The 139,783-nt window shown below is 48.4% G+C and overlaps 4 protein-coding genes and 1 long non-coding RNA gene across 15 annotated transcripts in view; 3 read left to right on the top strand and 2 right to left on the bottom strand.

The window, feature by feature from the left end:
- The window catches only part of HRH3 (histamine receptor H3), a 5,440-nt gene extending 909 nt beyond the window's left edge, over positions 1-4,531 (bottom strand). The window contains exons 1-4 of one of the 2 annotated variants that reach the window (XM_048963282.1): positions 4,429-4,531; positions 3,633-3,791; positions 3,218-3,384; positions 1-2,398 (exon numbers count right to left, since the gene is read on the bottom strand). The exon at positions 1-2,398 is cut by the window's left edge and continues 909 nt beyond it. In XM_048963282.1, the coding sequence (XP_048819239.1) occupies positions 1,532-2,398; positions 3,218-3,384; positions 3,633-3,791; positions 4,429-4,531 (1,296 nt within the window). In that variant the 3' untranslated portion in view covers positions 1-1,531. The remainder of the gene's footprint in view (positions 2,399-3,217; positions 3,385-3,632; positions 3,792-4,428) is intronic. The other variant, XM_048963283.1, reaches the window with a different exon arrangement.
- Positions 4,532-5,828: 1,297 nt separating this feature from the next.
- Positions 5,829-15,730, top strand: LOC125701334 (uncharacterized). Of its 2 annotated transcripts, none has more exons than XR_007380209.1 (3): positions 5,829-5,943; positions 6,589-11,414; positions 11,790-15,730. It is a non-coding gene; the product is annotated as an uncharacterized LOC125701334 (long non-coding RNA). The 2 variants fall into 2 exon arrangements; XR_007380208.1 differs by having other exon boundaries at positions 6,589-12,160; positions 12,488-15,729.
- A 6,771-nt stretch (positions 15,731-22,501) lies between these two features.
- Positions 22,502-52,251, top strand: OSBPL2 (oxysterol binding protein like 2). Of its 5 annotated transcripts, XM_048963502.1 has the most exons (16): positions 23,123-23,223; positions 29,752-29,925; positions 30,369-30,498; positions 31,815-31,979; positions 37,357-37,504; positions 37,765-37,840; positions 39,082-39,216; positions 39,929-40,026; positions 40,716-40,898; positions 42,676-42,783; positions 43,693-43,782; positions 44,422-44,545; positions 46,365-46,493; positions 47,217-47,340; positions 47,921-48,011; positions 48,744-52,251. In XM_048963502.1, exons 4-16 carry the CDS (start codon positions 31,943-31,945, stop codon positions 48,844-48,846), a joined length of 1,446 nt encoding a protein of 481 aa, XP_048819459.1. In that variant the 5' UTR covers positions 23,123-23,223; positions 29,752-29,925; positions 30,369-30,498; positions 31,815-31,942; the 3' UTR covers positions 48,847-52,251. The 5 variants fall into 5 exon arrangements, with proteins under 5 accessions (XP_048819462.1, XP_048819459.1, XP_048819460.1 ...); XM_048963503.1 differs by lacking the exon at positions 30,369-30,498; XM_048963505.1 differs by lacking the exons at positions 29,752-29,925; positions 30,369-30,498; positions 31,815-31,979 and adding an exon at positions 22,502-22,622.
- Positions 52,252-52,396: 145 nt separating this feature from the next.
- ADRM1 (ADRM1 26S proteasome ubiquitin receptor) lies at positions 52,397-59,300 on the top strand. 2 transcript variants are annotated; one of them, XM_048963506.1, is made up of 10 exons: positions 52,397-52,478; positions 52,967-53,177; positions 53,423-53,539; positions 53,619-53,742; positions 54,154-54,240; positions 56,420-56,501; positions 56,733-56,962; positions 57,267-57,424; positions 58,292-58,394; positions 59,076-59,300. In XM_048963506.1, exons 2-10 carry the CDS (start codon positions 52,968-52,970, stop codon positions 59,180-59,182), a joined length of 1,218 nt encoding a protein of 405 aa, XP_048819463.1. In that variant the 5' UTR covers positions 52,397-52,478; position 52,967; the 3' UTR covers positions 59,183-59,300. The 2 variants fall into 2 exon arrangements, with proteins under 2 accessions (XP_048819463.1, XP_048819464.1); XM_048963507.1 differs by lacking the exon at positions 54,154-54,240.
- A 196-nt stretch (positions 59,301-59,496) lies between these two features.
- Positions 59,497-138,201, bottom strand: LAMA5 (laminin subunit alpha 5). Of its 4 annotated transcripts, none has more exons than XM_048963493.1 (80): positions 137,829-138,169; positions 132,461-132,613; positions 106,503-106,620; positions 104,370-104,488; positions 103,713-103,883; positions 103,463-103,560; positions 98,974-99,089; positions 98,013-98,131; positions 97,403-97,493; positions 96,852-96,986; positions 96,444-96,506; positions 95,118-95,258; positions 94,622-94,759; positions 94,084-94,218; positions 92,990-93,124; positions 91,325-91,462; positions 91,095-91,147; positions 90,774-90,873; positions 90,228-90,280; positions 89,726-89,831; positions 88,967-89,066; positions 88,571-88,727; positions 86,761-86,899; positions 83,816-83,958; positions 83,608-83,714; positions 82,795-82,948; positions 81,941-82,101; positions 81,285-81,393; positions 80,720-80,817; positions 80,000-80,201; positions 79,541-79,667; positions 79,195-79,334; positions 78,425-78,540; positions 77,961-78,172; positions 77,530-77,734; positions 77,173-77,317; positions 76,507-76,647; positions 75,976-76,137; positions 75,754-75,855; positions 75,587-75,670; positions 75,035-75,265; positions 74,386-74,499; positions 73,981-74,108; positions 73,718-73,798; positions 73,064-73,278; positions 72,377-72,477; positions 72,017-72,197; positions 71,601-71,744; positions 71,368-71,519; positions 71,179-71,289; positions 70,738-70,849; positions 69,808-69,978; positions 69,250-69,446; positions 69,040-69,156; positions 68,811-68,965; positions 68,464-68,605; positions 68,074-68,176; positions 67,869-67,982; positions 67,582-67,761; positions 67,090-67,232; positions 66,700-66,876; positions 66,434-66,570; positions 66,002-66,155; positions 65,756-65,889; positions 65,479-65,641; positions 64,913-65,038; positions 64,567-64,718; positions 64,120-64,252; positions 63,772-63,912; positions 63,426-63,556; positions 63,167-63,343; positions 62,938-63,070; positions 62,693-62,844; positions 62,398-62,584; positions 62,132-62,284; positions 61,864-62,023; positions 61,627-61,757; positions 61,438-61,528; positions 61,009-61,128; positions 59,497-60,875 (listed from the first exon to the last, which is right to left on the bottom strand). In XM_048963493.1, exons 1-80 carry the CDS (start codon positions 138,114-138,116, stop codon positions 60,721-60,723), a joined length of 11,073 nt encoding a protein of 3,690 aa, XP_048819450.1. In that variant the 5' UTR covers positions 138,117-138,169; the 3' UTR covers positions 59,497-60,720. The 4 variants fall into 4 exon arrangements, with proteins under 4 accessions (XP_048819450.1, XP_048819451.1, XP_048819452.1 ...); XM_048963494.1 differs by having other exon boundaries at positions 80,000-80,198; XM_048963495.1 differs by lacking the exon at positions 86,761-86,899 and adding an exon at positions 86,344-86,473.
- Between the last annotated feature and the right edge of the window lie 1,582 nt (positions 138,202-139,783).

Below are 139,783 nucleotides of genomic sequence, written 5' to 3'. Positions count from 1 at the left end.
ACCAACTTTGTGTGACATCCAGACCCCATTTAATCAGCAGTAAAAGAAATGCAGCTTTTTCAGGAGCCTTTTCTTTATTGGCTTCCATTGTCTCCTCAGACAAATAGATACAGGTTTTGCTTTCATAATTCATACATGTTGGATTTCATCATTTCTAACAACGTCCTGCTTACCATGAATTATTTGTATAAAAGTACTTTACTGGCGTTCTCAGAAGGTAGTGGACACAGGAAAGTACACGAGGCTCAGCAGTGCACACTGGCACTTCTCAGTACACTCCAAAACATGTATCTGAGTTCATATTTTATGGCCTGATGGAACTTGTCACAAGACTGCAATATCATATACACAGAACAAGACATCATTTAAACCTGACTTCAGATGACAATATTGGTCTACTCAACAAACATCGCTGGAATAAAGTAGGATGGCATTTTTGTTTATTCCTAGCAACAGCCAAGAAACTGTTTACGACAGCTAAGTGTAATTGGCAATCACAGCATCACAAGCTTGTGGGTACAACTTCACAGCAACTGGGTTTCCATTTATAAATGTAGTCTTCAGACTTATGATCTCAAGCTTCCTTTGCAATACTGTTCAACACGAGTGCTTGCCATGGCAACTGATGATGTATTTGTATTACTACAGCAGTGAGCAGTGCCTGCAGAGATGGGAGTTGGTCTTTTCTTTGTGGCCATGCTGCCTGTTCCCAAAGAGCTTATTGAGTCTACGTGGGCAAGTATGACAAAGAATGAGATGGGAAGCAGAAATAAAATGCCCAATATCTCATGCTAGGTTAGAGCCCTGGTCTCTTGAATCTGATGTTCTGTCTGTGGAAGGAGCTGGCTGACTGCTTAAAAAAGACAATTAAAAAATGATAATTGTGTTGCTTAGATCAGCTTGACCAAGGTCTCCTGCTTTAAAAGGAAGCCTGGCTGTAAGCTCAGTCTGGCTGTAGACTGCTTGGGGCAGAGATGTGCCCTTCTTGGAGAGTGGAAAGGACCTTGCACCATATGCAATGAGGATCTACGTTATGGCTGTAGCTGCTGTAGAAGTAATGATAAATGAGGCATTCCTTCTTTCTGTGGTTCATTCTTGCTGTATCATCTCGTAATAACTTAAGCGCAAAGAGAACAAAACAAAACCCATTCTCAGTAAAAATCAGGTTTGCAATCACATAACCTCTAGTTTAATGGTTTAAACGTGAGTTTAGTCCGGTGGGTTTGGGGTAGGCATTCATTTTCTGGGTTTCTTATTTCAACAAAACGTTGGTGCTGCTCAGGCTGACTAGGTGGCAGCAAAGCTCTGCTGTGCAGGTGGAGGACACATCACTGCCTATGGGTAACGTTAAAATGGAAAAAACCCAACCTCCTCCCTCCTCTGTTCTGCTTGGGTTTGTCGGTGATGAACTGGCATAAGTGAACAGTGGTCTCCCAGCTGCCTTCCTCGTGTGCTGCAGAGCAGTGATCCCAGCTTCTGGAGAAGCAATGCTACGCCTGCTACAAAGGCTTTCCCACATCCAAGGATTGCTTCATTTCCAGCAGTTCTGCAGGGGATCTTGAGGTTGAATCTTCAGCTTCTTCGGACAGAGGAGTTTAATAAAAGCTCTTCTGAAGCTGTAGTGACAGAGAGGATATAGGACGGGGTTGACAGCTGAGTTGATCCACAGCAGCCAAAAGGAAGTCTCATACCAGTAGTCAGAGATGCAGTGGCCGTGGCAGCCAGCACGGATAATCATAAGGAGGGTGTACGGCGCCCAGCAAATGCCAAAAACACCCACAATGATTGCCAGCGATTTGGCTACTTTCTTGTCCCTGGAGAGCCTGAAGCGTTGGGTCATGCCCTGGGAGACTATCTTCATCCTTTTCTCTAAGGACAGTGCGGATGCTGAATTCTTACAGCCCTTTTTATTGCAGCACTGGGATCTCCCCGAGCTGGCTGTCAGCAGGTCTTTTGCACCGGTAGAAGCTGCTGCTTGTGCTTCACTCTTAGAGAGGCCGAGGGTTTCAGCTGGCTCCTTCTGCTCCCACTTGCAGCATTTTGAAGCAAACTTTGTTTCTGGACTCATTTCCATCTCTTCAGCAAAGGGCTGGTTGTGCACTTCGTGGAAAACATCCAGGCGTAATTTGGTACGCTTTTGTATGTTCAGGTAAATGCTCAGGTTGAAAAACATTACACTGATAAAAGGGGTGAAAAACTCCAGCATGGAGGCTGTCATGAGAAAGTACCAGTTGTAGAAAAACTCAGCATAGCATTCCCCAGTGGGTATGATACTCTCCCCCGAGATGTACTCCCAGCTGATAATGGCAGGTCCATAAAGCAGGAATGCTAATACCCACACCATCACCATCTTCAGCACTGCTCGCCTGGTGTTGCCTTGCTGGGCTCTGTAGGAGACCTGCAATGAGGAAACCTTCCCGTAAGCGCAGCCACACACACCAGCTGGTTGAGGCACTTCACAAACACACTGTTGGCATTTCTGGTAAAGCTGCGAGGCAATATCACAGCAGTAACAAATTCACATATCGCAGGCAGCACGAGCAATTGCTGGATATATCACACACCTGCCAAGAAGACAGAAACCTCATCTTGTACCTCACCAGAAAGAGACGTGAGTTCTGCTCAGTGGAAATGAACAGCCTTGGTTCAAGCCCAGCAGTTTGCTGCTCCCAGCCACATGCCTGAGCTGCCCCTGGCTATGCTGCACCTCCTGGGGACAGGCATGCATCACACACCAGGCATTCAGCGCTGCCTTGTTCTGAACCCAGGTGCTGTGCAGCTGACCCATGTTTGTAGTTGGCGTCAAGGAGAAATCAGGCAGCTGTGGCTCTGATCAGCCTGGGCAAGGCTGTTTTCACCACACCTCACAGTGCCCACAGACCTGAGCACAGTGCCCTGCTGAAGCTGGCACTGAAATCTCCCTAGCTTTGGGCCTGCAATCTGCTTGTCTGCCCCGGAGATGACAGATCTCTGCAATTCATTGTGGGTCTGCCTTCCTGTCATCTGCAAAGGAACATCTGCACAGTGGGGTCTGGTTAAGTACGCCAGAAACACTCATCGGAAGCCACAACTGAATTAGGTATTTGTGGATAATTACTTCTTTCCAATCACCGGGCTGAATGATTAACAATTTTGTGGACGATTCAGAAAGCTTTTAATTAACAAAGAACAAAGCAGAAGGAGTTATTCCCCTCTCAGCTGCCGTGCCAGGACTCACCGCTCTTGTCACCGAGAGAAATCTGTCATAGCTAATCAGCACGATGTTGAAGACCGAAGAGGTGCAGAGCAGGTAATCAACTACCAGCCAGAGTTTGCAGAGGCTTCTCCCGAAGATCCATCTCCCTGTCAGCACGTAGGGCACGTACAAAGGAATGCAGAAGGCACCTGCAACCAGAGGGCTCCGTTTGTTCGGACACGCGAGGCCGTGACCTGCAGCAGCGCCGCCGCCCTTGCGCTCCGCAGGGCTCTGCTGCGCCGGGCGCGGGATGCGGGTGGGCGCTGCGGGGCTGTGGGGACGGGGAGCGGCGGCGCGCTGCGGGACGGAACCCCGGGGCTGCGGCCGGGAGAGCGGCACGACGCTGCCCTCGCCACGAAGTTTCGGGCGCGTTGCTCCGCGACGGGCGGCACTTTACCTACTAGGAAATCCGAGATGGCCAGGTTGAGGAGGAAGAAGTTGTTCTGGGTGCGCAAGCTGGAGTCCGCCACGAAAGCCAGCATCACCAGCGCGTTGCCGGCCACGGTGACGGCGATCAGCAAAGCCATGAGGGCGCCCAGCGCCGCGGTGCCGACGGCTGCGAAGCGCCCGGAGGCGGCGGCGGAGCCGTTCAGCGCCCCGCCGCTCTCCATGGCCCGCGCCTCTCCGCAGCCGCGGGGCTGCCGGTCCTTCCCTCCCCTCCCCTCCCGGTCCGGCCCCGCCTCCCGCCCCGCTGCTCTGCAGCCCCGCGCTCCCCGCCGCCGCCGCTCCGAGCCTCGGTGCGTCCCGCACCGCTCGCACAGAATGCTGCCATCCACTCGTTTCCTTTTCCCCTCAGTCCCTCGATTCCTCCGGAGTATCCCCACGTGTCCCGCTAGGAACGTCTCTGCATCTCCCCCAAAGCATCCCCCCAGAGACAGAGGCCGTGGGGAATGCTGACCGTCTCTGCCCCAGTGTCAAGACGTGGAGGTAAACGCCCAACTAGAAGTCAGCCTCGAGAGCCCCCGGGCTGGTGGAGGAAGGCAGCGATGCCCACGCCCCTCACGGGTAGCAGGGGAGATGTACAGCTGCCCGGGAGCTGCCCTGCTGCAGATCTCACCCTGTCCAACCCACGACCTGCAAACCGGCGACTCACTGCCCTCCACTTCTAGCTGCAGGGAGTCGATTCATGCCTCCTCCTCCCTCCTCTTACTTGGCTTTTCATAGTGAAGGGAATAACTTTTGCCTGAACGTACTTTTCTGCCGGCAGTACTCCAGGACGAAGCTCCGGCCACGGTAAAACCCACGTATGCAGTGCATGCTCTGCATGCAGCAGTGAAAATGCCTTCCGGGTCCCATCAGCTCACCTGGGAGTGAGGGAGGAAGGTGTGGGGTGTGCAGGGCAGCACCGGAAACCAGGGCTGCAGAATCTGCCCCAGAGCCTTTTTTTTTAATCTGGAGAAGTCTGATACGTTTTGTCCGTCTTTGAAGAACAGCGAACAAAAAAGAAAGCAATGAAATTTTGCAAGCCCAGAAACACGCGTGAAGCCGAAGCCCGGGGAGCTGTGCCTCTTCCTCATTACTTCAGAAGCCATCTTCACACCAGGAGCTATCAGAGGCTCGAGCAGAGGCTGAAGAAGCTCCAGCATCGCGGCAGCCAGCAGCAGCGGCAGGCAGCATTTCCGTGCAGGGATGGCATTCGGTGGCGCCTCGTTCCATCTCTCCGCTTTCGGTCCGGGCTGGCAGGAATCGCTGCGCCCGCACGGAACCGCGGCTCTGTCCGCACCGCCGCCGCGTCCCAACAGAGGAGGTCACTGTGCGCCCGCGGAGCCGCACACGGCAGCGCTGCCGGGCACAGAGAGCGGGGCTTTGCGTCGAGTTGTTGGTGGGGCGATTTCTAACAGCCAACACTTTCATCCCGCGGCTGTTTGCGATCTCGTGCGGTTTGTAATTTTAAGCTATTCAGCCAGTCGTTAGTATCATTAAGACGTCTATGAATTCCGAATGACTGCGTGCATACGGCGGCACTATCACTGCGAGCTGCTCGTTAGCTGTCAGTCATTATTCAGTTTGCTCCATCAGAACAGAAAGCAGAAATCACTCTTTGGACTGAAGATCATTTACAAAGGGATTTCAACATGTTACGTGCACAGCTCTCAATCAGTGTTTAACCAGAGTGATTTGCCTGGCACCTTGAGCCAATAAGGGACAGCAGAGCTGAGCAGAATAGAGTTTTCCTGCTCTGAATGTTTCTTTTTTGCTTCAGGAGGACATCTATTTATCTAATGTATTTCTGGAATCACGTTGTTAATGAAACAAAGGAAATCACCCAGCCTGGAAGGGCTGATTAGCAGATTACACGTGGATATGTGGTCAGACAGTACGATGGCTGATGTTTTGACCTGGCTTATGCAGTACAGATGTAGATGTCATGTGCTCATAAGTGCTTATATGTGTTCATTGGGGTTATCAGTTAGTCTGTTGTCACCTGCCAGGGTTCTCTTCTTGGCCTCAGAGCTCTGCACCACTTAGTCCTCAGGCAGATACAAAAGCGGATAGCCACTGTAGAGATCCCAGCCCAGAGCTCCCTATTCAACCCGATTCCTAAAGGCTTCTGGGATGTCTCAACTGAGTGTGATGAGGCAACTGAGGAGCCTCGGAGAGCAGCCAATGTGCTCAAATAATGCTTTGTGAGCTTGTGGTGCAGCTGTGCTGGAAGCTTTCAGATAAGGGCAGAAGTGAGGAGCGTGGGGGCAGCCCTGCTGCTGTTGGTAAGTGGTTCCAATCCTGGGGGCTCTCATCTCTTCTGCTTCCTTCCTTCCCCATTTCTTTTTTAAAAAGTGTTGAGCCTGGACGTGAGTTCTACAGGTGTTCTATGCCTTTTAAAACAAACAAGGGCAATATGTGTCTATCTTGTAGCAACTTTATACTGAAAGCAATGCCTGCACTTGAGCATTCTTTCAGATTCAAGCACTGAGTGAGTAAGAAGTGAATAATCTTGTAAAGATGGCTGTTGTAGGCAGTTTCTCTGCAACGTGAAACCTTCAGACTAAGAGACAAATAACTTCTGCAGCTTTCTGGTGTTCAGAAATCTTCGGGTGTAATTCTAGAGTGGGGTCTATCTGGACTTTGGCATTGCAGAGTTGAGCGCTGCCACATCTCAGAGTGGTGCCCCAGGATCTTTGGCTGAGCCTGGCTGGCCCAGTTTGCTCTGCTCACTGCTGCTTACAATGGGAAGCACTCGGGGACTGTTGTGGATGTGCTTTGTATGCATCTGGCTTAGTGACATTGGCTTCTCTTTCCCTTGCTTATTATTTTAGTTTGGCCGTCCTACAGGGACCAATTTGGAGTTGCTTTTGTTCAGTTCTATTTCCCCCGTTCAGCATCTCATTTACCTTGTCTCTCGTGACTTGCAGAATTGCACAGAGATTTATGAGCCACACAGAGAGGTACGGAGAAGTTCTGCCTTCCCAAGAACTTGTGTGCAAACAACTGGAGCTTCCATGTGGGGCTGTGCTGAGTGCTAAAGACACAGAGCTGGGATCTGTTCTTCTCAGTGGAGCGCCTTCCTCTGCAGGCCAGGCATAATTCTTGTTTCTACTCCTCTAGTTTTATTAAATTCCTGTAATCCCTTTCATATAAAACTATTGTGGTTTTGTTGAACACACAGTTAGACTCAGAATCAGAGAACTTCCAAGGTTGGGAATGACCTCCAAGATCATCCATGCTACAAAATCTGTTCTCAGTTGCTTTAGAAGAGTTGTAGAGACGGTGCTATTTTGTTAGATGCTTGTTCTTGTCTTAGATCTTCTTGGATGCTTGGCATCTAATGAACCACGAAATCCAGATGTGAGGATTGGATTGTTCCCTTCTCTGGGATGCCTGTCAATATGTCTGTGAAGCTAACTCTGTTGGCTTACTTTGGCATTGTTACCTTTTATCACTTAGGTTTGATTCTCTGAAGTGCCTTTGTAGCTCTGAGGTGTATACTGAAGTGTTTGTTAACCATCTTGGCCCATAGATAACTTCCCAGTGTAATAAACCTGGAGCTGGGAGGGTATTCCTTTGCAGCTGGCTGCTTAATCATGTAATTGATAACATCTCCCACCTTTAGGGACCTTTTACAAATGACAAGGTGATAATCAGGACCAAATCACTAAAACAAAAATGCGCTGTCTCTCGATTTGCCATGGAGTATACATGACCTGAAATCTTCCACACGTTTCCCAGTCAAAACCAGTAGAGGTGGTGACAGCCCCATCCTACATACAAATAACCACCACCTCTGTGCAGCGGCTGGTGCTGGAAAGGTTCACAAATTCACTGCTTCTCTATTTCAGGCACAGCTATCTTCCAGTGCTTGCTCTGACCTTCTTGGCTGCAGCTCCAGAGTCACACTGTGCTTTTACATCAGTACAAGTGCCTCTGCTGTGGGGCAAAATACCCCACCATCTTATGAGCTCAGCTGTGCGGGAGCACAGGCCTGTGCAGTCTGTGTGCTGCTCCTGCTGGATGCTTGGTGAAGGGGCGAGATGGAAGCTCCCATTTCTCCTGGAACAGACCCAACAAAAGCCAGTTTATAGGGTGCTAATGATGAAGGAGTTATTCGTAATCCATATGGATAGGTGTCCCCGGGATGCTGGTCAGCCTCCCATAGAAGAATTGCACTTCAGTGCAGGTTCAGATAAGTATCATTGCAGTTACAAAGTAAAAGGACAGCTGTGTCCTGAAACGGGAGAGATAAGGACATCAGAAGAGACAATACCAGGAATGCTTGAAGGGGAAATGAGAGCTGTCATGACACCTTCACTTCGATGCATGCCTGTCTTTGTGCTCTCGCAAGTGAGAGTTTCACAGCGAGGGCTCTGCTCTTCCCCAGAGAAGGGAGAAGTGCAGGCTGGGGCACAGCAAGCCCCAAACCTCTGCCAGATGCTGTTACTGCTCTGCATGATTGCCTTTTCTTCCCCTGCTTATTTCTGCCCCATGGAGCCAGCTTGTCTGTGGAACAAACTTTAAAGAAAGAGATGATTTAATAACCGCTTTGTATTCATGCCTTTACTGATGAGGGTTGAAAGTGCTCTGGCATTCACACAAGTATCTGTGCTATGAAGCCCATCCCTTTGTTTTACTTCTTTTTCTTCTGTCTTTCATCGTAGGAAATGTTTATTCAGTTTGGAAAATTGCCTTTTCTGAGATCCCCTCACGAGGTAGCAGTGCCTGGTGAGGATAAGGACGGCACAGTGCAGAGAGGAGAGCCCAGAGTGGCTGAGGATGAAATTTCCAGAGGAGACTTTGAGCTCCTGCTTTGCCAGAGCCCAGCTGATGCACAAACAGGGAAGCCAGACTCTAACAGGAGTTTCGTATAGGTAGCGTCAGAAGATGAGATACAGAAAATGCCATTTCCCACAGTAGAGACCAGCAACAACTTGTCTGTCAAACCTGGGGAGCTGTTAGGACTGAAAAACAGCATGGCAAGCTGAACCTGGATGGAACATTGTGAAATGAGCAGCTGGGCTGCCAAGGCAGGTGGCAAAATGATTTCTACTGGTGGCAGTGTCACACTGCAAGAGACTGACCAGAGCAAGCTTTGAGTTGGATACGAGCCCCATTTCTAGTTCTATGGAACCAACAGCACTGCTGTGAGCGTCAAAATGCTGAGTTTTGCTGCTGTGGGGGTGGGAAACAGGTACAGCACAATGAGTAATGCAGTAACTGATCAGAATTAGCACCTGGTTCTCGTCAAGGCCAATTCAATATTGCGTTTTGAAATGAAAATTTCAGAGCACAAGGGGAATAAAACCTAAAGTCATCCTGCATCTGTCAGTTTGGACTCAATTGGCAGCAGCTGTTAAAGCCCATAGATGTTTTCAGAGAGAGACAGCAGGGTCTGATTAATGAGACATGATATCCATAAGCAGCTGTAATCAGTGGTGGAAGTGTTTTGCCATGTGGAAGAGCAAACATTACAGTTCTGTTGAAAAAATATCAATTAAATTTGGTGCTCTGTTAGGAGATGGCTTTAAAAAAGCTGGGCTGGACTTCACTCCAAACACTTCTGATGGCAGTAAGTAGTGCAGGTGTGGAGCTGAGCAGGACGTTCCAACAGTTCCTAGTTGATGCTGATGTTGTTCTCAGGTGGGCATAAAAATGGAGCAGCTGTAGAGAAACGATCTGGGCTTCTCTGGGCTTTGGTGCAAGCTGCAGAGCAGTGAGCTGCTTAATGCTTAATCAAATTTTGTAAAACTTAATGGCTCTAAGCAATTAGAGGAGCAGAGTTTAAGCCCACTTATGGCGCCCATGGTTTTCTTCAGAGCTGCCATGAGGTTCTTGAGGGAGAAGATCTGCAAATGTCAGCTCCCTGCTGGCCTGTGGGGGCCCACAGGCAGGAAACTCATTGGTGACCTTATGTAATATTTAAGAGATTTCCTGGACCAATTAATTATAATACTTTATATAGTAACTAACATATCTCTCATATGTATCAAAGTTTAATTCAGTTTAATTCGTTACTGCCACTCAATGTAGGCCCAATTCTCTCTTATGAAGATATAACCATATTGGTTCATTGGGTGCAACAGCAAGGAAAGGGTAGCTCCCTTTCTTCTGCTTTCCAAGCAGAAACACAAAGCTGGCTTGTCACCAGAGACCTCCATGGTGGATGAAGACTTTATCTGAAGTGTGTGGATCTCTTATGAGGAGAGAACAGGATGAGGTGTTCCAGGCCTTTTGGGATGGGGCCCTGGGCAGTGTGAGCTGGGGGTGCAGCCAGCCCATCGCAGGGGTCTGGAACTGTATGAACTTTAAGGTCTGAGCCATTCTATGATTCTATTGCATCAAAGCATCCACTCTGCTGCCCAGGAGGACCAGAAGGAGATGCCAGCAAGGTGCAAGTGAAGATGCAGACAGAATTGGCTCGGCTGGACTGAGGCTGCCTTCAACCCACTGTCTGAAATGTCAACATACAGTCCTGGGTGGTGACTGACAGCTTCATCAGAAGGGCTCAGCCCACACACCCATCTCTTGAGGATGATGAGCAGGCAGAAGTCACTGGAGATGCTGCTGATATTGTTCCTAGCAGGTCTGCAAGAACTTTAAATCTTTTCAAGGGCAATCTGTGAAAGGCATTGCACTGTGTAGTCCAGCAGCACTGTAGTCAGTTATCAAAGCACTTTTCTTTCAAAGGAAGATGCCCTTCAGGCTAGAGGAGAATACAGCCATCTGTCCTTTCAGCCCTCATCAGCTCTGCTGGATTCCTTGACCCACCCTCGTGAGTCATGGTCATCCTTGGCTCCTCTGCCCTCCCTTTCTGTCTTGAACAGGCCAGAAGATGTCCAGAAGCTCCTCATCTGCCTCCCTGTTTCCTCCCAGACTCTGAACTATGCTTCATGGTCTCTGATTCCTCATTTTTTCAGGCTTCCTTTTGATGTCTGCTACAAATCAGCAGAGACTAATAGGAAATATGTCAGGCATCGGAGTATAAACGCATGGTGAGGGGGGATTAAAAGGGTTTCAGTGATGGGAGGAAAGCAAAGCGTTTAGGAAGCATCAGCTCTCTGTAGGAGAAGTAACAACAATGCCCAGGATGTTTTTACCTGTCCTCCCTCTTACAGGAAAAAATACGCATTCCTGGGCTGCTTTGGCTTCCAGACAAGCTGATAATTTGGAGTCAGACTGGTACAGAGAAATAGTAGAGGACAAAGAAACTAGGGCTCCCCTGGGTCCTGAGAGGAGCTGTAACCTGAAGCAGTTCCATTTACGGGGTTAGCTTGCAATGAATGGCATTTCAGCAACAAGAGCTGCTCTACCAGCCAGCCTGGTGCATGCCAAGGTTTCTGGCCTGTTTGCTACATCCGTTCCTCTGCAACAACAGGGAGTTTGCTGCTGCAGTCCGTAACAGGATCCTCATTTTCCTTTGCAGTTATGATGCTCCTCTTCTTGTGAAACCATTCAGCTCAGCCATCTCAGAGAACTCCAGTGTGACAAAGCTGCTGCTGAACACAATAGTCACTGAGATGTCACTGAGTTCAGAACATGCTGGAACATGGGGAAAAAAGCAAAACTGAAAGACTGAACATTTTCCTGTCCTCAATAAGAAATCAGCTCTGCAGTGCTGACCCCCCCCCCGCCCTCAGGCAGAGTGAAGCTGCTCTGCAAGTAGGATGCTGTGAACTGAGAGAAGCCAAGGATGAGAAATAAAGTTAGGTACCTCCAGTGTAAACTAAGGAAGTGAATCACACGAGAGGTAAGAAGCTGCACTGTGTGGGAGCCAGGTTTTCCATCAGGAGCACTTCTGTCCTCGTCATTCTCTGTCTCAGCCTGGCCAGTAAAGCACAGGTCACTGAGCTGATACCTGTGCCTCCAGCGGATGGCAATCAGTCAGTTACTTTCCTGCATGCTATACAAGACAGAATTTAGGGATACTTGAAGTCAGCTCTCCTTTATGACTGCCTGAGAACCCCATACTTGATTATCCCAAGCCACAGACAGCCTGTTAGCTCTGTCACTTCCGCACGTCTGAGTGAGCTGAGGCTGTGGAACATTGCCTACCAGCAGGAAGCGAGAAGTGAGAGATAATTCCCTACTTGGCTCTCTTGCTTTCCTGTCCTTTCTTTCACAGGACACAAGAGACACTGGAGAGCTTGAAAATTACTGTCAAACAGACCAAAGTCCGTGATGTGCCATTTGAGCAGGTACTGTTAGCTAATGCAGGCTGTCTTACTGCTCAGCAAGTGAAGGATTCCTTGGCACTTTGCTTGGTAAACAGAGAAGAACAACATACTTTCCAAGTGCTGCAGACCTGCAGCTCGGGGAGGAACACCAGCTCTGTGAGTTCAGCAGTTTGCAGGGAAGTATCACCCATAATATCACATGCTGTATTCTCCTATTCTTTGTTTTGTGCTGTATTTCTGCATGGTCTAACAGCATGGTGTGAGATGGAAAAAGGGAGGTGATGCAGAGCACAGCGATAAATAAATGGTGTTTGCTCAGGTAAGAGATGAACTGTCCAACTCCAATCACCATCGTTTTGTTAATAATGGTGTGCAGAGGCCGTGGGGTCAGTTCTAGGCAGATTTTTCTGAAATTGAGTTCATAATTCCACTAGTTAACAATGCATCACACACAGCCAGTGCTGTTTGCAGTGCCCAGAGAGGGGCTTTGCAGACCCTGCTTGTATGCAAGTGGGTTGGGAGTGAGAGGAGGGCGCTGTGGGTAACTTTTCATGCGACACTCTGCATATGAGAATACAATGGCATTGTTTTGAAGTGATTCTGTCTGAGCTTGCATGTATACAAATGTGTTTATGTGCTCCTTTAGGGTCGTGCTTCCAATGGCCTCTCCATGGCCCTGCTCACCACGGTCACAGCTCTGCTCACCATGTCAGGCTCATGGCAAGCGCTGAGCAGTGGAAAAAGCAACGTGAAGACAAGGAGGGAGGATTGTGTCAGTAATTGCTCGGCTGTAATTATCTGCCATTGTGTATTCTGTTAGCTCTTTCTGTTTCTCATTAGCATAGAGCAGAGAAAATATTTAATTGCAATACTGTTCTGTATATGGCACTATCTGCAAGCAGAGAAGACCAAATCAGGCTGCCCTGTGGGGGTGAGGCACAGATTAGCTTCTCTGGGGCAGCAGGGTACAGCTGATGAAAATCGAGAGGCAGAATCCAAATCACTGCTGCCCACCACAGTCTGCACTGGCAGAAGGGCAGCCCCAAGCAGGTGTTCTCTTCTTTCTGCTCATCACTTGATGGAGGCAGTCTCACTTCCTGGTCAAGATCCCAAAGCACTTTGCAATGACAGACTGATTTTCCAAAGTACCCAATTCAAGTTTTAGGCTATCTGCCGGATGCAGCTGACCACAGGTACTGCCAGTGGCTGCTGGAAACCTGTACTAGAAATGGTTCATCTTGCACTTTGGTGCCGGGGATGTCAGAGAGCCTCATGGCAGCAGTTTCTCCATGGCTTGTGCCATCAGGTGAGGATTTGGGTTTCAAACGATTGCTCTCTGCTCCCAGCCAACCTCTTCCCTGCAGCCGTGCCCTGACTGGGTCTGTGCTCTCCATTAATCTGATCAATGAGTGTGGTAATACTGATACGATTACTCTGGCATGTTAGCTTGAACACCTCAGCCATCCCACAGGAGCCCTACAGCCTCCTGATCACTGTGTGCTTCCCACAGCCTGCCTGCCGCCGACCTGAAACGCTGCTGTCAACACCAGACAGAGCAGCAGACTTAATTAAAGGATGGCAGCATGCCAGCATCCAAGAGTGCCAGCTCTGCTGCTTTTAAAGGGGCATTTTTGAGAAATGCTGGAAAATATCAGGGCAAGCCGTGCTGTGTCAGTGCCGGTGTGGGTCAGGCATCAGTTCTGCCTCAGGTTTGGCCCACTGGAGGTGCTGGGCAGTCTCTGATCCGGTGTGTGACACTGCTGAGTGTGCTCACAGGGACCCTTCCTGAGCGCTGCTTCTCCATCCCATCCCAATGCAAAGCAGGGTTCCCCATGTCTGCAGGCTGGGGCAGAGCAATGGAACTGTGGGCTCTGTGTCCCTCCAGGTGTGACACAGGGGCTGCAGGGTCACTGTGCTGTGCTCAGATGTGCTTTGGCAGACAGCTGAACACACAGATCATCTTCCCTGCCCATTTCACCTGCACCAGCCCCAAGGCAGGCCTGCTAAATTCTCTTTTTGGAGCGTCAAGTTTATTCACTTCTGTGACAAAATGAAAGGAAGCATCCCATTTTTATGGCTATCAGGAATCTAAACATCTCCTCCTCAGGGACCCCAGATGGATGGCAACCACCTGACCAGTGCCCTGCTCACACTGGCTCATCCCAGCCCTGTATTTAACATGGCAGCTGCCTCCACAGCTCTGCCAGCAGCCAATGTTACTGCACTCCTGATGCCGGAGGATCTCCATGGATGGAAGCTCACTGTCCCTCCTCAGAGCACAAAAGCATTTTTGCATCTGTGACGGATGTGGCACAAAAGCGGGAGAGGGACAAACTGCAGCAGGAGAGGAAGGTGAAATCCTTGGGCACCGTTTTGGAGCATGCAGATCCCCACAGCACACGTGCAGATAACAAACAATGCCCTGATTATGGGACTGCATTTAGTATTGTGCACCAAATTGTGTGAACGCCTGTTGGAAGAATAGATACTCCAACAAAACAGAGGACCGGAGGAAAAAGAAATCAGCTTTTGGTTTCTGAGTCATAGCTGCGCTTTGCACTCAGGATTCTGTCCACCGTGTGTCCAGAATAATTATTAAGCAAGTTCTGATGGAAGAATTTTATTTACTCAGCCTCTAAAAGGAAGAAAAGGATCCTCAATAGTTGATTAGATCAAAAAAGCATGATTTATTTTTCAATAAGTGCTTGAGATGTAAGATCAATGGCTCGGGGTTGATTGACGGGAGCTGTTTGCAAAGACCTTAGATCTAATTGTACTCAGGCAATCACACAGACTTTCCTTTGACTAACACGAGACACCATCCCTCTCGTACAGATGGGGGAGGAACCCAGAAAAAAACAAGACTTTGCACTGGAAAGTTGCTCAGCAACTGCCCCGTATTATTTTTGAGTTGTCCCTGAACACAGCCTCCTTTCTCTTTGATCTGTGTGTAATTTTTGTTGCTGCTACATCTCAGAAAAAGCAACGTTTTAAAATAATTGCAACTCCATTTGCCACAAACGTTTTTTTTTTCTTTCTTTCTTTCCCAAGTGGAGGCAAAGCCCAACAGCATGAGGGAAGGCAATGCATCTCACTGCAGAGGGAAAGAAGTTTGGGTCTGCCTCCTCTGCCAGAGCCTATTGAGGTGTACTGGGCAGCCCGGGCTCCCACACTGACCTGACTTCTGTTTTTGTGCACGCTCCATGCGTGACATTCAGGTGCTCAGGAATGATGCTCAGCTTTTGCCACAGCTGTGTTTGGGGCTGGCCAGCACAGCGCTGGGCACTGCAATACCAGCATTCCTGCTTTGGAAGCATTTGATTCAGAAGTGGTGACAAAGTGATTCATGCAGTGATAGGGCCAAGGCTCAGATTTCTCACTCCGCTGAAATTCCAAACCAAGATTTGTGTAGGAGATACTTCTTGGCAGTCCTCATTTGGGAAGGCATTGCATCTCAGTGGCCGATTACCACCAGCCCTGCTGCTGCCTCTTCCAAGACAACGGGCTTTCTGCAAAGCAAAGTGATCCCCCCTCCAGCTGCCCGTTCCAGGGTTGTTCCATGCTCTGGATGACACAAACACCTTGCAGGGACCAGAAAAAGGTCTTCTGGGTTTTGTGGTGTCTCAGACCCTTTTCTTTCTCTCCTTTATTTTCTGCAACGCACAAGCAGAGGTTTGTGCTGTGTTTGGGTCTCTTATCACACACAGAAAAAGACCGGCAAGTAAAACATTGAGTCCAAGCCATCAAAAAACAGAGAAGAAAATAAGCCATGACTTTAAACACTGTTTGCAAAGGAGAGCCACGAGCACCTCTCTGCAGCACTGTACAACCGCTGTTGGTAATGCTGACCGACACTGGAACAACTCAGTGAGAGTTTGCACAGCTCCTTATTGAGCCAGGCACACAGCTTGGAGCTGCATCGCATCCCAGCTGGAGGATGGCATCAGGGAAACAAGGCGTTTCTGCATTTCCTCATGCTCTCAGAGCAACCCCATCAGGCAGAGGTGAGCCAGGCACCAGCAGCAGGTCCGTGGGCAGGCTGCAGGCTCCTCCTTGTACATGATGGGCAGCAGAAAGCAGCTTTGTTCTGCTGCTGTTTGACCAGGTGGCCCCCAACAGACCGAAACATCCCTGAAACTTTCAATGCAAATCAACTCTGAAACAACAGAAGGAAGTAAATTTCTACACCTCGTTAAAAAAGAAAAAAAAAAAGGGAGCTTGAAAGGTTTAAAAATAGACCACTTGCTTTGGGAATTCTAGCCTTGCTGCAAATTATTGCATTCAGAATTTAAATGCTGGATGGGTGTAAAATTACCTGTGTGGGAGTTATTCAATTTCTGGTAAGTTCATTTACATTAAATAGCAGCTGCGCATACAAAAGGCAGGAAAAAGCTCTTCTAGTCCTATTCACCTGAAGCAGTGAGAACATGTGCTGTCCAAGGCTGCAGTTGTGAGCACACAATTTGTTTTTCTCACTGGAAATCAGGGTGCTGCTATTTGTCTCATTTCCACCTATTGCATTTTGTCACCTCAGCATCTTCCAATCCAGGAAACCCAATGTCACAGCATCCCTCTGCCTGGAAGTGTCCCTTCCCTGATCCTCTACAAAGGGATTGGACAGAGGGTTCACCTTCATCGGGTGGCCCATGTATGGCACAGCTGAACACTTGCTCTTGTTCTTCAGAATGGTTTTCTTGCTTATGGAACCATCTAGAGTGAAGCAGAAAAGGTTTCTCCATGGGGACTTCTCTCAGGGCCCAGCATGAAGGGCTGGGATGCTGCTCCAACACACAGGACAAGGATGGGACTGTGCAGAGAGGACACACAGAGCCAACCTAGGCTCCTTCTACACAGGAGATGTGTGCAGGGGAGGACAGGGGTGGGAGCACAGAGCTTTGCTCTCCAATGCTTCTGGTCCTCTTGGTGCTCTCCCCTGCTTTGGGAAAGCAATGCATGTTGCAGCTGATTGTGGACCAGCTGGAGAAGGCAGAGATGGCAGTCGGTGATGGCTTGCTTCAGCCTTTAGTTTGCAAGCAGGAGTTGGGGTTTCCTTTAAGGTCCATCTGTTTGTTGCTTGAAATCCTCCCTGATCTCTCCTCTGCACTTCTGGAATGGATGGTCTGTGTTCATGACAACCAAAACACTGAGGAAATGAGAGGCTACTGGATCCATTTCCTTCCTTCTCCCTCTGTCCCTGCATTACTTCAGCTCCTGGTCTCCTGGATCAGGGCTATTTCTGGTCCGTGTGAAGACCTGCTTGAAGGCACCGTGGGCAGAGCCCAGCTCAGCACCCACCAGCATGGCAGAGTTACTGGGGCATTTGCTTGCCTGCGGGTTCAGTGGTTGGGTGGATTTTTTTGTAATGCTGTTTTAATGCACTGTGCAAACCTGGTAACAAATCACATCTCGGTCAATGAGAAGTTTCCTGAGAAACTTTCTGGGTTTGACTCATGCCAGTATTAATGCTGTGCTTTGAACCAAAACCTTTCCTTCGTGCGTGTGAGGCGACAGTACCTGCAAGATCTGATTCCAAATGGCAGGGACTGAAAACTCAGTGTGCTCTGCAAACACAGTGCCTGGGCTGAGGAGAGCTGGCAGAGGTGGGCATCTTCTCCTTCTGCATGCAGCCGGCTCCTGCCCTGAGTGGAGCTGGAGGCCAGGAACCATTCCAAATGTGAAGTGAGCCCTGGGCAGCAATGCTGGCAGTGTGCAGGACTCCTTGTCCAGGCTTCTCCCTGCTGGAGCCCTCAGCTAGCAGCCAGCTGGCAAGGCTCCTTCCTGCCTGCTCCGCACTGGGGCCGGATGGCTGGAAAATGGGGTTTGTGCTCTGTGCTTGGGAACCAACAGGCAGGACTCTGGAGGTGCTCCTGCAGAGCCCAGCAGGTGCCGGGTCCCCAGCTGAAGGTCCCCACTGGCAGCACAGCCCTGGGACGGCGCTGGGTCTGGCGCTGGATTCAGGATGCTGCTGCAAGGCAATGGGAACAAGGAGGGATGCTACCATTCTGATGCCGGCAGTGCAAGGGAACAATTACTTGTCAACTGCAAATTCAACTCATGTGCCCTGATCATTAGAGGCTTCTAATCTGGTGTTTAGCTTAGTTAAGGTCATGAATTTGTTTTTTTCTACAGTTCCCAATCTGAATCCGTCTTACCGAATATACGCACACAGTAATCAAAATGATAATCAAAAGCATTCATGGTACTTCAATACACAGAGCAGTACAGTCCCTTCCTTCCCAGCAGAACCCTTTCTTCACTTCTGATGACCATTCTTCCACCTAATAACTTGTTTTCTCACATTTTCTAAAAGAGCTCCCTCAGACAAAAACAATGCTGAACATGTAAGACATCATTGTGAATATCAATGAAGGTTTTTCTTTTCCTTCTGCTCCCAGTTCCTGCTGTGGGCTAAAAGCAGGCAGCCAGCAGTGGCTGACATGGGAGCTGATGGGGGAGGCACCGTGCTGACCTCTCATGATCACTGCTACAGCACAGCTTAATCTGTAGCCCAGCTTTCCAACTCCACTGGGGACAGCAGCTGGTTTCTTTGTTGCTCATGCTCAAATTCCACCTATTTTACTGCTTGCTTTTGTGGAATTTTATAACGAAACCCTTTTAACACTTGTCTTTTTTAAACAAATCTGCAGATTCATATCATTTGTTTCTGGAAAGTGAAGGTGCTGATCTTCAAGCACAAAAGATACTGAAGGATAACATGAATGTGGATCTTATTTTGATGGATGTGTGTGAATTAGTGGTTAGTCATTTGTTCTAGTAGTTGCCTAGGGACCAGTGAGCAGGACTTTATTCCATTCAATACAAAAACTGTCCCAGCAAGTAATCACACAGTCTGAATTGCAGGCGTTGGAAGGATCTCAAGAAGTCCTCGAGTCCAACCCCCTGCTAAAGCAGGAACCCTACAACAGGTCGCACAGGTTGGTGTCCATGTGGGTCATGAATATCCCCACAGAAGGAGACTCCACCCCCTCCCTGGACAACCTGTTCAGTGCTCCATCACCATTACTGTAAAGAAGTTCTGCACATTTGTATGGGACTTCCTATGTTCAAGTTCAAGCCAGTGCTCCTTGTCCTACTGCTACACACCAACAAGAAGAGCCTGGCCTCATCCATTTGCCTCCCACCTCCCTTTATATATTCATAAACATGAATCAGATCCCCCCTCGGTCTTCTCTTCCCCAGGCTGAACATATCCAGCCTATTTGCTGGATCAGCAATGGTAATCTTACAAAAAATAAAGAAAATTACACACTGAACTGACTTGGAACGGCCTATGGCTTTGTCAATAGAAAAGCTTGAGTTCTCCAATATCCACATTTTCTGTTTGCTGGTGCCCCCAGGAAAGCACCCCTTTAGCTGTGGGCTGCATCCCTTTGCCCTGCTGTGTGCAAACCTCTCCATCGGCCGCTTGTGATGGAGGAGATCCTGGGGACAGAGAGAAGTTACCACAGCAGCACTCAGTCAGGTTGGATCTTACTCACACATCAATTCTGGTATTGCATCAATAGGTATAATTAGCTTCCATTGACTTAAATTTCCAGAAAGAAAGCATCATATTGTTGAATTAATCTCTGATGCAAGCACTGCCATCCATCAATAGAAATTTGGTGCGGAGAGTACAGCGATGGCTTGCCATGCTGCTGAGCATGTAGCTAAAAGCAGACCCTGTAATTAAATCGAAATAAGGCACTCTTGTGGACAAGTTTGACAAATAAATCTCTATTAGGACATAAAGCACCACTGATTGCTGGCAGATTACCTGGAGGCATCGTGATGGCACACGGGCTCTGGGAAAATGGAGCTGGCCCGGATTTGCTGCTGGAACAGAAAGAGCAGGAGCACTTTGGAGTGGGTTTCCCAAAGTCCAGCACTGCAGAGGTTGTTGTGGTGCTTCACAAAGGCCGTACCAACGTGGGGTGAGTAAAGCTGGGAGTCAACGTGATCTGTCCCAGTGATCCCTTCTGGGGTGGTGCCAAAAAAGCATGGAGCCTCATCCCCAGAAGGTGAGCCAGGATGTGGAGCTGACCTTGTTGTGCACAGCTGCTTTAATTCCAAGCACGGCCCCTGCTTGGCTCTGCTCAGCTCTGGAAGTGGAAGTTTCCAGTGCCAAAAGTTGTCTGTGGAGTGAGAAGAGTTCAGGATTCAGCAGGGTAACCCTGGGACATCGTGAGAAAGCATGTATCTTAGCAAACGTCTGGCTGCAGAAAGCCCCTGTGCACTCAGCACTTGGCCTTTGAGCTTTCATAACTCAGCCTGTGCAGATTTTCCAGACTGCAGTTCATAGTGATGAGAAGTGGCTCTGATCCCATGCTGCCCTCAGCTGAACATGCAGCTCCCAGTGATGTTACCACTGAAGTGAAGGATGCAGGTTGCCATGCCTTTCCTTCCCCTCCGATAGCAGAGAAAATGCTCATTCAGCTTTATACCAGACCGGTTATTTCTACTTATTCAGCTTTTACCACGTCCCTCATTATTGATGGGTTCCTTTTTCTCTTGAATTGCTTTAACTTTGAGATTCTGGTTAAAATTCATGTGGTTTCAGCATTACTGTGTCTTTCATTAAACCTTATCAGTATTACCAATGTCTGCCTTTATTATGTCTTTTCTATATGAAACAAATTAACATGATGCTATGTTTGTCACAATACCTTCCTTTTTTCAGTGCCAGCAGCATGAAATACAGTATTGCAGTGAATAGGATTTATAATACCTGTCTTGCCAGATGGGGACAAGCTGTATGAGAAAACCTTTACTCTTCAGATTGGGAAACATTCGGATGTTCCACACTCAGCAAAGTCCTGTCTGTCTCACTCGTGCCCGCTGCAACCCTCTGTCCATCAGGACGTGGCAGCACCTTCAGCTGCAAGCTGTGGGCAGCAGAACATTTCTTCCATGCTTGCACAGCCTCCAGCACAGTGTGACACAGGTGTGCCACGTTATTGCCCAAAGAGTCACAATTAACATCCAACATGACTGCACAGAGCCAGGCACGGTGCAGACGTGAGCACTAGCCCACACACATCACTGAGGTGATGCCTTTGCAGATGGGCTCCCTTGGAAGGAGGAGAGGAGAGGTGTTTGTGTCTGCTCACACGCCACTGTTGAAAGACAGCGTTCCCACCAGAGAGGGAATATCTCTAAATCTCTCCATCAATGTGTTTAGTTTTTCCATTTTGCCTTCCCTTATTCTGTTGCAATTCCTGATCTGTAACCCTGCTGCAGTGATGAGATTTTTTTGGAACAGTTTTTAAGCGGATTGTGTTGCTCCATCATAGGTGAACAGTTGGCTTGATTGCAGGTGGAGCTGACAGCTACACTGATGTACGAGGCAGTTGCTCAATACTTTCCACCGAAGAACCCCATTTTAATTAATTCTAACATTGCAAAACTTCTGGCAACAAGGCAAAATGTTCCGTGCCATCTCCTTTATAAGGTAATTATTCTCTCCCCTTACTGGATCTCCAGATCCAGAAAGGATCTGGAGTCTTGTCCCCCTCCTATTACTATCAGTGATCCTAGACTGCTAGAGACCAACCCCTCAGGATTGAACAACAGAAGAAATGTGCCATTAGTTGTGCTTTTGCTAGGCATGGGCACCTAACTCCAAAGCCCACAAAGTGCCTGGGAGAGGGACTTTTTTGTGGTAAGCTTAGAATGTATATTTAATTAAGATCGGAAAAGCTACAAAGAAATCAGTGCCCTTTAATCATCTCTTGGCGGGTTTCTCCTTCCATGCTGGTTTTGGAGGCTCTTCCTGATCAGCTGCTTGCTCGTGAGCATGGCCAGCTCGGTCAGGAGGTGATTTCAGTTCATGCTTTACCCCCGTGTGTCCCGGCTTCAAGGCTGCAGTAGGGATTGTTACGTACTGAGCACTGAGCCCAAAGGCTGACAGATTGCTGAATGGACCTGGAAATCCAGGGCCAATTAGGAAGTTGTTATTAAAGGATTTGGAATGATACCAGCTGGGAAGAAAAGTTTTGAGCCACTTTGATCCCAGAGGAAATTCAAGAGCACACAAAGGCAAAGCACCTTGCAGACTTGGGAACGGGAAGGCAAAGAAAAGCAGTGTGGTGCCATCTAAGAGAAAAGCACACAGCGCCCAGCAAGCATGAGCAGCAGCACCCTAATGCTGTACGGAACCGGGGACATAGACATTGTAACTGCTATTTGTGCTTGCTAAACCGAAACGTGCACACTGCGTGCACAGTGCTTAGAACGGAATGCATGAGGCACCAACGAGTCAAACCAGCCCCATAACAAAACCCAACACCCCTCTCAACTCCATCCTTCACTCCTTAAAAAGGAGATTTTGGGGGTGATGGTGACCAAAACTTGCCCTCGAGAAGGCCGATAATAAGTGCCCCACACATCACATACAGCCGAACTCGCCGCAGCACCACAGTGCTCGGAGGCGTCACAGTCCGTCTGCAACGCACCCTAGGCTCAGCGCCGCAGGGCCTCATGGAAGCCGTCCTCATCTACATACCCCCGCCCCCTCACCTGCCATTGGCTAGCTGTCTCCCCAGCGCTGCGGCGCAGCCCGGGGCCGCGGAGCTCGGCGCCTGATTAGCATTCTCCCCGCCTCCTGACGGGAGGGCGAGGCCGCCGATTCGTTTGTCCGCCTCCGGCGGGGCGCGGTCTCGCGTCGCGATTGGCGGAGCGCTTCGTCACTCCGCCGCTTCGAGGGCCGCACTTCCGCCTGGGTGTCAGCGGTGCGCAGCGGGGGGTGCTGCGCCGGGGCCGTCGCGGGAGCGCGGTGCCAGGTAATGCCGGCGGCTCTGCCCCGGGCCCAGCTCCCTTCTGCCGCCCCGCGCCTCCCTATGGCAGGGCGAGCCGTGCCTGCTGCCCTGCGGGGCCGTCAGCCCGGCCCGAGGCCGTCCTGTCCGCGGGGAGCGGAGGCCGCGGGTGTCGGAGCGCGGACGGCCCGGCCCCGCCTTCCCCGTCAAGAAGCCTCGGGCCGCGCAGCCGGCGGGAGCGGTGACGGCGCCTTCGTTATTTCTGTGTTAAACGAAGCTGGCGGAGCTCGGCCGACCCGAGCGGCGGCGGGGAAGGGGCTGAAGGGCAGCGCCCGGCTCCTGCGCGGGGAGTGCTGCGCGCCGCTTTGTCCGCGGCTTTGGGATCCGGGCAGCGCGCGGCCCTGCGGCTCCGTTCCCAGCGCTGGGCTCGGCCTCCGTGCCGCTCGGGAGCTCCGGGGCCGTACGACGCAGCGGGAGCTTTGCTGGAGTTGTGTGCTGCAGATCCCAGCTCTATGTTTATCTTACAGAGCTCCTGAGAGGGAGACGAGAGAGCAAGATGAGCAAAACAGACGGAGAAAAGACCTCCCTTTAAATAACATGCCACCAGAACTTCTGCATGGTGACAGAGGTATACGTTAATTACGTTGCCACTTTGATTTGGGATTTGATTTGGGTGTGAGTGGTGGCGTGCCATTTGTGTGTTCGGACTCGGGGCTCCTTTCTGAAGCAGCTCTGTTCAGCTTGCAGGCCAGAACCTGTGTTTGAAATCGTCCTCTGGTTTTTGTTGGCCACAGTCTTGCATTTCCCACCAAAGCACGTTCAATGCAAGCGGAAATCTTCATTTGGCATGAATTTTCTCAGTTAAAATACGTGGCCTTCACTTAAACTTTCAAAAAGAAAGAGGCAGGATCTGCAGTGTGAGTTACAGGATCTGCAGTGTGAGTTAGCAGCACCACGCTATTTCTCTCATAGTCTTTTTTTTGAGTTGATTCCATTCAATTCCAACTTATCCTTCAAAAATTCAGTAACTCTGCACTCACGTTGACAGCAGTGTACAACCACAGATAAGTGGTCCTACAAACTCTATATCAGTACACTTCGGAACTCCTAAAACCTCAGGGCAATTTCTGGAAGCAGTCGCGTAACTTCCAAACCTCCAGCCCTGCACTATGGGTTGGAAGCAGGAGAACTGGCTAAACTAGCACGGAAGCAAGACGTTCCGAGCAGAGATTTATCCCTCAGTAATCCCCTGGGTTTCAGTTACTGTAAACACAGCTTGTCTTAAAATACTTGTCAAGGCGTGCAGATGACCACGTGACAGAAAGTTGAAGGCAGTCTGGGATGAGAGTGGGAGCAGTCCTTGATGTTGCTTTCCTGAACCAACTGTACCTCTTAGTGAACTCGTAACGTCAGGGAGTGCTCAGAAGGAAGCACTGAGACATCTGCTGTCCAGGAATAAATACGCTGTTTTTTCCAAAACAAACTCTTTGGCCACGTCAGTGCAAACAGAAGACGAAAGTTCAAGAGAGAAAATGATGTTTAAATAGCTTGAAAGGCAGTTGAAGATGTAATGGGTTAAAGGCATTGAGTGAGGTTCAAGTAGTTGTTTGCTAACATCTGTGGAAGTGTTTTGGTTTGGTAGCTGCTCACAGAGGGTAATTTTCACTGTTGGGTGTTTTCTTTAAATCAGCTTTAAAACTGTTAGGGATTTCTATGATACACTCCTGCTTAAGCTGACAGATCTTATGATTGAAACTGTTAATGCTTTGAGTCTTTCTTCTTGTGAATTCTACTGTGTGAACTTCACACACGCTGACCTAGAACAAAGGTGGAAAGCTTAGCTTTCTGTTATTTTCATGTTGGCTGGAAAATGGACCAGCAGGCTTTTCTGCTTTGATAAGACTGTATTTTTAAATAACTGTTTGCAGTGCCAACCAGGCAATTTTTTGTTTAAAAGTGAGATTCGCGTGCAAGTACACGGATTTGTTTTGTTTTGAAGCAGATAATTAATTATCTTTGCTATTTGAAATAACGTGTTCTTGGACAGTGCAATGTTGCATCAGACTGCTTGTAACCAGGGCTCCCATTTACAAGTTGGCTTTCTTGTGGTCCTTCACTTAACATCACATACTGTCGCTTGAGTCACAAAGACACCTGAAAAGAACTGTCTGTCCTTGTCAAGAACACGATGTTCCTAAATGCTTCCTGGTTAGTCTGTTTGCTGTGAAATATCTAAGATGTTCTTTTTTGGGGGGGAAGCAAATCAAGCCCACAAAGAATGTGTGTTAAATATGAAGTGCTCAGTGTGAATGTTTTAGCCGAGTTTGAATCCAGCTGCTCGCAGGGGCAACATCTAGCTGAATAAATGGGGAAGTGAGACCCATGAGAAAGTTGGGCAATGTTTATCTGCTGCTTTGAAAGATAAGGCGATGTTCATATGCTTCCTGTTGTAAAAAATAGAGGTTACATGTGATACAGATTCCTTTATGTTTTTTAGTTCATGGAATTGACGACTATGTAATTTGCAATTAAGAATACTTGATCTCAGACCTCTATTTCCTAACAATGTACTGTATGAAAGAGTGAATGATGATGTAATTATTTACTTTGCAGTCTTAAAGCCTCCGTGCATGGAAGGAGTAAGCAATTAGAATGTGTCAAATGTGACTTGCATTGCTTTTGGTTCTATTCTTCTCAAACAACTCAGTGCACAAAGATGTCTTAATTTTCAGGATCAATAAGATATAAGAATAGACTAAGTTTACTTAAATTTGCTTTTTTTAATATATACAGTTACAATTGGAAATTCATTTGCTTGTCTAGACAGATCCTTCAGATTCTGTCAGTACATCTTATTATGCACATAATTGAATCAGACAGATTTTCAGTGAATTACAGCTGCCCTCCATTCAGAAAATGCAGGGGGCTGGATAATGTTTTCTTCCTGTAATTATCTGTAAATCTGACAGGAGTGTGCACAGGGGACAAATTATTCCTGCAGCTGCAGAACTGCATCTGAACCTCTTGGTCTTATGGTCCCAAACTGCTGGATGTGTACATCCATGCTTAGCATGGGATTTAGTGTGAGCCTGGAGCTGTGGGGCTCCTGTCCCACTGCAGTTTCTCTGCTCTGTCGCACAGCTTTAGATAAGGGCTGTTGGGATGTTGTGAAGCTTTGAGGTGTCTGCATGCTCGTGGACTGGTGACTTCATTGCATCTCACTGGCATCCTCTTACGTTGGTTTTTAGGGCTTCCAAAATCTGTTAGTATAGCACACTGTGCTTTGGTACTCATGATAGGTCAGAACTAATTATAGTATGGGAGTGTAACAGAGGCAAATGTGTGAGTGCTGGGATGTGTGTGTGCTCTGGCCGTGAGGCGACAGGGGCTCTGCTCCCTGCAGTGTGCCAGTGCGACCAAGTGAGAACCAGAATCCTTTTAATAACTCCCAATTAAAAAACTTGCATGCTCTAAAGCTACTGAGAGCTTAGCTCACCAGCCCCTTCATAACAGTCAGCTCAGCAGCGTGCTTGTTTGCTAGATTTGTTAGAGCAGAGCTTCTTCCCTGTGCACATGTGCTTGCTAGGCTTTGCAGAACATTAATAAAGCTGTTGAGAGATGCTTAATAGTAAAAGAAATACTTTATTTATAGTAGAGGTATAAATAACTGCATACACGCTGCTTTATTTTGTCTTGAACGTAGTTCTGAGTGCTGTGCAACCTTCTTGCTGTCTAAGAGGGTTAATGTCACCTAGCAGATAGCAACGTGGATTCTTTATTAAAGCTGAGCATGGGTTAGCAGTGTTCCTTCCCAGCCTCTTCTCTAACTGCAGATGCTCACAGCATGGAGATTCCAGTAGCAGATCCAAACCATAGTGCAATAACGGATGCTACGAACAAAATGAGCTGCATCCCATCAGAGCTGGCGCAGGTACACGTCTGTCCTCGGGGCATTTAATAGCTCCCAGCTGCATTAAGGCCCACAGCAGGAACAGCTGCAGTCTGCAGAGAAGCTGTGCAGGGGCAGCAGGCCAGGCTTTCCCTCACCCCAAGCCCCTCTGCTCAGCGTTGCACAGAGCTGAGAAGCAAGCTGCCCTCCTCTTAGCAGGGATGCTGGGTGAGTCTCGTTAGGCCAGGACCCCTTGGTGGAAGTTGCTATTGCATTACATTGAAGTAAAAAACAATTCTAGCTTGGTAAATAAAATCCACTTCTGGATTCTGCCATCTGTGTAGCTGTTTGCTGGTTGAAGAGATCTCAAGTGCATAATAATTACAGCAGGCATCTAAATTGCCAATTAAAACAACTTCTTGGCAATTTTTTGTAGATGTTTTAGATCCACTGTTGTCGGTAACCTAATTTCATGAGTCAATTAAGATTCATCCTTGCTGAAGCTTTCATTCAGAGATGAAACACTGCAGTCTGATGCTTTCGGGAGATATATACGGAGCAAAAGCACATGAATATTTATCTTCTGGTTCAAGCTATTTATTTCTGTCCCTTGAAGTACAGCAGCTATGTTTTATTTCAGCTGGCAACTTGAGAAGAGGTGGGCTCAGCTCAGTCATGTTTTGGGAGGGTTGTGAGCTTGTTTGCTTGTTTGTAGTGTCGGTGTGACGGCTGTGTGTATTTGATCTGCCAGTGGCTCCTTAGGAACCCATTGCTGGACAGAAGCTGCATCCCGAGCTCAGGGGATGTGCTAATGGAAATGCTGCTTTTTATTTACATATGTTGTTAGATGGATTAAACAGGCCATGGAATTAATTTTCCTTTGCACCAAGCTGACTTTACATTCTGACCAAGCTGGTTTCTGTTAAGTTGAGCTTGTGTCCTTCTGACCCATTAAAGACATGCAAACATCTGAAAACAGAGGGTCCTTTCAGAGCTCGCAGGTTTTTGCCTCTTCTGTTCCACTCCTCAGGCAGTATTTGTGTGGTGTTTTCATTGTGAGACTTGATAGAAAATTGTCATTACTTTTTTGCAATGAAAGCCTCGCTTGATTTTTCCTTTTTCACGCTTTTTAACTGTTTTCTCCCCCATATTGCTTACAAGTATTCTCCTTTCAAGTTAATAAACTTAATTTGTTTTAAAATTTGCTACGGAAGCACACATCCAACAAAACCTTGCTAGACATGTGAAAAAACTCATGAATGTGCTGCTTCATTAATTTTTTGGTGGCTCTCTAATGCCACTGGGCTGAACTCAACGCCCAGCCTCACGCTGGCCAGCCTCGGTTTGTTCTCAGAACTGCTCACTGTTTCCATGTGTGGTTTTGCTTAAGCGCTCCTGGCTCTGCTGGTGGATGGGGTGGCTGGGTGATGGCTGCGACCTGGTGCTGTGCTTCTCACAGTGTTAAACGTGTGCTGTAGGAGAGAAAAAGCAGGATTTGTAAAGGAGGCAGAGTGGTGTCAGCAACACATTTGCTTTCCAGGAGTGCTGCACGATGTGAGACTTGGATGTCAGGCCAGGAGGAGCAGGACAGCGCAGGTGCAGCCCTGCACCAGCCAGCCTCCTGCTTGCTGAGCAGCATTCCAGCAGCATGAGCTGCTCCAGCAGTGGAAGCTCAACTTCCTACAGCAATGTAAATGTTTCTTTAAGGAGGAGTAACTTCGGGTCAACCAGCAGGGGCTTTGTGGAAGGCTGACCTAGAAGAACGAGTTAGTATGGAGTAACTAGTTCTGTGAGATGAGCAAAATCACAGTGATGGCATGTTTAGCTCTTGCAGGTTTATTTTTGGACAGGTCCTGGTATTTTCTTGTGCTTTTTTTTTTGTTGTTGCTCTTAATCTGTATACAGGTGGCTAGAATCCAAACCTTAGGTCTTAGTGAGACAGTCATTGGTGGATCTGTTGGTTTTTGGTCGGTGGTTGTTTTTTTTTCCTTCCCTAGAGTGTAGGTTTGGAGCGTGCAAACAGCAGAGAGCAGGCAGTGCATCTCACCTGGCCGTGGGTCTCACACCTCTGGTTTCATATGTAAGCACATGCTTTGTATTTCACCTATGTTCAGTACCAACAAGGTGAACATGATGTTCGTGCTTTATGGAAGATTTGCTGGGATTGGAATCAGACCTAAGCCTTGATGGGTCTCCCTGTGTGTGGCACCTTTCCTTGTACAGCTCTGCTGCACTTTGGATGGAAGCTGCTGACTGCAGTTCTTGGTGTGGAAATGAGCATTGTGGAGGAAATACAGATTACAAATGCTGAACATGAAGCAAACAGGATGTTTTTGTCTTCAGCCTGGTTGAGAGTAACTTTCTGCTGTTGCTTTTAGCAGTCCTTGCTTCTTGACTCACGAGAGCTAAATGCTGATACCATCCTGTGTTCGTGTGTGTGCAAATTCATGTTAATCTCTGCTAAGTTAAATAACTGAATTTAAAAGAAGTAATATGAGTGCTAAGTTATTCCTGGTGTGACTCTGGTGCAAAATACATTGCTTTATCCTTTTTAAAATTCTCCTAACGCCTTAAAACAATTTGTGACTATTACTTAAAGTAACTTCCATGAATATTTTGTTCTTTAGGTGAGAGCTGCAGTACTTGTCTATAACTTACAGCGTATGACCAAACCCTCATTCTCCAATGAGGATCAGCTCGGGGTGGGGTGTGAGGTGCACAAGGACAGAGTGTAATGTGGGCTTCTGGTTCATTCAGGTCTTTCCCTGCAGTCACCACACTTCTATTTGGTGGTTGTTTTCATAGAAAAGCTTCATTAGCTTTGCAGTCAGTGCCTTTATTATCAGTAATTCAGAGTTCTTATTCCTTAGTGACTGTGGCATGCTGGCATTCCTGCCAGGATGTGTTTGGATAGGGGGAGTGTGCTCTTGGTGTGATAATTAAACAGAGGTGGGTTGGCAGCTGGTTTACGTATGTTGCAGGTGGGTAGAACTGCTTTGGAACAGAATCCTACTATGAGCTGTATGCAGTGGTGGGGGAGTCCTGCTGCCAGAGCTTGGATGAAAAGCAAAGGCTGGGAGATGGGACATGAGGGAATGCATGGAGAAAACTCAGGAATTTTAGTGCTTGTCATGAGACAGCTGCATGCTGCGCACATGCACTTCTCTTTCTGGAAATATTGGCTGCTGGTTTTCTAGAAGGGTGCAGCACTTGTAGGCAGTTGAATCCTAAGAAAACTAGTGCTTTCCCTCTTCTCCTCCCTCCCAGGCTGAAAAGTGTACGCAGTTACGTCCTCAAGAACAGGTTTTCATCAGAGTTATGATACAGCTGGAGACCTAGAAGAGATACTTCACTGGTGGGGCTGGAAGGCTCACAGGGACTCTGACTGCAGCTTCAGTGTGAGCATCTCCTGCAGTCAGCGCCTGCCTTCTGCTAGGCCAGGTAACAGCCAGACCTGTGCTGGAGCACAGCTTCCCCTGCTGTCTGCTGTGAGCTGTGGCAGTGCATTTCGTGTTAGAGGTAGACATTTAGAGCAATGTAATTAATTCTGCTGCTGTTTAGAGAAGAAGCACAGCATCCTGTTTGGTTCAGCCTGAAATCTGGGCTAGCTGCTGCTTTTGAACCAGTTACTAAAGGGTTTCTGCCTTTTTCTGGTTGTCTGCCAGCAGCCTGCACTGCATCTTTTTGAAGCAAAGCTGCTGCTCCTTTCCCTTCTGCAAGCAGGGCACTTGCTGGTAGCCTTGGGGGGTAGCCTTGCACTGGAAGTCTTCATTCATCCCTGTCTGTAGTGTGTCAGTATTTTGAGCTCTTGCATCCTTCCCTGGGAGATCGAGGCAGTTTGACTAACCTGAGTCAGAAATCTGTTGCTGATAAGCCTTTTTCAGCTTTCTTGCTTCAAGGTCTGTGACTGGAGCACGAGGAAGAGGGAAGGAAACTGTTCAGCTGAAAGCAATTGCAACAGGAGTGTAGCAACACACAAAAGAAGCAGCTGCGTGAAGTTCTGTCCTTACAGAGGTGAGGACTTGTAAAGGAAAAGCTGCTGAAGATTATATGGAAGCTGAGATGTTAACTATGCAGAGATTGATGAAAATCTTGTGATGGTGGGCAAAAGAGGTTATTCCTAGAGAAAAGGTGACAGTCAGGAACCTGGCATTGCAAGTGTGATGCTTCAACACTGTGTTCATTAACTGCAAGGAGCTGTAAAATAGGCCATTTCAGCTGCTCCTTCTGAACAGAGAGTTGGAAGGACAGTGTGTGAGGCGTTCACATAGCTTTGTGCTGAGCAGTGAGGTTGAAAGAGTTGAAGTTCAGGGGGCATCGTGCAGTTTGGTGTCTTGCAGAGAGGAGAGAGGGAACTGGCTCTAAACATGGCAAGCTCCTCTACTAGGAATAGAGTGTGCTTCTGGCTTTGTTTCCCTTAATTGGAATGGAACTGTGCATGTTATAATTACTCTGGAAAAGCCACTCTCACAAAAGCAGTGGGATCTTCAAGGATCAGAAAAAAATTGAGGCTGACACATTGAGGTTGTTTTGGGGGAGCTGGAGCATTGCTGTGTGCCTGGCTCAGCACTGGTACCTGGTGAGGGTTAGCAGGGGTGGAATCGAAATTTTCTGATTCTTTTGCTTTGACTAAAGATGAGTGAAGTAAAATGTTTATGTTACATCATTGCCAACCATCTGGAATAAATCTAATGTAGTCTGTCCATAAAGCAGAGCTGGAATGCTTCATGAATCTGTAAGTGATTTGTAGTGTGTTTGGCTTTAGTGAGAAAAAGGTTTGTTTCTTTACATTTTCTATCTGGAGAGCACAGCCTCCTGTTGTGTGTTCAAACGTTCAGAGCAGTAGCTGACAGAACTTACCTAATAGTTGCTGAGTGCACAATGTGCAGCAAGGCCCTGCATTTTTATGTAACAATGAGGTAAAGTTCTTTTACTTGTTCCCAGCTTTCTTGGTTAAGAATGCAGTAAGGTTTATCTTTTGGCTAAGAAGGGATTTCTGTTTTGCCAGCTGTCTTTTTCTTCCTTTTTCTTCTCGCTGTCCTTGTCTGAAATGTAACTTGCAGTAAGTAGAGTATATTTTATAATAGTGTACATAATGTTTTTATGTAGAGAGAACAAGTGTGACATAATATCCTGGTTGTTCTTGTGGTAAGCAGCACTGATCTTCAGGAGGACTTCAGAGTCATAATGACTGTTTCATGAATGCAAGAATCCAAGGCTTTCTTTTGTCATGGGAAGAAATAGGAAAATGAGTGTCTGTCAAGTGTGTGTGTTTGTGCTTGCAAGAAGTTTGGGAGTTGCTGATTCTTCTTCCCTGTCTTGTCAAATAGATCATCTAAAGCGGCTGGGAACTTGCAAAAGAAGACTTCAAAAGCGTACAGACACTTAAGCTCTAAATCAAGTTGAATGATGCATTAGAGGAAGCTGAGCTGGCTGTAAGGAGATTTCACGCTGAAGGATGAACAGTGAAGAAGAGTTCTATGATGCCGTTACGGGTGAGTGGGGGGCAGTGCTAAAAAGGAGGAGGGGGAAAAAGCAGCTCTGAACTGCATTGTGTCTGTTAAGGTACAAGAGATGTATTACTGCTAAGGAATAAAGAATGAGAAGTGCTTGTGAAACTTGTAGTGCCGTGTTCTGAAAAGAAGAAACGTTTGGGCTTGGAAATATGTATTTATTTCATCTTATTTTTATTCTTTAAAGCTCAGTGCTGGCTATTATTTTACCACTGTAGTTGTTCTTTAGGGCCAGTCTTGCTTTCATTTTTCCATGAGATGCAGGTAGTTTTATAGCAGCTTGAGAAGTAATGCTTTTAAGGCCCTTTGAAAGGTGAAAATATCTCTTGTAGGTTATTTTCACTGTTACTCGATTTATTTTGATGGAAAACTTATTCCAAAGAATTGAAATAGAGAAATATTCCTCTATATCTGTACAGATTGCTGTAAAAGCATGCTTTCTGGATAGGGAACTGAAAGGTTTGGCAATCCAGTGCTGTTTCTAGAAGAGCAAACAGGAATTCAATCGCCCTGGAGCAGTGCATCAAATAGTGCATTTCTCTGAAGTAATAAAGATGAGTGATTACTGCTAAGATCCTTATGTGGTTTTAGTGACAAAATGAAATACTTTTAAGTATTTTCATTTAAAAAAAAAAAAAAGAAAAAGAAAAACAAAAAGTAGTTTCAAAAATCCCAAAGTAGTTCAGAGTTTTGCATGTAAATTTCTCCTTAGAAATTCGAGGTGAAATAAGAAATACTGGCAATGGTGAGTGTAGGGTACTTGATGTGAAATCAAGGGAATGAAGGAGAATGATGGCAATCATGAAAGCCAAAGAATGGAAGTAGTGTGGTAGATGCAGGTAGGTGAGATGGACTTAGACATGGTTGGAGATTCCTGTGAGGAACAAACAGAGCTGTTTGGAGCAGTGTGACTGACAGCAGACTGTACAGGACTTGTCACAGTTGTTTCAGAGTCTTTCTCCCTTGAGAGTACCTCTAAAGACTGATGTTCCATTTCTTGTTCCAGCTGGATGCATTAGACCTTACTGTCCATTTGTTGGATTACTTGCACAAGCCTAGTGAAGTCTAGGCCTAGTTCTTTGTATCTATGACTTCTTCAGGTCATACATAAATGTGATGCTAAGAACAATTATTAATAGGTCTGTCTGCATTCTTCTGCTGGTTCCTGAAGCAGCCACGTGTGTGCTCTGTATCCCCAGGAGATTAAGCTCAGAATTGAGGTCCTTTCTGAGTCATAGTAAGCTTTTGCATTCCACGCTAAGAACTTCAGGATTCAGGATTCTCAATTTTGATTAAAAAAGCAAATTGCTTGGCAGACTCCTCAGCTTGTTTTTTCTGAGCATGCTCTCCATTCCTTAAGTCGGAGCAGTAGATGGGCAGAAGCCAACTTGAGACACGTGCTGGTTTTCCCTTAAGCCTGTGACTGGGATGTGGCTACCAGGAACAAGCTCATTCTCCAGCTGTGTCTCATTTCCCTGCTGATATGAACACAGTATGTACCCAATGCTCTTTTCCACTTGCTTCCCCAGTTGTCCTGGGCTCTGCATTCCTCGGTGTGGCTTGCAGTGTGTTCCCACAGTTTCCCTGATTTTAGTAGTTTGGATGCTGTTGTTTCTGCCCTACAAATTGCAAACAAGGCTTAGCAGGGGAGTGAAACTCCTTGGGAAGTTGTGCTTTAGAATTCTGCAGCAATCTTAGCCTACGTAATGTGTTCTCCCTTATAAAATGTGAGATCACTCCTTGAGAAGGCCTCAACATTGCTGTAGTTATTACTTGATAACATCCACTTCTCAAATAGAGATCTGCCCTGTGGACCCCTGGGTTTTGTTGTGATGGATTTAATCTCTTAGGTTGTGAAGTTTCCTGCTTCTGACACTGTCCCCATCACATCCAGAAGTCATGTTCATGTGATGGCATTGCATGCTGTGTGGTTGGGAGTCATCCTCCTGGCAGGTGGTTTGACCCAATGATGTTTGATGATGAGTACACCTGTAAATGTCCAGGATGGACTGTGCTGTGTAGCTGATGAGTCAGTTTGGCTGGGGAAGAGTTTCCAGAGTGAAGTTGCTTTGTGTTCAGAGGTGATTGTCATTGCTGATTAGCTGGACACATGACATCCTTACTTCAGGACTGAGTATTACTGTGAGCATCTCAGAGATGTTGTGTGTAATGCCTGTCATTTCTTGGCAGTGCAGCATTTGATTTTTCTCAAATGCAGGAGGAAGACTTCTCTGAGATTGGATCAGGAAAGCTGCTAAATTCATTGATGAATTCAGATTCTTCAAAATCTTATGTCAGCACACGGCTTTGATCACTTCGCTCCGGCCTGCATCACTTGGGATTATTAACCTCATTTTGAATTTGTTAAAGGCTGTGCTGTTGACTTTTGTTGTGTCAGACCTTATCTTTCATTAATTCTGTCAAATGTCTTTTTGCTAAAGTGGTTTGTGGAAGGATTGGCACAGAACAGCAGAATGCTTACTACAGTAAGTTAGTCACAGGGTAATAATTTATTTTTGATAAGCTTGAGTAGCTTTTGTGGTACTTTTTTTTACATATTAACCTGCGGTTCTATGGAAGCCTGTTCAGCATCTGTGAGGTCAATCTGGTGCAGTGTGTTTGAGAGCAGGTTGCCCTGCTGTTCCTACTGCTTGGCTCTTGTTTGCTGTAAACTGTTGCTTCCTCCTAGGGAGGTGCAAGTGAGGTACCTGCTGCCAGATGTATATATTTCCATCATGTTTGGATTCAATCAGCAGATTGTGCCCCAGGATTGAAGTACTGCGGATGTTGTGAAAACCCAGCCTGCCTCCTGTTGGAAGCAGCACGATACGGCCATGTAGTGTGAGACTGACTTGTTTGGAAGGGGGAGAAACAGTAATTTCTGGCTGAGAAAAAGTGGCCTCTTATTTTACTCACTGTGCGCACTTACAGCATTTTTATCCAATCTGAAGGAACCTTTTTAGGTATGAAGGTTCTCACCACTTTGCTATTTTGATTCTCTTTCTGTCTTGAGTGACAAACCTTAATTAGTATTTGAGGAAGCTGCTGAGTGTATGAAAAGGCAGTCTTGTGTCCTGGTGTGTGCAGTGTACGCAGTGCTGTGCTACTCTGCTCCCTCGTAGCTGGATGTGTAACATGGCTTAGTGGGCTTGTTTCATCTGCAGGATGGGGAAGAAGAGGACTGTGAGAACTAGAGCTGCTGGCAAGTACTTTTTCTTTAAGTTCTTGAAATGGATTAGCATTGGTAACCAGTTCATCTGACTTTGATAACTGAAGACTTTAAAAGCTTGGACACGTAGAGGTTGGGACTTTTTGATTAAGTTAATTTTTGACTCTGTTAGTTTTTGAAGCTTTATTTCAGTACAAAAGCTGGCCTGTATTGAAGCTCAGATACTCAGTTTTGCAAGTTCAAGGCTTTAATGGTAGCTTGAAAGACTTGGAACTTAGAAAAACTGTAACAGAGCATTTCAGTAAATATTCCAGTCAGTATTTCCTCTGTGAAGAACATTGTCTGATAGTTCTCCTCAGAACTATAACATTTGGGGTTTCATTGAGAAGCAGCTTTTAAAACTTCTGTTTGGGCTTGGAGCAGACGAGCCAGCTGTTACAGAAGATGGAAAGCATAGTGGAAAGCCTGGTGCTTTAACTGATCAAAATGCCTATTAAATGTGATGATGGTCCATATGCTGTGTGGGCCTGATCAGCTTTCTGGCTGAAGGCACGTTTGCCTGCCAGCCCACATGTTTTTCCCCACTTCATTAGTCAAAGCTATTTCCTTATACTCTACGGTATTTGCTTTCTCCATCTCCTTGTACCATAATGGGCTCCTTAAAAAGCTAATTTGTGATTAGGAATGCCCTTTAAAAATGACAACTATTCTTCTGTTGTGGGTTGACTGAAGATGGACAGGTGTTGCTTTTCTTTGAAGGCAGGTGTTTCAGATTAATCTTCATTTCCATTGCCTGGTTACATACAACCATCGCATTTTCCAGTTAAGAACTAAGAGCTGCTGAGGTGTCATTATTGCTGTATAATTACACACTTGTAACATCAAAATGTAGGAGAGGGTTCAATATGCGACATCACCCTTTACGTCTGCATTTTTAATGAAGTTAATGCCCCCAAATCATTGTTTTTCTTACTCTGAAACTGAAATAATCTTGGTCAAAACTAATTTCCTTACTCTGTGAGGGTACCTACATGCTTTGTAACACCTGGGATTCTTTCTGCATCCACAGCTGGGCTTCAGAATTGGCTGCACCTAGTTGTGATAGTGACTGTCAGCACAGGAAAGTGCTTGCCTAGATTGTGATAACTGTAATGAAAGGAATACAAACATAAATGGAGAAATAATTAAAAAATCCTTCATTAATCTCCAAGTCTAAAAAACATCTCCCTCAAAATATTTTGGCTTTTTTCTCCTTTCTAGACCAATCCCTCACCAGTGTTTTGTTTTTCTAACGCTTCTATGGAATGTTCAAACTACTTTGAGGCTTCTGTTTGTCCTTACACGTATTGAAGTCTTTGCAGAACTTTCTTCCAAGTAGCTCTGCTGAATGCAGAACCAGAAGGGAGGTCTGTTCTGCTCCGTTTTTGGTGATGTTGTCCTTACCTAATCTCATATTAATCTCTTAAAGGATGAGGTTGAATTGCACGCAGCCTTTCTTACAGTGTAGGCTTTCAGTAGTTTTAAAGGGAGATCAGGGCAGGAGTAGCTATGACCTAATGCTGTCATCTTACCACGTTGTTTTTGTCTGGAGTGATGCCTCCATGTTTTGTGTGCTTCAGCACTGCAGGTTCAGCAGTTGAAGAATTTGTTCTGATGTGTTTGGGTTCTTATGTGTGAAGTTTGCACACGCGGATGGCAAACAAGTTAGATATCCTGTATTTCTGTTGCTGGAGTAATATGGATGTTTGCCACTAGGTTGTGAAATGGGCTTTTTTTCCTCCTTAACTGCTCTGTATCTGATAGTGTGAGTAGGCTAAATTAATTTTTTTCTAAGGTCTTTAAGGAAAACTACGTAGCTAAACAAAATTATTATAATCACATCACAGCTCTGATGAAGAGGCAATGGAGCTGATTAGGAGCTATTGAAGAGCTTGTAAGATTCTAAATTGGTTTTATATTTGGCAGCATGAAAAAAAAACAGATGAGAATGCCTGATTGTAATGCAGCACTTGGCTCTAAATTCTTGGGAATTTGGTCACTTGATAAAAGTTCTTCCCTCTGATGTTTTTTAGAATAAAATGACCCTGTGTAAGTGTGCTTATGCTGTGAGAGTTGTAAAATGTGAGTGATGCTCTGTGGCATCAAAAGGTCCCTCAAAAAGTTGTTGCTTTGTGTGTTTTTTCCATACAGGCTTTGATTCTGACAATTCTTCAGGAGAGTTTTCAGAAGCAAATCATAAAGTTGCAGAAATGCTTGATCTAAATCCACACCAAAGCAATAGGACTGGAAAGCATAACGGGGAGACGGAGATTCAGGAAAATGGAATTAAGAGGCACAGGTAAATGCACAGCACTGTGCAGGAAATGAGAAATGACCGTGCTGGATCGTGATTTTTTGGGGTATTACTGTTCTCACCAAGGAAGAGGTTGTTTCTCTGAAACTGAAACGCATTCCACTTGTCTGCTTCCAATGTCAAGTGGTAATTAATGCTTCATTTCCTTTATTAAGTACTTTAGTACCTGTAAATTAATTTTTTTTTTTTTTTTTAAGGAACTTGTAGTGACAGACTTGTTGCTGTTCTTTTTTTTCCAATTATAGGACATCATTGCCTGCCCCAATGTTTTCTAGAAGTGATTTTAGTGTGTGGAGCATATTAAAAAAATGCATTGGACTGGTAAGTTAGTCTAGATTAAGTATGCTGATATTAAGTTTTCTGCCTTTGACTCATTAATTGTATTCCTTAAAACCTGCATGCAGAATATACCTGCTGCATTTTGTATTTGTCCTGCAAGGAACATAATCTTAAACTGCCAACTCTGCTGCCTTTCTCACTTTAGCCGTTGGAGCACGTAAGTTGGTGTTTCTAACACAGTCCTGTAAGAGCTATGCTAAAGTCCTTAACAATATGGTTAATTATGCTTTGATTAACACAACATTCTCTTCTTTGTTATTGTTTTTTTTGCTGCTGGTTTTAGACATTCGTATCTACTCTAGATCTGCCAGCACAGTACTTAGTGAATGCAACAGGCAAGTCAGTGAGTTGCTTTGCCAGCTTAGCTTATGTCATCTAGGAGAGAGAAATGTACCATCAAAACTCCTTTGGTTGGGATGGATGACATTCTATCAGAACGATTTGCCTGACCAAATCAGGTTAGCCAGGAGTGACTTTTCCTTACTGCCTGTGGCAATGGAAAGCAACTGTTGTGTCTGTTGTATCTGATGGCATTTTCTGCTCCACTAAATTGTAAGCATGTAAAAGATGGAAGTGCCCAGTATTAGTGCAGCTGTTTTAATAAACATCTAGATTTGATGGCAAATAGTAAAAGACCTGGGGAGCTGGAAATCTGTGTGAGCTTTGTGTGTCTTGTATCCACATGGGAAATGAGAGACATACTGATGGAAATAACAGATTGTTTTAATAAAGCCACTAAAATATGTTAGAGCAATTCAGGTAGTATTTGTTATGTAACTGTTCCTCCTAACAAATAATTTGTGATTCCTGCAGTAGGATAGTTAGTTTTTATGCATACAGATATGTGAGGTTTTCAAAGAAGTGTGTGGTACCTGGATACCTGTAATGAGCTGTGTGGTGCATCATTTCCACTAGCTACAGAAATCTTAACCTCTTTTGTGTAGAACATACACAAGAAGGTAGAAGGTAACATTTTTCTTGAATTTACTGGGTTAGTTGGATCAACTTTCAAAGTTTTTTTCATTCTTTCTGATCTCTAGTAGAGTTCTGCAGTGCTTCTACTCCCTTTCAGCTCTAGCAGTTCCAGTTCTGCTGCTGACTTGTAGTGTTCTTGCAAACACACTTGACGACTCAACTAACCCACAGCTTACTTTCAGTATTCTTAGTGTTGTCAGTTGATAACATAATGCTCTAAGAAATTAACTTGTCCTTTTGTTACCTAGGAGTTGTCTAAGATTACGATGCCCATTGTCTTCAATGAGCCATTGAGTTTCCTTCAGCGGATAACTGAATATATGGAACACATATACCTCATTAATAAGGCTTGTAGTCATGCAGATCCCTTGGAAAGAATGCAGGCAAGTCCCAGCTACCAGCTTGTTGTTAGTTCAGAAGTGGTTTCTCTTTCTCAAGGGTCTTTTGTATTAATACAACCCTTCTTTTGAGTGCATCTCCTCCAGTGCTGTTGTAAGAATACCCATGTTTGTCTGTCTAGAGCAATTTCCTGTTATATAGTGGTTGACATGAGTTATGTGTGATGCTTTCCTACTTGATACTTTGCACAAAGGTCTTCAGCAGGGCAGTGCAACAACTGACCCTTCCCAAGGCCCTCAGCCTGTTCAGGGCTGTTTTAGCTGTGACTCCTTGGTATTTATGTGTTATAAAGATGAGATCTTGGCTTTAAATCACCTTAAAATGAAGTTGTATTGTGCCCTGGTGACACAAAGGCTCCTGAGCTTTCCAAAATAGGTCACAAGCATTAATTTGAATTGTTGAATGGCTCCATGATTTCTAGAGTTAAGAGAGGAGCATGGAACAGAGTACAACCTGGCAAAATGTACTACAGAAAATGACTCCTTTTGGAATGATAGGCTTGTTAACTGCTTCTATTTCTCTACTTCTATATTCTATCCCATGGATTGCCAGCATTTTGGCCTTAAGCAACATATAGATCTTTCTTTTTGGAAGAATAATAAAATATTGTACTATGCCAAAAACAAAGAAACAAAAACAAACAGAAAAACAGTTTTAATGAACTGTTAATATAGCTGTGTTCTTATTTCCTTACAGGCTGTAGCTGCTTTTGCAGTTTCTGCTGTAGCTTCTCAGTGGGAGAGAACTGGCAAACCATTTAACCCCCTGTTAGGAGAAACCTATGAATTAACAAGGTAATAATTGAATTGGGATCTGAGGCTGGCTGTGTGAGCAGGCAGTCACACTGGCTTGGTTGTTGATTCACCAAAGTAAATAAAAAACTATTAAAATATGTTTAATACTTTTCTGAGTTTAGCTAAAATTATTTCCCCCAACTAATGCAAAATGTTTGAGAGGTTTTTATAGAAGTAGTCTTATTTCTGTGTTAATGCAGGGTATTCTTAGAATTGTTCAGAGAATAAATAGTTGAAGTTCTGCTGAAGGCACCTGAACAGAGAATATTAACTAATTTTAAAGAGTGTTGTGCTTATTGCTATCAGATAAGTTAGTTTGAGAGGCTTTCAGCTTGCTGAAATGGGAGATACATCAGTTATAGAGAAAAACCTCCAGTCAGACCTCCGACTGCTGCCCAAGGAATTGCAGAGTTTTCGAGTTATTCCAGTCCAACTTCTTCAGGTGCTTTTCTAGGTAGGAAGTCACTTGGGTATTTCAATGGGGATTGATTCTGGGTATAAACAGCAGTTTAAAAGGTATTCAGAAGATTATTGCTTTCATTTTATTAATTTCAAATGTGTCGTGGGGCTGGGAAGCATCACCTTCAGAGTAATTTAAAGATCCTTTTTAAAAAAAATGGAAGTATCAAGTTATGTTTTCTTTTCCCGTACGTTGATTAATTGTGTAATGCTCTTTCTTGTGTTGACAGGGAGGATTTAGGATTTAGGTTTATATCTGAGCAAGTCAGCCACCACCCACCTATTAGTGCATTTTATTCTGAAGGCCTCAATAAGGACTTTATTTTTCACGGCTCAATCTACCCCAAATTGAAATTCTGGGGAAAGAGCATAGAAGCGGAGCCACGGGGGACGATTACTTTGGAGCTTCTAAAGTGAGTATGAGAAGCAAATGCCTTTAACCTTGTGTGTGTGTGTGAAAAGTGCTGCTGCTTCACAGTGAGCGCCTCGTGTGATGGCAGAGCGCAAGAAGCTCGTCAGGATTTCTGTCAGCTTCCAGTGAAATCATCAGTGCCTTTCCCTATTAGTCCTGATCAGTTATGCCTCAAATCATGTGGCTGTCCACACGCTGGTTTGTGCCAGGCATTCTGCAATTGAATACTTAAAAATGCTTTTCCAAAAGCTTTCCTCAGGTCTAACTTTGAGGTTGCTTTAAAATATCTTCTGAAGATAGGCATTCACGTAGAAAGGAAGCAGACATTTGGTCTTAATAAAGAGGCAACTTGACTGCCATACAAAGCATTGACTCTTCCTGTAGTTTCTTTTGAAAGTTCTTTTGTTTGTCGAGCTGCTGGCATCTGATCTTCCAAAACTTGGTCTTGGAGATAAATGTTGATGTAAATAGAGGGAATCTCCTCTGGATGTAGAAATGACTGTGAACAGTAGAGTAGAATGCAGATTTGACAAAAATGTGTGCTGGTGGGGAGAGGGCCTTTATGTAGAATTAGGATTCTTGTTCTGCCTAATCAAATCACCATACAGATTTAAATTGCAGTGTAAATGTCTAAAGCATTTGGTTTAAATATTTGCATCAAGTTAGCAGCAGAAGCTGAGCTCAGATTTTGAGCTCCTTAATGTTGTGATTCATACCAGTCTGTTGGTTTGAGAAGCCTGAAGTTATTCTGGGCCAGACTGAAGTTTAGGGAACATCATCAATCAGGCTGAAGCACTGTGTTTATGTTGACTCTGTGTTTTCTGTGTTACAAAGCACGATTCTTCCCCACTTTTCCAGCACAAATAAATGTCTCAATTCATCTTCACAGGGCATGAATGTCTTCTGTTATATTTCATGCTCCACAGATTTTGCTGTCAATAAGTTCATGAATAAAAGCATGTACTAAGGCTGGGGGGGATGATTTTGTTTTTCCCCCACTTGAAGAGTAGTTGTTATTCTGAAGTACACCTGAATATAGTTTGCTGTGGAAGACTGTCAGACTTTGTTGATCTGGTTTTTTTTCTCTGACAGTTGGAAATATTAAGTATGTTTGTTTGCTCCATGCTTAATGGAACTAGGAGCCCAAGGCATTTGTTACAGAGGATGCTGCTTATTTATGCTTTTTTAATATTTTGTTTTGTATTAGAGTAGAGTTTGCATGCTTTTCTAACATGGATTGATTGCTAACCAGATTGATTGCTAATCTGATGGGGGCTAACTTTTGCTGGAAAACTCAGAGGACCACTTTGAGTTATAAGAAAACCTAACCAAACTGTCTGGCTATGATACAGGTTTACAAGAAAGTGCTTTAGGAAGAAGTCTGCAGTGCTGCTGCAGCAGCTGAGTAGAAGGCAGTGTTAGGCCTTGTCAGTCCAGTTCTCATCCGAGCCTTATTTTCTATCACAGGCAACTTTAAAAGCTCACTTTATTGAGCTGGAATCTGTATTCAAAAGCACAGCAACTGTAAAACTTGCTAATTCAACTCTTTAATAAGGAAGAAAAGGAGAGGGCATATTGCACTGTTAACTCGCCCTCGTGTTTACACGCAGCTTGTCGTTGGCTTACAAAGAAAAGTCTGTTTCTTCTCTGTTTTGAAGTTAGCTGCTGGCTGTTCATGGGAGCAGTAAATATTTTGCCCTGCTGCAAATAGAGCTCTAACAGGCTTACATTCCACTGCAAGCTCAAGAAACGGATTTATTTTTCTGTTTTCTTTGCAGACATAGTGAAGCTTACACATGGACAAATCCAACCTGTTGTGTACATAATGTAATTATTGGTAAACTGTGGCTAGAACAATATGGAACGGTGGAAATCGTGAATCACAGGTAATGCCAACCCTGGGGGCTGTTGTGTGGTCGTTTTCACTTGTGTTACAAAGCAGGCACTGCCCTGGGATACACACCTTCAGTATTTGTAGGCCCAGAGTGGTTTTGTTCCCCATTTTCTGACAAATGCAAACTATTCATTGGGCTGAGCTTTGTATCATCATAATGTAAATGAAAAGGCAAATGAATAGATAGATGGCTTATGGGCTACAAAGCTTTTGCATTTGTGAGTTACCTATTCAAATTCAGCCTTACTGACAGAGAACAGAAATTAAATATAACTCCAGAGCCATTAAATGGAATAATTGCTGGAAGCATGCTGTAGACCTCCATCAGCTTGATTTTCATTTGGCTCTCTTTTAATTTTGATAATAGAAAATGTATTCAATTAAGAGTACAGCACAGATAAATGACTGTAGAGTAGTAGTATAATGTGAACATAGAGCATGTCAATTGCTCTGCCAACTGCCTATAAAAAAGCTTTTGACTTTACATAAAATGAAGGAGAGAATAATCTCCTGTAAAATAGGAAAACTTCTTTATTGCAGAAGAATGCAGCACCTGTAATACAGCACCTGTTTTTTGTGTGAATAGATTGAAGCTTTATTCCAACAGGCTGCTATGCTGGTACTTCCACCTCATCAAATCTGCAGTTGTCTCTTAAATTCACACCTGCAACCCAAGATGGTCTCTCTGTGCTTAATATAGAAACTTGGCCACATACCTCACTGTGATAACTATGGTTTATTATCTGAGTGAGTTAAGTTATGATATCAATAATTACCTCTCATTACTGACAAGAAAAAAAGCTAAAATAAAGTGCAGGTGGGTGGGGGTAGGGGGAAATGGTCTTGTTAATGTGTTTAGGGGCTTGCTTCCTGAAGTGTGTACTTGAAATTTTCTCTGCAGTACTGGAGATAAATGTGTCCTTAATTTTAAACCGTGTGGGCTGTTTGGAAAAGAGCTTCACAGAGTAGAGGGATACATCCAGGACAAAAAGTAAGTGCTGTGTCTGTTGGCCTCTCTGTGCACTGTGATAGATACTGCTTTAGTGCTGACGTGGTGACCTTGACTGCTGTGAGTGCAGAGTTGTTAGCAATGCAGTTTATAACCTTTTGCATTCTCAGTGTTGGGATTAAGATTCCTCAGTTGGGATGAGGATTTCCAGCAGTATTAGGAAGCTCTCCAGTCTGGCCACTTGGAATGAAGGTATCCAGGGAAAGCACAGAGTAGTTGAAGCTGATTTCACTGTTGCACAGTTGCAGTTTCATTCTTCAGCTTAAAATAATGAGAATGAAGTTATTGAAAGTATTTAATCAAGCCCAAGGCTGTTGTGTGACTCTTGGGGTCTGTACTGCAAGCTGCTGGCTTCGCTGCACCCACACTCATTGAACAATAGCAAAAGGTGTGTGACTAAGTCATGAGGATGTGTTCTGCAGGACTGAATGCCAAAAAGACTAGTTGAAGGTGAATCATTTTCTTTGCATTAATCTACTATCTGGATTCTAAGAAATCTGCAAAGAAACAAAAGACAGTAGGGTAGGAAGCTGTGTGCTTAATGCAGACCAGGATCTGTATGACTTGGCTTAGAAGGCCTTATGGGAAGCAAAAGCTAACTCTCCTTTGCTCTCTCTGCAGCAGAAAGAAGCTGTGCATCATCTATGGCAAGTGGACAGAATGCTTGTGGTGCACTGATCCCACCACGTATGAGACTTACAAAAAGAATGAGAAGAGAGGTGGTGAGCAAAAGAAATTGAAGCCGGTAAGATTAAGGATCCTATAGGGAGTAAAAATACCAAAATATATAAAATGAGAGGAAATCATCTTCTTTTCAGAAATGGTTGGGTTGGTGGTACGTGGAGGGTTATAATTGTTCATCTTTTGGTAGGGGTCTGAGGGATGCAGCTTCGTGAGAAGGCGTTGCACTTTGGAATTATGTTGGCTTTGTGAGAGCTGCTGCTATTTGAGAACTTAAAGAAATTGTGATTGCTAGAGACTTGTCAGAGTTGTCGTCATTTATCAGCTCCCAAGCCTTTTCTTCAACAAAGAAAGTGTCTGTACTGCTGCTGCTAGATGTGAAAATATCTGAATGGAGGCATTTAAAAAGAAAATTCCTTAAGTACTATGTTTAAGTCATTTATGCCTTTTTGGGTGATGCAGCCTTTTTGAATTTCTGGTGCAGACAGCCTTTAAAGCAGAAGGGTCTGGGAATTTGTGGATTTTTTTCATCACGTGTCCGGATCAGATGAATTACTGCTGAAGCCTCAGGGTTATATGGAAAATGCAAAATGTGGTGTGATGCAGAGGACTGTTGTGTTTTCCACTGTCAACAAAAGTCTCGTGGGCTCTGGTTGCTTGTACGAAATGAAAATGATGAGCTAAAGTTGAGAGTGATTAGCTTCTGCTTGGGAGACTCAGTCTGTCTTTTAAATGCTCACATGACGGGAATTCAGAGCAAGAATAGGCCTTGTTTTTTGCCTCTGGATTCTGTCATGGTGCAGGCTTGCATTTTGACTTATTTTTAAATAATAAGATTTTGTTCACCCTAAGAAAGTCAACTCCTTCCTTCCTTCCTTCCTGTGGAATTTATATTTAGAGGAGGAACTGTTTTGAAGAGAACAAATGAGACACATCAGAGGAGGCAGAAGGCAAATAGGAGAACTGTGACACTCTAACAGTAGAATGATATTGCCTCTTCCATTCTGATGGCTGTGCTTTCAGGTGATTTCTCATGTTGAGATCCTTTTACAGTGCAGCTGTGTTCTGAGACAGATTCTCCTGATTCAGTCTGATGATAGGGACCAAGCATGCAAAAGCAGGTCTTCAGGTAGTCAAGGGAAGCTGTCAGGGGATCTGGGTCTGTGCAGCTCAAGTGGATTAAACACTATAGCTGGTGTTGTTTGGCCTGATCCTGTGTAGAGATAGTGCTTGATATGTTTGTGCTCTGCTTGCCTTTCAGTTGTATGAGGAAGATGTTGTTTTCTGCTGTTTGTGCTGTGTGCAGCCTCCTTCTTTCCTCTAACTGCTTGCAGAACCACATTGTATTTTATTCCTAGAATAGATAGCCAGAACAAAAGTGATTGAGGTCTGTGAACAGTGGAATAAAAATGGTGAGGTGATGAGATAAAAATCTTCATCCTGTTTTCCACCCTCAGGTAGAATTCAGAAATGATAGTCCAGCTCTGTGAGATTGCCACTGCTAGCACAAACCATGGCATTGAGAGTGGGAGTGCAGGCCAGAGCCTTCTCTGGGAATGGGAAATACTAGTTTCTTCTAAGAGTAGTTGTTGAATTCTTACTGCAACTTAGACAGAACGTGCATTAATGTATATAAACTGATGTGGAGCTTGATTCTCACTGTGAAAAGGTGGCATGTTTTAGTTGAAGTAAAATTGATGAACTCATACACTAATTCATTCCTTATTAATTAAATAAGCAAGGTACTTTTGCAAGCAAAGCAGTCGGGATCCAAAAGGCGAGCGTGTGCTATTTATCCTTCTTCTGCCATTACAGAAACCAGTTTGAACTGCAGTCTTGACTCATTTGAACCTGAGGGAGTAATGGTGTTGTCTTTGTTTCAGAGTGAGGATGTTATAAAGTCGGAAAATGATGAGGCTGACGATATGCCAGAAGTTCAAGACACCGTGCAGTTTATACCAGGCAGTAAATTGCTTTGGAGAATAAATTGTAGGCCACCCAATTCATCACAGGTAACTGTTTCAATCAATGTGTGTGTTCCTGTCACTAGTGACATCCGAGGGAACATGAGTAATGTTTAAAGGAAGCCCTATTGGAAGTGTCTGTCCTTAATGTGCTTCTTGGCAGGTTCTGGCAGTTCTTGCTTCAGCAGCAAAATTAAACTGAAGCAAGCTGTCTGCTTCATTCCTGTGCTGAAAGCAGCAGAGTTGGTAGAATGTGTGATCTGACTGCAGCTGCTTCACTGTGTGATCTGTGAGATCTTTGTGCAGGGAGTGGCTGAAATATGGATGTGTGCTCCCCACTGCTCACCCTGCTGTTGGAAGGCAGGCTTCCAAAAATGCAGTAACTGGGCATCTGGATATTAACCTAAGTTAATGTTCTCTGAAATTAATGAATGAAAACGTGCATGCTTTCCTGGGACAAATGACTTGTTTTCTTAGTTTTAGATGTTTCCTTTTTTCTTTATAAAGAAAAATCATGGTGTTTAATATCAGATATAGAGGAAATATGTTTCTATTTTCTGAAGCAAAGACTGTTGTGATCTCCATACTGCTCCTCCCTCCTCTTTAAAAAAAGTCAGTTTGGAATGAACCTGTCTTGCTTTCAAGGTGGCTGATGGAATAGGGTTTGACTCAGTAATTTCTCTTAGAAGCTTTGTTGTAGCCATTCAGTACAGGAAGCCTATTGCTGCTTTGCCAAAATAACGTGTGTTTTGTCTACAATTTGCCTTCAAGATGTACAATTTCACCAGTTTTGCTGTGAGTCTCAATGAGCTGGAGAAGGGCATGGAAGCAATATTAGCTCCCACTGACTGTCGGCTACGGCCAGATATCAGAAACATGGAAAATGGAAACATGGGTATGTGTTTGAAGAACATGTTTTCACATTGGTAACATCTGAGAGGGGTGACTGAATGGGGGTTGTTTGCTGTGGAATGATATCTTCAGTTTCTTATTCTCAAAGCAATGTTAACATCATTTCATCACGATCATGCTTTTGTACAGTATAATGTCTGTTTTCTCCTTGAATAGCCTGGGAGAGCAAGTGTGTCCCAGGTGGATCTCAAGACTGCAATCCTGTGTTGGAGGACATTGCATGTTTGTTGGGGGATGCTGGCAGGCATCTTCTCTTGCTCTGGTGTTTATCAGATAGTAGGGGGAAAAAAAAACACTGTTATACTCAATCTAAATTCTTTCCCACTGTCTGGGTGGATAATGCTCTGTAATTTTACCATGTACTCTGTTTGTAGTCACAACATTTCTGATACGACAGTTTTAGTTTTGTCACCTGCAGTTGTCATTGTTGAGCAGGTTGTGTCCAGCAAACACTTTCTCTCATTCGAATGAACTATGTTTTATTTCTTTGCAGTCTTTTCCCTGTTTTCTGCCTTTTTGTTTCCATTTTGCTAAACAACTGTTCTCATTGAAATGTTTGCTAGATGTGGCTAGTAAAGAAAAAGAGAGACTGGAGGAGAAACAAAGAGCTGCTCGCAAGGAACGTGCGAGAGATGAAGTGGAGTGGCAGACACGGTAAGGAGCAGCAAGCTGGGCAGTTGTGTAATGCTTTGAATGCTGCTGGTTTACTGCCTGAAATGCTTTTAGTGAAGACAACGTGTGTTTGATTTCCTGCATGACAGCACAATTTGTATTATTTTGTAGTAATTTGCTGGTCATCTCTTAAATAACGGAGCTGGAAAACCAAATTGCTGATAATTTTGTGCTAGGAAATTATTTTATAATAAGTGCTGAAACCTGTCATAAATAACTGGTAATGCTGTTCTTTTGATTTTGTTTTAAGCTCTCAGAACTCATCTTTTTCATAGACTGAATAAAACATTAAGTCCCATTTTGTGCCATAGCCAATGCCTGTCTAACTTTTGGCAGTTGAGTAGCATGTTGTGGCCCTTTAAGGCCTCTTACTTTCAAACTTCTAGGACTTTTTGGATGGTTACTTCAGAAACTGCTTTTAAAAACTCTTATAAAGTAAAAAATAATGGTATGTTACCAATATATGATCAACAATATCAGTGTCTATTATTTGGAGTAAGACAGGAATTTGAAAATCCATTTTGTGCTCCTTCCTGACTTCATGCAAAAAAGAATGGTCAGGCAGTGACCACTGTGCAGGAAGCTTAATGCCTTGTACTGGCAGAGGCTCTCCTCCTCCAGTGAGAAATATCAGTGTCTTTCAATAATGTTCTTGGGAAAGAAGCAAAGCTTTTTGTTCCCCCTCCTAACTACCTGTCTTTTTCTGTTCTCCAGGTGGTTTCATCAAGGCACTAACCCACACACTGGGACTTCAGATTGGCTGTACTCAGGTGGCTATTTTGATAGAAATTTCTCAGACTGTCCGGACATATATTGAAATAATGGAACCAATAGCTCATCTCATCTGGACATCTAGTTACTAGATTTCATTGTAAGCCAGTTAGTCTGGTTTTGTGAATAACAAAATTCAGCTTTTCTAAGTAAATCCTAACAAAACATCTATCAGTCAGCAGTCAAGGATTTAATGGTCACTAATGTTGGATTGCCAAATATTTAAACACTGTTGCATTCTTTTCATAAGGCTACACCTGAAATCATCATATTTTCACTAATTTTTAAAGGGACCTTTGGTTCTCCATTTTTTCCCTAGTTTTTTGTCAGGAAGGTATGCTGTATCTGGTAGAGCTCATAACATCCTTGAAAACTATGTAACTTTAAGAAAATAGAGGTAATACCATCTTTACTTAGAGTAGTGAGGAATCTAAGTTTTCAGAACTTGGAGCAGGGATGAAAAGTTCACAAGGTACGAACATGATCAAATCGAGTGCTGCGGCTATTTCCCATGAAGAGATGCATGTGAAACTTTCATACAGTATGTAGCACTATGTGGGGACTGGAGCTGCTGGCCCCCCTCTCTCAATATGATTCAGTAATTCAAAGACATTGAGAAACAAGAGAACAACTTTAGCTTCTCAAACTGTAGTCATCTGTTACAAAGTCTTCACAATTTCTGGTCACTGTGAGCATTAAACTATATACCTGTGATAAAACTACATAAAGCACGTGTTAAGAGCAAGGTGCATTAAACGATGCCTGCTTTTTCTGAAGTCAGATGCTGCTCTTAAAGTATGAGGAACTTCAGGAGCAATTGCAGGAATGCAGAGGTGGTTACAATGTAAAATATATTGCTTGCTACCACTTGGAGGCTTAGATCTTCTGCACTACTTTTGGCAGCTTTGGCACTAAATATGCTTCTAGACTAAAGTTTTATTTGGAAGCACTTGGTATGTATATCCACACAGATCTCATATTTCTGGGATGTTTTTGTTTGCATGTTTTTCATTATTAGGTCACATCTGTTTTGTATGTTGTAAAAGAGCAGAATCGATTTCAAGCTGTGGCATAGTTACCTATTACATGTTTTCTGTGAGCATGTGATGCCATAAAAGTGGAATTTTTTTGTTCCATATTGAAACGTCAAAGCCATATAATGGAAATAATTGAACTACAGATCAATTACTGGACTGATCCCTTAATTTTCTTTCCAAGTGATACACTTCTGGTGAGGAGAGAGGAAAGGAGTCTGGAAAAATTAGGCCTAGTAAGTAAAACTAATCCTGAGGTTGCTTGGTTTTTTTTTTTATTTGTTTGTTTGTTAATGAAAACTTTTGAGGAACTGGGCAAAAAAGGAAAATGGCTGCATTGCGTTGAGGCTTACAGTGGTTCAGAGATCACTGGTGCAAACAGCAGCACCTTGAGGAATTTGTGGAAGAATTGATCCAGCTGATGCCGAAACACATCCATGGTTTCATCTGAAGAGCAGGTTGTGCTTCTATCCCAGTGATAGGATTAGAAAGCAAAAGGTAACATAATCATGGAGAAACATTTTTGTATCAAATTATGCACCATATGATTGGACTGACTTTAATTTGGGGAATTTAGTTGTCGTCTTCGTTGGAAAACTGAGACAAATGGTAAAAATTCAAGGCAATAAAAAGGCCTAACCTGAAATGAGCTCATGGCAACGTTCTGTTGCCAGAAATCACACTTTGTGATGTTCTTTACACACAAACTAAATGTGGTAATGCGGCTCAGAGAACAAATTTATATTTTGTTTCTAATAAACGCTCAGATGCTTGACTTTTTAAAAGACCCTGCTGGTCAGTATGGGATAGCATAAAATACTTCTGAGTCTGTGTAAAAATCAACTTGAATTGCTGTTCCAGGCATTGGAATGCTCCTTGCAGATTTTCTGCCCGCTGTGGAACCATTCTTACTGGATGAGGATTGAAAAGATTCACAGGCTAAGCCAGTTTAACATCTCACAGGAGATTGAAACTTGCTTAAGCTAAATTATAATTAAGGTTGGAGTCAGTGCTCTTTAAAAGCATATGAATAGAATGGAAAAAATGCAGAGTTAATTGGTAAATACTATGTTTTTAAGAAGGAATGGACAGGTTAGCATCTCTCTTCTCTTGGATTAGAATTTTAATTTAAACACCGTTTTCATTATGCAAACACAGAATTATACCATGTTTATTTGAAACTTCAGTTGAGGAATTTCATGTAATTTAAAAATAAATTGGCAAGTTTCCTAAAGTAAGAGTTAGCTCCGTCTTTAGCCCGTTCTCTCCTCTCTTCAGTGTAATGGTTTTTAGGGAAATCTCAAATGGGTTCCAACTCTGTTCTTTTAATTTATTGTTCTTCACTGAAAGCATTTACAAAATATTTTCTCATTGCTGCTGAAAAGTCTCTGCCTGGCGAGCCACGGGATGCCTGATGGCACCTGGTGATCGCTCTGGAAGTGAAAAAATATATATTTTAAATGCAGATCTCGCCTCAGTAGTTTACATGTCAAAACATAACTTTGCACCTTTTAAAAGAATGTCACTTTTATAACTTGATTAAGCACTGTATATAAGATAACTGTGTTAGTATATGTTAATACTGTAGAGAAACCATCTAGAAAGAAAGTTATAATAAATGCTTAATTCCCTTCGGGCCTCTAGGTGGTGAGAGAGGTTTGTGTACAGGGAGGCAGGGGCAGCTGTGTGAGGACACGGCTGGAGGTGGCCAGGTCGCTCAGGTCACCACGGTGTTTGTTGTGCAAAAAGTGACTTAAATCCGAGCTCTGAGTGCCGGGGGGAGAAGGGGGGGGCCGTGAGGTGAAAATGATGCCTTGGTGGAGGGATGGAGTGGCTGCTGAGAGCTCTGTGGGAGGGCGCTGTGTGGGCACTGGGTGCTTTGTGCCTGAGGGCTGGGGGCAGCTGCCTCAGTGGTGCTTGTGGGATGGCTGGTGCTGATCGACAAGGACAGGAGTGTGCCCTGAATCGGTCAGATTAAAAAACAACAACAACAAAAAACAAAACAGAACCAAACGGCTGCATTTGCAGCTGTGTAATGACTAAAAATCGTTTCTCGGTGCATTGAGACCAAGCAGTGGAAATTCTTTGGCTGAAGCGCTCCCAGAATCTCCACAGCTTTCCCCCAAAATGCTCACAATGGGTTCAGCGTGGCTCTGCCCTGCGGCACCGCTGCTCGTGTCGGGCACCTGAGCGGGAGGGAGAGAGGGGAAGGGGCGGCGAGGCCCGGCCCTGCGATGAGGCCCGGCCCTGCCGAACCGCTGAGTGAAATGCATTTATTTTTGTAATATTTAATAACTGTCGATGCCCGTCTCTATTAACAACCGTCTTTGGCTTTTTAGAGAAGTCTGTACAGGTCTGCGGACGTCAATGTTACACTGTAAAGCTGTAAATCCGAATAAAGCTCATTTTGAAGAACAGAGGGGGTCGCGACCTCTGCTTGGCGGAGGGGGGATGGGGGCGCCGCCATCTTTCCGCCGTGATGACACAGCAGGGCGGGGGGGCGGGCTCTGCCGCCGAATGACAACAGCGTCGCCCAATCGCGGAGGGCCGAGGGGGCGCTTGCCCCGCCCCGCGGCGGGCGGACTTCCGGGGCGCGGGGCAGGAAGCGGGAGCGGCGCAGGGCCTGCGGGCGGCGAGGCGGCAGGTACCGGCGGAGGAGGGAGGGGCCCGGCCCGGGTCCGGCACGCGGTTTCGTGCGGGGCTGCCGTGCTTCGCGGGGACAACTGGGCGGCCTGGAGGCGGGGCGGGCCCAGAGGGGAGCCGTAACCGGCGGTCTCGCGGGACGGGCTGCAGATGGCGGTCTGCCGTTGGGAAGGCGGCCGGGCCGGGCTGAGGGTGCGGGGCAGAGCCGGCCGGGTGGGAGCTGCTCGGCCCAGCGGCCTTGCCGAGCCGTGGTGCCAGCCCAAAAGGGAAACTGCGGGGATGCGATCTCATCCCATGTAGTTCATTCGGTGGCTGTGCTCCGTGTGGAGAACGGGGCCCCACGCAGCGTCCTGCTTTCGCCCCGCTCTGTGTTTAGCTTTAACGCAGCGCCCTCGGTTCTGGAGCTGAGGGCCTTGTTGCGTGGTGTCACGCTGAGAACAGCGCACATGAGAGCTTTCTCGTCGTGTCAGCCCATCCTTCTGTCCCCAGGATGTCTTCAGGTGCGCTCTTTCCGAGCCTGGTGCCAGGCTCCCGCGGCTCTTCGAGTAAATACCTGGTGGAATTCCGGGCAGGAAAGATGTCGCTGAAGGGCAGCACTGTGACCCCGGACAAGAGGAAAGGCCTTGTTTACATCCAGCAGACCGATGATTCCCTCATCCATTTCTGCTGGAAGGACAGGACCTCGGGCAGTGTTGAAGATGTGAGTACGGCTTTGTGTTTCAGTGCTGAGGTGTCGAGGCACTGTGTCACCTTGGCCTTGTTTCCTGCTCTGCTGGAAGAGCTCTGAGGTGGTTTAAAATGTGAATGCTACAATGACTCGACAGACTTACCCTTCTAAATCCCCTTTGGAACAGATGGTTGGGAGGGGACCAGAGGTCTCTGGGAGGCTAACAGTAATGTTCACGTTTTTCCTGAAATATCTGTTTGTTCTGTCGTGTTTTCCAGGATTTGATTATTTTTCCTGACGATTGTGAATTCAAAAGGGTTCCTCAGTGTACTACTGGCCGTGTGTATGTATTGAAGTTCAAGGCAGGATCAAAACGACTCTTCTTCTGGATGCAGGTTTGTGGGAAGTAAATAAGAAAAGCGTTGGAATAAATGACTTGCAGTTCTCCTTGTACCAAGAAGAACTTTCTTGCAGGAGCCAAAGACAGACAAGGATGAAGAACATTGCCGTAAAGTGAATGAGTATCTCAACAACCCCCCAATGCCTGGTGCTTTGGGTGGAAATGCGAGTGGAGGCCACGAGCTCTCAGCATTAGGAGGTACAGTCCATTCTCTGCTCCTTCATGTGAGAGACCTTGTGTTAGAATGAGCACTTGAAGTTCCTTAGGGAGCAATTCCCGATGACTTTGGAGGGTGAGTTGGGGACAGTGTTAATACCAGAAAAGTGTAAACATGCCTTTAGCAAGATAAACTGTGTTGTACTAATAGGTGCAGACTGAAAGCTAAGACTGTCAGATGAAGTATATTTTCAGTAGATTCTCTGGAGTCTTACCTTTTATGAAGCCAAGTTGCATTTATCTTTTATGAGCATCGTGAATCAGTAAACACTTGCAACTGTTTTTTCCATACAGAATGTGATGCCAATTAATCTCCTGCTGTTTGAGCTGGAGTGCTGTGAAAAAAAAAAACCTATGTGAATATGTTGTGTTTCAGAATGTTTTTGTTTTTAGGTGAGGGTGGCTTGCAAAGCCTTCTTGGAAACATGAGCCATAACCAGCTCATGCAGCTGATCGGACCAACGGGCTTAGGAGGACTTGGTAAAATGCTTTAATATCTTTATGCCAAAGTGGTATTTTCTCCTGCCAGGTTAAATCCTACCTGACAATATTTCCAAATAGTGCTATTGATTTGAATAGCACTTCTGTCATGTGAGAAAGCAAGGCTCTGCCTCAGAGATGAGTTAAGGGCCCCCAAAAAAAAGAAAAAAAAAAAAAAAAAAGGCAGGAAATGGGTACCAGGTTCTACATGACACTCATCTTACAGCACAGGCTGCAAGGAATATTGGCCTTTTTTTTTTTTCTTTTTTTTTTCCTAATAAGTCCCCTCCTCTTCCTCCTAAATATTCACTGGAGCAGGAAACCAAGGGTTCCCAGGTGGATGTCCCAGCTGTGAAGCTGGGGATACTTTCATGCTATTTCTGATCCAGTGACTATTTGTGTGCAAAGTGGAGTTCAAGAGGAAGGTTGGAGTGCACCTGCCCTGCAGAAACCTGTAGTCAGTAGAAGAAAGCTCAGGTGAGGGCTTCCTCTTCTGGGCAACACTGGGGAGAGCTTGAAGTACTGCCCTGCTTTTTCTAAAGGGAACGTGAGCTGTGTTGGAGTCACTGCAGCACTTATTGCTGTCTGTGCTCCAAGGCCAGTAGAACATTTACTGAGAAGTCAGACCTTGGTGTGGAAGTAGGCAAAGGAATGCTTAGCAGGTGGCAGTGACTAAAGTCCATTTTCGCTGATCTAGCAGTAGTGTCTCTGTAAGCTTCATGTGCAGATTTGATGTTGGGATGTGCAGATGGAAGATTCCAGCTTAACATGTGTTTGGTAAAGACCTTCTTGCTTCCTTCTTGAAGCTTCTCAGGACTCCTGAAACTTGCTTCCTCATACATTGTTCAACAGCTCTTCTTTCTTTGCCTTTACACCTAGCTATAAGATGGCTTGATATGTAAAGCCAAATAACTCATCTGCTTGCCTCAGCAAATGGGTTGTGTTGAATCCTTGTGGATCTCTTCCCCGAGTAGCATCTGATTCTTTTACATCTGGTTTGCATCTCTTTCAGGTCTTTGCTTTTATTGCAGCTCCTGGGTAAACTTTTCCTAGCCAGGACAAACTGAATAAAGTAGCACGCGATGCAGCCTGGTTAGCTTCATCCTGCTGCTGTGAAAGCTCTGTGATGGATGAGCAGTATTACAGGCATGATTCCATACTGCACGACTGGGTCCTATAGAGAGGAGAGTGCTGGGCAGATGGCTGGTGCTTCTCTGACTCCAGTGTTGTACAGTTTTTAATTGTGTTTGTTAATGGCGCGCTTCTGTCCTCTGCAGATTAGTTCCCAAAAGGTGGATGATAAATACAGATGCTTGGGTTGGAAAGTGTGTTTAATCAGATGTAGTAAAGAAAGTACTGAGTAGGAAGCGTGTGGTAAATGGAGCATCTGGCAAATGTGGCTCAAAGGAGTCGTAGGGGGACAATCAGTCACTGCCAGCTCCAGCACACCAAGGAGCCAAACCTTTCCCCAGTTCTTTTTAGCTGGTGTTCTCCATGCTGCAGTAATTCTCGGTGGCCAGAAATAGCAGTGGGGATGAAGGAGGCTCTGATCTCATTTCTTTTGTTTGTTTCAGTTTGCTGGAAGACCAGGTGTTGGTTTCCTGCTGTGTTTCTTGATCACTGTTCTCCCCGCGGCGCTTTGGTTCTGTGCGGGGTCGGTCTTGGTCTTTATTCTGCCTGTGACATGCTTAAGGCTCACTTGTTTCTGCTACATCTCAGCATTAGATGTGAAGCTGCAATTAATGCAGATGTATGAGTGTGGTTCAGAGGCTGCCCTTGCACCCTTCTGCTGAGGGCCTTGGCTTTAGGTTTTAGAGAAGAGTTGGAGTTTTGGAAACTAGCAGATGAAGGGAAAGGGCTCTGTTACGCTGATCATGTGAGTACAGCATGAAGCAAAGTAATTTCATCCTTGTGCACATCTGGAAATCAAGTATTTCCAAAATGTGCAGCTATCTTCTCAGACAGTTCTGTAATAAGGATGTGAAATCAGGCAATGAGAGCTGTATATTTACAGAGAGGGATGGGGAGGGTTGGTCTGGGCTCTTTTGACCCCCCTCCTCCTTTGTTTTAGCAAATAAAACCTTTCAGGTACAAGAGTGACCTCTCTCGACCAGGGAGGTGCAGGAAACCTGAAAAAGAATGCATTTCTAAACCTGTTCTTCTTTTATGTTTATGGAAGGTGGGCTGGGTGCACTGACGGGTCCTGGCTTGGCCAGCCTACTTGGGAGCGGGGGACCCCCGACCAGCAGTTCATCATCCAGGTAGGGCACCCATTTGGTCCAAGTCTGCTTTATTTTTCTAGTGTGAAGTTGCCACGTAGATGGGAGGAATGATAGCCTACTGTACAGAAAATTTAATGGGAATTAAGGCTGCTTGGTTCTCTAAGAGGAGGTTATTAGCCCTTTGTTTTGTAAGGGCTTGTAAAGGAACTTCTTAGAAAGAAGAGGCAAAGCTTCTCGCCTTTTGAATTAATTCCCTCGATGTCTTTCCAGCTCTCGCAGCCAGTCAGCTGCTGTGACTCCATCTTCCACAACCTCTTCTACCCGTGTCACGCCTGCCCCGGCCGTTCCTGCAGCTGCATCTGTGACCAGCCCGAGCCCTGTGCCCAGTTCGGGTAACGGAACCAGCTCAGCCACCAGCCCAACCCAGCCCATCCAACTGAGTGACCTCCAGAACATTTTAGCTACTATGAACGTGCCATCTGGAGCAGGAGGACAGCAAGGTAACACTATTCTGACCAGACAGCAGTTGGATCTGGGAGGGTCCTTTGGAATTGTTGTGCTGTCCTGTCCTGCTCCAATTTGAGAGGTGTCCTAAAATGTTATTTATTTATTCATGTCCATTTATGTGCTGCTTTGCTTGACTGATTTGAGAATCTTACTCTTGCTGCAAAACTGAGAAGGGCAGAAAGGATGCCAGCAGAGTGCTAAATATGATTCAGTGCTCCACTGACTAGAACGCTTCATTTACATGACAAAATGTGGGTTATTGTTCACTAACAGCCACCCATTTATTCATCTTCCTAGTTGACCTGGCAACTGTTCTGACTCCCGAGATAATGGCTCCCATTCTGGCCAACTCTGAAGTTCAGGAGCGGTTGATGCCTTACCTTCCCTCAGGGGAGTCTCTGCCACAAACTGCAGAAGAGATTCAGAACACCCTGACGTCTCCTCAGTTCCAGCAGGTAGTTACCCACTATCCTAAAGTGCTGCTCTCCTTCCCCACGTGTCGTGATTCACATGGCCCTGTTTTCTCAGATTCCCTCCCCTGCTCAGACTAGGAAGTTGATCCTTAGAAGTGGGAAGGAGGGACATGAGTTCATGGAGCACCACTTCTTCCTTCCTGTGGTCAGCCAAGGGCAGACCAGAAAGGTGGTTTTACTTCCACTTTTGGATTTGGACTTTACCTTTCTCGTTATTTAAAACACTTTCTGGCAATTGGCAGCAGAATAGCAGCAAATTCATTACTGCCTGTCAAAGAGTGGACTGTGAGCAGTCTCCTTAAAGTTGAGTTACTAAAGTGAACACACAGAAGGGAAGAGATGCTAATGTTTATAGCACTGTGTTCCTTTTTAATTCTGTAAAACCCAGTACTTAATTCCAGACCTGTCCATTTGAACACGCTTTGTCAGATTAAATCTGCTGGGCCAACTTCAACTAATACTGACTGAAATTTCCCAATATGCAAAATCCCACTGGCTAAGAAGAATGTTTGTAGTTGGCAGGAGGTGACGTTGTGTTGCTTAGTGTAGCACAGCTTATTGCCTCGTGCTCACTGGCAGCAGCTGATGAAGAGCAAACACTTCCTTATTACAAAACACAGTGCCTGTGGTGTAGAGGCATGTCTGAGCCTGGCCCAAGTGCAGTGCTGTCTGTGCTCTGTAAGGGATAGAGGCTGCTTCCAGGTAGGCCGCGTGGTCAGCGTGCTGCAACAGGGTGTGGAAGCATCCCCAAACTGCTGTCTCATGTTGTTATTGCACTGTAGCCACGTGGTGCTGGAGAAACCCAATGTACACTGTTTTGTTTTTGACACTCTTGACTCCAATTCACAGGCATTGAGCATGTTCAGTGCTGCCTTAGCTTCAGGACAGCTTGGCCCGCTAATGAGTCAGTTTGGCTTACCTGCAGAGGCCATAGATGCAGCAAATAAAGGAGGTATGTACCAGTGCTGTTGGAACGTGATGAACTGGTGGGATTTGCTGTTTGAGTTGTTGCTGTGGTTGTTCTTCTGGTCTTTTTGTTTTGTTTTGTTTTGTTTCTTTTGGTGCTGCACATAGCCATTGAATGGAGAAGGCAGTGATTAGTTTGTGAGTACCTGCCAAAAGGTGACTCTAGTGCTGCTCTTTTTAAAATGAAAAGGCAAGTGGCTCAGGAGCCACCCTGCACTACTGGTGTCAGGATTGCATTTAGAAATTGGAGGGTCTGCAGAGATGTGCTGAGCAGCCTTGTGGTTGATTTGTTGGAGTTAATGAGTGGAGGTGCTGGACACCTTGTTCAGAATGCTTTTCACTGAGTCATCAGCTGTTCAGCTGAAAGGAGTGCACAGCTTGGGCCTTACCTGGCAGAGGGGGAAGGTAGCAGTTATCCCTGATGGACATTTGGAATCTGTTCCATTATTAAAGCAATTCAGTGTTGAGGCTGGCTGTGCACAAGGTGAAATTGCACAAATCCAAATGCTGTCTAGTGAATGAGCATCAAGATTTTCTTCTTTGCTAATAGGTTCTTACTGAAACAAGTGTTTGCTTTCCAACTGGTGACACAGCCTCATGCACAATACATTCTGTCCCAGAAATTGCACAATTTTTACTGCAAATAACTAATTTCTTTAACTTTTAGATGTAGAAGCATTTGCCAAAGCAATGCAGAACAGTGTGAAGTCAGACCAAAAGGAAGGAGACTCTAAGGACAAGAAAGATGAAGAGGAAGATATGAGTTTAGATTAAATTATTTGCTCTTCCTTACAGATATCCTAGATACTAACTTAAGCAACTGCAGTAGGATTACTAACTTCATATTATGCTTATATAAATCTACAAATAAAGGAATTTTCTTTATCTGCCATACTGTTTTTTTCTCAGTCTATTCAACATAAACCTAAGCAGTACTTGCTCTTCCTGGTCAGTGCAGTTGGGTTTTGGTGCTTTTGATAGCAGCTAACTCCATTATTCAGTCTTCTTTGTGATAAAAGGCCAGAGGATTAAAAACTGTCTCAGATTTGCTCTTCATCACTACAGCGAAAGAGAATAACATAAAGCTTTATTTGACTCCAAAGTATGTACCAGTGATTTACAAAGACCATCTTTAATACTACAACTTAAAAACAGGTCATAATTACACTGAAGATGGACATGTTAAAAACCCACTTTACAATATTTACCCCTCATAAAAAACAATATATAAGTTATAAGTCCATTTCGGAAGCAAGATTTTGTCCCCACGTGGCTGGATATATATACACACAAATATATATATGATGTGTAAGTGCACAAGTGAGCTAGGTGTTTTGGGAGCAGAATGTGTTGGGTTTTTTGTCTTTCAAGTGAAGGCTGCACTGTCAGCAGGGGTGAGCTGGGCCAGGCAGAAGGCAGCTGGGGGCAGGGCAGGTGACTGCAGTGACTGCAAATCTGGCCAGAGGTAACCTTTATTTCTTCCCTTTCAAGCAACAGTTTCTTGCTTCGTACAGCAGGACTTGTATCAGTGTATCTATCTATGCTGAATGCAACTACGGAGTGCAGAGTGGCATTGCGATGACCTTCTGCTTTCCCTCAGCAGTGCTTCCAGCGTTCTTGATTCCTTTTTAATTATCAGCTTCTTATAAATTAATCTGATTGGCAGATGCTAATTCTGCAAGCAGAATTTTGTCCAAGGCCCCCCTTGCACAGCTCTGTACTTGCACAGCAGCAGCAGGTGAACAGAGACCGACCTTAGGGGGAAGGGTTAAATGCATCCTTGCATATAAAAACCCAAAAGTGATGGAACTAATCCAGTTTGTCCTAACTGCATTATAAAGCCTTTAGCAGAAGGCAGTCTGCGACTGTCATTAACAGCCTGAAGTGTTCAGTGAACTAAACCTACGTGCATTGTAATGCATTGTAAGCGTGGGGTAAAGGGAACAGGATTTGGGATGTGAGGCACAGCTGCTGTGTGCTCCAGCCCATACTACAAGCTGTGTGCCAGCATGAGGCCCGCTGCAGATGCTTGACCACTGGGGAAGGAGGCAGACCTGTTTCCACAGCCTCCTCCAACTTTTTGGTTATATTTGTGATAAGATGCCCCTGAAGTGCTCCCTTCTCCCCACCTTCCTCCCCTGCTCTCCTTCCCCGTGGATTTGTGGCCCCTCCCTGATGTTGGCCCCAGCCATGTGCCACAGACTCGTGCTGCAGGCACTGGAGATGGCCTGGCTGACCACAGCTCGCAGCTGATGGCTGGGATCCAGGGAGCAGTGCAGTTTCCTGGTGTCAGGCTGTACACCGAGGTGCACTCACAGCACGGGACAACCCTGCAGGCCAACAGAGCCCCTGACAGTCCTTGTTTGCAGCAGGTTCACATAGCTCTGGTTAACCAGCAGATTCCTTATGCAGCCCACATAATGAGGGAGGGGAGATAGTGCTGACACTGTACTGGCCTCGTCTGCTTCTGCAAAAGGAACAAAGAAAACCAAGTGTTGGACTAATAACAGAGTAAGGGATTAAGCATATCTTACTTGCAACAGCAATAACAACTCTTGCTTTGGGGTGGTTTGAGCTGAAGTGCATCTTTCTCAACTCACCTGGCAGCCCTCCTAGGTAGAACATTGCCTTTGCACTGGGTGCAGGAGGCAGGCTGGGTCCCACTGCATAGTTTCTTTCTGTGTCCACTTCAACCTGGATTATGTTTTTCCTTTTGATAGCTTAGAAAGAAATCAAGAGTCAGACAGTGCTGCTTGCAGAAGTCCAGCAGCAGCACAGGGCAGCCTTAGCCTTGCTAGTGGCTCCATGACCTGGCAGCCACCCCATACATCCAGCTTGCCAGGTCTGACAGCACTAACAAGATTAGGCGAGGACTCTAATTAGTAAATGACTTAATGGCAGCTGCAATCTCCCAAATTAAATGCAAACAGGTGGGAGCTGGGGTTTAAATATCTGAGGAAGGGCAATGGACTGCCCCCAGTAAACGTGGGCTGAGCAATATACCCAGGGACAAAGTGCTGTCCCCTCACCTGTGATGGAGTGCCACTGCCCGTCACAGAGAGATGGACACGTCACCGATGTGGAGAACTCATCAGCCCCGGTGTTGGCTCTCATGGTGACCTAGCACAGAGACAAACCCATCAGAACTCGCTGAGCTGAGCATGGTGGGCAGGAGATGGCCTCTAATGGGGCTATGGGAAAGACATCCCTCCTGCTACCTTTGTCTCCTCCATGTACAGCACGAGATGGGGGCTTCTCCTTGTCCCGATGTGGAAGATGAGCCCAGAGGCACTGTGGGGACGGACGTCCAGTGTCACCTCCAAGTCCTGCTCAGTCGCCAGTGTATCAGCTGGAAATGAAGTGCCACTGGTGAGAAGGGGACAAGGGACCTCCCACCAGACACATCCTTTCCAGTCCCAGGACCATGGGAACCAGCCCGGGCTGCTGTGGGGTACCTAGGGTGACGGACCCGCCGTCTGCAGCGAAGAAAATCCCATGCTCCAGAGCACCCTCATAACACGGTGTCACCCCAAAGGTGTGTGAGGGGGTAGCAAGGGGCTTCCCATCCAGCTGTGGGTTCCTCAGGCAGCCGTCAAAGCTGGAGACCGATGTGCCCTGCAGAGATAGGCCCTGGGAGTGAGCATAGAGGGGCATGGGGCAGTGGTGTGGGACCAGGAGCCAGTAGAGATGGGGTGATGCCAGGGGACCCCCACAAGCCCTTACCATCATGTGAGCCTTGGCTCTTCCATCTGGGACACCCCCAATGTACAAGGGGGTCCGGGCTACAAAGAGCTCTGTGGTGGCCACTGTAGCACTCTGGGCTCGCAGCCCATCGATGACCAGCTGGACTCGGCTCTGGTCTCTGCTGAAGAAGACCTGCAAGGACCAAAGATGGGTGGCATGGCCATGGGCTTTGTGCAGTGGGAGAAGCCAGAAGGAAGAGCAAAGTGGCTCCGCGAGGCCTCGCTGAGCCCCAGTGCTCTGCTCACCGTGTGCCACCGCTGGTCACGGTACTTTTCTTTGCTGCGAACTCGCAGCCGCCGCCCACCGATGGCCACCAGGAAGATGAAGCGCCCGTTGGAGACAAAGAGAGCCATGAAGGTGCTTCGCTTCCCCGCCACGTAGAAGAGCAGCCCGTTAGAAGAGTTCAGCCTCACCTCCAGGGAGAAATGGAACCTGCGGGGACAGCGGATGACAGGAGCACCCTGCCTCCCATCACTGCAAGGGGCAAGTGATGGTTTCTAGGGCTGAGCCCACGTGGCTTGGGCACAGAGTGAGCCTCACCTCTGGCTGAAGGAGGCTGGGATCTCCTCGAACTCCCAGCGGCTGCTCGGGGATCCCCCAAAGCGGAAGGTGTCCTTGGCTGTGCGGGGCTGCGGCCGGCAGAGCCCAGTCTGGTCGTGGCGGCGGTCCTTGGAGCTGGGCCTGCTGGACACCTACATGGAGTAGGAACAGAGTGAAAGGAGGGTCCCCCACTGAGGGGCTATGGTGGTGGCTGGAGAAGATGGGAGTTCTGTCAGCAGGGATACCTTGGGTTTCCTCCTGTCCTTCTTCAGAGCAACTCTGAGTTGCTGCGGCCGCTCGCCCCAAGGACAGCTCATGGTGACATTGATGCTCTCCACATTCTGCTGCAGGTCCACCACCATCTGTGGCTCTGACCTCCTACACACAGGGGGAAGAGGTTCCCATAACCGAGCCAGGCGAAAGGCAGGATGGGGCTGAGTCCTGCTCACCGGGAAGCAGCACAGTGATGCTCACCGCTTGACGAAGACGTTCCCGATGCAGCCAGTGAGGTTGCTGAGGGCACCGGGCTCTGGTGAGCCTCCAAGCTGGAAGAGTGCCCGGTCATCCTGCTGCCTCCGTTGCCTCCAACTGGCCCTGGCCCCGGCCCCAGCTGCAGTGTCCTGCAGCTCATCGTCCACATACAGCCGCACCCTATGGGGTAGGAGAGGGGCAGGATGAGCAGGGCCCTAGGGCTGCTGGCCCCTCAGCACCTGTGCATCACCAAGACACATACCCCTGGGCATCACTGTAGAAGGCCACGTAGTGGGTCCTGTCATCTGCATAGGTATTTTCAGTGGTGACTTTGGTTTCCAGCAGGTTCAAGGCCAGCTGGCCCCTCTGTAGGGACACCTGGCACGTCCCCTCCTGCAGAAAGCATCGTGCCGTTGCTGGGCAACCAAGTCCCAAGGTAGGGCCCATTTACCCACGTTATCCAGATTTCACTGGATTTACCCTTTTATCCCTGCCCACATTTCAACAAAATCCCTCTCTTTCCCAAGCAGGAGCCTCACCTGATTCTCCTGCACAAACTGATGGTTGTCCCACTACCGGGACAGTTGGGGAGGACTGTGGGTGCCCACCTGTGTACTGTGGTAGTACAGCAGCCCCTCACGTTGGCTCGTCTGGAAGCTGAAGCCACTGTAGAAGTCCTGCAGCGCAGGCACATCCTTCAGGGCCAGGGTCAGGTAACCATAGCCATGGACACTGATGGAGCGAGCCACCTGTAAGGAGGCACCATGGAAGCAAGGTGAGAGTCAGCCCCGGTGTTGTAGGCATCCAGAATCTCACTTGGTCTGGCCAGTGCTATGGCCAGCCATGGGGGGCACCTCACCATGGCCCCCAGCACTGAGGAGATTGAATTTGTCCTAGGGTCCCCTGCTGCTTTCCCTGCTGGACCCCATCCCCAGCTGCTGAAGCACTGCACTTACCAGAAGGTCTGAGGTACATCCGTAGCTCACACCAACAGTGTTCATGCGCTTCAGGTCAACATATTTGCCGAGAGCCTTCAAGCCCTTCATGCAGCCCCGAATGGGCCCACCCGTGGGGAAGAGTGCCTTCAGGCTGCAGGAGAAACAGGCAGCGTTAACAGGACAACCCCACTGAGGATCCGGCCCTGCAGCCCCCAGACAGAGCACTTGGGAAGGACACACAATGACCAGGTGTGGTCATTGCTTCACAGCACCCAGCTTAGCTAAGGAGGCTCAGCAACACCCACTAGCACCTCACCCCACCCTGGAGATGTCCCATCCTCAAGCTCATGGTGATGGGCAGCAAGAGGAAGCCTCCCCCCAAATTCGAGCAGTCCTGAATGTGGTTGAGGAAGAGCCAGGCCAGGGGGCCCCAAAGATGAAGATGTAGGTGTGGGCCAGACCCACCTGGGGGGCAGCACTGCTGGAGGCACACCGCCCAGGTAGTAGGAGACAGCATTCTCCAAGGAGTTCTCCTGCTCCACCATGAAGATGGTGAGGCGCTCCAGACGCACCAGGATGCGCTTCTTGTTATTCATTTTGAGGAGGAAGATCTGGATCTGCAAACAGAGAAGAAAAATGAGCAACTGGATCCATTAGGGAGCAGAGCATGAAATGTCCAATTCACATCTCCAAGAAAAGCATACTGAAAAAGGAGGCCCAGAGCCTGCAGGCGTTAAACCTTGCCCCAGAACAAGGCTCCAGACTCTAGATGAAGAGCCAGCCCCAGTGTGGACACCCACTCCCCCCTTACCGCTTTGTTCGTGGCGCTGCTGATGGAGGAGGAGTTGCTGCTGGGCTTTGCCATCTCCAGGCCCGTGTTGAAGTCATAGTAAAGCACCAGCTTCCCATCCCGGATGGCCAGGCACAGGAACTGTCCCTGTGGGAGGCAGGTTGGATGCTCAACATCAGGGCTCAGCACTGGCAGAAGCAGATCCTGCAGCTGACGCCTCAACCTGTCACTGACAGCAACGAGGGACCCATGTGTGAGCAGCAACCCTGTGTTGGGGGCAATGGAAAGGTTCAAGGCAGCACTCACTGCCATGGTGAACCCTGGTCCAGCTCAAAGCTCTGTGCATGAGTGCTGGAGTTTAGGACAGTCCTTCTGGCACCAGCCTAGTGATCGCCCTGGCTGAGCAGGCTGTGTCCAGCCCTCTGGTGGCTTTTAACAATAGTGCAGATGTACTGCTTTAAACAGCACTATAATCTCCAAAGCCATCTTCTCCCCACAACCCTGAATGGAGAACACCTGCAGGTAGGGCTGAGATTGCCGCCATCACACGGACTGAAGGGTGAAGGCTCCCCAGAAGTGGCACCTGCCTGATTCTCCAGGAAGAAGAGGATGCCATTGTAAGAGACAATCCGGATCTCTTGCTCAAAGCGCTTGGTTGTGCCAAACTGACTCTCAAACTTGATCTCCGCATAACCAGTACCATCAAAGTAGGAGCCGTCGGTCAGCCAGGGATCTCCTGTGGACTTAGACCTGAGACACACAAGAAGAGACAAGAGACATCACTCCAAAGCCAACTGCCCCCAAACGGGGCAGACAAAGGTTAGGGTGAGCCTGTGGGACAGGTGCTGCCCTGCTTGGCCTTACCTTGCACAGGGCTTCTCAGCAGTGGTATCCAACTGGAAGGTGTGCTGGAAGTTGTACAGACTCACCACCTCCTCATTCAGCGTGTCCAGCTCCAGGCATCCGCGGTAGTTGGGATAACGCAGAGTGGGAGGGGGCTGGGAACGTAACCAAACAGTTTGATTTTGGTTTTGTCATGAAAACATCACGGCCTCTCCTGCCAATATGGTTCAAAGATATTGCTGATGCCTCCTAGGAAACCCATCTCACCATGAAGCTGGGTGGGTAGCCGCCCACGTAGAAGACCACGTTGTGTGGGTCGAGGTTGAGCAGCCCCTGCTCCCCCTTGGCCACGCTGTCTCCTTTGGTCTCATGCACCGTCTGCCTTTCCACTATCACTGACATCTGCCCGTACTGCAGGATCCTGTAGCAGGGAGGGATGGTCAAGTGAAGTAGAGATGCCCAAAGAAGAACCAACGTTACTCTCCCTGAGTAAAAGGCCTCCCCACACAGCTCTGCCAAAGAGCATCATCTTTCAACCTGAAGGCAACCCCCAGACCCTCCACGATGTGGTGAGACCATTTCCCTGACAATTTTTTGAGGTGTTTCGGTGCTGATCTTTTGGACACAGCACTACCCACATGCACTGCAGGGACAGGCTCCCAGCAAGCTGCCTCAGAATGTATCGCACCCATCTCCAACCTATTGATGTTGATGGCAGCAAACTGCTCTCCAATCTCCTCATCGATGGTCAGGGAAGCTGGCTCCTCGTTGCCCAGTTTGTACACCCACTGCACTTTGCGGTCCTTCAGTACAATACCCATGTAGTCTCCAGTGGCCTGAACGTGGGGGAGAGACAGGGCCAGGACACTGACATTAGAAAGGGCAAGAGCACCCAGCACTGCTCTCCCTGGTGCACCAGAGCTGGGGAGCAGCTACCTACAGCTTCCCTCCTGTCCCAAACTCACCTCACGGCTGCCCAGGTACAGAATGAACCGCCCCTCCTCTGCCCCATCCTGCTGGCTCCTGGGCTCAGGGTTTTGGATGTAGAATTTGAGGGATGTGTAGGCTGCCAAATCCTGCAGGTTGCTCGGCATCCGGACCTGCACTCCTGAGCTGCCATTGAACTTCATGGGGACTTTCACCTGGAGGGAAAGAAATCCAACTCTACAGAGCTGAAACCCACTGCTGCCAACTTATGTGCCTGACAGCTGTTCCAAGTGCACTTTTGGGAGTTTTCCCATGAGGAAGCAACCCTGCTTGGTAGTCCCAGAGCTATTCCAGATACTTCTCCCAATCACAAAGCACCCCCAAGTAAGCCCCCATTCACCCCACACCCCTGACACCCACAATCCCACCTTGCTGGCAGCATTCCTCGCCTGCGTGATGAGCTGCCGGATGCGCACAATGTTCTCTGACACAGTGGCATTCTTATTCCTCCTGTTCTCCAGGCTGCTCAGCTTCCCCAGCAGCAGCGGGATGGTGCTTTCCAGGCTGGACACTGGCATGAGAGAGAGGCAGTTGTTTTAAGCACTAGTGAGGGAGACGTGAAGCTCAGGCAGGTCTGAGACATGCAAGTCAAAAGCAGTGGAAGCTGAATCACACAACCATTTCCCCATGCACAGCAGCCTTGATACGGGGTCTTGAAAATGCTCCAGCACATGCAACCTCTTGCAATAAAGCCATGGGTGATATACATACTGCAGACTGAGCTTTAAAGTAAAGGGACAGGATTTGAAGCACCCAGAGTTGGCTCTCTCACTTCCCTGCACTCCTGACTCGGAGCTGCAAAGCACAGCTTCTGAAAGCACAGTTCTCAGCCCCGGAGGCTGAACAGGATCAGCACTCACCAGATTTCCTGGCATCTTGGACTGCCTGGTTCAAGTCTTCATTTCGAAGGCCTCCATACTTGTCTTTCCACTCATCCAGATTCTTCTTCATGGTGCTCAGGGTATCTTCCACTCTCGCAGCTGTCTCGTTGGCCTCTATGGCAGCTGCTTTGGCATTCTGAATTGTCTCCTTAGTGTCCTCTGGAAAGACAGGATGAAAATCCCCGAAATGGTCAGGAGAGGGGAGGAAGCGGACTTGGGTCACAAGTTGGACGTGATGATGGGGGCAGAGAACACCCAGAACAAACCTTGGTCCCTGCCCAGCGTATCCTGCACAGACTGCAGCTGGCTCAAGAGCTGCTCCTTCTTCCTGCGGAGGTCAGCCAGCTTCTCCTTTGCTGCCTGCAGAGTGCCCTTAACAGCTGCAATTAAAAAAACAAAAACAACATGTATTCTGCACGTTGGGTCTCTGTCCAGCCCAAAGCCACCAGCCTGTGATGGAGCCCCTCTTACCCCCATTGAGTTTTGTCTGCTCTCTCCTCACACCCTCCTCAAGGTTGCTGCTGTTCCTCTTCAGCTCTTTAGAGATGGCCCCAAGATTTTCTGACATGACATTCTGTAAAACAAACATTTGCTGTGCTGCCTCAGGGCCTGGAAAAGGAATTCAAGTCCCTGGCCCACATAAAGATACTCATTGGGCAACTGCAGTGGGGTTGGCTGCAGGGGTGCGATGGGGTGACCTGAAGCTTCCAAAGCCCAGCCCTAGCCTCACCAGTTGCTCTGTTCTCCAGCACAAAGTGCTGCAGACTCAAAGGGAAGGGGCAGCAGACCACTGTGTGTGGGTGTGAAAAGCTGCACAGCTGCAGATGGAATTCTGCTTTCTCTCATTTGCACAGCACATACCATCAAAGCCTCGCCAGCAGCCTCGTCGGCATCATGGGCAGCTCGCTCGGCTTTTCCCACTGCTTCAATGATGCTGGCGTAGACGTTGGAGGCATCGATCGCCCTCTGGATAAAGCCATCTTGGTTTGTGCCCTGGATAATGCTGTGTTGGAAGACAAAGCCGTCAGGGCCATAGAGACCACTCATGCTGGGCTCCTGTCCTCAAGGACAAACACCTTGGGCTCCTCAGGTTCCTCAAGCTTTGGAGAAAACACCCTGCTGCAAATCTGCTGCAGTGCTGGGGCTGTGGAATCCCATCCCTAACCCCAGCAGGATGACAGAACCAGGGAGCTGGGCAGAAGCCTCACCTGGACAAGTTCCTTGCCAGCTCATCCAGGAGCCGGGCGTGCTCCTCAGCCTGCTCTACAATGGGGATTTTACTGCTGGCTGGAGAGAACTTCTTCACTCGTTCTGTCAGAGGCAGCTTTGCCCCATCCAGAAGGGCTGCCAGCTTCTCATATGCCTGCAAGGACATGTGTCACTCCCAATGGTCGCCCCACTGTGCTCTGCCCATATCAAAGCAACTCCATCACACACCTCCTTTGCACTCTCCATCTTCTGTAGGAAGTTGGAGACCTTGGCCAGGGCATTCTCAGCCATCCTCAGGGTCTCTTGCACCAGCCCATACTGCTTTTGGAGTTCACGGCTCTTTTGCTAGACACAAAGACATGGAGTTAGGAGCCAGTGGGGTCAGGGCAGGTTCCCCCTCACTGCATGGCAGTACGGGTTCATCTGGTGCAGGTCTACCTGACTCTCCTCCAGGTTGTTGCGGTTCAAACTGTTCAAGTCTTCTGTCTGCCTGGTTTTGTTGACAGCCTCATTGAGGGCATCACGGAGATCCATCAGCTGGGAGCTGTGCTGTGCCAGCCAGTCCTGGATGCTGTTCATCAGTGCCTGGTTGGACTCCCAGTGGGCATGAAGCTCGCTCTTCACCTGGTGCAACACTGGGGGTGGATGAGTTGAGAACTGGTGTTCATCTTTCTGTGCTTGGCTGTGGAAATGCCTAATTCTGGTCTCACTTTCCAGGTATCCCTTCCTCTTTCAGTCTAGATAACACAGGATCTCGTACAATATTGTCTATAAACCTCTAGTGACAAGGATGGGATCTCTTTCAGAAAGATGCCCAGCCGCACCTGAAAGGCTCTATACGAAGAACCCTTATCTGAAGCCCTATTATTCTGAATAATAGTGCCCTCTCACGTGACAATGAATATGAAGAAACACAGGGTGACTTATTCAGACTGCCAATGACCAGACCAAGCAGGGCCAGCACAGCTCTGCCCCGTGCTGCTAACCCACACTCACACTTTTGAGCTTCTTTGTGCTCACGCCTCGCCAACTCCTCCTGGCCACCCAGGCTCCGCTCCTTCATCTCCCTCAGCATCCTCTCCACCTCTGCCATCTTCTGCCGAAACTCCTCGGTGGAGGTGGTGCTGGCATTTGCTGCCCCAAACGTGGCCATCTGCCGCACCAGGTCTGCAGGGAAATGCAGGTCTCATTAGCATCCTCAAACCAAATCCTTTGCAACTGAGACCTTCCATCTCTTTCTCTCACCAAAATGCAGGCAGCCTCTGTGCAGTGCTTGGACACCCAGCCTGAGACATCACTTGAGGGCTCTGCCACATTTCTGTTCCCTGAGCCCTTACCAGGAATGTGTGCTACATCCCAAGCACTTTCCATGTGGCTTTGCCTCCTCTCCTAGATCCAAGTCCTTTTCTGTTTTACTAAATCTCTCCTCAAAGATGAGTTTTATGCTTTTTAATAATATTTGTGCCACGTTGACGTATTTTTCCAAACACTGTGTTCAGTCTGACAGCTGGGACTCATAATCACAGAATCACTGACTTTGGAAAAGACCTGTAGGATCTCCAAGTTCAACCCCAGACCACCCCACTGTGCCCACTGCCCACGTCCCTCAGTGCCACATCTCCACAGCTCTGGAACACCTCCAGGGATGGTGACCCCCCCCAACCTCCCTGGACAGCTGTGCCACTGCATCACTGCTCTTTTGGAGAAGAAATGTTTCCTAATATCCAACTGGAACCTCCTTAGAGGTTCAATATCCCCTTGTCCACCTATACAGTCACAAGTCTGTGTGGATCTCCATCACAATTTTATTTCCCCTTCTTTTTTCCATAGCCCTTTCTAAGCGATGCAGTGCTCTGTGCTGTTTGCAAAGTGACAACATGGCATTCCCAGCAGGAGAAACCCACAAAGCAGAGACTCTTCACTCACCTCCAGTGCTTTTCTGAATACTCTGAATAATTAGCAGAAGTTGCTCTCCTCTCTGGTAAGTCTCCCTTGTATGCTGCTCTAAATGGCTTGCTTTTCTGTGAGTCATCATAATCTAAAACACATAGAACTATTTATTAGCTGAAGCATAAATTCATGTTTTACGCGACCATTCTGCAGTCGGGCTGTTGAAAACATGGATATATGTACATACAGACGTTTTTCCAGGCATCTTGATGTTATGACATGTTTAACAGCCCTCCAAGGCAGCAATCAGCTCACAGAGCTCGGCCATGTAAGACATGCCTGCACCCACAGCCCAGTGCTGGGCTGAGCAGGAGACGCAGCCTGACTGAGCTGGGTTTCTCACAGCCTTCAAAGCCCTCAATTTAGATAAAAGGGGAGCTCTTGCTCTGGCAATGGGAAGATGAAGAAATATCCTACCCTGTGCTGCAGCGCATTCAAATCCTGCGTGAGGTCCGTGTTCTCATCCTCCAGCTCATCAGCCCTTTGCCTGACCTTGTTCATGGCTCTGTGGTACTCACGCAGTTGGTTCTGGAAAAGAAGAGAGCTGAAATCAAGCCAGCAGGCCAGGACAAACAGGCAAAAAGCAGCACCAAACCTGCCACGCACAGCAACAGTTGCCATAGTGCTGTTGAGACTATGGAGGCGAGCCCAGGCGATGGAGCTGGCGCTGAGGTTGACCAGCTGGCTCCGGATGGAGGGGAAGGACATCTCAATGCTCTGCAGATCCTCCAGCAGGAGCAGGACGCAGCTGTCACACACTGCCCAGAGAATGGAACAGTCAGCAGAGGCCTTTGCCAGAGCTTCCCTCACCTCCTTCCCCAGGACTGCAGCATACACACCTTCACACCTCATGCTGTCTGGGCCGTTTGCCACAGGGATCTCATAGTTGTGCATGCAGACGTCGCATTGCTTCCCTGTCAGCCCGTTGGAGCAGGTGCACTCCCCAGTGCGTGGGTCACAAGAGCCCCCTCTGCACTCACACTCTGCCAAGTTCAATAACAAGGAAACAGCCACGTCATCATTTTGCCACACTGAAGGGAAGGGAATGGGTGGCTTTACTCCAGCTGTGCAATTGCATCTCTGCCCATTTACAAGCACTGCTGGGGGTTTCTCTGTGCAAACCGGCAACACGCACAGGACCCCAAACAAGGGTTGGTTGTTTTCCTTCTCTAGTGATTTGACTAACACATGTGCCACCAAAACCATGTCCCACTCCTTCATGGGAGGGACCCGACAGCTGGGAAGCCGGACTCACTTCTGCAGCCCCTCTCACTGAAGCCCCAGTAGCCCGGAGCACACTGCTGGCAGTGCAATCCGCTGACGCCGGGCAGGCAGTGGCATTGGCCTGTCTGTGCTTGGCAGCTGCTCCCCATGGCACCAACATCACAGTCACACCTCCGGCAGCCAGAGCATCCCTCGAAGCCGTAGTACCCCTCCTAGGGAAAAGTGGGTCAGTGTGGGCACTGTTTATGGCAAAGCTGCCCTTATCATGCTGGATACATGCAGGGAAATGAGGTTTGCTGCAGCTTCCCATAGGGTACTGCATCACTGCTGAGGCTGCAGCTGAGCACCCACGACAAGCAAAGGCACCATCACGGTACACAGGCAGCCTCACCTCGCAGTGGTCGCAGTGCTGCCCCGTCACTCCAGCCTTGCAGAAGCACTGCCCAGTTTGTGGATGGCATGAATCAGTCCCACAGGGTGAACAGTTGCACTCTGCCAGGGAAAACACACGGTTACAGGTTGAATTCAAAAGACCCATCAGCCACACCAGACCTCCTTACTCCTGACAAGGAATCCCATTTCTCCCCTGTCTTATCACAATCACAGCATATACAGAACTTTTCTCTGGTTGGATTTGCTCCTGCTGGCAATTTATTTCCATTACGGTTGCCCAGGGCAGTTCCCCTTTGGTGAGCTGCAGTTTGGCTGTTCCTCAGACACACAGGAGCAGTGCTGGCAGTGGGCTGTGCACACCCACGCTCCCAGGGAGTGCCAGCACCGCTGCTGCAGGAGCTGCTTGGAGCAAGGCCGTTCCAACCCAGGTGTGGCTTGGCAGCTTGCAAACAGGGCTGGATCAGAAGCTCTGCAGTTGTGATGCTGGAGGGCAGGTTTTTGGAGATGCTTTCTTTCCTATTATCATCTTCAGAGGCTGCCTGTCCTGGCATGCATGCAACTGAGTGCATGACTCACCCGTGCAATGCACAGCCCAATGAATGCTGTACAACCTTGCTAAAACTCTTGACATGTTCCCGGTCAGTCTGTCCTTATTCCCCCAATGCTTGCTGCTGGTCCCACTCACGTGTGCAGTTCTTGGCTGCCACTGCATCCCCATAGAAGCCAGGGGCACAGACCTCGCACCGCGCACCGGCTGTGTGATGCATGCAACCCGTGCAGGTGCCTGTTAGGGAGTCACAGCTGCTGAACAGCATGTTGGGATCCGTGTTCCCGCTGCAGTCGCAGGGCTGGCATGAGCTGCCAATCACCAGGGGATTGCCGTAGTATCCTGGGGCACACCTGGAAAAATACAGCGAGTTAAAACACAGCCAGGGCTCTGGGGGATCCCAGAGCTGCACCACCCCTGTGTCTTGAGCAATTGCAGCACTGAGGGCATCCAAGAGGATTGTAATTGATACAACACTCTGAGATTTCAAAGCACTTTGTATTTGGCACTGTGATACCCCAGAAAGATGCCTTTATCATAGACTGCAAGTCAAGGCAAAGCATGGCTAAGCAATGCAACCACACTAACAAAATAAATCAGCAGTGGAGACAGCAATGGAGTATGTGCATCTGAAAGGGACTGAAAGAGATCCTGCTCGAGCAGAGCACACTCAAGGCAAAGCCAGCTATCTCCTAGGCAGTCTCTATGAGGACATCTCTTCTGCCACAGCAGTGGCTGCATGGGACTAGCATGGGGCCGTGGCCCAAGAAACAGAGGTGCCATCCTCCTTACCGCTCGCAGTTGGGTCCAGCGTAGCCAGGCTTGCAGAGGCACTGTGTGCTGGAGCCCTTGTGCACACAACCAATGGCAAAACTGAAACGAGAAGGGGTGAATGGGAAAGTGCAGCTATCACCTGAGGTGGTGCCAAGGCACTGACCCCATGGTGTGGGCTGGTAGGGAGCAGGTGTGTGTCCAGGGACAAGGCTGGCACTGGAGCATCCCCAGGGCCAAACCAGTGCCCTGACGTGGGGACAATCCCATTCTAGGGTGCTCACTTGTTGGAGGCAACGGAAAGAGGACACGGACATCCGACACACTGCAGGCTCCCGTCAGCATTGTGGCTGCCCACATAGCCATCCTTGCACTGCTCACAGTGATCTCCCTCTGTGTTGTGCTGGCAGTTCTGCAAGGACAAGTCATGCTGCAAGCTCAGCTCCACCAGCAGGAAACAACCCCACCAGGTATCTGGATGCTGCACTCCCTTTTCTTTCCCAGAACTATCTTCCACCTGACCCTGAGTGGGGAACACCCCCAAAATCTCACATGCAGCTAAAGCTCTAATTCAAGCATGGTCCCACTGGCACAGTTTGCACGTGAAAAGCTTTCTAAATCCCAAACTACAGATTCCAAACTCCAGCTTTCCAGCTCCAAAAGGCCATGCTGTCTCACTGTTTACTTACAAGGCATATCCCAGATCCTGGCAGGCACTGGTCTGAGTGGCCATTGCAATGACATGGGATGCATTTCCCCAAAAATAACCCCTTGGTGTCCCTGTAGTAACCTGGAGCGCATTCCTGAGGAGAGAGCAGAAGGAGATGTGAAAAACATTCAGGCAAAGCAAACAGACCCATTTAATTTCCATGACAGAATTCCCACTGGGCTGTATTGAAGGAGAAGAGATTAAAAGCAACAAGGAAGATCTTCTATTCCTCATTGGTAAGAGATAACTGGCCAGGCAGAGGATCTCCTCCAAGGTACTGCATGAACTTGATTTAGGTCTTCAACAAATTTTCCTAGCATGTCCCTACCAAGAGGCCAGATGCAGCCAGCACACATCCCCCAGGTGTGCTGTGCTTTGGCAGGAGGAAAGCTGTGAGCAGGTCAGTGTGGGGGAATTTGGGAGATGCTGTTCCTTCTTCAGGCACAGCCTAATCTGTAATGAAAGCTAAAACCCTCAGGGGTTGGCCTGGAAGCAGACTGTGCAGCACCACTGCTCTGCACAGAGATCCAAACCCCACAGACTGCCACCTGCACCAAGCACGAGGGGTGTCTGTCTGCAGCTGTTCAACCACTCTCTGCCTAGAATAGTGCAAGCTCCTTTGCCCCTACCTGACAGGAGTCACCCAGGTAGTTAGCTGGGCAAAGGCACAACTCCACGTTGCTGGCAGGGACACCCGTAGCTGCATCCGTTGCAATCTCCAGGACCACACGACGCAGGGACACAGAGGAGGAGAGCTGGGAGAAGAGTGCCCGGATCTGCAGCTGCTCCAGGTTTGCCAGCACCATCATGAGCTCCTCTCTCGATACAGGGTTGTGTGTCTCCGTGTGCCTGAAGTTACTCTGCAGGGAAACGAACTGACGTTACTGACAAGAAGAACAAACCCTTATTTTATGGCATCCAGTCCAACCTTCAGCTCCCTTTTCACAGGTAAAGCAGTTCTTGGATTTTCACAGCCAATTCTGCTGCAAAAGACACCATCAAAAATCACAGAATTTCCCAAGTTGGAAGGAACCCATAAAGATCATCAAATCCAACTCCTGGCTCCACACAGGACCATCCAAAAAATACTGAGCTCAAAGCAACGCTCTCTTCTGCCTACAAGCTAGTCATTTCCTTTTGGTAGCATCTGAGCACTTGGTACATACAGTGTGCTAACTCACCTCCACCAACTGCAGCCGGCCTTCATGTACCTCCCCCGGGGAAGGGTAGGAGCCTTCCAGAAACATGATGCTCATCTGATTTCCCTGAGAAAAGCAAGGAAGGCATTGGTCATCACCTCATCCTGCACACATTAGCAGGAGGCACTGGTGAATTGCTCGGGCTGCACCTTCAGGATCACATCTGGACGGGACTCCATGGGAATGAAGACATCACCCCTCCGTGGGTCAGAGTGAAGCTCGTAGCGCAGGTGGCCACCATAGGAGGAAACCTAAGGAAGAGCCAAGTTGCATCAGCTGCTACCTGCAACCTGAGTCAGAGCTGTCCACGCCCCACAGAGTGGGGTCAGGGATGTGCAACACTGCTGGTCCAGCTGCCACTGCGCTCTTACCCGGTCCCCAAGGTAGGAGCTGGGTGCAACCCAGTAGAGCTCCTGATAGGCATCCAGGAGGTTCCTGAGATCAGCACGGAGGAGCTGCTCCCGCAGGCTCAGGGCTGTTGGCACCTCCTGGCGATCACTGCTCATCAAGAGCCAGCCATTCATGTCGATGAACTGTAGGGGAAGATCAAGCATATGTATTTCTCCCCTTGTGCCCTGGAGGAGCTACGGAAGGCATTTGGATGCTGATGCTTAGAAGAGCAATTCTCAGTTTGGCTGAAAAGATGCCAACAGGGTCACAACCTCACACACATCCTGATGAAGCCATTGGAAAACTGAGCACTCTTGCCTGACATAATCCCCAAATGCCATCCATGACTTCCTACCCTATGAGACTCCAGAGACCAGGAAAAGGGTCTGAAAATGGGAGATGGGCATAGCAGGACAAGGATAACAATCCTCACACCTTCTCTTCCACCAGGGTAAGACAAGTGTACAATGAAGACCCAAGACAGCAGCTCAGCTGTCCTGCTGGTCCCTCACCTCAGCTCGGTACTTCACAGCACTGCGGCAGCGATTGGTGGCACCAAAGCAGAAACACTTGGTGCACCCCTTGGGGTTGCTGGCATCCAAAGAAAACGTCCCCAGGCGGCACTGGTCACACCTCGGGCCTTCCACATTTTCCTGGAAGATATGCAAAGCTCAATATTGTCAGAGGCTCCTTGCTGGGTCTTAGCAGAGAGCAGAGATGGCTCTAGGAGTGATCAAGCCCAACAAGGCTCATCACTGTGACACTGAAAGACAATTAAGCAGTCCCCAAACAAGTTTGCCACCACACCACACAGCAAACATTGAATTCTCTTGAACTAAGCACTTCAAGCCCTGCAAAGCAGCAGGAGAAGGCAGCTGAACAACAGTTTGAGTTACTCCGCTCACACAGGAGCAGGAGCGAGTGGGCTGACAGCTTCACCTGCATCATTCTCTGACAACAGGGCTCAGAGTTCAGGCTGCCTGACTGCCCACGGACAGCCTGGTGAGTGAGTCCTGGCAGCCAGGAAAGATGGGGAGAAGCCTGTCAGGGTGTTCTGAATCGCACAACCCAGCAGGAATCAAACACCCGCAGCCCCAGGGCTAAACCAGCTGTACAGCCAGAGCAAGGAGACTTGAACCAAGCATAAATGCATCACGTGAAGGCACTGGAGGACTGACCTTGCAGTGACACTGCCCTGTCACCGGGTCGCACACGCTTGCTTCAGTGCCATCAGGATGGCAGTCACACCGCCGACAGCTGGGGTAGTGGTAGTAGCCAGGGGCACAGAGGTCACACCGTCGCCCAATTATATTGGGCTTGCACCTGGGCAGGATGCAAAAGATGCAGCATTAGAAACCTATGCTTTATGCTGCTGTATTTGCAAAGCTTCATCCATGCTGGGAAGCACACGGTGCTGACAAAGAATTCTCTATCCTGCATGTTTCCTCCCTGCACCCTTCCAGTGTTTCCAATCACCCCAGCAGCATTCAGAGATACTGCCAGCTGCGCCCTGCACAGGGACAGGGCTTCCTCACTTGCACTGCCCGCTGTCCACATCGCAGCCAAGCTCTGTCAGCTCCTGCACTCCAGGCTGAGAGCAATTGCAGTCCTCACAGCCGACGAGGGGATGGCAACCAAAGGTCTGGGGCTCACAGACAACACATTCTGGCTTCAGGGTGTGAGGAGGGCAGATGCACTGCCCCGTCACCTCATCGCAGAGACGTGTCCCACAGTCACAGGCTGCAAGAGACAAAAAGGAGGTGTGTTTGGAAAAGCAAGAGCCACGCAGCCCAAGGAAGGCACAGGCCAACGGAGGCAGAGCTCAGCAGCTCTGCAGAGAGCTGGGCTGCTTTCCTGAAGCTGTTTCAAGGCTAGAAAATGCAACTGTTTCCAACTCTGTCTTTGCCCCCAAAGGGGCCAAGTAGTCAGTGCTGCACAAAGCGGGGCAGGAGACAGGACAACTTACGCCTGCAGTTGGGGAAGCCCCAGTAGCCGGTGGCGCAGCGGGAGCACTCCCGCCCGATGACATTGGACTTGCAGGGACACTGCCCACCAAAGGGCTCGCACTGGCTGCCCCGCGCCCCCGCCTCGTGGCACTGGCAGGGCTGTGCCCCGTTGTTGTAGAATAGGGACAGCGAGATGGCAGAGTCACGGCAAAACCTCGACGACGTGCTGGGACTGCAGAGGAAGACAGGAGGAATCGTCATGCAGCCTCCCCACCACCCCAAAATCCAGCAGGATTTCTTATATAAACATGTGCTAAATTGGTGGGATGGTGAGCACGCCCAAACCCCCTCAGGTTTGGTCACTACATAAGGAAGTATTAACAGAGACCTCCCCACAATCCCTATAAAGGGAACATGTTTTTGCTCCCTGAGGAGTGTGCAGCCCCCATCCAACACAGCACCCATCCAAAGCCAAGTGCCTCACTTGATGTAGAAGCTGTTAAAGCCACAGCTGCTGATGAAGTCATAGGACTTGTCCAGGGGTTCCTCCTGCAGGTACTGAGAGCTGTAGCTGTCCTCTGGCACCACGAGGATGTAATCCTGCAAAGGACAAGATGGGTGCGCCAGGCTTTTTAGCTGAGCTGACGGATGCAATCCAAAAGGAGCTCACTCAAAAGTTCAATTACACCTTTCATTTCTCATCAGCTCATCCCTCACGGGACATAATATAACACACAAAGGTGCCTGAGTACTGGAAAGAGCAGGGGCCGACTCTCTAGTGTGATCTATCCATAAGGCTTCCTCTACACTAATGCTCCACATGAGGAGTGACTCAAATGCACTGGCAGAGTACCCTAAAAGGGGAGCACTGGCTGTGCTTCAACACAGAGCAGGCACCTGATGTCATCTTAAACTCCCAGACATGAAGATGTCTGGTTTCCTGTTCTGCCTTTCAGCTATTTACCCAGATTTTGGTCAGTGCAGCCCTGCTGCCCAAGGTTTCTGCCTTGCTTTGGTGTCAAAACCACACAGCGAAGGATAACTGTCACATACTGGTCCTGCTCTCAGTTCTACAACACTAATACTGAAGACTGCACCTTTCTAAGCTGGTTCAGAACTGAGTGATGATGGGAAATGTTCTTATGGTGACACAGCCACAGAAATCCCCAAGGAACCCAAAGACCAGCACTGCTGGAGCCATGTGGCTGGAGCCTGGTCCAGCATGCCCCAGGAGCTACCCAGAGAAATGCTCACCAGCCACAGCTGTTTGCCTTCTGGCACTCGAACAACCACCATCAGGTCATTGTCAGTAACATCCAGGACAATCTGGTCCTCAGCAACTACCAGGCTCCGGCACCCATAGCCATGTGGGCAGAAAGTAGCATTGGTCTGACCTGAAAAAAACAACAAATCTATTGGTCCCACATTTCCCTTGGAATCCTCATCACCCCGTTCTGGTTTCAAAGAGATGAGTCAGTCTTTCTTCACATTTGCAATCCTTGGAGAACCCACTATTAGCTTTTGGCATGGAAAACGTTCTGGGACTCCTCTTTGAGGGCTTCTGCCCAGCAGCTTTTCCCTGGAACCTTGCCCATCTCACCTTGCCAGATTCGCCCACCGTTGATCAACACTTCCACAGGAAAGGTGGGATGGTTGGGTTGGTAGTAGTGCAGAACAAAAGCGTAGCGCCCCAAGTTCTGAATCCGGCTGTTAAACACAACAGCAGCCTGGCCCCAGACACAAGAACAGAGTCAAAAAAAACCACATCGGTGATTTCTGCCCCAATTACCCAACTGTCTCATATCAGTCAGACTTTTGGTGAATCCACCTCCCAGCTCTCCACTCTTCCCCCTTAATGGCACCACCTGCAAAGCTGCTCCTGGAAGCCCAGAGAACCAAGCAGGGTAGAATGGAGGTAAGACAGAGGAGCCCATGGGATTTACAGCTTCAGGCACAAGGTTAAAGTCCCCGTTAAATTCCAAAACTACTCATTGCTGAATTGGTAAAGCTACAGAAGAAAGAAGGAAAAATCCAGCCCACCCTATGTTGATGCTGCTACCTGTGGTGGCTGCAAGAGGATGAGCTCTGTGGTGGAGTCCATTGCTGTGGGAGGCCGAGGTGCAGGCTCCAGTGGGACTCCAGCTGGAGCCACAAGGACAGCTTGAGCCAGGGGGACATCAGGGGCAAGAGGCAGAGCCTGGGCCCCCTCCAAAACAACTGACTGGGAAAGCTTGAGGAATCTTGAGGGAATGCAGGAGCTGCTGCAAAAGGAGACAATGGGACGTAAAGAGAGGATTTGGGGATCCTGGCAGGAAAAGCACAACCTTGGCATGGCAGGTGATGAAGCATGACTGATGAGGGAGAGCTTCTTGCTGGAACCTGCAGCTCTGTGACACACGCTTAGCAGTAAGGACAAAAACCTTGCAAAGGCTTATTTCTGTGCATATATTATACATATCTGTCAAGAATTCAGCAAGTACCTCTTGCTGCATGCAAGCAAGGACAAGAAAGCAAGCTTATTCATGGTGACTGCTCAGTACCTGCCACAGGAGGCAGTGTGGAGCCCAGGGACAGGGCCAGCCACCTGGCTTCCAGCCCTTGTTCCAGCACCGCCTGCTTAGTGGATGACAAGGTGCTTCACCTCAGCCTCCTATGCCACTGATTTCTTTTAGCTATGTCAAAAACATAAGAAGCTGCAAAGCTGAGGGAAATGGGGAAGCAACTCTTTTGAGTTACAGCCACATTCACACTAAAATCCTGAGGGTCTTCAGACTCTTACCTATTGGATGAGAACATGCCATGGACACTGATGCAATGCACCTTCGGCTCGACGAACTCCATGGTGAACTGCTCAGCAGGAACAAGGTGCACTTTGTGCTGCCACACATGAAAAGGAGACACCCAGTTACACTACAGCCTCTGGGAGCCTACAGCGGCTTCTGAGTCCACCATCAGAGCACCAAACATCCCCTCATCAGACTCTGGCTAACATACAGCAGACCACACCTATTTCCTTCCTCTTCTTCCCTGGTGTTTAGGAACTCCTAAGGTGTTTAGGAGCTCCACTTCTATCTCCATCTAAGCAACTATGAATGTCTCCAGGTAAAGTGGGAAGAAGTACTGTCATGTTGCTGCACAGCTCCTGCAAAGAGCAGCTTCCTGTCAGCATCTTCTCCCAAATCCAAGTCCTGTGATCTATTTCCAAACATGCTGCTGTACACTCTCTCCACCTCGGACTGCACATGACATAGATGGAGATCTAGCATCCAGCCCAACCAGAGCCAGGTACTGCTCCCACCTCTCCTTGCAATCTGTTAACAGCAACTTGTGAGAGGGAGCCTCACCAGGAAGAAGTCAGCCAGGTCAGCGATGAACCGAATCGTGGCCTCTGAAGTAAGTTCAAAAGTTGCCAATCTGCTCTGGGAATCCACAGCAACCCCTCGACAAAGGAAACTGTGAGACGAAAATAGATTTTGAGCAGGGTCGTGACACATTTCTTGTCTTGCCAGCTATATGTCCCAGAGGCATTTAGACAAAATCCCTGTAAATCTTTTGATGCCTTTTCTGGCAGGTTTCCCAAGGACACCTCAGACATTTGTTTCCCACTGCACAGTTTGCAGCCTGAAGTCAGACACTTCTATAGTAAGGGGCATAGTTTGACCTTCACCACTGGCTCCAATGAATCTGCCTGTAGGCCATTCCCCAAACCAGGGCCCCTACCAATGTACCCAGTTGCAAATAGGAGCAATAGGCCACTTGGCAGAGGTATTACAGGACCCTGCTGGCACGATAATGTGCCAGGGACGCCACGCAGTTCCCAGGGTCAGCCAGTCAGTAAAATCCACATCCAGTTAGAATCAGTTTGGACACATGCAGCTTAGATATACAACATTGCAGCATTGCTTTCCTTATGCCATAAGGCAGAAAAAGCTCAATCAAGGAAGTCTGCCCTGGCCAGGTCACAGGAGGACTGAACTTAGTATCTCAGAGCTCACCATACCTGTAGACACACGGGTAGAAGGTGAACGTGCCCTGCTGCATGGCTAAGTGCGGTGAGCTGATGGCAACACCCACCGGATGCAAAGCATTGGGGTTGGCATACTCCACCACCAACACGTATTTTCCAGGTTGGGCAACAGGCAGTGACAGCTGGACTTCCACCTGGAGAACAGAGACACAGCTGGAGGAGGGGGTCCTGTCCCACCTCCCATAGCGAGGACATGTGATGCCTGTGTTACAAATCCTCTGCAGCAAACACTGGAGTTTGCACCCCACTGCTGTTTGCACCCCTCACAGGAAAAGACACACAATGGCATTTGTGGCATTCCAAGTGATCATGAATTAAAAGGTGTTCACAGCTCTGGTCCTCAAATCAATCTCCCCCTTGTCCCTGTGCAGCAGTTGCTGCTGAGTGAATCAGGGCAGAACAAGCCATACTCAGAAGCACATGCTACTTGTTTGCTTGGGGTGATCTGTTCCAGCTTTACACCCTGAGGTTTGTGCCCCTGTGTCCAGCTGCCTGCAGAGTGTCTTCACCTCTGTTACCTGCATACTGTAGACTCTCAGAGAACACTCTAGGGGTACAAATCAGGACTGCAGGGGACTGAGAGGATGCGACAGCCCTTACCACGTACCATGCAAGTACCATGCAACCTTTGTAAGTTGTTTGTATGCAAGACACTGCTTTTGGTCTTGAGGAACAGGGCATGCAAGCACAGCCCCAACACTGATGGAGCAACTGAGGTGCACTTCGGTGCAACATCCTTTTGATAACCTGCCCAAGTGTATGCAAAGCACCGGACAGTGCAGAGATGACTGCCACCATGCAAGAGATGAAGCAGAAGTGCTACTCACATCATTGCCACTGCACATTGCCATCCAGGGATGGGAAGGAGTGAGCTGCTCCATGGGACAGCCTCTGGGTAACCTGTTGTCCAGCCTGCACACCGCATCCACCCCTGCCACAGCAGGGAAGCCATCCAGAGACAGGTACTTATACAAGAGGCAACTAAAAGTATAAGAATTTGAAAAGAGCTTTTGTTATATAACAATTGTAAGAGCCAAGGACACACATGAAGACTGCCCTGCCCAAAGAAGCATCTCGAGTAATTGTGGTGCAAAACCATTTGTTACAGGACCAGCAAGAACAGTCAGAACAAAGAACTTCTCCCCTTCGAGTTGTGCTTTATGCTGAGGAGTGCTGCTATAGTGGAGAAGATAGGTGATGTCCAGAACCCACCCAGCCTCCCTACCTGCATGACAGAGGGGTCCTGGGCAGCACAAGCAGATGCACTGAGATGCTCTAAGCACTGACCAGACTGCCCATTCTTTTTAAATAGTCCAGCAAACACTAACTTGTAGCCATTTTCCAGCGCTACTGACTGACATATACGACACTGGGAATGTATCCCAGCACAGGAAAGGGCTATGGTCTTACTGTATTAGATCTCCAGGGCCTGTAAGAACACACATTGACTGTGCCATGGATGAGGTGACCTGTGCATTGGACTTCTAGGCCAGTGCAGGCTCACCAGACTTTATCAACTATGGCAAGCACTCCACAAAACAATTTTACTGCATCCAGACTCTCATCAGATGTACACTATTTTTCTAAACTCCAGACCAAGAGCTGAGTCCCACATGGCACAAAAATACAGAGATTCTTACTTCTGGGTGGCTTGTTCCGGGGCTGGCTGGTATGTACACGGATCCGTGACCTTTAGCTGCAGTATTGGAGCTTCATAGTATGAGCTGGGTAGCAAGACCAGATAGTCCTAGGCAGAGAAAAAGGAAAGTGAGTTCCATGTAGGATACCTGTCCGTGTAGAGCTGCTGAAGCTCCTTGTGGTAGATGGAACACAGGGGCTGGTCCTTACCAGCAGCACACCCTCTGCTTCGACAATCAGAGACCAGGTGTTGGGGTTGAGTACGAAGGGCTCCCCAAAGCTGTTCTGGGGGACAGTGACAAAGGCTGGCTCCGTGCTGGGAGCAAAGACAATCTGCTTGCTCTGCTCTGTACCTGGAGTGGGAGGGACAAGAGGCTTTGAAGGCACTGGGGAGGGGATAGAAAGTCTGGGGCTGCAAATCAGAGGCTGCGCTCAGGAGAGCAGCTCTGTAGTGCAGCAGGGAGCCCTGGGCTGCTGCTCTCTTGGTGCTGCTGTAAGATGCCCCACAATCCCACGTTGACCCCTAACAGAGACATCTGCTCTGAATCTACTCAGTAGCTTAACAGGAAAAAAAATATTAAAATCACTGTAATCCTTAATGCTAATCCACAGCTTTCACAGTGTGCTCTGCATACCTGGACTGCAAAGTGCAGAGTATTCCATGCCAAAGAGCATTCTTCCTGCTAGAGAAGGAACTCATTTGTGAAGAATTTATTCTGAGACAGACAAAAAGAATTGCCCAGATACATTCTTCCTTAGAGATATTCTGATCCCAAGTCCACCAGCAAGTTAACCGTCTTCTTGCAAACTCTCAGACTCCCAGTCTGTGCTCCCATCCTCCTTGTCTGCCATGGACTGAGATTTAGATAATGATTTTAACCTGCAGGAGTGCAGCTGAATAGCTCCTTGGCTCAGCTGACACATTCCTGTAACCATTCTATTCATTAACTTTGGACGAAAAAACAGCAGAGCACCTAGAAGCAGACCGCCTGCCCAGCAGTTTCAGGAGGGTTTTTAAGCACATGGTTAAGGGGGATTCACTGAATATGGAGCAGATGACATGAAGAAGTGGAGAATGCCACACGCTGACTGTCTTGGTATTGTACATGGACATCAAGGCAAATTGCAGAGGGTCAGAAACTAAAGCAAGGGCTTTTGCTGCTGCTGGGATGAGTCAGCCTCTCCTCATGTGTGCTAGAGCTGCAGCAGCCTGGCTTCAGCTGGGGCCAAACTCTCACTTTCACAGATGGGAAGCAAAGGTGAGGATGTGAGGAATGAAGAGACTTCCCTGAATAGGTCATGGGGCAGATTTCTTGACGAGCTGAACTTTGCGAGGACTCCTTTGAGAGCTTACACAACTCAAACTCAGATGGGTTGTGGAGGTGGAGAGGGAAGAACTGGCCAGTAGACCATATGCTTGGAAAAGGCTTCCCTTTTCACAAGCCACATCTTGCTCATCTTCTTCAAGCAGAGAGATTAAATGGTCAAATATGACCTTTTATCTTCTTTTCCGGCTGCTTGTCTTTTACCACTTGCCCACTCCACCCAGGCAGAAGGTGGCCCAGTATTTCTCAGGCCAAATGGTCTATGAAGGAAGCTGCTCTCCTGGATCCCTTTGCTGGTGTAGCAGTCCAGCAGTTTGCCTTTCAACACTATAAAAAAATCGCTGCTTCTGAGCAAGGAGAGAAGCACATCATGGGGCAAATAAGCTCTGCTGCTGGACAGGAAAGTTCAAATACTTCCTGACTTTCAGTGGGATCCTCAAGCATGAGCTTCATTCATGCTCCTCTCGGCTTTCTGCTGTGTAATATGGCTGGCCTTAAAATTACCAGCTATTTTTCCCCTCCAAAAAAAAAAAAAAAAAAAAGAAAAAGAATATCTTGGCATTTCAAACTTTGTATATCAGATCAAAGGCAAAACATCTTGTATGTCAACTCAAGAAAGAGGACATTACTTCACATACAAATAAATTAATTTGCTGATGTCAGCAACCTTGTACTGTGCAAGTACAGCAGGATAATGTGGCTGTACAATTCACAGAGAGGCAAAATCAATCAGCCAGCTGTGCCCTAGGGTACTTGCATGGCTTCAGGTCTGTACCCACACAATTCTGCTCGCACTGATTCCCAAAATAACTGATGCCCAGGTCTCTAGGCTTGTTCAGCCACCTTATTGTGGCTCTTCTTCCTCTTCAGCAGCTTGTGTCTTGGTAAGAAGCTAATCACTGGAGTGCACTGCCTGTGTAACATGCAATTTCAAGTCAAAGACTTCCAAAGACTGTGAAGCCAGCAGCATTTTTAGGAGATGCACAAAGCAAGGACAAGCTTGCACACATCAGAGTAGCTGCTAAGACTATGTCCAGCTGCCAAAGTTTGGATCCCACTGCCAGCACTTGGCAGATTCTGGTTTTGTGGAAACTCAGCTCAGCTCTGCCTGGGGCACTGCGGTGACTCTGCCCCTTGCTGGAGAGACTGTATCTAGTTGTACAACAGCCTTATCCACCAACAGTCTGACTGATAACAGTCCTCAATGAGTAGCTCCACAACTGGAGACCAGCTTTCTAATGCTGTGTTAAATAAAGGAGGCTATAGGCTCAAATCAGCCTTTGAGTTGGAAGGGCAGATCTAACAGGTAAAGCCATATGGAAGTGTCTTCTGCAAAGGATGATGAAGAAGGTTGCCTGGAATGGGGAGGAGGTGGCGATGGTGCAGGAAAGCAGAGCAGTCTGGGATCCTTACCTCTCCTTCGTGGCTGATAAGCTGTAATTTTGCCATATACAGTGGCCCCTCCTGAATTAATATACCTCAGGATGACATGGAACAGATAGAGCTCTGCCTCCTTCACGTTTACAGTGACTCTGATTTTATTCTGCAAAAAGCAAAAAAGCACATGGGGCACACGTCACTGGGAGGCCAGCTCCTGGCCACTCACCTGCTCTGCAGGGGAGCCTCACCCACCTGCCTACCTGCCTGCCTGCCTGCCTCTCTTCCCCCTCCCCACCATCCCATGGCACAGCACTGGCCAGCCACCTGGGATGGGCACACTCAGGATGGGCACACGTGGGACAGTCACACCTCAGACAGGAGAAGGGGCAGAGGAGCAGTGTCGCAGCGTGGAATGCTCTGAGTTAGTCTAGAAGTGAAAAATGCACTTACAGTTGCCACAAATATTAAACTTTCCTTCCTCAACGACCGAGACCCTCCCTTCAACACTGGCGGACCCCCGGCTGACGTAGCGGAAGACGAGGCGGAAGAGGTCGGGGGAGGTCACATTGAGAGTCACCACTACCTTGGGCTGGTGGGAGAGAGAAAGGGGAGAGAAGCAGAGCACACCTTCAATTACCTCCACCGCTGACAGCCACCAGCCCAAGCGCAGCCGCTTGGCTCACTGCTCCCAAAGCGACATGCCACAGCGCAAGGAGAAGACAAGCACCTGGCCCTACAGCCCCAGCACGGGCACCTCACGACGACATCCCCTGCAGGGCTGCCTGCAGAGCATGCGAGCTGACAGTGGAAAGGGGTGGGAAGCCTCTGACCGCGTCTGGAAAGTTCTCAGGCACAGCAGGGTTGTTCAGCTAGGCTGGTACACGTGCCAAGTCAGAGGAGAGGTTTTAAGAAATCCTTGCTTTTCTTATGCACGTAATGCTTTTTGGCTTTGTGACATAACCAGCCAGCAGGTAGCAAATGCTGAAGCCACTGCTCTTGTGCTTCCACATCTCTGATAAGATGCCAACAGAGAAGACTGCAAATGGAGTTCATTCCTCATCCCCAGGAAACTGCAAGGCTGAGAACCACCGGTGCCAAGGAAATACATCATTGAGCGTGCATCAGTCCTCTGCCTATCTGGATACTGCTTGGGAAGTCCTAATTTAAACAGATGCCTTAGGTAACACTCACTTTGAAGAGGCCTAAACACCTGCTTGAATAGCCCTTCTGCTTATGGTGGAAAGCAGGGGGCATGCCTGGGGAGACTCCTAAGGAGGGTTGTGTTCCTGGGAGCTGCAGTTATACACCCACAGGAGAGCAAACTGGAAAGACCTTTTAGAATGCAAACTACAGGAGAGAACTGCCAGCAGATAGCCATGAGTTTGCCCTTCTATCAAGGCCTATTTCTATCTTGGTGCCAACACTGGATGCAAAACAAAGTCAAGAGCTTGAGCACGAGCATCATCCTTAAACTTTAAAGGCTAGAATTTTCTCAAGGGAACCTACAGTAGTTGCTGCCCAGCTCCTAGGTACAAATTCAATGGAAAAGAGTCAACACCTCTGGCCTCTCTGTTATTTCACTTAAGTGTGAAAAAAAGTAAAGAAAACTGAAAGTACACACACCAGAATAAGGAACCTTAAATGGGACAAGACTGTAGGAGAACAACTGCCCTGCACTCTATCCCCAAACACACACACAGGTGACACTTCAGCAGGTGCTATGCAGAAGAAGAATCCAATGAGAATAAGAGAGTCAAGAGATGAAACAGCTTAATCTCTGGGGCTTAGACAATTCCAGGTTAGTGTAAATCATATTTATGGCAAACCATCTGTCAGCAAGAGCCGAAGCTGAGGTCTGAGCTGAATATGGAAGCAAAGAATCTGCTTTATTTTCGGAAAAATGTGAGAAGGTTATGCGGAAAGATGCAAGAAAGAGCAGAGTCAGAGGAAACAGCCGCAAGGAAATCCCAAGACAGTGTTTATAGACATCCCTGTAAGCAATCACCAAGCGACCACCTCTGTCTAACCGGATTAGGATGTCAGGGGACTCCCAGTTTAGGATCTTTCCCCTCATCAGTCTATGCCGTCCCCAGAACTACAGGAAATATCTCCACAAACAGGCTATATATACACTGTGCTGTTTATGTTGGCTGCCACGTGGCTCTGAGAGGCGCTTGGAGTAACAGATGTGTGCCAAAAACACGTCAGCTTTCTGCTGACTGCATCCTCCCCAGGGGGAGCTGGGCTGGGACCAGTGTACCTGGATGGAGGACATCTGTGCATATCCGCGCCAACTGAAGCCCTCAAACTCCAGCGGGTTGTAGCCGAAGCGCACAGCCCGGCCGTCTGGCGTGGTCCCTTCCTCCAGCTCAAATTTCAGGTGGTGAAGGTCAGGGAAATAATGATCCCGCACAGGTCTGGGGAAGAGAAGGAGCACTGTGACTTTTATCAGCAGGGAAAGGCTCCGGACTCACCCAGCTCACCCCCCAGCCCCTTTCGCCTCTTGAGCTGCTAGTTTCAGACGCTTCATGCCTTTGCTGCAGGCAGGAGGACACCTCAGCCAATGCGTGGCTGCCATCCAGGCGACCAGGTCCCCACACAGGACACACCAGCCCCAAGGGATGGGCACGAGGCAGGGCCCTGAGGTGCAGCTTACTGAGTGCAGGTGGGCCCACGCGTGTTGTGCCGGCAGCGGCAGGCTCCGCTCCGCTCCTCGCAGGATGGCCCCAGCGACCCACCGACGTCGCAGCGGCAGCCTGTGGGCAGGAAGCGCCTGTTTACATTCCCGCCATGCTAACGAGCTCCTGGTCCCTAATCAAAGGCGCACCCCAGCGGGTGGGGAGGCCGGGGCCACTATTTTTATTCCATTGTATCCGTTTTCATATTGGCCCCGGCCCCGCTTGGATCAGCTCCTCTTCCACCTCAGCGCCGAGCTATTTGCAGATATCCAACGGCTGCAGGAGGAACAAGGTCTGCAAGCCCTCACAGCCAGGCACCGCAGCACAGCGGCCTTGTTCCCTCTTCCCAACCCTTCCGGGACTGTGTGGGCCAGCCGACGGCGGCCGGATCTCCTCCTTCTCCTCTTCCCATGGTCACGATGGAAAGCAGCCAACCCCACGTGTCCGTGTCCACCTGCTCCCAACAGGAGGAAGGGGGACAGCTGCGAGGACATGACCACCGGGCTCCCATCCCTAAGCCTTAAGGACCTTAACCAGTGGTAAAAGCATGAATTTGGGTTTCCAGATACCTAGTAAGATCCAGCACATGTTCTAGGTCACAGTATGCCGAAAAGAAAGAGGTGGGATGTCTGCTCCTTCTCTCCAAGGCCACCAATCAGTTGAGGTATGCAGACGCTTGCCCAAGGTCCATCCCGTGTGCCCCCCTCCTTCACCTGACATGTCAGAAGAGAACTCACCTTGGCAGCCAAAGTAATTTGCGTTCTCCATACTGAAGAAGCCATCTTTGCACGTTGAGCAGAACTGGCCACACGTGTTCGGTTTGCAGAAACACTGCCCATTGCCCTAGGACAGAGCAGGGATGGGAGCTGATTCCCTCTCATTGTTCCTCATGGCTGAGCCGTTACTCAGCTACGTGGGTTCTAGTCAGAGGTGCTGGAGGAACATTGTGAGTTTCATGCTTCCTGTGTGTGGGTGGGCCAGATAAGGGCCAGATAAGTGCAACTGCCCAAAAATTCAGGCAAACAAAAATCCAGGCATCCTGGGCCAGACCCAGAAATATTTAGGTGCCTAATTTATGACAGGTCTTAATCCTATGTTGTCATGCAAGCACAGATTGTGGTGTGACCTTTGAGAGTTCAGCGTCAGGATGGGAGTCTCCAGCAGCTGCTGGGAGAGCTGAAACACACGCAAGACAGCACAGTTTCAGATGCGCCTGGAGGCACAGAAAAGCAAACTCACCTGCTGACACTCCGCAATTCCACTGATGGTGCCCTTGGTCTCACACTTGCAGCCTGAAGAGGGGAAGAGGAACAAGAAATTCAGAAGAGCATTCAGCACCTGAGAAGAAGCCTGATGGGTAATCATTACCCACCATACCAGAGGACACTGCCTGGGATAATAGGACCTGGGAGCTGGTCAAGTAGAGGGTAGCATTGCACATGGGCTCACTTTTCATTTTGGACAGTTATCATTACAGATACAACTGTCAAAGACATTTGACTTTTCTTCACTTTGAGCCATGAAAGTCTAAGTGTGCAAGGTCTTCAGAGGGGGGCCAAGAACTCATTGCATGAGCTCTGTGTTCCACTCCAAGCAAAGGCTCTAGCCTTTTCCCTCTCCAAGAGGTGTCCCAGGTACCTCCAACATTGACATATCTCATGGTAAGAAGGAAGGAAAGGTATCACTTCCATGCAAAAGTGGTGGCCCCCACTGGCTTGGGTTTGAATCTTGTATCATTACAATGTGGAAAGGACTTTTTGGGGTTGTGCATTGCCATTTCCTTACTCGTGCAGCCATAAGGGTTATCTGGAGTCAGGTTCCAGTACAAGGGCTTGCATCTGTCACAAGCTGGGCCTTCAACATATGCCCGACATGCACAGGAGCCCTGGAGAAATGGAGGAGAAAAGAGCAGGTGAGAATTTACGTAACAGTGGCTGAACATAGTGTCTGCTACCCTACAGTGAGCAATGGCTGCTTCTAGAACTGTGCTTTAGGAATGATTTGGCCCAAGTGAGAAAAAGAGGGATCATGCTAAACAAACAAACAAATAAATGAATGAATGAAATGGCCTGCAGAGGTTGGGCAGGTTCATCTGATGATACTCACTGGGGCCAGCGAGGGATCTGCAGTCACTAACCCAGCTGGGTTACAGGAGCCCACTAGAAAAGAGAGGCACGAGGAGGGATTTATAAAGAGACAACTCACATCCTGATTGCTCCTCAAAGCAGTCATTTCTTCACCGACATAACCGTTAGGGAACAACATCCCATTTACCAGCACCACACCATGTCCAGGACCCCAGGGTCCCTGTCCCAGGAGGAGAAAGGAGCTCCTACCTTCACACTGTGGAAATCCATAGGCGCCCGGCACGCAGCTGTCACAGCGCAGCCCCGTCACTTTGGGCCGGCAGCTGCACTGCCCCGTCTCCTGGTCACACGTGCTGTGCAGAGAGCCCTCCCTGGAGCACTGGCATGCTGCAAAAGAGGGGAGAGGAACTGCTGGGCTTGCAGGGCACAAAGACTCCTGCATTCAAGGCCTCCCTCCAGCAACCTCTTTTGTCTGCCTGACCTTCACCATCACTGAAGTAGTCAAAAACAGGTTATAAATAACAAATGCACTCATTCTTTCATCTAGTAAAAAAAAAAAAAGAATAAATCTTTTAAGAAAAACAATGTTTTCACATTTTTTATCAGAGCCATTCACGTACATCTATGTGTTTTTCAGTGGCAGGGAGAGAACTTTTGGTTAAAGAAAAGGGAACGTGTGATCTCATTCCAAAACGATCAGCAAGCAACGACAGATCTGCAAAAGCTCATTTGCACCCAGGCCCCAAAGAGCAATACTCAGCCATGATGCATATGGGCAGCAGGTCCACAGCACAGGACCACAAACAGCCATGGCTCTGCTGGGGGCGAGGGCAGAGTGATGGCTCTGTGCTTCCTGCACAACCTCCTGCAAACCACACAGCAATCCTGCTGCCATATCACACAAAAGGTCAGCGAGCTGCTGGGGAGCTGCCCCTGCCCTCCTGGCACAGCCAGCACTCCTCAATTCCCTTCCCTGCTCTGATGCCAAGGGGGATATGGTACAGCAAAGCACTGTTAATTAAACAACAGATTTTTTAAAAGCCAGGTTTTCCTCTTCTTTCCCTGCCATGATTCCTCTACTCCCCTGCAATCTGGATACTGCTTTAGAAGAGAAGAAAAAAAACAAAAGACTACTGAATTCCTATGAGACCATTTCAGCATGCCTTCAGCCTCTTCAAAGGCATATTGCCGGCATCAGCAGTTGCAAGGAGTGCTCTGCCAGCTGGCTGCAGCTCAGGCATCTACATTTAGTATGGTGCAAGAGGGTGACGATGCTCTTTTGTAGCTTCAGGGAAATGGTATCACAGATTATTTTTTTAATGAGCAGTAAATTCTTGCTGGGAGACAGAAGAATACATCTGGCTTCCAGTCAGGCTGCCAACAGGAGGGAGATGGGGACACTGCCCAGAGCTGGAGAGGGCCATTCAGAGTAACCAGAACTCAGCCCTGGCACCAGCAGGAGTGATGCAGTGCCCAGGGAAGTCACTGGAAAGCTCTCTCCTTGAATCTGGGGCTGACATGAAACCCCAAATTCTGATCTTTCAGAGAGGGAGTCTGAACCGATTCATTATCTGTAGGTCTGTTTCAGAGGCCATATATCCAGACTGAATTTTATTTCCAACCAACCAGACAGACCCGAGCTCTTGCTGTTAGTGACAACGGGCTTGGAGAGACAGAACTGCACAGCCTCTGGGGAAGCATTCCTTAGAGATGTTTCCTCACTACATAGCATGCCTATCAGATGAGATAGCCAGGTGAACTGTGCACAAGAAAATTGATTCCTGCTGCAAGAACCAGTTATATTCATATATAACCCTTGGAGCTGCATTTCAGAAAGGGAAACCATTACTAAGCCAGTAACAGCAGCTATTCCCTTCCCTCCCCTAAGATCCGCTCACAAGGGTGGTTACTCACGTGTGCAGCTGGGGTACCCGTAGAAGCCCAGGGCACACTGGTTGCAGGTGTGCCCTGCAAAATTCACATGGCATCGACATTGGCCAGCTGGGCTGCAGTTGTTGTCCACAGCACCCCGGGAATCACAGGAGCAAGCTGGAAGAACAGGACTGATGAAACGCCTGAACCATGGCCAAGCACTCAATTGTCAGTCGCTCCCACACAGATTAGTTATTTACATAAAAAGAGTTCATTTCTTAATTCCGCAGAGACATGGGGAATACCTTCATCTAGATCACAGCCATACCAGGAGAATGACCCTGAGAGGTGGCGAATTTGTTTTTACAGCCTATTCAATGCACCTTTTAGCAAGTTAATGGACAATAGCATGTGTCCAACCCATCAGTTTAATGTTTTTGTTGCCCTCTTTTTTAACATTTTAATTAAAAAAATATATATTTTTTAAAAATTGCCACTTATATACATTAACTGTGTTATGTTTTATATATGGTCCCATGCAATTACTCTTCACCCAGTGCAGCCCAGGCAAGCCAAAAGGTTGGAGACCCATGAACTAAAGAGAGACAAGAAGGTGTAAGCTGGGACATTCGGTCACAGCTGGGTTGTGCTGAGGAAGTGTGACTAATAACAACTGCTCCTCCTCCAGGCTTTGGCATGATCCATGACCTCCAGAACAAGCCCGCCAAATTCTTACTGCAAATTACATGGGTGATGTTGAGAAGCATCAACATTCTCCAAAGAAAGGCATGTTTTTTCATTTCCAAAGAAAGGGGAACGTGACAGACCAGCTGGAACTGAATGTTAATGCTCATTTAAATGTCCCATGTGAATAACCCAAACTTGAGGCACACTCTAGCAATTTTTATAGCTGATGCACTTTGAGCAGGGAGCTGGGTGGGCTTCTCTGTTCCGCATTCAGCTGCACATCCTCACAAGGAAACCACCAGATGTGGTCCTCAGCTGCCTTGCCAGCACGGCCCCAGCTTGTTCTCCTTCAGTTGGAGCAAACAGCTCCCCTGACAGATGCTTTGGGGAGACAGAGTGCCCTGACTCGAGGCCATTCCCATCCCTTTGCTGCTGCCGCAGGTCCTTACCATAGCAGTGGGGGTAGGAGTGGTGCCCAGAGCTGCATTGCTCACACCGTGGCCCTGTGAACTCAGCCTTGCAGAAACATCTCCCGGAGGAGTCGCAGCCTCCCGGCAGCGTCCCAACAGCACTGCAGCCACACACTGCAACAGAGGGAAAACACCTTCTGATTTCCAGGAGTAAAGCTTGCGGCACAACAGGGCATTTTCTGAGGCTCTCGAACAGCCACATAAGCGTTCAAGCTGTTTTATCTCTGCCCATTTTTCCATGTCCTCCAAAATGCCCACACAACCACTTTCTAGTCTTCCTCCAAAATCCTACCAGAAGACGCTGGCTTTGCTGTAATATCTACCCTACAGCTGGCAAAGGCAAACTGCTGTTCTCACACTGACTGCCTCTGTGCCACCCTTGTCTTGTGCTCATTTTTGGGCGTCTTTTCTCCAGTAAAGCATCTGTAGTAAGCAAGGCAGAGATCACCTCAGGGTATCTGCTGCACACCGGTCCATTCATGGAACCCACCCAGGCCTGGGGAGCACAGATACTCACGCTGGCACAGGGGGTAGTTGAAGTAGCCAGGGGCGCACTGATCACACGAGTGACCTTCAAATCCTGTTCGACACAGGCACTGTCCTGTCTCACTGTCACAGGTGCCATCGTACTGACCCGGGCCAGAGCACTGGCAGGCTGGAAAGCAAAAAGGGCACTAGTTAATAAACAGCTTCTTAAGTGTTTTCCCCTCCTAAGAAAGGAACCAAACTCCTGCTTCCTCTGGGCTGGAAACTGGAGAAACCACAGGGGACAGAGCTGACAGCAAATATGCCCAGCCCAGAGCTCATATCCATATGGAATTTCTCAACAGCACCCCAGGGCTGGGAGGACACTAGAGGGTCACGGTTGGGTGGAAAATACCAGCAAAAGTCCTGGGAATTTGTCACTTGGAAGTGAGGCTGGAGAATTCCTTTCTGCAGAGTGAGTGGAGGGTGGGAAGAAGCAGGGAGGTGAGCAGGGGAAGGCACGGGGCTGCTAACCCTGAGTCACTCACGCTGGCAGAGGGGTCCATAGTGGCCTGGAGTGCACTGGTCACAGTGTGTCCCCTGGAAGTTGGGTTTGCACACACACATCCCCACCCGAGGGTCCTTGCGGCACGCATTGCCTTCTGTCCCACCAGCATAGCAGTCACAGTCTGCAGGGGGGCACAACAGGCAACATGAAGAGGACAAAATGCAAGACAACAGCTCACAAGGTTTTCCCTTAATAACCTTCGTATCAGATGCAAATGTTTTAACCAAGGCCTGCTTAGGTGAGCAGCACGGCTGGCTCGTGGGGTCACAGGATGGCTGGGAAATCTCATCATCACACAGTGTGCAAGGTGCTAGTCTGGCAGCAGGGCAATGTACAGAGCAGACTAATGCTGTCTGCACCGCTCACTCAGGGCTGATTTGGCGAAGCACTGCCAAAGAGCTGTGCACAAATTACCACGGATTTCAGCTACTAAGGGTGGGGCATTGGCTCCTTCCCTGCTGAATTCAAGCCCTTCTCCCTGTTAGGGCCCTCATCCAACTCAGCAACAGTATGGGTGATGGGCTGAGGGAGGGAAGTGCAAAACTTGTCTAGCAAGCAGAGGCAGGGGGAGGCAGGGAAATGAGAAGGGAAGTGAGAAATTCCATCTCAGAAAAGAAAAGCCTGCCTGGAAGATACAGAGTTTAGAGTATCAGAAGGAAGGAAAAGGTTATCTGCAGCACAGTGGGGAGCATGAGACAGGGGAGGACACAGTGGGAAAAGAGAAGAAAAAGGACAAAGGAAGAGATCAGCTGAGAGGGGCGATTGTCAGAGAGGAGGGAGGTGCAGGGGGGCATGGCTGAGAATTCCAAACAACAGAGAAAGCAGCTGTCTGCACACGCTTCCCAGACACTTGCAGCAGTGCTGCTCTGGCTTTGTGCAGAGGGGCTGTCAGCACAGACCCACCGTGCCTTCCAGCCTACAGAGAGCGGCAGCACGCATGGCAGGACAGGTCTGTATCAAAACCCAAAGGCTGAGATCAGGGCGAATACAGCTTGAATTCCAGCTCAGCCACAGTCCCTCCATGATCTTAGGGTGCTGCTTATAGGGAGGCCAGAAAGGCCATTCCCTCATGGTTTGAACCTCAGAAGAAAACACACAGTCATGCTCTGAGTTTCCCTATCTACGATAATGGGATCATAAAGCTCACTTTCTCCTACCCCTCAGCTGCCTGCTTTCTCGGAACCACTGTGTGTCAGGCTTGTCTCTTACAACCTACAAGCTCTGTAAGCTGAAGACCTGATCTTGCTTTAGAGGACATGATAATAGCAGGGTGACTGCCGAAGACAAGGAAAATTGCAGTTCTTACTTATTATCTGTCCTGCAGGGAGCACTTGTTCTCCAGTATCGTTATAAGCAAAGGCTGGAACAGCTGTGTGGAGAAAGAGACATTGCACAGGTCATCATACCACACCAAAAAATCAATTACAGCCACTCTTAACGCAGGCTCCTGAATGATGTCTTTTTTCCTCCTGCACAGAAAGTGGGAGATCAAACATTAGACAAATAGGAAGTTCCCACTGACCCTCTGGCTCCATCTCAACCCACATCAAGTCCAGCCCAATTTACATCTGTGGAACAGATGGACAGGAGTGCCAATGTGGCATGGGATAAAGAGAGAGAGCAGCCCCTAACAGAGGGCCCTGACCCTTCCTACACCTGTTGAGTCTAAGAGGTCCTGGACTTGGCCACGCATGGCCTCTCTCTGTGTACTCACGGTAGCAGTGGGGGAAGTCCAGGTACCCCTCAGCGCAGGCATCGCAGTGCTCCCCAGTGTAGTTGGGTTTGCAGTAACAGCGGCCAGTGAGGTCCTCACAAGTGCCATCAGTGAAGTCAGATTTGCAGTTGCAGCCTACAGAGGGGACAGCAGTGTCATCACAAGCACAAAAGGGGCACTGCTACAACGCGGTTTCCAAAAGAGGCTCCACAAATTCTGCAAATTCTCTCCAAAAATAAGTGTGATTTTGCCTCTTCAGAACGAGTCTGACTTAGAGGAATTGCTACCACTGTCCCTGTCACACTGTGCAGTCCCAAGGAAAGCAGCACAACCTGACTTGCTGTTGCAAGAGTCCCCAGGTTCCCTGGAGAGGCAGTGGTGGCAGTGGAAGGCTCAGGGGAAGGATGTCACACCAGTCACAGCCACCAGACCAAGCTGGGCTCCCCATCGGGACAGACATAACCCACTGCTGCCTGGAGATCACAGGCATCCATCCCAGGGTCACCAAGCACAGGAGGGTGTCTATAAGCTGCAGAGGAAATCACACTCACGATAGCAAATGTATGGAGAGTCGATCGGGTGGTCAGGGGAGCGGTAGTATCCTGGGATGCATCTCTCACAGTTAACGCCAGTGGTGTGATGCTGAAAGACAGTGAGAGGGGCATGAGTTCCTCTGCCTGCAGGAATGGGTTCATGCTCATCTGTCAGATTTCCTAACAGGGTCCAGAGGGATCGACTTGGGAGCACACAGAAGACCTAAATCTGATCAAAATTCCATACACTGATTTGAAAAAGCGTTTCCTGTGTAAACTCTGAGTCCTTGCATAACTCCAGCTTGAGTTCCAGGTTCCTATCTGATCTCAAGCCCATTCTACTTGCTTCAGTCGGTAAAATGTCCTGACAGCTTCAGGCTAGGAGAATGGGAGTGATGAGCTTTCTCCAGCAAGATGGTGCAGCTAAAATGTTACTGCCCAGGTGTGCTCTTCTTATTACCAGAGTATACTCCTTTCACCTATGGCAAACAGACCAAATTTCCAGGGAGAGACCGTAATTATGATAACAGAGGGTGGGGGCACAGAGCTGCCAGTGAAGCTGAACTCCAGATGTGACTACAGAAACAATCACAAGGATCTGCAGCAGCCTTTTCCAGCACTGTCCTACCTGACAGTCAATGCAAACACCTCCTCCTTCATACTTGTCCTCGCGACTTTTGCTGGCTTTGTGACGATCCACTTCTGGGTCGTAGTAGCAGTCGTAGGCATGGCCATTGCAATTGCAAGCTGAAAACACAGGTTTTAGCTAAGTCACCAGCCAGTGGGGGTCCTGGATCTTAAGATATTAATTCCTCCTGGTGGGTTTGATACCAAATGGGTTAGGTTTCAATGAGGAAGGTTGCCTCCATGTATCTGGGGGATCACCCAAGCTTTGGAGCCCAAAAGAAGAAACAGCTCTGCCACAAGGCTGTGTTTAAAACTGAAAAAAACATAGCAGGCACAAAACCAGGACAAAAGTATGTGCAGGCATGTAGAGACGAGAAAGAGAAATTACCCAGCTTTGGGGCCTCCAGTAGTTTGGTTTAGAGGGCAACATTCTTGCTTCTTTTATCCCACCTGTGAGCTTCATCACAAGGTGGGGGTGCTGTCTGTACAGCAGGACCCAGCCCTGCCGTGCTGCCCTGCCTTTCTATGAGGTGGTGCAGTGCAGCTATGCTCCGTGCTCTGCACTCCCACAGCAGCACAAATTCCAGCGTCGGCATTTACCAAAGGTTTCTCCGGACAAATAAAGATGTCCTGTATGTAAACAGACCCAAGTGCAATTCATCTTGGAGACAGAATTGAGCAACAGGACTCGCCTGTGTGAACCCTCGGACACGCAGGAGGAACCGAAACGTGATTAGAATCATAGCCCTGTACAGATCTGAGGGCGAGCCTCGACTAAACAAAATTAACCACCGTGTAAGCTGTGCTGCAGCTGTGCCAATGAGCCGCACGTCACCCGGCGCTGCGCACCGCTCAGCACGCCGCTTGGGTGAAAGACTTCACTGCACTGCATATCAAGTGTGGTCAGCCTGTGCTCTGTGAAACAGCTGGCAAGAAGGCGGTTGAACCCAAGCCTGACTTACGCTGGCATTCGTTGGCACTGTCGGCAGTGGCAGGTTTCCACGGGAACTGGTTGAAGCCAGGGCAGCAGCGGTCACAGGACCCGCCACAGGTGTTGTGCTGGCAGTCACACTGCAGCCTGCAGGGGAGAGGAACAAGGCACGGGGTTTGTTCTCCAAACATTCTGGAAATAAAGGCTTCTAAAACATCTTACCTAATTTTCTTTTTTTTTTCTTTTTCTTTTCACCTGAGCAAACACCTCTTCCAGTGTCACCACCTCCTCCCTCATTGCTTCACTTTTATGTAGTAGATGAGGAATAGAACAAATCAGCGTGCCACTGCTGAATCTGCTCTATAGACAAACATGGGGCAGCTGGAGGAGTGGCAGGAAGAACCTGAGCTAAAGCAAACCAGCACATGAGGGAGCTGCACGGTGCAGGGACAGAGAGATGTCCGTGCCACCATGCAGGGCTGGTGGGAAAGGGATAAACAACAGCCCTGAGCTGCAGAGGGACACAGGGCCATGTGCAACCTGTCTGCTCCTCCAAGCGTACCTGTGCTTGCAAGAGAGGAAGGCCCCCATGAAATGTGCATTGGGGCTTTTAGCACGTTTGCTGTGAGCTGCACCTCCTGCTCTCTGGGCAGCATGGGTAGGGCTGTGCAGGATAAACAGTGGCTCCCCTGGTGCCCGGTGAGAAACTGCAGCAGCACAGCCATGGATCCCATCCTGCTCGACCACAGCGGTGATTCATTAACATCAGTGACATCATCCAAAAAACTTCCACTTAGCAGAAGGCAATCCCCATCCAAGACAAATGCTTTCTGTTGTATTAGACTTATGGATAATACAGCATGTTCCAGCTTTTATCTGTGCAATTACTCATTTCCCCTCCGGGCTTGCCTGCCACTCCCATCTCTCCCTCCTCTAATTCAAAAGCAGCATTTAAAAATAAAAGTATTTTTTTTTTAAACATTAGACACAAACAGAGCAGTCATTCTGGGTGAAATGCAGAGGTGCAGACACACTTCTTGATGGCTGCAGTGACTTGTTTTCCACGTGTGTTTTTAAGAACTGAGACCTGCAAGCGTGCATACAGTGAACAGCTAGACAGAGGCACAGGACAAATGAATTCATTTTGATGAAACATGGAATGACAAGAAAGTTTGGGAAACATGGGCAGCACCCACACTCCAGCACATTTGCTTCAGCCTGAGAGGCTGAGGCAGGAGGTCCTGGCTCTGCTCCCAGCCCTGCAGGCAGACCTCCCCATGCAGATGCCATGAAACGTGCAGCTGCAGTCTCATGATGCCCCATCCTTACCCACATCCATACACTGCACTGCAGCAAGGAGAGCCCCAGGCTGCAAATCAAGACACTGGGGAGCTGGCTGGAGCCTATGTGGTATAAATGAGTTCCGAAGCATTCACTTTCTTCTTCCCTTGTTTTGCAAGGAGCCTCACTGGAAGACCAACCTTGGCCATGCCTCTGTAACAAAGCCCCTGCACACCCCTCACTGGGCTGACCACAGCCCAACACCTCCAGTGAAACTTTTTCTTATGTTTTGCTGTTTTGCTTTTTTTTTTTCCCCATGGCAGCAGCTGGAGATGACGAATAAGCCCACAATACATACGTGTTAAAAAAGACAGCACTAATCTCCCCGGCTGGAAGACATGGCTACAGCCACACACCCGAGCTCTTTAACATCTGAGATGTTTGAAAAGCATTGGTTCAGTTCCCAGAATGCACAAAGATGGCCCTCAGTGACTATGCACACTTCAGATGCAGAAGGAACCATTTATTTAGTCTCTTCTGTTCAAAGTTAGCAATGACCTCTCAGAGAGCTCATCTATCACAGCAGCTTTACTGCACCTTGTGCTGAGTCCATGCTGCTAATGAATTATGGACAAATGTTCACGAGCTACAATATTTACATGTTTCATTGATGGAATATATACAAGGAAGAAGAGGGAGCGGCTGCATTCACATAGCACACGTATTTCCTGGCCATCCTGCCATAAATATAAAACCACAGTCTTCCCCTGGGATTGATGCTCAATAGCAGACAGTATAAACGGTTTTCTAGTAACTGTGTCACAGCTGAGAGTGGCACGAGTGCTGCAGGATCTGGACTTGGCCAGGACATCAGAATAGTGCAATGAGGAAGAAATGCTTCTTTCTCTTAGTGCTTCTGATTGTACCTGCCATCTGCAAAGGGACCCGCAGGCTGCACAAAGGTGCCAGCACACCCGGTGCTTCCCTTTCAAAATGGGAAACTGCTCTTTCCAGTATTTTTGTAGCTTCAGGATCCATAGGGGGAAAGCATTCCCAAAGCAGCCGCACGCTAATGCACAACTCCTGCCTGGGCTCCCTGCAACACGCCAAGTCCTTGCTGATGCTTATCTCACTGCTCACAGAGTTTGCCAGCAGAAAGGTCTGTGCCCAATCCTGCGGGTGTTCACCTTCAACCCAAGAGAACCTGACTTCCCTCTGCTAAACTCAGCCCATGTGAGCTCAGCACAGAGATGTCTGTGAAAAGCACAAAGGACTTAAGAGGAGTCTTTGGCTGTCCCCACAGCGTTGGTACTTGCACATACATGCACACACACACATTGGGACCAGACGTGCTGCCAACACAAAACATCTGGAAGCACAGCCTCCGTAATTTGGCACTTCAGAGAAGCTGGATAAACATTATCATTTATGGCTAGGAAGTCAGCTCACGAACGTGCTCCATCATGTCCCAAAATCTTTGCCAAGATTTCTAACTCACCTCACCTCCACCAAAGTGCTCATCCTGCTTCTCTGGGCAACACAAAAACCAGGCATGTGCTGAAGGGTAAAGTTAAAATGAGGCAGAGACCTCCCAGACAGACTGAGACATAACTGGGGTTTTTAACAGTGCTGGGCCAACTCACATTCCTTGTCTTCTTCTGCATTTCCTTGCCCTTTTACTGTAATGACCGTGGTCTCAAGGGGCAGGACGCATGTGGGGGGACACGTGGCACCTCCTGCTCAGACAGGTTGCACTGAGTTCTGGAGGACTGATGCAGTCCTGACAGCTGAAGTCAGTAACACAAAGGGACGGTGTGTCCCGAGCCCCAGCTGCCTCTGCAGTGCCTCATCATGCAGGGTTATGGCAGCTGTCACACATTTCCACTGACGGCTTTGTGCTTCTGGTCTTGCTAACAGGTCGCAGTAACATCATGAGAAGTTTTTCTGTTTAACCAGCATCTTTGTCCTGATGTCTCCCCAAAAGCCTTACAGATATTATACGCTGACCGAACAAAGCACCCGAGGAGATGCTTTCTCCTCTAGGCAAATGCAATCTGCTCTGGGTGAAATGCAGCAGCTGCTTACAAACATGTGCTACAACTTTACAGCACAGTTTGGGGTCAAGAGTAAAGATGCCAAATGCATCCAAATGGATCCAAGTGGAGGAGATTCTGGGAGGCACAGAGAGTCATCAGCACAAGTGGCACTGAAAAGGCTCCCAACAAATTTCTCTTCCCTTCCTGGAAGGCATCAACATCAGGGCATTTCTAGGCTAAAAAAATCACTTTGCACCACAAAGTCCTTTTGCTGGTACATGAGCACACAGCGCAGCTGCCCACACCAAAGTCTAAAAGAAAAACAAGAACTGTGCACTCAAATATTTATGAAATTCCTTTGTCAAGGAGTTAAGCACACTCACACAGACTTGCTTCTCAATACATATTTGTTTTAACACTTAGTAGCTTTTAATCTTGGCTGGGATTCATCAGCAAACTTTATTTTAGAAGATCCAAAAGCTCTACGTGACCCTTATGAGAAAGTAATACAAGCTTCTCTCGTCCAGCTGAATCTACCCATCCCTTTCATAAAGGCAACATTCAGGATGCAAACAGATGGCTAAGAAACAACACTTTCATGGTCTGAAGTAGCTCTTCAGTATTTCAAATTGCTGAGGCGGATGGGGAGAATCCCATGAGCCAAAATATAAAACTGTTTTGCATGCTCTTGTTCTTTTGCAAAGAGTATTTGTTCAGTTACATACATACCCCATCTATGGTTTTTATGAGAAGAACTGGACAGCAGTCTCTGGTTCCCTGGGAGACCACCCATTTATGGAGCGTTGCCCCACTTCTTAAGAAGCCACACGGGGAGCAAGAAACTCCTCAGAACAAGTTCAGAAATCAGTCCTGGGCTTTGAAGAACATGGGTTCAACAACAGCACCGACTTTGTGTGCCCACCTTCCCATTGCAGCACTCTTTCCCTGTGGGGAAGGCACGAGTTGTGTACAGGGAAACCACACCAGGGAACTGATCTGTTTGAAAGATAGCCTGACAAAACAGGTTTCAGTTTTGCTATTTTGGCTGAACTAGTTTCTAGTTTGTTCCCAGGGCAGAGCCAAGAGCAACAGTACTGGCACAATCAGGAGCTCAGGATAGGACTCAACTCATACTGGTATGTTCCATTCTTAGCACAACAATTCAAATGCTTTTATACAGAGCTGGTATTTTGAAAAACATACCTGTAAGGGTCACTGGGGTCTTTAGCATCACAGACATCTGCATGGCCGTGGCAGACACAGCGCCCTCCAATGCTGATATCTTTGATGCTGTAGTAATACTGGTGAGCAGAAGAGAAGTTGTCCATTAGTACCATTACAAGTAAGCTCCACGACTGCCCTACTCAAGATTCATCAGGACTTTATTCACTACAGTAATGCATTAGCCCTCCAATACTTCTAGCTCATTATGAACTATTAAGGCCTGCCTTACCCTCCTGGTCACTGTAGGGTCCCTCAAAGCTTTGCCCATCAGGTGCCCAAGCAGAGTGTTTGTCTGCAGGAAGCGCAGTCTGATGTTGGTGGCCTTGGTGAAATTCCGTAGGAGAGGAGAGTAGGAGAAGTTCATGGCTCCTGGGCGCCCATTTACCAGAGAGACAACAATCTGGGAATGCGAGGAGAGGAGACAAATCAGCATCATCCTCTGACAGGAAGGAAAATCGTATCTCCCTCATCTGAGCCCAATCTTTCTTTCAAGACAACTGAATCAATCCCCTGCCAGCCTTATTCGTTTCAAAACTGAGCAGTTTAAGCAGCATCCAAAAGTCAAGAGGGAACCTCATAAACCTCCCTCATGACTTACATTTCTTACATTAAGGAGAAATGCTTATGGGTCACTGACACTATCCGGAGCTCTTCTGGACTAGCTGTGCTGAGGGCAATGCCCCACTTAAACGTAAGTATGAAAGGAAACAAGCAACAGGAGGCACAGCCACAGGCCACCCAAGCACGAATACGGGGAAGAATCGCCCACTGTCTTCCAAGAGACTCTTCTGAATGCCCGGTCTTCTAACCAGCTCTTTTTTTTAACTATTATTTCCAGCCACAGAAATCCTGGGAGCCCCAAAGGATGAAAAATGCAACGGCTCACCTCCCCATTTTCTAAGGGCACAATTCGGGAGTACTCTGTAGTGCAGATAGCATGGTCATCCTTGGTGATGCGATCCACGGTCTGCAGTCCAAACTTTTCAATGCAGTCCCTCTTTGAAGCTTTGAATCAACCAGAGATGAAAGCAGTAAGACAAAAGGAACAATTCAGAGCCTTGTATTGATTTCTCCATGCTGGCCAACAAGAGAGATGGGTATATATTCTTTATTAAGCATTTACTAGGTTAAGACTGCTTTGTATCAACTCTCATTGCTAACACATGTCTTAAGAAAGCAGGGAGGCACTCTAAAAGTAATAAGCATCTTCAGAAGAGTCTGGAACAAAGGCTCTTCTGCCTTGACTTCATCCCCAGCATCGCAGCTCCGCTCCATAAACGCTGCTTTGGCCACACAGGAGCTGAGCCATCCCCATCGGAAGACAACGTGGGAATGTTTCAGTGCTGGTGTCTGGCCCCCAAGGCAGCGCTCCTTTGAGGAAACAGCAGACTGGGGAAGCCCATCCCAAGTGGAGGTGAGGTCAGAGCCTTCCCCTCCATGAGGGCACTGCCCAGCACTGTGAGATGAAACGTGCTGATCCCACACAGCACGCTGAGCTAGGGCAGGGAGGGCTGTGCCAGAATGGGCACAGTTCTTGACCTGTCCTCGTTTGTAATGCTCCACAGGGAACCCTGCAAGCAGACAAACGCTCCCATAAATCCCTTCCGATTTCTCCTTTGGTGGCCATGGAAGGCACAGTGCTTCCCTGACATGGAGAATTTGCATTGCCACGGTCCCATCAGCTGCTCTGGCAGACATTTCTGATGGCAGTCATTCCTTCCCTCCCCAGGCAGAGCTCAGCCCGAGCTCCCAGCTGGCAGGGGCACGATGGCCAGGGAGCTGAACCCCCCCACCAGGAGCATGGCTCAAGGCAGCACAGAGCTGGTGGCACTTGGGCCACAGCTCACAGGCAGCTATTGGGAGTGCTTACATTCCTGTTACTGCCCATAACCATCCCAGTGTTTTTCTTAGACTACCTACAGAATTCTCCAAACCAAAAATAGACCCCTGCAAAGGACTTGCTGTGCTAGTGAACCTGGTAAGGATTGGACCAGTCACCTTCTTATTTCAAGAGGGATTTTCCACCAAGCTGTCACTGTATGTCTCTTCCCAAGGGAGGCTGGCTTAGGCAGGGCTCAATGCTGCAGGAGGGAAGAGCTCCAGATGCTGCAGTGGTGCCTCTACAAGCAGGAATGAGCATGCAGGACAAGAGCTCCCTGCTCTGCTCCAGATCATGCACTAACATAACTACAGCAAGCCCCAGGGGAGGACCAAAAGAAAATTCACAGTACAGAAGAAAAAAGCAAAGCAGGCAACTTGACAGCAGCCCCCACTAGCACACTGCAGAAGAGAAAACTTCCATAAGGCAGCGCAGTGCATAAAATGCCTGCAGCTCTTTCCTGCATGGGAAAACTCCAGCGAAGCTGAAGCACATGCTGACAGAGAAGTCAGAAATACAAGCCCTGAGGGGCAGCCTCTGAGCATTTCCAGGTCCTTCCATGCCAGGTTTTAAATGCTGGTTGTAGATCTTAACTTCTCCCAATTAGTTCTGCTGGTTTGGGGAGAGGAGCAGTAGCAGAATCTGGCTGTCTTATAGACCCCCTGGGACAGAAGAGTCAGAGAACCAGCTGGTTCTGAAGGTTTTAATCAGAGAACTGGGAAGAAGGAATTTCACAGACTGGGTTTTGGCATCCTCTCTTCCCACCCTGCACAGCAGTAGGACAGCAGCTTTCCCCCTGCCTGGGCTGTCCCTCATCTCTGGTGAGGGGAAGAGGACTGCTTTGTGCCTCCAGACTTCATGTTATAGCAACCAACTGCCTGTGAGCTGCTGGTTTGTTTCTGGAGAAGCTGAAACACTCAATATGGTAAAGGGCAAAGAGAGAGGGGACAGCAAAGAGGAGAGACCAGTAATGCCCAACCAGTGACGTTGCTGCCAGCTTTGGCATCCACAGGGATTTGGGTGGGCACTGATGACAGTGCTTTAATAAATACATGCAGCCCCAGAGAGCAAAATAGTTCTCCTGCCCTGAAGACCACAATGACTTCCCCCAGCTGAGCTTCAGCTCACGGCCATACTCACAGGCAAAGTACTGCCAGGGCTCATAGGTGAGGCCAAAGTCAGTAGATCGTTCCAGCACCCAGAGATCAGGACGAGGGGAATTTGCAAATTTGATCAGGACGTATGCCACGTGGAAGAGCTGAAAGAGAGGAATATGGAGTTAGATGAAACGCCACTTTCAGGAAGCTTTGGGAAAACACCAAGGATTGCTGATAGGGGTCTGAGCCAAGGGAAGGAGCTGCTGCTCTGCAGAGCCTGCTGCTTGCAAGCAGCCTGTGGAGCAAAATCCTCCCTATCTAAATGGACTGAGATATGGGCAGGCTGCTGGAGAGAAGCAGATTGCAGAGCTCAGCTCCCACAGGTCTGAATGCAAACAAAGCACAGACTCTGTGGCTGCAGGCCCTGCTCAGAGGCTGGGCGGCTCCTCAGGCTTTAGCCTCAGCTCTACAAACTCAATGCTCTAAGAGGGGAACCCATCCTGGCTCGGCAAGGCAAAGGCCTGGTCCCCACTAAGCTTTGCACTGCGGTCACAAAAAGATGCTAAGTGCTGCAAAGCTGTTCTGGAGGCTTTCAGGCTGTTCTTGGGGTAACAACTGGCACTGAACTTTTAACACATGCCAGAAGCCCAGCATCATCCTCTGTGCACCACGCACATCACGCCACAGATTTGTTTATCTATAGGCTCTTGCAGCCCTGCTTCACGCACACAACCCACATTCTGAAGCTGACTATGAAAAAGGCCCAGCACAGCTCCTCTCTCCCAGGTGCCACAGCCACAGGAGAGCAGGAGACCCACTTGGCTTCAGCACAGCTCTAATCCCAGGCTGCACCCATCTGTCTGGATGCCGATGTGTGCACACACACCCTTGCCAAGAATAAAATAAATGTACTCTTTAAAGAGCTAAAATGTCAGCGCCAGAGAAAAACAAAAGCCCCAGCAGAATCTCCCTTCCCCGGCTGACACAGGCTCGCTCCAAGAATCTCCACTCCATCATCCTGTCACAAAGTGATATTTAAAGGCAAATAAAGTTCTCTTATCGGAGAAAATTCCTGACATCAAAACCAACCCAAAAGGGAGTTTAAGTGCCTGAAAAGCAGAGATTTACAGCTCAGTAGTCCCTCCTCAAACAAAGCTGGTAGTGTATGAGTGCGAACCCCCCTGAGATTAGCAGGTGCCCTAAGGGACACCTCTGCAAGGGACAGAAAAGGCCGGCTTTGTGCCCATCCCTTTGACCACGTGCAGGAGCCTCACACATCACCAAGACAGAGGGCCAGTACTCATAACAACGAGCCTCCAAAATAGCCCTGACTGAACACAGGAGATTTTTAAGGGGAAAAAAAAAGAGGTGAGGAGGCGGCATTTAAATCCACTGATTTCTTGCTACTTTCAGGGACTGTAAAGACTGCTGTGACCCAGAACGAAGAAATCAAAGTGGTTACCCAGCACAGCTCCTGGCTGCCAAAAGCCTGATGAGCCCAAGAAAGAGGAATGAGACATCTCTGTCAACTTGCTAAAAAATGAAGATAAACAGACCTAAATGTTGCCTTAAATTCCCCTCTGTTGCTTTCGTACTGTCAAGGTGTATGAGACGAAGCTTTTCTGGAGGAGCAGCTTTTTCTGCCCACTCACCCTCCCATTGGAGCCGTTTTTCATTAGAGAAGCCCAAGAGGATTCTGCTCAGGCTGCTGCTTTCTCTGCTGGACCAGTTCTCACAGCTCCACATCTGCCTCTTGGCACAGGAGCAGGGCTGAGCACCAACCAGCACAGTTACACCTTCCCTCCACTAAAATCCTCCTCCAGCTTTATTCGATGGGGAGTAAATCAATGCTCCTGCTGGATTCTGGCAGAGCCTTTCACTGGATGGACTTGGCTGCAGCTCCAGCGTGCCTGCAGGTGCTGTGGTCTCAGGCACTGCCAACGAACTGCTCACAGCTTGGTGTGAGAGGGGTAACACTAACAGGAACCTCTGGCTCCTGGGTGGCACAGCCACCAGATCTCAAGTCAGGTATCCTTACCCTGCTTCCACTCACAAAGCCAAACACTGCTCCTCCCTCCCACTCCCCAAAATGCTGTTAGTACTACAACGTTAGGCTGGTTTTCATTCCGCGGTTTGAGGACACAAAGAAGCCAGCCAAAGTTGCACACACGTTTCTTTCCAGCACTGAAGAGTTAGGAACATTCCTGACTAGAGCACAGAAAGCATTCGGGAGCCTGTGACCGCACTGAACCTCATCCTGGAATGGGACACACATCCTGGTATTCAGAGGGATTTCTAGTCAAATCTGGTAAGTCCCTTGCCTCCCCATCCCACGTCCTTATCTTGCAGAGGATGACAGCCTGGCGGAAAAAATAAAGGCAGATTGCCTGCTTCAAGTACATATGCTGAGAAAACTCACAAAGATGGAGCAGCGGCTCTAAAAATAGAGCTGGCAAAAAAGCCAGACTTTTCATTCCGTGTTTAGTTCCAGTACAGTTCTGCCCAACCAATAGTACAAGAAAAATGGTTGGTTTTCTTCCAAAGCCTTTATTTAGCTCCTCTAATCGGTCAGATGAATAAAAACCTCCATGCTCCCAGACTCTTGGGCAATTTTTTTTTGCCTTCTCCATGGAGGAGGGATGTGGGACACCATGGCAAGCAGGTCCCTTGTTCTCAGCCACTCTCAAAGTACACCAGCTTTACTCCCTTCGCTACATGAAGCCAGACTTCAGCCAGGAAATTCAAATGGGCACTTTAATTAGCAGCCAACTTTCACTGAAAATAACACCACCTCCATGGTGTCAGTGGTTCTGGAGCATATTTCCTTACTAACAATCACCTGAAGCTGTTCCACTGCCAGGAGGGACGGAGGCAGCAGGGGAGGATGGAGGTGAGGGCTTTTCCTCCATTTCCATCCCACCCTGTCTCTTTGCGTGTTTGGACATTGGACAGCTTTACTGAGCACCAAAATGCCATGGAAATATGATGCTGATCCAAGGCAGCAAACTAGAAGCAGACACATCCCAAGTTTCTTTGGCAAGGTCTCACTAATTTCCCTCCAAGGTGCCACAACATCATGCAACAACATTTAATAAGTAAAGCAAACCTTCCCATTGCTGCAGTCCGGGCTACATGCTGACAAACAGCAAGAGAGACCCATTTTTGGTGCTGTGACAAGAAGGAAGGAGCAGGCTGTACTGGCCGCTGCATTTATATGGCAAATGGCTCTCTCTCTCTCTCCACAGGACAGATTTACTACCTCTGGCGTTGACTTATTAAAATAGCACCAAGTAAAAGCAAAACAATCCGTCTCTTCCTAACTGCTGCAAAGTATCCCTGCAGAGCACGTGTGTGGATAGCATTACTGCTGTGTCTCTGCCTGGGATTTCCTGGAAGTATCGGATGGAGCAGGCGAGCAGGTGTGTGCACTGCATGCCACCAAGTCCCTCTCTGCTGGGGCACACAGGGCCTCATGGAGCACTGGGCAGCAGCTCCAGACATCCCCAGAACACAAACTGAAGCAGAAAAAAGCCAAAACAATTCAGAGATGCATCACAGCAGCGTGACTACAGAAGTGAGGTGTTCTTGTGGGATTTTTTTTTAGGGTGCTTTCAGAAGCAATCAATGCTTCTGCTGCCTCCAAACCCCTCTGCTTCCATGCCTTCAGGAGCATGGGAACATCTGGCAAGGCCAGCACTGTGCCTGCCCTTTCCTGCAGCAGCAGAAGCTATAGCTACTTAGCCATCAGTGCTCTCCATGCAAACAAGTACATGGAAGGTGAAGAAGCCCTGGAAAGCCAAAGAGCTTCTAACTTACCTTCGAATTTCTCTTAAGCCAGCTACCTGTCCCTTTGGGATCTTTTGCCTGTACTTATTCTCACCGAAGCAGCAGATTTACACATTAACTGCCTGGCTGACCCACACCAAGCTCCAGCCGTCCTACAGCAGCATTACTTCTTCCTCGCTCTGACTTCAGAACTCTTCATTAAACTATCTCCCACCCAGCTGCTGGTAGGTACGTGCCTACTTTCTGATCAGGCAAGAACAATTTCAACCCTTCCAGACAGCAAAAAGATGCTTCCCTTCCAAGCAGGCACAGCTTATTATCTCACTCATATTTAACAACATGCAGAAGCCCTGATACAAAGTTGTGGGTATCTGAACACTGCTAGGGAGAAGAAAGGGAAAGAGCTCTGCACCAACCCGTTTCCAAGTTTCTCACTTAAAACTTTCAAGTTTTATTGAGAGACCAAAGAAAACACTCTCCCGGGAACTGCAGACCAGCAAACACCAGCCAACATGAAACTTGCTCGCTGTCACTGTTAACAGCAACCCTATGTTTTATGATGCTGTTTTCTAAACAGTGCCTGTTCCCTTTCTAAGTGGCTTGGCTTAGGTGAACAGCTGATAGAGCACTTTTCACAAAGGATTTTTTCTTCAGACGCCACTTCTGAGAAGGATTTGGCTTGTTGGCTAAGTTCACACACAGCACTGCTTTTTCTCTGCCACATCCTCCCATGCACTCTGTCCCTCCCTGGCCAGCACCATGCAGCCTCCTGCCAAAAGCCCTCTGGGGACCCAATGGACAGCACCAGGCATAAGCCAACACAAAGCAGTGCCACGGTTTGGCAGCCTGCACCATGCTGAACTGAAGGTTGTATGGCTGAGTTAGGAAATAACTTCTGGCAGGAAAGGAGCCCGATGTGCAGTGTTTCAGCTGCATGATGCGAAGGATGGGGCTTGGAGGAGCTCAGGTGGGATGCAGGGATAATCCCAGCCAGGCACTAGAGCTACAAATACCATGTGCAATGCTGTTACACCTGCAGTGTTTCAGGAATACTGATGTATCAGCTCACAAATGTCCCATCCGTGCTTGCCCAGAAACCACCTGAGCATCCCTTACTGAAGCCAGGTGTGCTGAGGGCGAGCGTGGGTAGCCAAAGGCATCACAGTAGAGCACAGTGCACTCAGGGCAGAGGGAGATGGCTGGAATTCCTCCAGATGAGCCTTCACTCACAGATAAGGGCTTTGCCCACACTTGGTTTTCACTGTGCATTAGGAGATAGCAGCACTCAGCTGAAATGGCCTTTACAATGTGGGGAAAAGTGTAAAGTCACTCCTTAGAGACAAGACAAATATTTGCCTTTTAGCCCAAACTTGAACTCACAAACACTGGGGAAGGGCTAAGTGAGCAGATGTCCTTGGGCATCTTGAACAAGAGAGCCGCCAGCCCATGGGGCGTGGAGAGGAGTGGGTGCCCCAAGCACAGAGGCTGAAACCCTCCCTGCTGCTTTAATCCCCTTGCAAACACCACTGCAAGCCCAGCACAGCAGCAAAGATGCTCTTAAACCTTCCTAATCATTCAGAGATAAGACAGCAGCTATATGCAGCATTTCAGGTTCTCAGGCTGCTTACCTTGAGGTGTTAATTGTCTTTGCTAAATGCTTCTAGGAAGCTTCTGGGAATGGGTTATTTTTTAGAATCAGGTGTTCTGGGAAAGTATCTGCATTGTAATTAGCTGCTGACAGGATCAGTGGCAATTTGCACTGGGGTCTTCCAGAGGGTTCTGTTCCTCCCAGTAAAGTATGGCATTACTTGAGAAAGAAATAATGACTGTGATTGGAGAAGAGGAAAAAACATTGGTTTCTGGGCACACCAGCAGATGAGCAGACATCACCCCAGCTGCAAGCAGCGTGTGCTCGTGCAGCACTGCCTGATGTGCAAGCAGCTCAGTGCAGAGAGGTGGGCAAGGAGCAGGTGCCCCAGGACTGCAGAGGAATGTAACTGGAAGTCACCCAAATGCAGACAGCTGAACCAAGCCAGCCACCTACACAGGGATGGCTTTGAGAAAAAACACCACATTGTTCCCAGGGCTGATTTTTTCAAAGGCTCTTTGTGCATCGCCTTAATTCTGCCCCCTTGGAATAACACAAGTTTGCTACTGATTTCAGCAAAAAGAAAACTATGCTAGAAAACTCATCAAAAAACATGTGGGAAAAAAAGCTCTTTTCCATGACTAGAAAACTGAGGTAGTTCTTGCTTGCTAGCACTAACTGGAGAGCTTGCATCCTGACTCTGGAGCTGCTAAGCAGCAGCATGAGTTGAGGGATGCGATATGATAGCAGTTACTTGAGAGCAGCACCTTCAGGGAGCTGTCAGCCCTCATGCAGGGAGAGCATTATTTTTTCCTTTGCTAACACTGCAGAGCTATTTTCTCTCTTTATGATGTTATTCTTTGAAGTTTTCTTTATGAATTTCAGCATGTTTCCAAAAGAGCATTGTGCACATAAAGTTACCTCCTCCATTCAGGGCATTTACTTTGCATAACACAAAGCATTAAATTAATGAAAACAACCCACTAGAAGATGAGATCTCCACAGGAAAGGGTTTTTTTAGAGCTATTACTTCAAAATGGTTATTAATAGAAAAGAGACTGCTGGTTGTCTGATGGCAACAGCAGGAAGACAAAACCAGTTTATAATCAAAGCAAAGAAAGACACTGCAGAACCCCATGGGCAGATGCAGTTTTGTTTGTGCCCCACGTATCTCAGCTTTTAATGCCAGATGGACTTCGGGAACAAAACCTTCTTTAATGTCCCACCTTGCTGCAGCAAATTCTGATGCTGAGATATCCCTGACCTGGAAGGACACGGTCAGCAAAGGACTCAGTGCCTCCCAGCAACCCCAGCACAGCACTGCAAATAAACCCAGCAAACCCACTTCATGTGTTTGCTCTGCAGTGCCCTCATCTCCATGGGTGAGCTCCCAAACGTCACCTGTGCTCAGGGAACAATCTTGCACCAAGAACATCAACTGCTTAATGTAGGAAGGAAGACATGTAATTAAGGGGAGAATTGCACAGTATTTTGCCCCAACCTCTGCCTACATGTCTACAACACCCAATCCATCACTTTTTGCATTAGAGGAGCTTGTCAACGGCTTGTTCAAGATGAGATTATGACAGTAATCCTACAACAGCCTTCCTGAGCTATGGGACAATTCAACCATCCTCAACACAACTGACAGAAGCAGCCTTGGCATAAGCAGTCATGGGATGTATAGTGAGACAAAACAGGCATTTTTCTTGCATTTTTCAAAGGGCCGTGGGGGAGGGAGAAGGTCTAATTTTAACAAAAACCATGTCCCTCTTTTCTCCTCTAGTGACTGACTTCTCTGCACTGCTTGGAGCAGAGCCCAGCCCAGCCCCCATCTATTGCCATACTATCCTAGGGGCTGTACACACAGCATGCATAGACCTCTCAAAGCATCCAGTCCTAACACAGAGGAAAAAATGGGCTTCAAGACAAGAGCTGTTTTCCTTTAACAACCATGGCCCTGCCTCGTACCTCTTGTTAATCAACATACAGAATAATAGGATAGAAACTACGATCTTGAGCACAAGGAAAAGCAAATCCCATTACAGACCTTGTTCATCCCTCTATCAGCTAAAGACATCATCCCCATGAAAAGGCTTCAAGTTTATCAGTCAGAGCTCAGCACTGCTCCCAGTCTCTCTCAATCTCCTCTGACTTTAATTTAACAGCTCTTGGTTAATTCAGTTAACTGTTCACCCAGCTGCATGCGTGCCAGGATGCTGAGAATAAACCGTCCACAGTCACGGATTGTTTTGCTTTTTAAAACATATAGAAGGAAACCATGACTTTGGCAGCAACCGTGCTAGAAGTCATTAAACACGGCACATTCCAGCGCCAGAAGCACAGGCACAGCTGTGAGGAAGCCCAGGTCCCCAGCCCAGCAGGGCAGAGCCCTGAGCCTCCATCCAGTAGGGCTGCATCCCCCTGGCTCCCTGTGCAACCTTGCTGGAGCTGTGGGACAGCACTGGGGTGCTTCTGCATGATTCTATTTCTGCTCTTGCAAACTGCAGCCAGTTCAGGCCATCCATGATACGGCCTCTACGATGCAAAGTGTGTCCTTGCAAGTAAATTCAAAGCGAAGCCTCAAAAGATCTGCAAGTGGAGCTGCCTCCCCCTGAGCCAAAGGCTCCCACACAACCAAGCAGGAATTTCAGCTTGCACTGGGCCAAAATTCCTCAATTTTCTCCAAAGAGCAAACAGCTCCTTGCTCAGAAATCTAGTTTGACCTTTCATACTGCTTCAGTTCTTCTGCTCCGTAACGAAAAAGCAATGCTGTACACCACTGCCTTCTATTTTTGCACGATTCCTGTATGGAAATGGTACGGACCACTGAAGTGAAACAACACAGATGATGTCACACAGCTTTGAACACAAACTCCTCTCTAACAACAATGCAAATTAACCTAGAAGCTGGTTCAGGTATGTCACAAGCCAAGCTGGTTGTGCAGGGCAATCTGAGTTTCCTTGAACTTCTGGTGTTGCTCACTGCATTATCTCTGCCTGCAGAATTTACTCCACAGCTTTTTATTCCCTTATCACCAGCTGCTTTCCTGCCCCAGCCTCAAGAACATTTTACATCACAGAGGAGCACAAATGAGCTAAATATACATATTTATATTTATACACACAGACCCCAATCCAAAATCTTTGGCAATCTGGCTATTCATCAGAACACTTGCAGAGATGGGATTTCGGATGCATGGAAAAGGAGCAGCAGCCTCCCCTGACCAACAGGGACAGGATAACTGCAGAATTCCTCCAATGCCTTCGGAGCCTCTTGGCAAAGTGTGAACTCACCATGAACCAGAACAGGGGATCTTCCACCTGTAGGCCCCCACTGACCTCACGCTAGGCAACACAGGAGGATTGGCAGGAGGAGAAGAGAAAGGTCTGTATCTCAGCTACATTGCACCAGGATGATAAAAAGCAATCTGCTCTTGGGTACGGTGAACTAATTAAGCAGCCTATCCGCAGCCTGTGTTCCAACCCTTTTTGGGCAGCAACTGCAGTTGATTCATAGAGTTATATTTTTGAAAATACGTTGTAAAAATGTTTCCCCATGAGCTAAAGAGAACAACCTCCTCCCTCTGTCCAAGGAGACCATTTCCTGGAGAAGATCGTTTATAAGGACAGCATCCATTCATGGCAGAGTGGTGGCCCTGAATGGGGCTGGAGGACTGCGCTGCCCCATTGAGCGCTGCAGTGGGAGAACAAGCCCACAGCTCCTCTCCTCTGCTGGCTTGAAAATAATAATAATAAGAAAAGAAATAAAAGTGGCTAAGGTGCATAATAAAATAAGCCCCGAGCTCCCTGTGCCAGCTGTCCCCACATCAGCCCAGGCTCGTGAGTCACAGCCACAATCAGAGCCCAGGCTCCCGCACAGGAATTTTGCCCAAGCCTCCATCCGCCCAGGAAGAGCACAGTTATGACACCAGAGGCTCCATTCGAGACAAACGTAATCTCCTCAGATAAGGTCTGTCTGTGGTGAAAGGAAATTGGCTGCTTTGTTTCAGGCCGGACCTCTGCTGTCAGGACCTTTGTGTATGCACTCGCATCTCCTCCGCAGAGCCCTTGGAAAGGAGGCAGCTGTCCTCGTGGAAGCAAACTCATCCCTCAAAGCCTGATGTTAATGAAGAACAACCACCAATTAGCAATCCCCTCCTTGGGGGTTTCTGAAGCCTGTCTGAGAGCAAAGTGTTCGAGTCTCTAACAAAACAGCTTTGGGGTCACTGGGGCTATTCAAGCCCTGTGTTGTTTTCAGGGCTTCAAATGACGTAGAGAGATCTGGGAAGGCTTCACAGATTTAACCCAATTCCCACAGAGTTCAAGACTCAATTGCTCACCAACTCATTCTATCCTCAAGGGTTTTTTCTTAACGTTTGGCTTATGCCCTCCTGCTTTTATTGCTACCTCAGCTTTTAAAAATATTCTTACTAAGTATTATTTTAAAGGGAAAAATATGCTACAGTCCTCGTGGACAAAACAGATATTTTAAAGTATTTCCCATATTGGGAATGAAGATCCTGGACATCTGAGAAGTCCTCTCACAGCCATTAGCTTTGGGCTATGCTAAGGAAAAATGGGAGACAAGAACAGAGATGTCTTAAAAGAGAGCCGGGAGAGACCCCAGCTCAGGGGCCACCTTCCCACCCTATTGGGCTATTTCATCCTTTCCTGACTGAAAAATATTCCAGTGGCATTTTCCAGCTCTGCCCTTCTGTTTCAGTGACCTCATCTCCCAGTTGGGACTTATTCTGACTCACATTCCCTTGAATTTCAGTTAGCTCGGATCAAAACGTCAGTATTTTTTCCTCTTATGTCGAAGTATCATCCACAGCAACACACTGGTGTTGCCCTGTTCTGCTCTGAGGGCTCATTCACATCCCAATTACAACATCACTTTCAGCTGAGCCGACTTAAGCACTGATGACTTTTCTGCATCTGGTGCTCTCAGACACTGCTGTCACAGCCCCTGGCACCTTGACCATAGAGGGAAACAATGCACTGAACTCTGGGGACTCAACTACCTATGATTAGAAGAAAAACTTGTATGACATCATGGGACATCCTATTAGTGGGAATGCTCTGGCTGCACTGGCCTGGCCAACACCATTGGAAGCACACAAGCTGGAGCGTCCACGCTATGAGCAAAGCCAAAGCTGGCAGAGGAGGCAATACTCCAACAAAGCTGGAATTTACCCCTCCTCCTCCTCATCCAAAATAGCCGCGCTGCATGGAGCTCGCTGCAGGGTCAGACAAGGAGAGCAGTGCCATGGACTGGATGTGCCATGCAGGCAGCAACAAGAGGCATATCCCAAAAGCAGCAGTGCTCAGGTTAAGGCAAAGGAAATCCTATTGCCTATTAGTTCTGCCTTGGGTATTTATATATTTTTTTATTAATGCAAAGAACCAGACACTTGGTTATCAAACCTATAGCCAAACACAGGCAGCGTGCAGCCCAAGGACAGCTGATGCACTGCGACAAGAGCTCAGCAACTCCCAGCCCCGTTCATTGCTCTGTGTCTGCTCCCACCCCGCTGCTGAGCGGAAAACAAACGCTGCTAACTCACTTGTCTGCAGCACATTATGTTTTGAATTATTTACTGCCACCCCAATCGGAAGAAAAAAGCATTTCTCTCTTGGACATAACGAGGAACACATTTCCAGTACTTAACAGCTGGAAGCTGGAGAGGTAGCCAAAGAAAATCCCTATTATTTTTTTTTTTTCCCTTTAAAGTAAGCATCTGGAAAACTTGTTTGCTGGGGAAGAGAAACGCTCACAGATTGACCCAGGGAAAGTGTCAGTTAAACCCGGGCACAGTTCAGAGGCAGGAGCTGATAAAATGGCATCATCAGCACGATACCAACCGCGTGTTTTCGGACTGCCCCCAGCAGCTCAGCTCCAGTAGGGCGAAAAGAGGCTGCTTGCATTCAATGAAATCCAGCAACTCCCCCAGGCAGACATTTTCAGCACTATTTCTGTCAGCCACTAAAGTATCAGAGAACTCTAATTCCTACCCCATATCTCACCAGCTGCCCAAACATCTCAACCAAATCCCAAACACGTTGTCCCCCTATTGCTCTTTACTCCTTAAGCGCACCCCGAGGCCTGGAGCTGATCATTTCCAAACCACAACGCATTGAAGCTGCTGCCAGGCCACCCAAACGGGGCTCTGCTGGAGGCAGCTCTGCCCGGAGGCTGCAGCAGGTCCTGCTCCTTGTGCTCCCAGAGCAGCTCTGCTCCCAGATGCAATGCCTGCTTTTCCCAGAAGCACGAGCAGCTGACCAGGGCAGAACTGTTCTGCTTCTGCCGGGCTGCCTGGGAAAATGTTCCTCTTCTAAATTTCATGACAGGTTCGAATTCTTTCAGAGGGAGGACTAACGCGGGGTTGTTTTTCTTTAAATATGTGCTGTGTTATTTTAACTAATAACAGGAAATCGGTGGCTCGCTATGTGGTGGGATTGCAGCAGTCCCTCTGGGCCAGGCTGCTGACTGTCCCCAGCACAGCCCTATGCTGCGCTTTCAGCAGCCCCCAGGCACTTCTCTGAGGGCCCAACTCTAAAGGAAAGAGGGAGGGCACAGTCAGGGCAAAGCCTTCCCCTGTGCCACATCCTATAACTCCCCATCTCCTGCAGCTGTGAGGAAACTTGAGTTTAAAGCCTTTGTTCAGGCCTCCTATCTACCCAAGACCCCAAAGGCGCTTCCAAAATGAACAGTGCCATCTCCCCTGCCTTGGGGATGGGTGAAAAGCCTCCCTTCCCTTACTGCATCACCGCCTGCAACTTACCAGCCACTTGGAGAAAAGCAAATGGAAGGGTTTGGTTTTCTTTTTTTTTGGAAGCAGAATTCACTCATGTTGTTTTCCAGCATTCAGTTATCAATCTCAGCAGGCAACCAGGCTGTGCCAGAACAAACAGGACATCAAATAAACAATGCATTAAGATGAAGCGCGCTGTGGACGCGTGCAGTCACTCCGCTCCTGCAGCTCAGCCACCTGCAGACACTTCACCTTGCTCCATGCAGAGCTTTGCTTTCCTCCACCCCACCCCAGGGCTGCCCTGCAGGTCCTTTCACTGCAGACAGCACCTCCAGCTGCTGACAAGTCCAGTACAAATGCAACAGCTTTGCTTAGCTGATGCTTTCAGTGCATCTCCAGCTATCCTGCTCAGAAATGTATCAGCATAGAAAGAGGCCAACTGGAAGGAACATTACTCTTGTTAGCGTTTCTGCTCAGACAGTACCCAGCACCAGAGGAAGAGGCACAGCCCAACCTCCCCCAGGCCCAATACTCAGAGCAGCAGTGTGCTTGGGGACCTGCTTATGACCCAGATTCAGATCCTGGCAGTTCCTATTCACTGTGCCATGCCGGCCGTGTGCCCAGCAGTGCACCTGTTCCCCTCTCCCTTTCAGCAACCTGACCCCAGGGCAGCTATGCTGTGAATGTGCCCACGTCCTCTCCCAGCCCCAGGGACGCCGAGCCACATGGGATGGGAACGCTGAGCCACACCAGGTTTCACTGCTGACGTGAGATGCAGACGTTAGGATGTAGGTGAAATAAACCCCAAAGCTGGTATCACGGGCAGCATCCCAGCAGCAATCTCACATTTCTTCCTTCCTGGTGGTGTTGTAAGTAGAAGGAGATCTGTCCCGTCAGAACAGAAACCCAAGCCTCTAACCCCACTCTGCCTGGAGAATAGCATCACTGGGGAGGGGATTTACCATACTCTCAACACAAGAAAAATGGCAATTCAAGCAGCACTTGTGGGCCCAGCATAAACACAGGTTACACAATCAGCATGCCTCCAATAGTCACACAGCCTCCCTGCCCCAGATCTGCTGTCGGGATGGGAATGGGCAGCACCCAGATGCAGGTGGGGATGGGAATACACAGCACTGCTGCAGAAAGCAACCGCATCCACACCGCTCCTCTGAGCCACACAGCTGGAGCAAAGGAGCCAGGCTGTTATTTTGGAAGCAGCAGTAGCACTGTTGTAACATGTCATGCTTCTATGAGATTAACAAGAAGCTTTTAATGACCTGGTGTGAATATCCCAAAACATTTCTACAGCAGCTGCAGACAGCAGCCATTTAACTTCCATTCTCTGCTGAATGCTTGCAGATCTCCTAAAAGCAGGGAATATAATTTAGCATTCACTGCATGTAACAGCAATATAAGCACTGTGGGGACAATAAGTGGCTATGGGGACGAGTGGCAGCACACAGCAGGATGCACGCTGCCCCAAGAGGGATTGGCTCACAGGCATTACATAGCTGTATTGACAGGCCAAGGGGCTGCGCTGCAAAGTTCTGCTCCCAGGGGGAGATTTATAAATATTTTCCAGGATAAACACTTGTAAACAACATCTTTCAGCTTATCCCAGACACGAGTCCTGATCTCCTGCTTTCAAGGAGTCATCATCTTCAAAGGAGGGAGGCAAACCATCCATGCAAGCAGGGTAGCTACAAGCTATCTGTGCTGTTTGGCACCCATCTCCAAAGCCATGCAGTGGGCAGTTGGTACACAATGGTGTGGCTGCCAGGCGCAGTCCCTGCATTGCTCCCAGCACTGCTCCCAGGGAGCACTGCCTGGCAGCCTCTAGAAACCAGATCTGCCCATGGAAATGCGATCGCTGCGAGCCTCTGCTGCTGAGGGATGGGGTGACATTCTGCTAAGATCAGAGCAAAGCAGGCTGGCATCTGACTCTGAGCCTGACAGTTCATGAAATCAATATACAGGCCATGGTAGAGATTTCACCTCCTCTGCTCTTTGAAGAGCTCGCTCCCTTCCCCCTCGGCTGCCCATGAAAGCAGACACTGGGTGGTCTCTTCCAAGGCTGTAAATTGGCTTGTTGAAAGGCTCAGCAAAAGAAAGGTCAGATGCCTTATAAACTGAGCAAAACCAACACTGCTAGACAACTATCTGCATGTTATTCAAAGGGCATCCACATCCACGCTGCTGCCTGCATCACAGCAGGTGTCATGTTGCATCCAAACACAACCACAGATTGTTGCACAGGGTACAACAGTGTGCAAAGATGCACCATGCCCCAAACCTTCCATTCTGGATGTAAAATAAGGCAAAGGTGTAGTGAGCTGTGGAGCTGCAGCCTGTCACTGTGGATAGTGACGTTTCTCTACAGCAAATATGCCCTCTTAGGAAGCAAAGCGCAGCCTCTGTGCTCCCTCACTCCAGCAGTCAGGAAATACAGCCTTGCAAGGAGCAGCAGTAAAATCCTTTGTTTTTCCCACCCCTGCAGGTTCAACCACTGCAGGGCAACACCATATGCACACCCATAGGCACAGAGATCCAGAACAAGGGGCTGCCAGGTAACCACACATTGCAAAGCTTCTGCTGAATGCCTACAGTAGGAAAGGGAAAGAAAACAAAAGCAACAACCACAACACTTCTAATCAGAAACCATGACTTCATGAGAGCAGGTGCACCCACCTTACAGACAGTGCTTGGAGTCGCCAACTGAATGGCCAGCAGAGCTCCATCGCATCAAAAGACCACAAGTGCAGATGCTTACCAGGTCCCAGTCTGCCTATGAATACCAAAGTGCTGTTCCCAAACTTCACAGCATCCTTATTCTGATGATTGGCCAGAAGGACATGGTAGCAGGAATAAAGCCATACAGTCACTTGACAGCAGCCTTCAAGCCAATTTTCAGCTCAACTCACATCAGCCTTGTGCTGCAGGGACCTGCTCCAAACCCTACTTCCTCAAATCCTAAAACCAAGAATTGCCTTGCAGAACTTCAGCTGCCCAGCAGGCCAGAAAAACCCACAAACCCTATGGGTGCTCTACCACACTCAGCCTTGCCTTTCTTGGTAAGTCATGTAGCATCACTGCAGTGCAAACACATTTACAGCTTGCTCAGCCCCTCCTGCTTCCCTGCTCCCACTGCCCAGCCCTGGAAAGGAACAGAGATAAGGGAGTGCTAGAGAAACCACAAGGGCTTAAGAAAGCTATGATTTAGCAGAGATAAAAGGCCTGGGTGTGTAAGCACAAAGTGCTGAAAGAACCGACCACCAGCAAATGAAGGCTGCGCATGGGCACGTGAGCAGCACATACCCAGGGTGGGAACATCACACAACTAATCCTTCATCTGGCAGGTTAAAAACAAACCTTTAAGCAATGGCATTGCTATTCTCATGGCACCCCAGACTAATGGCACACATCCAGCCAGCACATTCCATAGAGAGGTGCTGTGCAGATGCTTGTGATGTCCAAGCAGCCCTGTCTGTGCCATGCTACAAAGGGCTGGACAGAGACTGCTGTAAATGGGCCCATCATAACTGGGGTCACGGAGCCCAAACCAGCTCCAGCCTCCTACCCAGTATACCCAAACCAAGCACACCAGCTGCCAGCCCCAGTGACAACATAAAGCAGGGACAACACTTTGGTGCAGCCCTTACCCCAAGTACACAATTCCCCAGGTTTCTCAATGAGACATACTCATTTTTCACACTGTTAAGGGAAAAGCAAACAGTTTAAATGTTTCAGTCCCTGTGTTAGGCTCTCCAGCACATTTGCTGCCTATCTTATCAGCACAGCTTTAGCAGCCTTTCTAAGTTGTTTCAAGACTTTGGCCTTCAGAAACCTGGAAGGGGGAAGGGTGGAAAAAAACCCTCTATTAACACTTACCAAAGCACAGCACATTTTCAAGAGGACATTCCCAGCATCCAGAGCAAACGTGTTCCTGACTGTATCTTCTACATGCTATTTAAGTTACAGTAAGTAACAGCAATGCAGATTCATTGCTCAAGACAGTGTCAGCGTTCTTATGAGCACAACCAAAATGGAGAAACCAGACAAAAGAATACTTGTCTCTGGGATCTGCTCATGATTCTAGCCTGCCCCAATAGCCAGGCACCTGTTTCACTATGTGAGAGCTCTCATCCTCCCTGTGCAGCCCACTGCTGTGCACTCAGAGCCATGGACATTAGCACTTGGACCACACCAAGGAGCCAAAACTCAGCCCCTGCAGTTTACTGCTTTTCTTGGCATCACCACTGCAGGTCTGAATTTGTTACAAAAGAGGCTTTCTGCACTCACAGCAGGGCTTGGATGCCACCCAGCTGTAGTGTGGCAAGTGGTTCAGGAGTAACCATCTTCCTACCCACACAGCTGAAAACTGGTCTGCCACAAGCTCAGCAATAAATAAGAAAAATAAAAAAGCCTGATTTAACCTTGGCAAGGCACAACTTGTGTAGTTATGACACAGCAATTTCACATCAAAGAGGATTTCAGACCCAGCCTGTCTGCAGCCCACCCAAGCCTTCTCTTTCCTTGCATTTATGGGATCAAAAAAAGAAAAAAAAATTCCAGTGTCACACTTGATGCTTCCAGAGCTGCAGGAAATCCACTCCAAGTCGCATGCCAGCTCCAGCTCTGCACGTTTCCTTGGGCTGTCCTTTCAGCAACTGGGAGAACAAAGCAGCCTTGGCAACTGGCCACGCTACAAGCAAATATTTCCCCCACTCTCTTGAATGAAGTGGATATCCTGTCACAAACCTGAGCACTTGGGAAGGGTAAGGAGGGGAAGGAAAGGGAAAATGATGGATAAGCTAAAAATTGGCACCAAGTGAGAGGTCTCAGCATGCCACCAAAGACACTGAAAGGATTCTGTTTTAAATAGCCAAATGCTGAAGGCTCACACAAACTTCAGAAGAGTTCCGACTTGCTGGCAACTAAGAGTGATATACCTGAATCTTTCCTCTGCTGGATTTGGAGGAGAATACAGATGCTCCAGCTCTGACATTGGACTTATGCCTCTTTATGATCCCAACCCTGTGAGGACACAAAAGCAATTTCCTTTCTGCCCATTTTCAGGGCCAGGCAGTGACTTTGGAAGGTCCTTTTCAGTGCCACTGGCACAGCAGCTCTAGGTCCTGCAAAGGTAGAAAACCTGGCTCCACAGGGTCCCTCCGAGCACACAGCCTTGCCATCACAGATCACATTGCCACAGCAGTTTTTTCATCCTCCCTCCAGAATAGGAATCCTGGCAGGGATTACACCCCAGAGCTCTGGCTCCCAGGTTGGACCATGGGGATTTGCTAATAAAGTCTCAGAGAAACTGACTCCTTGCACCATGGATGAGCCCCGTGCACCAAGCCTAGACTAAATCAAGCTTCCAGACATTTCAGCAGTATCAGTGGCTGTATTTTTTGTAATTCCTCTGCACGGTTCCTGCAAGCCCCAGCAACACTGTGTTTAAAGCTTCAATTGTTAGCAGATTTCAACAACGTCAAACCTGACACGTGCAAGCAAGCTTATTCTTTTAAAAATCTGCACTAGAGCCATGCACTATGTTAGCACTTGTCAGCAAGTTTCCTCACCATGATACTGCCATTCAGAGCCAGGTTAGCTGACCCAATAGCGGCACATACCAGGGCCACAGCAGGATTAACATTCCCAATGCCACTAACACCAGCAGAGATCTGCAGCTACAGTGTTTGCACAGCGGTTCTTGCTGCTGTTTGGACATACGAAGCTCATCAGAATGTGGGCTTTGTGCTCACACACACCCCAAGAACCTCCTTGTATCTGCAGCATCATTTACTGAAAGTTGAAGTAAGCTAATGTCAAGACAGAAAGCAATTACTGTTAAATAAAGAACAAAAAAAAACACCCTATCCTGGAGTTCAGCCACAATCTTCATGCCCACTCTGTATCTGGGTGGATGCAGACTTTGCAACAGACTGAAAAAGGATTAAGCAGCAGCTTTAGCAAACAGGCAGGACAACAACAGCAAAGCCACAATGAAGACAGCGGTACAGATTTGTTTGCAGTTGCAAACCATAAACACAGACGTACAACTGTGTTCAAATACCAGAAAGCCACTCTTTTTCCTTCCTATCAGGGCTTGGCATCATATGCATTTAACTGGATCCAAGAGATGCCTGCAGCATCATGCTAACAGTTTTTTGGTCACAGGGCACGCTTCAATCCACAATGATGAAAACTCATAGGAACCCATAAATAGAGCTCAGCTGAGCATTTGCGTGTGTGAGAGCTCAGCAGTGCTCTTTATCCAAGCAGGAAAAGAAAGAAATGAGAGAGAAAGCAGCTAAAAACATGTGTGAAAAATGTGGCAGCTCCCAGGGTTTGGCTGTTTGCTTGTCACTGCATGAGTCAGGCAAACAATTGCTAAAAAGAGTCAGCATGCCAAGCAGAAGATGCAAAATTTATCCTCATGCAGAGGACACCAAGTAGAGCTGAGTTCTTACATAAAAGCTCTGCCAGTAAATCTGCTCCGTCAGAGATACTGTTCTCAGCATACACAGGCACAACGTAAAAGCCATCAATGTATGCAACTCTTCCAGGATAAAGGCACCTTATTTTGACAAACTATTCCAACTGCACACCACTCAACACAGACAAATGCATCTCTGCAACCAGAGCTTGGCTAACTTAACCCAGCTGGCACAGCCGCAGTTTCTTGAGGTAGACACAGCTGGAACAAGAGGCTCGATGCTTCCTGCCACATCCACGAGCCACTCACCTTTCCCACAGTCATGTTCCCCCCAAGCCAAACATCTCCTCCACTCTGCTAGTCAATGGAGGGAAGGACAGGACAATCAAATTACCATGCTCACATCTCTGAGGTCTCGAAGAGGACAGAGAAGAGAAGGGGATGCAGAGTCCCTAAATGACACTGACAGCCCCTCACTGCTTTCCCTATCTGCGGATGGCCGTCTTTCAGGCTTGGTGAAGCAAGACCAGAGCTCTCAGAGGAAGCTTCCTAGCTTCCTGTGCCGCACAACAGAAGCTGGCATCACGCAGACCCACCTTCCATTACCAGTGACCTCATAGTAACAAAAGCCTTTTTATAGTCACACTTGGCAACCCCTTCTATGGAGCTCAAAACAAAGTAATTCCTGCTGGCCTTGTGTAAGTCTCTGGTGATCTCATCCAAGGGAGCTTCAAGCCACCAAACTGCCCTTGCCCTGTGCAGTCACCCATGTGCCAGGCCCTGTCCTCCTCTCTGGATCTCCCCATATCACACACCCCTCTTCCTACCTCTTCTCTCTATCCATCCCCTCAGCATTCCTCAAGAAACACCTACTCAATTACCAGCTCTCTGTGATTAGACCACAACTCCCCAGTCAGCTACTGCTCGTCCTCAGCCCGCTCAGAAGCCTTCAGAGAGACTCTCCTGCCCCATCAGCCAGGCACTGCCTCTCACCTGGTGCCTTCCTGCTGGTCTCTCTTTTGTCACCCATCAACAATGCACTATTTATTGCACTGCTTGGCACCACACAGGGGAAGGGGGGATCTGGAATTTGAGGAGTACTGAATCCAGAAAACAGGAAACGAAGGATCAAGGCTGGGCATAGCCTGGGGGCCCATGTTTATGACTGTAATAAAAGGATGAGGCAGAGATGAAAGCAGGGCTGAGCCAGGCGTGATGGAGCATGGAAAGAGAGGTGTGGGGCAAGGTAAACAAAACAGCTTTGGAAGAGCAGGAGTTGGCTGGGCAGATGCATACTTAGCAGCTTCCACATTAGCCAGCGGGGTCTGAGAGAGATCAAGACTATGATGGAGCTATGGAGGGCAGGAACAGCTTCCAGAAAGCTTTCCTAGGAAGCAGCAACTGCTCACTTGAGAGACTTCTCATTGTGGTCTGGATCAAGTGGTATCAAGTGTGTGATGCCACAAGATGAGTGCATTTCCCAGCCCACGTCTGGGCTGCATCCATAGGCCACAGCCACAGCACAGACCCAAGAGGGTGTTCAGCAAATAGCTTTGTACCCATCAGTCTGGAGCTTTGCAGGCTCCAGGTTGGCGACAGGCTGCACACAGAGTGGCAGAGATAGATGCATTGTTCCTGTTTTCGGAGATAGGACAAGCAAAATTACAGAAAACACAAAGCCGAGTGCTTGGACATCATTGCACTCCGTGTCAAAGCGGTGAAGCTCTGCTTCCACTGTGTACCCTGACCTTTACAAATCAGCTCTGTCTGAAGCAGAAAAACACAGCTCTCCAGTAATCAGAGGCTGACCTAGATGGCTCTGGTTGGTTTTAACTTGCCGGGTGCAACCACAAACAGGGCAGACAAAGCCAACCCCAGAGCACACTCACACCCGACCCAAGGCACACGCTTGTTTACCAGGCCAGCCAAGCAGGCACTTTCCAGGAGAACAGCAAGAAATTACAAGGCTTGCCTTCCAGCTATTCATTACAAAGCAAAGCCTCCCATATGCCAGCTCACAGCTTGCCTGACCTCTCCCCAGCTCGCCTGGAGGCTTTCTCCTAATCTTTGAGGAATCCCAGGATGCGGGGCAGGAACAGGCAGCCCAGCCAGGAGGGGAGCACGAGCCACCTTGCTTCTCATCACAAAGAAATTAAAAATAAGCAACAATACCTAGGAAGAAATTACACTGGAAGAATTGCACGAGTTTCTTTTCTTTAGAAACAGTAATTATCTTTTCATCAGTTGCTACCTGGAGCTGGGGGGGGAGAGGGGGGTAGGCTGAGGCTGGATTTTAACACGTGAGTTCCCCATAGCTGGTTCAGGTCTGGGCAGAGCCTTGGGAAGATTAAACAGTAGAAGCACAAGGGTCGTTTGTGCAAGATGTAAAAAGGACAGGCAGAAATAGCCTCCTTGTAGAGCACAAAAGGTGCCACAACGCTGAGTGATGTGCTCAGAGCCTCCTGCTCCACCAGCTGCCCTATTCTCAGCGCCAGCAGCATGGCAGATGTGCCAGGCAACAGCAGTTTTTGGGGAAATCAAATAGTGCAAGTGAAATACCAATTACTCAGATGCAGAGAAGTGATTTTAAGCAGTACTGCTTCATGACTGAAGTAAACATAACACAGAATTCTAACTCGTACCACCCATGATTTACCTCAAAGTGATATTCTGCACATCTGCTCCCCTACAGCAACAGCAGTAACAAAGAAGAAAAGGAAAAAAACCTGATCTCAGTCTTGGCTGCTCTGGATCCTGGAAATGGGAACTTGGCATCTGACTTGGCAAGGGTGATGAATGGGACGAGGATGGGTTTGCTCTTGCTGCTGGAGCACAGCACCCTGCTTGGCTAACAGCCAGGCACTCCCTGCTCACCTGAGTGGCTCTCGCACAGCCACTGGAGCCAGGAATCCTGTGGGAGCTGGCAGCAAGCACAGGAAGGGCTGAGAAAAGGCAAAAATCTCCCTCACTCGGGGGGGGGGGGGGGGGGGAAGCTGCTGGGTCTGGGTCAGGGGAACTGGAACTTTGGAAAAACAGCCTTCACAAGCAAGTATTTAAAACAATAAAGGAGGAAATACAGTGGGAGAAGAACAACGCAGGCGGGCTCAGCGCCAGCCCCAGCGCTGCTCTCACACTCACACCTTCCCAGCTTTCCCCAGGGAAGCAGCACTAACACGAGCATCAAGCGGGGCACATGTGGGAACAGCAGTGCTCAGCAGGCTCCTAAGGGAGCCACAAGCTCTTCCAGGTGGGGAGCTGCAGCTTAGAAGCTGCTAAGCGAATAGAGATTTCAGTCTCCTTTTGGAGATCAGGCAACTGCAGAGGACTCCACACAGGAGCTGTTGCTTCAGCTGTTGAAAGCAAGAAGGATTTCTGCTCAGCCTGCTTAACATGCTTTATTTTTAATACTGCTTTTGCTCCAAGACACAAAGAACTGTTTGGAGAAAAAAAAGGCCTTTGTTTGAGATTTTACGCCCCAGCCCCTTACTTAAGGTGCAAAACCCCACCATAAATGCTGCTAAGCCCTCCTACCCCTTTTCCCACAGCAGTGCCCCAACACAGTGATGAACTAGGAGTCCTTACAGTTAAAAAAAAAATATTCAATGACAATTAAGTGAGAACTACATACAAAAATCCTCAAATATTGCCCCATTTTTGCAACACTTTCTGAGAAATACATGCCAGGCAGATACAGCAGTGCATGGTCCTGGGACAAGAGGAAGTTGTGCATTTGCTGGAGATGTGTGCTGACAACAGGAATGCAGAAGACATCCCCACTAAGGGGAAGGAAAGGGAGAGATTCTTTTTAAGTTTCCCTCTGCATTTAGCAAGAAAGAACAGGATACCATGGAGGGCAACAGGCATCAGTGATATCACCCAGCTGCAATAAGAGATCTCACAGCAACTGAAATAAGGGTGGAAATGGAAGAAGGTGAGAGAACAGAGAGGTTTTTAAGCTGAAATACCTTCTCTGATGGCCATCATACTATCCCACCCCAGGCTTAGGGAATGCTCCATGCTATGATAACCACAAGCTCTCTCCTGAGATTTAACAAGTTTATTCATCAAGAAGTTCTGAATTAACTAAGCCAAGTAATAAACAGATTCATCTCTGTGCTGAAGGCTTTCGCTGGGGACAGGTAGGACAGCTCAGCCCTTTCCTCCAGCTGCCATCCCAGAGGCAGCCTGGAGTAGCCCTGCTTTATTTTCATCTGAACGGAACAGCCACAGGAAGACAGAAACTAAAGAGAAGATTTTACAGTGCTGTGACATGCCAGGTGCTGTGCTCTCATTCAGCAGTGCTCCTCCAGCATTAGGCCAATTGACATTTTCACCCAGTCCAGAACTTAATATTCATTAATGAGACACCGGGCCATTTCCTTCCTTCATTTCAGATGCGCCTTGCCGGGGAGCAGGGCCCTGCCAGAAGCTTACCCCTGACATCGAGGCGTTCAGACATAAATCTCATTCCTGACTACAACAAGCGTTAAATAGCTTGAGGCGTGTAAATCAAAACTCCCTGCAAAGCTTCAGTGGGAGGCTCTGCTGTTCCCCAGTGTCACCAGGCTCTGGGGGTGGGGGCTGCAATCCCATCACCGTCTCACAGCAGTAATTAACCTCCAGCAAGCACTGGCACGAAGCTCCTGCTCTTGCACGACCGCAAGCATTCCTCTCCCCGGAGTTTACCATAAAGCACCGGCTATCCATAAACATCTCAGGGAAGGGCTGGCCTGGGTTCACCTTCACGCAAGGAAGATGTCAGCCCTGGCAGGACGCCAGCCATTCATGGCTCTGTGAGCCTCCTGATTTCTGTCAGCTCTGACTCAAGCGACCTACTTGGGGGGAAGAAAAAAAAGAATAAGTTTCCATCACACCCTTTCCTCCCCTCCACCCACTGCAGGATCACAGGGGACCATCTCCACAGTGACCGTGAGTCACGGTCTCTTGTCCCTCTGTGAGCACAGCAGTACCACAATGTACAATGGTGTTCTCCCTGAGCATGGCATCCTCCAATTGTTCCAGCCCGTGAAACCAGAACCGTGCTCCACCATGGTGCTGCAGTGCTGAATTTGGCTGCATACAAACCCATGCAGTCACCCGACCATTCATCCTAACCATATTAAAGCGCAAAGCATGAGCTCACGATTAAAAGCAGGAAAATAAAACAAGTATTCCCTATTCAAGCTTCTACCCCCAGTAGCTCCTAAAACCCATTTCGCTTTGCTCCTTGGAGCAGTCTGTGTTATTTCTGATTCCCAGTCAGGCCTGACGTAGGAACCATCACTGACTTCTCTTTCAGCTTTTCACCCTATAAAGATAAATCACCCCTCCCCACAACAGCACCAGCAGAAGCAAATCAGACCCCAGCCCCTCAGCAGATAACCAGGCACAACCTCCCCTTGTTGTGGCAGGAGCTCTGATCTGATTTTAACATCCCCGTGAGGAGAACAAGTTCCCAGCCAGCAAAAGCGGAGCCCAACAGGCTGCTTAATTAACAGCCCCTCTCCTACTTGCCACAGCCTTGCCAAACGCTGCAGAAACTCGATTCCAACCGGTAATTAAGCACTTATGGCACAGGAGGGACAAAGAGCAGGGACACAGGGAAGGGAGGGGGCTGACACCATCATCTCCCACCATGCTCCATTGAAGCTCTATGCTGTGTGCACTCTGGGCACTAGCAATTCCCCAGAGGGACAAAAAAGTTTCCATAGCCATCAGTTCCTTAAATTAAATCTTAATTGGTGCAAGAGCTCCCCAGAGGGTTATATGGAGCAAGGGGAGGACTTGTTTGCCAGCCAAAAAAAAAAAAAAGCCTGCATTCAGACGTGCCTGTGAGGGTGTTACCTGCACTGTTTCACAGGTATCTGAGGAATTTGCTAACCTGGCTGCCAGGCAGTCTGCTCCAGCTCTCGCCCTGCAGACCTTGCTGGGTCCCAAGAATTCCTCTTTTCCTCTCTTTTCATCAGTCTCAACTTCAAGAAGAGGAAATTAGTGATTTACTAGCATTTCGTTTCTGTTGCCTGACCCACCAAAACAAAGGAGGGAAAAGCAAAGAACTGATTCTCCCTAGGAGTACAAACAGGCTATTACAGCAATTATGTGCAACATGGGCATACACTAAGAGAAAGCCACTGAACACTGATCCTTTAGGTTCATACTCCTGCTGCAACAAGTGCTCGTTTTGCAAAGGCAGAAGTGTCACTGACTGAGCTGTAGCCCCAGAGGAACTCCCCACCAGATGCAAGCTGTGCTACCAACCTCATAGGAGTAATCATGCAACTCCATCCCAGGGTACAGAGTGCAGAGACTGCAAGCACACCCTCAGCACTCCCTGCCTGCTGGAAGCCACCTGAGATGCTGCCAAGATGCTACATTGGCTAAGAGGATTGGCATGCTGTGTGCTGCCTGGGAAAGCTGTGCCCACCCAGCTCTTGTGTGACACACAGTGCCCCAGGCACCAGAGGACATTTGGTGGTGCCATGTATAGCTCAGCTCCAGACAGCTGCAGAGCTGGAGTCAGACCTCTGACAAAGAATGATGACAAATGAGCTTTCATTCCACGCAAGTGGTCGATGGCTGTCTGCAAGGTCAGTGCAAAGCTTCAGTGCCTGACAAGACTTGAAATTACCACAATCAGTGCAAGTTCCTATACTAAGGGGCACTCAGCCCCTGAGCAATCACAGCAGCCACATTACCCATCCCAGAGCTGAACCATCCCAAGCAGCACAACTGTTAGGTCCATTTAATACAGAACGTCCCAAGTTGGAAAGGACACATAAGGATCACTGAGTTCAACTCCAGACTGTAGGGCGATCCTGTGATTTGAAACAAGGTTGTTATTCAAAGCACAGGTCTGCACATGACACAGCCCATTCCTCCCCTCTTCCCTACTGCTGTCTCCCTCCAAACAGGACAGCCCCCCCAGAGATGCTTGGGGAACAGAACACCCCCTCTGTAGTAATGCCACATAGCAGCAAGCAGCCCTCATCCCTCAGACCTTTGCGCCCCTGGTCTGTGACCCCTCCAGTTCCTGCAGCATCAGATGCTGACATCTTTCCTAAGCCAAGGAAGGTCTGAGAGAATAACCCATTTCCAGAGGAATGCTTCTGTGACTGAATGGGAGCAGCAAAGGAGGGCTGTGGGCTGGCAGCCATCGCCATTACAATGTTAATTCCCTCTGACTTGCCAGAATTAGAGACCAAGCATCCACTGTCATTCTTTGTCTTTTAGGGAAAGATTTTCAGCCCGGACTTAATGTTTTCAAATAACTTTACAGTTTTAACAGAGCCTCCTGCCCTGGATTAGATAAGGTTACATCTCACCCTTCCAGCTTCCACCCATCCATTGATGAACCTGAGAAGAACGGGAGGACAGGTCCTTGCCAGCAAAGCACGACCTACAACATGACTGAGAAGGACTTGGGTTACCTGTCCAAGGTCCAGAGTGACGTTGACCTGGTTGAACTCCAGCCCACGGGAGAGTGGGGGACTCTGCCACCAGCGCTCCGTCCCATCGATGGCGTTAGTTATGGGATGTGCTTTGTTGCTGTTTGCTGAGGAGCAGATGTCACAGTACTGGCCCTGAGGGAAAGCACAAAAAATAAAACAACAAACATTTAACCGTGGCCAGGAAAGCATGGCACAAAGCAGGCAGGTACCAGAACAGTTCAGAATACAGTGTGAATCAATATATAAACTTTTGGTATGCACCAATTTAGAGCAGGGACTGAAAAATGAACGTAAGAAAGCTCTGAAAACCCACAATAACTCAGTGTACAGTTCTGACTGCCCAAATAAGCACCCTTTCTGTATTTCACATAAGCACTGTGCATTGCCATTCTGAGCTCCAGTGCCACAGGGGCTGCTCTGCTGAACTGCCACTCACAGCCTTGGCAATACCCAGAGATCCCAACCCACACCATTCAGTCACTATGAACCCAGGCTGCCAGTTCTTCTGCCCAGCTCCCTGCAATCTGCTGCTTGTCAACCTATTCATTTCACAAGTACAGTCTTTCAGCTCCATTTTCAAGCTTAATAGTGTGGCAGCCAAGACCCTCACGCTGGTGATGCCACAATGCAAGGCCAGGAAGGGACAGCCCATGCTGTCACCCAGCCAGGGACCTGACTGCCATTGCACTCACAGACCCTCTTGTCTTGCTTTGGCAGCGTGGTGGCTGTCAGCCCCCTGGACACACTGCCAGAGAAAACAGCTCCACAACCTGAGCAGCCCCTGCTGAGCTGCGTCAAACAAAGCCCTGAGCTGCTCAGGGCAAGTCTTTCTTTCCCCTTGAACAGGCAGCTGAATCTGACTCACTCTTAAGGAACCCTGCAAGAAGCCCTGTACATCAGGGAGTTACTTGGTTCATGGAGCATCACTTCTGTCGCTTGAATTGCTGCCACAGACAGCCCGGAAGGGAACCGTTCCAGGCAGTCTTCCTTTAAAAGGTGCAGCTATTCCCAGGCATGCAAGCTGCCTCTCCCAGCTGCTGCCTGCTTTAATATTACATCCAGTACAAGTTCTCAGGCAGTTAGGCTCCTTCCTGCCTGCCCCCTGCCAAGGCAGAGGCAAGGCAGAGCCATGGGGCTGTGATCCTCCAGCTGCCCCAACCTCTGCAGGAATTGCACTGCACAAGAAACGGAGAATTCCCCACATTCTTCCCCACAGCCATGCTATTTGCGGGCAATTATGCAATGCAAATTGTGTCAAATAAACATGCCTTTTAATTAATTCTTCTGGAAACATGAAAATAGCAAATGGAGAAGTGCCAGGGCAAAGAATGGGGCAGATGGAAGCACCAGGTGGCCACGATGTACAGAGGGGAGCTCTGCTGCAGGACGCAGGGAAGGAGGAGGGAATGCAGACCAGATAAAACTGACCCACTGTGAAGCACAAACCTTTAAGGGGAACCGGTGCAACAGGTTGTGTGGAAATTTCTACTGCACAGTAAGGTGGGGGGAGAAGCCAGGCAAGGTTACAAAATGAGGATAAATAACAAAAAATAAAGTGTTTTCATACTTTAAATTCTTGCCACAGATGTGAAAGCCATTTTGAACCCAAAGTTCACATGGACAGGTGACAGCCAACTCGAGTTTAGCAAAGAGGGGACTAAAAATTAGGATCAGCTGTTATGCATTTGTAATGCTGATGTTATCCCTCCCCATGCTGGGCAGCCTGCAGGGTTAGCTGCCCATGGGTAACGTGTCAGCAGCTGAGCCAGGTTTGCTGATAAAAGCATCACAGGCCCCTCTGCTACACCACTTGCTCATTAGCTATTTTGTTAGACCCAGACCTAATCCTCATGTGAATCATTCCTAGCTATTTGTACTTTAAAGCAGCTCACACTCCTGCACAGCATGCCAGGTCTCTACGGGGAGATGAGAGTGTCTGACATCAGCAGAGGATTTTAATTAAAAAGAAATTGTGAGCTGCAGGCTCAGGGGGGACAGCAGGCTCATGGAGCAGCAGGGGCATAGACATCACCAAGGTACATGAGGGAAAGAGCTCCAGCAATGCCAGGAGGCTGCAAGGCAGCTCAGAGGGCACAAACACTCCACTATCAAAGCAAACTGTAACTGGAGGGAGATAAGCAGGAACATCTGAATAAAGGGCAGCTTCCAGGGCCCTGCAAAGCCTGATCCCATTCCCCTCACATCAATAGGAGCTATTTCCCTTACACACAAAGGCTGCCTGGTGCTCTGCAGGCATGCTTGCCCCCAGGAGAGCTTTGTGCTGGGGTACAGCCCTGCCCCAGCCTCATCCCAAAACCACGGGGATGTGATCACAGGGCTGCTAGGGCAAAGACACGGGGCAGGAAATGGGAAGCAGAAGGTGCTATTCCAGATAAAAGTGTATGTTCACAAGCTGCTCCCAGGGCTATCTTTACTGACAAGCAACACAGCTCACACAGCCAAGCAGGTGCTGTCTCATCTGCTGTCTCTTTCACGGGCAATTACCCAGCTGCAGTTAGACCAAAAAGCTCCAGTCCTTTCAAACACAAGCACAGAAGAGACTCCCAGAGGCTCCACAGCAGCCAGCCCTCCAACCTGCAGAGACCCCCGGGCTGAGCCATCTCCCTCTGTTGTGCATGGAATGCAGAAAGATGGGGCTAGACAGACACTGCCCATGGGTGAGCACAGCACGGCCAGGAGCACTGCCACCAGGAGCCACCTGAGTTCTGAGCAGGTTGGTACTGAGGAGATCCAGATCTCAGCTGCTGTAACACCTGGATAGGACCTCCTGTAAGCAATGTGTTGCTCAGGCAGGTGCAGCTCTGTTGTATGACTTAAGAAGCAAAGGAGTCCTTTGCAGCAGCAGGGTTTGAGGGAAGATGAGTTGCAAAGGAAGGCAGAAGTATTGATTTAAATGAGCAAGGTTTTTAAGTTTTAAGGTATGTAATTGCCTCAATTAATGTTAATAACTGCCTTATTGTTGTATTAAGCTGAAACCAAGCCACCATCCATAAGCCTGATTTGCTGGAAGCAGCAGAACTGTCTCTACCCTGGAACAGACAGCTTACAGGCACCCTCAGCAAAGCTCCATGGGGATAACGAGCCTATAATATCTCCTCTTAGTCTCATCTTCACTCTGCATTAAGGTGGGATTGCCCATGCTGATCAGTGACTGGGATGAGGGCAGCAAAGCTCCATGCAGTTCCTCTCAGCACACCTCAGCAGTGTTCTTCATCACACCCTCACAGCCTGAAAAGCCTCCTGCAGCTAGAGCTGCTGTCTTCTGCCAGAGAGCCCCGAATAAAGCAAAGGAAACTCCCTGGAAAGGTTCAGAGCCTTCCCACAAGCTGTGCCAAAAACACTGCAAGTGCCTTTAGGGCAGTATTACTTTAGAAAGTTTGATTATCGACATTTTTAGAATATTAGGCTTTCAAGTCAGTGAAAACTCTTTCCTGGAAGTCTACTGCAGTGTCAAGTGACAACAAGCAGAACACAGGATGGACTGAACTGATGGTTGCAATAATGCTACACTGGGTCCTCACTCAAGCAAATGCCCCTTCTCCACACTAACAGGCAGACCTTGGGGTGTCCCACAAGGCATTCTTCTTGATGGAGAGTCCATTTTTATCACAATCACACCATGCCCAGACAGCAGAGCAGGCAGGTGGGTAAGGGAAGGGATCGGTGGGACAAGCAAGCACCAAGGACATGCACATAGAGCTCATTACTGTCACCTCAGCATGCCTGAATAGAACACTTCCCTCCCACACCCCCATTGCTTTGGTCACCAAGGAGTGCTAAGCTCCCTAAGGTGGTTGAATGAGGAGCTGTGACCTCTGCTTCAGCCACCTGCTTCCTCTCCTCCCAGCTAGGTCTGTCTGTGCTCACGGAAAGCTGCCACAAAGGGATATTTCTAAAGCCCTCAGCCCAACCAGAGCCACAGCCTGAGAAGCAGCACTGGATCAAAGGGACTTGTGCAGAGTTGCATCAGGGACAGAAGAGGCAGCTGGAACAGATCTGTGGCCAAGGAGCCCCATTGGGTGGCAGAAGGCAGGAGGATGTGACCCCCACGGTACCAAGGGATGGGCTGTGCTCAGGAGGAGCTGCAGCTCCTGGGTGGAGCAACCCATGTGCTGCATCCCAGCATCAGCATCCATCCCCAGTGCCATGCTGGGCAGCTAAGGTTGCTGCAGCACAGCAATAAATGCAGGCTCACATCTACCAGCTTTATCTTACCCTCCTAGTTTTGATTGGCACATTATTCACCTTTTTTTCTTTCAACTGCACATAGAAGCAGTTATTCTTTACTTTTCCTTACTGCCTTCCAGTATGAAAACTCACGTGCATGATGTATATGCACAACTATTTCACTTTCCTAGGGACTATTTCAGGTCCCTACTGCCTCCCAACAGAGCTCGAGCTGCACTAATTTACAGTGCAGCAGAATAAAACAGATCAGTTTAAAAAGCAGCAAGGCTCAGAGGAGACTATGCCAGCGTTTGCCTTCCAGTAACAACTTCAACAATTTCTATGACAAAAAGGACAAAATCCCACGTTGTAAACACAACAGCAGGAAAATTCCTAGCAGAGCACTGACTCAGGAGAATGCAGTCAGAATGACAAAAATGCTTTAAGAGCTCATCCCACAACAAAGGCAGCCCTAACAAAAGGACCAAGAAAGGCTCTGCTTAAGGAGCCGGCAGATCTTTACTCTTCATCACTATCACACTGTGCTGCTGCACTGCAACAGGTGCCAGGCACCCGGAGTCTCACAGCAGCACACGGCAGGGCTGGTGGTTAAGCTGCAGGCTGCACGTGGGAACTCAGCAGCTTTTCCAAGGGAAGAGGCAGCAGCAGGTCTGGAGTCCCTGCTCGTGGTCTACAACTGGTTTACAGTTCTACTTTCCTTAGAAGAGGACCAGAGCTGTACAGCACCTTTTGCCCTCCCCGTTCCTGGCTGCGAGCTCCCTCTGCTTTGCTTGAAATGGGATCCCTGAGATCAGCCACCTGATAAACGCGCCTTCTTCACCTTCTGCTCATCGCAATCCCACACCGACCCCAAGGAACAGAACTCGGACCCACGAGGCCATCCGCCCCCCACGCGCGCCCCAGCGATCCTCGTGCAGGCAGAGGGCCGGGGAGCCTCGCCCGGCATCGCACCGACGCGAAGCTCCGAGTCCTTTATAAATCACGCCATAGGAACTCGGAGAGCCTCGTTCACGTGCGCAGCCCAGCAGCAGGGAGCACGTGAACGGTTGGGGGCACGGAGCACAGAACCGACCCGGAGAGGATACCTAAGGGACCCGGTCCTCAGCCCCCCCGACCATCCCCGACCTCGGCCCCCTACCTGGATGGTCTGGTTGGGGTCCCCCCCCGCCAGCGGCCCCCCCACCAGCTTGCAGTACAGATCCTCCACGGCACGGCGGCTGCCGGCCGTCCCCGCCGCTTCCTCGCCGCAGGTGGCGGAGGCGGAGATGCGGGTGCCTTCGGCCAGGTTGAAGTAGGGCGGGTGGAGGCTGTGCCCGTTCACGTCGCCGGGGAAGGAGGCTGGCGGGCGAGCGGCGGCGGGCAGCCCCGCTCCGAGTCCCAGCAGCAGCACCAGGAGCCGCAGCCCCCGCTCCGCAGCCCTCGCCATCTTCCCCGAGCCGCCCTCGTAGCGGGGGGTTGGGGGGGAAAAGGCAGCGGCGTCTCTCCCCGCTCCCGTCCCGCACTGCGCTCCACGTCGTCGCGCCCGCGCTACTTCAGCCCCAGCGGCGGGGAGGAGCCGCCCGCCCCGCACCGCCTCCGGGGGCCCCGGTCCCGTCCATCCCCCCCTCCCCAAACCCGAAACCGGCCTCGCCCTGCGAACCGCCCCGAGATGTGGGGAGGAGAGGCTAAATGGGGTGAAGGGATTTTTTTTTTCCCTTCTTTTTTTTTTTTCCCTAAGAAAGAAAGAAAAAAAAATGAAAGGGACGGGATCTTCGCGGAAACAATGTGTCTATTGTAGCCGCGGGGCTGCGCTGCCCTCCTCCTGCTCGCCGGTGTTGTAGTGCATTAATAAACTCCATTAACCAATGGATTGGTTTATCTCCGGGAAAAGCTCTATTACTAATTAACAGAACGTTAAAAGGCCCCCAAGTCCCATTCACTCTCCTCAAGGTTTGCTGTTTGTTTAATGTGGACAGTGAAAAATCGCCCTTCTTTGCCCCAAAGGCAGGCAGGGAGGCAGGCCGGCCCCTTGGGGACTGGCTCTGCCTCCTTAGCTAAGAGGAAAGGAGCACTACTGACCCACCCTTCCCCATCGCTCTGCTCCCAATATCCCTCGTGTCCCCAAGGCTCATAAGGAGCACTGCCAGCACTGTGCTCCTGTACTGCTGGGGGAAGGCAGCTCATGGATGAACACTCAGTAATATAATGTCAGATTGCAGGAACCCAAATGCCAGCAGCAGTGCAGGAGGTGCAGGGCTGCAGCCCGCATCCAGCTGTGCCAGCTGTGCCACCATGGCACGTGGTGGCCCTGGTGTCATACCAGTGCACACAGCATGGTGTGAGGCACTGAGCACAGCTGCTGAAGCCATTGGGGCAGGAAGGCTCCCCACCGGCATCCAAGCTCCTTTAACCCCTTCCTGCTGTCTGTCTCTTGGGAGATTTTTCCCATTTACCCACTTTATGCAAGGTCTTAATATGCAGCAGATGAGTACACAATTAAAAGGCTAAACAGAACCCTTGAAAATAAATTCTTTTAGAAAGTATGGGCGGTCTCTGCCCTTTAAAGTGCATGTTGCAATGGACAGCTTGCTCTGGGGAGAGTGGAACAGCCGCCTCTGAGCGCAATAATCGTTAACCAACATGGTTATGAACAGGAAACCAGCACTTCAGTGAGCTGGGGTTAAACTTCCTTCAACTTTATCAAACACCATATTAATTAGCTGCTTATCCCCCGTGGCATCTGTGAAAACAGCAGAAGAGTTAACCAGGAAAGCAGGGCACAGATTAGGGAAATCATTTTCTCCCACCCCCACGAGAGAGTTTCAAAGCAAAACACTGGGGCCGCTCTAATATCCGTAATCCCTCTAGTGGTAACGCTGTGGCACGTAATTAATCACCCTTCCAAAATGCAATTAAGGAAAGTGAACCATCCATCCAGAGTGAGATCACTGCGAGCACGTGGGCTTTGTGGCACGGATTCAGCCACAGGAGCAGAATCAAAGGCCGCCCCACAGCCCTGGGCACCGCGCAGCCGCTGGGAGCAGAGGGCTGAGAGCACATGGGGGCTGCAGGGGTGGCGTCAGCGCTCCTGCGCTGGGCTCCACACAGCTGCTG

This window comes from Lagopus muta, chromosome 16, assembly GCF_023343835.1.
Source record: "Lagopus muta isolate bLagMut1 chromosome 16, bLagMut1 primary, whole genome shotgun sequence".
In the NCBI taxonomy this organism is placed as follows: Eukaryota; Metazoa; Chordata; class Aves; order Galliformes; family Phasianidae; genus Lagopus; species Lagopus muta.
Note: the sequence above shows the minus strand (reverse complement) of the source record. Positions and strands in the feature narration are given on the sequence as shown.

Excerpts from the sequence above, each read along its gene's own strand:
- OSBPL2 (XM_048963501.1), top strand. The coding sequence starts at position 31,943 with ATGAACAGTGAAGAAGAGTTCTATGATGCCGTTACGG. Across the intron at positions 31,980-37,356 it reads GTTCTATGATGCCGTTACGG|GCTTTGATTCTGACAATTCT; the intron begins GTGAGTGGGGGG and ends TTTTCCATACAG. Across the intron at positions 42,784-43,692 it reads GTGGAAATCGTGAATCACAG|TACTGGAGATAAATGTGTCC; the intron begins GTAATGCCAACC and ends TTTTCTCTGCAG.
- LAMA5 (XM_048963493.1), bottom strand. The coding sequence starts at position 138,116 with ATGGCGAGGGCTGCGGAGCGGGGGCTGCGGCTCCTGGTGCTGCTGCTG. Across the intron at positions 66,877-67,089 it reads CGAGGAATGCTGCCAGCAAG|GTGAAAGTCCCCATGAAGTT; the intron begins GTGGGATTGTGG and ends CTTTCCCTCCAG. Across the intron at positions 65,890-66,001 it reads GCTACCCACCCAGCTTCATG|CCCCCTCCCACTCTGCGTTA; the intron begins GTGAGATGGGTT and ends TTACGTTCCCAG.
- ADRM1 (XM_048963506.1), top strand. The coding sequence starts at position 52,968 with ATGTCTTCAGGTGCGCTCTTTCCGAGCCTGGTGCCAGGCTCCCGCGGC. Across the intron at positions 53,743-54,153 it reads CGAGCTCTCAGCATTAGGAG|GTGAGGGTGGCTTGCAAAGC; the intron begins GTACAGTCCATT and ends TTTTGTTTTTAG. Across the intron at positions 56,502-56,732 it reads ACCAGCAGTTCATCATCCAG|CTCTCGCAGCCAGTCAGCTG; the intron begins GTAGGGCACCCA and ends ATGTCTTTCCAG.